The following is a 144179-nucleotide window of genomic DNA, read 5'->3' as shown; positions in this document are numbered from 1 at the left end:
TATGGTTCATTGGACATCATCAATATAACAGTCTACAAAATAATATTTTTTACTAATAGACCCCAGAATGTGCCCAGCTCCCAATGTTGTGATGTACGTGTCTCTTCATGTTTTTATGTGAGAATTCCTGCTAGGAATGGCTAAAGTCTTCTTGGACAGTTGCCAGCTAAATATATTTGAATGTGTGACTCTAGCCAAGGCTATATGGAACAGAAGCACCTTTCTGACCACCTCATTCAAGAAACTGCAGTAACTCTTTCTTAATTTGTGGTAGGGTGAAGGTCTTGGATAAGAATTCAAAAATTCCTATAGTCTATTCATTCTCTTTTGATCCGATAGGACTTCTGATTACTCAATTTAATTCCCCTTTCAATTCTTCTAAGCTAATCTTCTTGCTGTTTTGCAAACATACTATGCAAATACAAATCTGCTGCTGCCAGCATTTGCTTTCAAGCTTCCTTCTCTTTATTTATCCAAGTTCTAACAATCTAGTCTACAGGATTCAACTGTGTTGAGAAACCCAAAAACTTTGGTAATTATTTCTCTTATCTTCTCTAAACTAATTTTTACAATAAACAGTCTGAAAATAAATCATGTATTGCTTTTCTTTTTCTTTTCTTTCTTCTTTATAAAAAATTTTTTTAATGTGAGGGCTTGTTTCCCAAGTAGAATTCAAGAGAAAGAAACAAGGATATAATACCTTTCTGTTGTAAACAGTTACCTTTGAATAAAGTGCATAGCAGGATAAGGGACATAACCTGAAGGTGGCTTTGACTTGTTAATGACAGAGAGAGGAGACAGCCAAGGATGCCCCAGCAAAACCTCTGCCTTTGAGCCTAAAACAGCCTAAAGGCTGAAAAACCCGACTGCTGGCCTGCCCTTTCTCGACTGATTCTTTCTGAGTAATGCCCACCTGAGCACTGGGAAGATAGGGTGGAGCCGCGGGACGTTTGCGCGCCTTTTGCAGACGGGAGGAGCCTGGCTTCTCTTGTTCCTGGGTAGTGACCTGGTTTCAACCTGTGAAATGAGGGTCTGCTAACTGGAACCCCTCTCGCTTTGCTGAGAGTCTTTTTTCCTTTTCGCCCAATGAATTTCATTCTCCCTTCATCCTTCAAAGTGTCTGCGTGTCTAACTTTTCCTGGTCTTGTGACAAGGACTCGGTTTTTTCTACAACATTAATAAAGGCAGAAACTCTGCCAGCGATTTAGAAAAATATATTAATTTATTCAAGACATCTTAGTGGTAACTGACAGAAACATGTATAACCGAATTGTATGCTGTGGTTTGTTAGCCTATGAATTTCCAAATGTCATTTAAAATTGACATTTGAGGGTGCGGTGGCTCACACCTGTAATCCCAGCACTTTGGGAGGCCGAGGTGGGTGGATCATGAGGTCAAGAGATCGGGACCATCATGACCAACACAGTGAAACCCTGTCTCAACTAAAAAATACAAAAATTAGCTGGGCGTGGTGGCGCGTGCCGGTAATCCCAGCTACTCGGGAGGCTGAGGCAGGAGAATTGCTTGAACCCAGGAGGCAGAGATTGCAGTGAGCCGAGATTGCGCCACTGCACTCCAGCCTGGTGCCTGGTGACAGGGCAGGACTCTGTCTCAAATAAAATAAAATAAAATAAAATAAAATGTAAAAATTAATTTAAAAAAATAAAAATAAAAAAATAAAATTGACATTTAAATCATTTGAATTATTTTTTTAAATTTAATTACAGTCTTCTTTCTGCAGGTATTTAATTAGTGCAGATGTATAAGCTCTGATGAAATAATAGATTTGCATAAAAGTTGCTGGACACTATTATAGGAGCAATTACTGAACCAGTTTTGGAAATTATTGTGCAACTTTAGCAATGTTTAATGTTTTCTCTTATTTGTTCTTTACTCCTACTTCCAACTCTGGTGAAGTTTATCTCAGTTGATTCTTTTTTTTTTTTTTTTGAGACAGAGTTTCGCTCTTGTTACCCAGGCTGGAGTGCAATGGTGTGGTCTCGGCTCACCGCAACCTCCGCCTCCTGGGTTCAGGCAATTCTCCTGCCTCAGCCTCCTGAGTAGTTGGGATTACAGGCACGCGCCACCATGCCCAGCTAATTTTTTTTTTTTTTTTTTTTTTTTTTTTTGTATTTTTAGTAGAGACGGGGTTTCACCATGTTGACCAGGATGGTCTCGATCTTTTGACCTCGTGATCCACCCACCTCAGCCTCCCAAAGTGCTGGGATTACAGGTGTGAGCCACCGCGCCCAGCTATCTCAGTTGATTCTAACAAAAATTTGAGATACAAATCTCTTCTCATCTGACTTCTATTCCTCCCATTTCCCATCCTTTACTCTGATTTTGGATATAGGTATTCCATTGAGACCCTTTTAATTCTTGCTAAATCTTGAGACTTTAAAGGAAACTTCCTATCACTTTAAATCTAAAGGTAATGTCTTACATGTCAATATTCACTCTTTTTTTCAGATGAACAGTGAAGCTCTACTAGGCTTTCAGAATGTTACTAATGGGATGACTTAGTAAGATAAGCAACAAAGTAGATTCAATAGTCCTTACATTAGGCATCTTTTCTAAAGTTGGCCATTTATTTCCTGCTGACTACATACATTTATTTGTTTTCTGAATTATTTCAAATATGTGTTCTTTTCTCTGTTCATGATAAAAAAAAGTTCATAAACCTCTGAGGATCACTATTCATAGAAAAATAGTTAAAACACAATTCATTCACCAACACTTATCTGGAATCTATTCTTACTTAGAATACTCTTTCCCCAGTAACTGTGACATTTGCTGTGATTACTCTTCTTACACCACAACAAAACAGACAATGTAAGAAGCTTGTCAATATCTGTGTTAGGTAGATTGGCCAATGTCTACCTGAAAGTCATGCAATGTACCCTTCATCGTGTTACAGGGGATAAAATTTAAGAGTGACTGTCCATTCATCCTGTTGACTCCTTTGGCATCACAATTTCTGTAGCAGGTTTACTATCTTCTGAATAACACAGATGATACCTAGAATTACACAGATGATACCTAGTCATCTTTCAGCTGCAGTTTCTTCCTACTTTTCCATGATTTCCTCTTCTCTAAGACATCTCAAATTCCATCCTGCCCTTCAATGCCTACTGAGCTCTTAAAGCAAAAAGCAAAAATTAGTTTGGAAAAATTTTTTAAAAGTCTCACAAGATAATGAGAAATTTCTGAATTTCAATTTGACAGTATGTAGTCAAAGTAAAGATGCACCTACCAAAAAATTTTGTCAATTTAACGTCCAGGTAAATACCAAAAGGAAATGTATACAGAATTTTATTGCCTTATTTGTGTTATAAGTGGAAATTTGGAACTATGTAAATATACATTCATAGGAGAAACCCAATCAATCAATCATGGTATATGTATGGATGTAATTTAATGCAACAGTTTAATAAACCAGATTTTTATTTGTTAACATGAACGCACTATAAACAGGTAAAAGTGAAAAGTAGGTTTCAGACTAATGTATATACCATGATTTCATACACATAAAATCAGACAGAAATATACCAAAATACAATGTTGGTTAAATGTAAACAGTGATTATATGACTGTTCATTTCATTACTTTCTTAAATTTTCCAAATTAAAAAAAAAAGTTTAGTAACCAAAAAGAAAAAGTATTGATTGCATATTTTCAATTTTCTATGTTAATCTTTTTAAAAAATGCATTCAATTATCTAAGTTTACCTATTGACTTATTAATATTTTAATAATTTTCAGTAAAAATGTTAAGTACTACTTAAATGCTTTATTATGTTTACTCAGAAAGAAATAGGGATGGAAGAAGCTGAGAGATAACTAACAGGGAAGGCATAACCTTCAACAATGGTAAAACTATAGCTATTTCCCTGAAAGGGAATAATATTACTGACCAAGGATAAAAATTAGGTGAAATATTGAGGAACACATCATCATGGTAAGTTTGTGAAACAGAGAAAGAACTGGCCTAAGTAAGTGTGTCAGGAAAGAAGTTTAAAAATGATGCTGGCTGTATAAAATACAGAGCTTATAAAAGAGAAGAAATTAGTAAGTGTAAGGCGACTTGAGTTAAGAGAAATGTCATGATTCAAGACATATTAAAGAAGCATTACTCTAGCACTATACTCCTACAAATTGCTGAGAAGTATATTGTTGAGGGGTGGTGCGATTTCTAAGACACTTGTTAAATTCCTGATATGAAGACATGGATTAAGATGGTCGCAGTGGGAAAAGAGAGAAAATGTCCAAGGAGAAATGACAGGGTTTTGTGGTTAGAGATGGAATGCTCAGTCTCAGCAATGAAGAACCTACACCAAGGGCATAAGTGCTCTCATGACCACCATGAATAGCTTCTGATGTGCTAAGAACACTCTGCCCTCAGGATGTGCAGTCATGAAAGACGGTACTGAATCCCTCAATTCTGAGGTCTCGCCAGCTTTTCTCTGCTGCTGGCCATAGGAAGCCTCAGAGTGTTTGACTTGGTCTTGTCTTTTAGTGGAACTGTAGCTCAAATACTACATTGCTCAATAATTATTCTTAAAATGAAGATGCAGGTGCCTTCTACTATTTAGAGTCCTGAGCCTGATTCTCATTTGTCTTGGATCCGAGCTAAGTCTACTCCTGAAAGTTTCTGCGTTCTAGAGGCAATGTGTGCTCAATGCTGGAGGCAAGGCTGAAGAATCAACTTTTAGTCTTTACTACTATCTCTCAGCTATATATTCTCTTGGCATTTCTTATAATTCTTATTGTGGTAACTTCTGCTATATTTCATGCACAGACATAGACATTCTGAAACATGGAGGACCGCCAGCTCTTGTATCATCTGATGAGGTACAAGAATTTCCTTTCCAAAATATTCTAACCATGACCAAAAATTTCACAGGTCTTTTTGATAATTCTTTACCACTTAAACTACTTATTTCCTTCCTTTATCCATTTTTTGCCTGCCTTTGAGTAGGTTTTGGTAGGGGTATTTAACTGCAGATACAGCTTTTCCAAACTTAAATTTATTTTTTCCTTGGCCAATCACTATCCATGGATATCCAGCAACAAGATTTTCAGGTACTTCCTTTCACAAACACATCTTCGTTCTAGGATTATTGTCTGCTCCTTTCATTTATATTTAGGTCTATAAGTAAAACCAGAACTCTTTTATTATAACACATAGCTTCAGTGGAGAGATTAAATTTTTGCTTTATATACCACACCTCAGTTGATGCTATCATGCTATTTCCCAAACCTTCCGGCACAGATTTTCTATATAAAATGCATTTCCTGCTACTATGATAGTTACCAGAGGCCACTGCTCATGAAACTTCAGGTCCCATCTGTGATAGGGGGAGCATAACCATAATTCAGCCTTCAAGAAAGAAATTTTTTCAACAACACAAGATTCTAGATGTATTAGTCTGTTATCACGCTGCTGATAAAGACATACCTGAGACTGGGAAAAAAAGAGGTTTAATTGGACTTACAGTTCCACATGGCCTCAGAATCATGGTGGGAGGCAAAAGGCACTTCTCTCTCTTTTTTTTTTTTGGAGACAGAGTCTTGCCCTGTTGCCCATGCTGGAGTGCAGTGGCACGACCTCAGCTCACTACCATGCCTGGCTAATTTTCATATTTTTGTTTAGACGTGGTTTCACCATATTGGCCAGGATGGTCTCGAACTCCTGACCTTGTAATCTGCCTGCCTCGGCCTCTCAAAGTGCTGGGATTACAGGTGTAAGCCACCATGCTTGGCCAAAAGACACTTCTTACATGGCCTTAGCAAGAGAAAAAATGAGGAAGATACAAAAGCGGCAATCCCTGATAAAACCATCAGATCTTGTGAGACTTATTCACAACCATGAGAACAGTATGGGGGAAACTGCCCCCATGATTCAAATTATCTCCCACCAGGTCCCTCCCACAACACATGGGAATTATGAGAGTACAATTCAAGATGAGATTTGGGTGGGACACAGAACCAAATTATATTACCAGATATCATTATGAAGCACTGACCATCTGCCTCCCAACCAATTGAATGTACAATGGGAAAAATCCCTTGTTCATTCTCAGCACTCTGACCAGGAAATGCCAATGTTACATGAGTGTTCTTACCAGAGAATCACTGACATTGGTTTAGTCTGTACATAGTATTCCTGCAAATGTACTCCTCTAGCCTGAGTCTCTATCATCTTGAACCACTCCCTCCCCACTTTTTTTCTTTTTATTTTTGAGTTGGAGTCTCACCCTCTTGCCCAAGATGGAGGGCAGTGGTGTGATCCAGGCTCACTGCAACTTCTGCCTCCCAGGTTCAAGCAATTCTCCTGCCTCACCCTCCCGGAATTACAGGCACCCACACAACTTCCGGCTAATTTTTTGTATTTTTAATAGACGTAGGTTTTCGCTATGGTGGCGAGGCTGGTCTAGAACTCCTGACTTCAGGTGATCCACCCGCCTCGGCCTCCCAAAGTGTTGGGATTGTAGGCATGAGCCACAGCGCTCAGCCTAAATACACTTATAAAAGAAGTTTTAGGTTTACAAAAAAAAAAAAAAAAAAAAGAGTGAAAAGTAGAAAGCTCCCAAAACCCCCTCAACACCCCCATCCCACAGTTTCCTCTATTATTAACATCTTGTATTAATGTGGCACTTTTGCTGCAATCAATGAGCCAATATTGATACCTTATTACTAACTAAAATCCGTAGTTTACATTAGGATTCACTCTTTGTGTAGTACATTCTACGGATTTTGGCAAACGCATAATGACATGTATCTAACATCAAACTATCACACAGACTAATTTCACTGCCCTAAAAATCCTTTGTGCTTCATCTATTCATTTTTCTCTCCTTCCCTCAAGCTGCTGTCAATCACTGATATTTCAAAATTCTTTATGGTTCCATAGTTTTGTCCTCCCTAGAATGCTGTATCGTTGGAATCATATGGTATGTAGCCTTTTCAGATTGGCATCTTTCACATAGCAATATGCCTTTAAGGTTCTTTCATGTCTTTTCATGACTTGATAGTTCATTTATTTTTATGTTGCTGCCCTTTATTACAATCAAGATATTATTAAATCCTTCCTGGCTGAGGATACATGCTCTTTCCCAGGATGCTGGGAAGTGAATGCTCCATTAGTGTAGAAATATCTATTGTCCCTTGTATCTCTACATTATCTTTTCAGGTGGCTTCCAGTAATGCCGGGTTCCCTGGGTTCCTTATGAATATTCTGTGGGTGAACCACCAGTGATAAATGGCTATACAGACATATGAATATGATCAACATAACCTGAGGAAAAAAACCCAAATGATGATTCCAATCTGCTTTTCTTTAAGGCAGGTCATCAAGGGATACTGATTGATATATTTTCTTCAAATAACTCAGTCAGAGTCATTTGGTTAACTTCAGAGTTTGCCTTCAGGTCGCTTCTCCACTTCCAGGGAAAGCAAATCCAGGGTTTGTCTCAGCGTGGATCCTGACCTATACCCCACCTTGAGAGAATTAAATGTCTTAATTATCTTGCTCTTAGGCGCTCTCTCAGGAAAAGAAAAATAGCATCCTTTCCCATTTGTCATTTATGTGCTCTCTTACCATCTCTCAGTTTCTCCCTTTCCATTTTCACCTGTCTTATCTCAGACTTGTCCTCTTCAGGTGAGACTTTTCTGGTTCAGTCATTCTATCATCTACAGGCAAGTAGCAGAAACAGCTGTCCTTGAACATCACCTTTTGTCCATTAAGAAGGAGTACAGTTGGAAGGGTAAAGATTATAGGACTATTTACCGGAGGCAGTGGGCCAGCATTTCCAGCCAGTCCTCTGTTAGCCACATGATGTGGAGTCCTCACTCGCTCTATCTGTTCCCTTAGGAATATTTATACTTTCTGAAGAATTGGCATAATGTTTGCATGGTGATTCCTCCCAGGATGCAGGACACACAGTGATCCCAGATCTGGTGGTACAACTCGATGCAGTAAAATGAAAAGAATTTTTTTTTTTTTTTTTTTTTTTTTTTTAGACAGAGTTTTGCTCTTGTGGCTCAGGCTGAAGTGCAATGGTGCGATCTTGGCTCACTGCAACTTCCACCTCCCAGGTTTAAGTGATTCTCCTTACTCAGCCTCCCGAGTAGCTGAGACTATAGGCGCCCGCTACAATGCCCAGCTAATTTTGTATTTTTAGTACAGACAGGGTTTCTCCATATTGGTCAGGCTGGTCTTGAACTCCTGATCTCAGGTGATCCACCCACCTCAGCCTCCCAAAGTGCTGGGGTTACAGGCTTGAGCCACCGCATGCAGCCAAGAAGGATGTTTTCAAGGTGAGAAAGTCAGATATTATCCTCAGACCTTCATCTTCATCCCCATATCCCAGAAACCTTTTTGAAGGTATTCCTCTGAGGGAATGTGTTCTATTTCTGGGTCCATAAGGGGGCGTAGTTTTAAGGGCAAGAATTTCCCAACATGCTCTCCTCCCATCTCTCTCCATTAGGGAGATTCAACAGTTTATGTTTGAATTTCACGGGCACCGGAAGAAACTAAAAATCAATCACTCCAGCAGAAGTTCTAAGGAACTCCTTTCATTGGCCCAGGGTCTTGGAGAAGGTGGGGGTTTCTCCCAGAACAAAAGTCCGTGCTCCTTCACTTGCGCAGGATTTCCAACTTTCTGGAATCCTGGGATTTCCCCTCTGGAATCCCCTTCCACGCTCTTACTAGAAGTCTTTCTCTTCTTCTCCTTTCCTTCTCTTTTCTCTAGATAAATAAAATCACCTTTCTGCAACAGTTTTTTGGGTCCGATATTTTACTTTGCGAGCATACGGTGCAGCTGAAGCAGCCCCACCGCTTATTCTTTGAGAGGTTGGAGGCCAAGAACCCACAACATCCAAGAAGAAACCCAGTTACACCTCCTTCACTGTCCCTTATATTCAGATAAGGTATTTACTCAGGAGTCAGCTCAGCTCTTCATGTCTCTAGCACATCCATATTTTAGTAAAGGTGTTTTGATTCCAGTTTGAGGATGGTAGGGGATATACTAAGATACTTAAAGTTAAGCTTCTTACCTCATATTAGTACATACTAATAGCAGTGGTATGTCACCTTATCAATAAAATGCAGTTGGTGGGAACCAAACTGATCAACAGTCTGTTTTTCTAAACCTTTAAGGAGGCTAAAATTTTAATAATCTCCATTCTCAGCTAGTTAGCTCTTCCATAACATCAACCCCATTTTATCTCTTTCAAACAAAATACAGTTGCCCCTTGAACAACGTAGGTTTAAACTGCACTGCTCCACTTATACATGAATTTTCTTTCACTTCTGCCACCCCTGAGATGGCAAGACCAATCCCTGCCCTGTCTCCCCCTCCTCAGCCTACTCAATGTGAAGAAGACAGGATGGAGAGCTTCATAATGATCTACGTCCACTTAATGAATAGTAAATGTGTTTTCTTCATGATTTTCTTAATAATGTTTTCTTTTCTCCAGCTCACTTTATTGTAAGAATGCAGTGTATAATACATATAACATACGAAGTATGTGTTAATTGACTGTTGGTGTTATTGGTAAGGCTTCCAGTCAAGAGTAGGCTATTAGTAGTTAAGTTTTGGGTGAGCCTATAATGATATGTGGACTTTCCACTGCACAGGGGCTTGGTGCTCCTAATCATTGTATTGTTAAAGGATCAACTGTACATGTATTTGTTATTTTCTTAACACAGGAATATTGGAAGATAAATTAGTGAGCCATGTGTGATACTTAATGTTTCTTATAGACTTCCTCAAGTTCAAAAAAATAGGAGAGTTTTCTCTATTATACTCTGCTACTTGACCCACTTCATGTTAGATGCAATGAAATTTGTGGAGTCCTTTTATGAATCACTGAAAATACAAATTGTTTTAACATTTTTCAATATATTGAATAACAGGGGAAGGAATAGTATCTTCTAGTTTAGCTTATTAAGGGGTGTCCAACCTTTTGGCGTCCCTGGATGACATTGAAAGAAGAATTGTCTCGGGCCACACATAAAATACACTAACACTAATGATAACTGATGATCTGGAAAAAAAGAGATCCATGCATAATTTTCATGATCTCCACCACTATAGATAAGAAAAAAGTTCTTACATTCAAAGGGTTGCACATGGCTATAACTAGAATCAATATTTGGATAAGTAGGCCAGGCACGGAGGCTCATATCTATAATTCCAGCTATGAAATTGGGTGGCTGAGGTGGGTGAATCACTTGAGGTGAGGAGTTAGACCAGTCTGGCCAACACGGTGAAACCCCATTTCTACTAAAAATACAAAAATTAGCCAGGTGTGGTGGTGGTTGTCTGTAATCCCAGCTATTTGAGAGGCTGAGGTAGGAGAATTGCTTGAACCAAGAGGCAGAGGTTGCAGCATAGGTTGCAATGGCTGAGATCACACCACTACACCTTATCCCAGGCAAAAGAGCAAGACTCCAACTCAAAAAAAAAAAAAAAATGGGTAAGTAGAGGAATTGTAATAAAGTCGGAAGCTGCACGCCACATCTGTGGGAGAATTTCTCCAGAGTATTTACCCGAGATTGGGATTTCTGAGTCATGAGATATTCATATTCCTAATGTTACTACCATCAAATTGCACTGGCCTTATTCCCATGGAACTAGCACTTGCTTATCATTAAACTGGAAAACAATATTAGGACTTTTAGAAGTTATTCTCTTGTATCTGGAAGAAATTGCAATAGCACCGAGAATAAATTAGGAGATAGAATTCTTTGATTTGATTATTATCTTTTTTGTTTTTTGTGTTTTTGATTTGATCATTATCCCTTAAATATGTTTGAGAAGTCCTCTAAAAGTCACCATTACTTGAATATTCTGAGAGACCAAAAATAGGTCTATTACCCGAGGGAAAGGGAAAACACTGAAACTCTTAAATTTCCTCTCTGGACTAAATATGTAAATAGAAGTACTTGGGGAAAAAATGAGAAAATGCCATGTACTTTCAACATAATACAGATTTAATTTATTTCCAATTAGATTTATGTTAAGTACCACCTGCATGGGAAACATAAATTTCTGTCTCTCCAAAAGACATTTACAATAGAAAACACCAGATAGAGGCGGAGGTTGCGGTGAGCCGAGATCGCTCCATTGCACTCCAGCCTGGGTAACAAGAGCAAAACTCCGTCTCAAAAAAAAAAAAAAAAAAGAAAACACCAGATAAAAGGGGAAAAAAAAGTATGTTGAATCTTAGTGAAAATAAAAATTCTTTAAAACTTTATAAACCATAAATTATACATATTATTTCTTGAATAAAGAAATATTTTGTTTTGTCACATACAGTTTATTTATTGGGTCTAGTTTACATAGTCAGTCATAAAGAATGTCTTTTTTTCACTACGCTAATATTCATTCATTGAAAAAAGTATATAAAATGTCTGTTACATAATCTTGACTGTTCTAGGTGCAGGGAACACAAAGGTGAAAAAGATAGTGCCTATTTCTTTATTTCTAATATATGTATAAATCTACATACATACATACATACAGAGACAAATAGGCAGAAATATTTATAAAAAGATATGTATCATTAATTGCTTTTATTGAACTCTCAAAAATATAGCAAAGTGACATAACAATGCATTAGTCATGATAAATCTGAAGGTATCATGAAGAGAAAAGCAAATTATTTTAGCCTAAGTGAATATTAGCACTCCTCTATCCTATTTTTATTTCCCGGATGCTGAGGTGGAGGAGTCCACTGGGTCGTGTCAGGTATCTTCAGCAAAAAGAAAATGCATATCCAGTAGAAACTGGTGACTATGTATTCAATAATTTCTATGATTGTGATCAGACTGGCCCCACAAAATAGACCCAGCTGACCACCAAGTTCTGCTGTAATAAAACCAATTTAAAAAAATTAAATGTCATTATTTTTCATAAAAAGTAAATTGAACATTATTAGAAGTTAAATTAGTTGAAGCAAAACATAATCATAACTGATATGAAGATAGGTTAATGGTATTATTTTAACATTTGATATGAATAAGGTAATAGCAATTGATAATATCAAAGTAATACTCATACAAATCATCATAAAAAGCAGAGAAGAAAAGCAAACATAAAATCTGATTCCAAACATATAACTCAAAGACTTTGGAGGATATAAAATTTAGGTAAATTCATTAGAGTCTAGATAATTACAAACTCATTTCTAGGTGTTAAATGAAGAGTAGAAATGTGTCATCCAGATGGCACTACTGGATGATGATGTTTTCCAGAAAATTAATTTCCAGGCAAGTTGTGACACCAAGTGTCAAAACTTTATTTCTTTTTATGCATTCATATTTTTTCTTTATCTAAAATATATTAACACAGCATTGCCTTTTTTGATATTTTTAAATTTATATTTCCTGTTTGTGACTTTTTATTGTGGTGAAATAGATATGACATAAAATTTACCATTTTAACCATTTTTAAGCATACAGTACTGTGGCATTAAGTACATTCACGTTGTTATGCAGCCATTCCATTATATTCCATCATCTATTTACAGGAGGTTTTCATCTTCCCTAACTGAGACTCCGTATGCATTAAACTCTAACTCCTCATTCTTCCTCTCCTTGGTCCCTGACAACCACCATTTTACTTTCTGTCTCTGAATCTGACTACTCCAGCAGTGCTTTCATAAATAGATTAGATTATCAATCACTATCTCAGTGCCCTGGGCCATTCTTAGGACCATTCTCTTTTTGTAAAGTGTGATAATGAAGTATAGGCTTCTCCAAGAGCTTTGGTGAATTTGCATAATTCGTTTATATTCAGGGTCTCAGCTGTAATGTCTGACTGCTGTCACTTTTGCCTGAGTCTAAGGCCTTCTGTCTCCAACACGGACGTGGCTTCCTCTAAGATGTGTTGAGATCTAGGAAATCGGCCATTATATTTATCAAGGTCTGTGTGGAGAAGGCAAGTGAGCAGGCAGTGGTTGTATACAAAATGCCTAATTTTGCTTCCTCAGGTTCTTCTTTTTAAGCCACTCTGGGGTGCAGCCCTGTTTGGAGGTATGAGGTGGCTGAAACATTCTATAAGACTCACTTCATGAGGGATCTGAATGCAAAGTTTGATTTAAATGTGAGTATGAGATGAAACGCCACCAGCATTTTTTAAAATAAAAGTCCATGTGAGTTTGTGTAGTGTTTTCCAGGGAGTGGAAATGTGTCAGATTTAAATAGCAGCTGAATGACAAGTTCAATTGATTCTTGTCTTTCAGTGACAAGCTAAACCTTAAATGTGAAAGAAAAAAAAAACCGATGAATTTTTTTAAAAAATAAAAAGCAATTAAATAACACTTACCAAGTAACTCAGACACACTAACTGCCTTTTGCTGCTGGGTTATCTTATAGTTTAGGTCACTATAATTAATTTCAATTTTTACAAGATTCTCCCTAGGGATAAAAAAGTGTTAATACAGCTTAAGATTGTCAGCATTACTTTTAATTCCCATCACATAAAAGTAATATTCATTTTTGTTTTAAATACTACTTAATGTTAAACTGGACACATAATTGTTTTTAATATTAATCACGATTAGCAGGATTTAGAAGGCATTTTTGTCATGTGGTTTTTAAGAAAAAATAATTTTCCCCAATAATTTTTCTGCACCTCATTCCTGAGAAACTAGAAAAAGACATTAAATGTAAATATCAACTGAATAGACTAAAGTATTTACAAATATTTAAATGTGTGTTTAATTTTCATTCAAATCTTGGTTCTGTCTTTTATTACTTACATGACCTTCAAGAAAACACACTGGATTTTTTGAGCCCTGGTTTCCTCATGAGTAGTCCGGATTTTAGAGTTGAGCTCATAGAGTTGTAGTGAGGTGAAATTGAATTATGTATATGCAGAATTGACACAGAACCTGATGTATTTTGAGTGTTCGATGAATAATAATTATTAACTATATGTTATTAATATACTTAGGCAAAGACTCTATTTTCTTAATGTCTATTAAAAATTTTTATATGTGACCAGAGTGGCTAAACATCTTTTAAAACACTAATGGCTCATTACATGGTCTTGGAAGCCCTCACTTTCTCTATCTTCAGCCCAGTCCCCTACCTTGAACTTCAATAATATTTTCAGTTCATTCTTATGTTTCTACTTGGATGCCTAATAGATGTTTCAACTTTAACATGTTCCAAGTCAAATCCTTCATATTTTCCCTATTTATACTGTAAATTTTCACACTCCATAGCCAATCCATCAGGAAATATCACTTTTTTGTGTTACCTTCAAAATATATCCAGACTCCTACAACCTCTCACCCCATTCAATGCTACCACCTTTGCCCAAGCCTTCATGACCTTCACCTGGATTTTTGCAATAGTTTGTTAACTGGTCTTTCTGTTTCCTACTTTAATGCACCCCCACTTCAACAAATAAACACCCTGTATTCTGCACATAGCAACCAAAATATATACGTGCAACTTGTCAAACCATGTCACTTTTCTTCTCAACTCCACTGTCCACCCCATGCAGAATTCTTAATATACTGTAATAAAACTCCTCCATGGAGTTTTGAGAGCCACTACTCTAGATCTTTGCTCCACTGTCACCTTCTCAGGAAGGACTTTCCAGACCATAATCCACAACACTGAGAACAACCCTCCTTGACCCTGGCTTCCCCAGACTACTTTTCTCTGCTGCTCCCTCACAGGGCTTAGCACCATCTGACATGACTGTATATAGTGCTCACCCAGTTCCATCCCAGTGGACAGAAGCCCAGCAAGGCACAATTTTTGTCTTTTGTACACTGATGCATCCCTAATGTCTAGAATACTCCTGAATCCTAACAAGCAATAAGTTGTTCCTTAGATATATGTAAAATGGCAAATAAGGGAGCAAATTAAAGATGAAACCAATAAATGAATGGATTAATATTGCCCTCACAGTAATATAAGCTGAAGCAGAAACCAAGCACCTCATGATTTTAAAATAGCAATAATGATTGCCATTAAGAATGAATACTATTAACAGAGTTTCCTAGAATTATGTAGTGATCTTTAATACTTCTAAGGAACATGGCTGTAAATCACTCTCCTTGTTGTTTACAGCTTTTGAAATCAATAATTCCAAGTATACTTAATTCAAAACACATCGTTAATATGTTTACTTAATTTCCATTGGTTTAACCCTGGGTAACAGGAGAATGTACATGTTTAAGTAGATAATCAGGGAGTATAGTAATATTTACAAGTGATAAAACAGTTGCCTATGTAACAGAAATAATAAAGTTGTCTTGGAAGTCCAGAAATTTTACTAATATTCCAATCTCTTTGGCTTCCATTGTGCTCCTGATTTGCAGGTACACTGATAATACTGTTTAATTTCCCAAGCACAACATTCATAATCATTTCCAAGCATTATCTGCCTGTGATTTTGAAAAACATAAATTCTTCCCCTGCAAAAATATTGTGCTATTTGCTCAACTTGTCTCAGGCAGTTGTTTTGTCCAGTCATTCGGGTCTCACTGAATCTGTGCCTCTGGCAATAGTGAAATTGTTCAGAATTCAACAGAATTTAAGTCCAAAAATATTTGTTTGTGTCAGGAGAGGCACAATTACAAAATAAAAACTGAATTTTTTATTGTATCACAAAGTATTTTTTAAAAAGCTTCCAGATGCTTGAACATTAGTGCTGCATTAGGAGAATGAGCTAATTTGGCATAGAGAAAACAATTTTAGGCCGGACGTGGTGGCTCACCCCTGTAATCCAAGCACTTTGGAGGCCAAGGCGGGCGGATCACCTGAGGTCAGGAGTTCAAGATCAGCCTGACCAACATGGTGAAACCACGTCTTAAAAAAAAAGAAAAGAAAAGAAAACAATTTTACACAATTTTTATTTCAAAATTTGTTAAGTTAAAACAGAACAATTTAAAAAATTTACTTGTTTTACTAATGAAGTTGCCCTAACTTCAGACACAATTTACTGCTATCTTCAAGGGTTAACTCCACACTGCCTGCTAGAGTTAAGCTAAGCCCCTCAACATTTTGGGGTCCAGCAGCAGCCACATGAGACCCTGGATTGGCCATGGAGTAGCATTTATTTCTGTCCCAGAAAGACACACGTACAGCTTCATGATGAAGTTAAGGGTTGCTTCTTTTTAAATGGCTGCTGCTAACATTTCACATTTGCCGTCCTGACAAACTGCATTTGTGTCTTCTGATTTACCACTCTCTGATTTCTGGTACCTTTGCACACACCAGTTTCTTGATTATATGTGTGACTGCTAACTGTCTCTATGTAGGAGTTGGGCAACTTCTGAGTCCAGCCACCTTTGTTCAGCTGCTCACCTTAGTCTTCCCGGTAATGGCCTCCGCTATTTAAAACATGTAAGGTCCTTACATGTGTATTATGTGATAGGATTAATTGGAGAACTATTCATAATTATATGGACAGGAGACAGAAAAATACTGGGTAGAAGAGGGCGGTTTGCTGGCAAAGGCCCACCCTCAGGCCTGGATACCTCTGGCCCTAAATGACAACAGACATTTCTGTTTTTGCACCCAAAAAGTTTCCTTTTGGCCCACCACACCCTCTATGCTTCCCCCATATGAAACCCAAATCCCAAGCTCCAGAAGAGACCAGCAGACCAACAGATCTCTAAACAAGTGATGGCAAAACAACGAGGCAGGGAAAGAGAAGAGGAGGGAGATCTGAATGCCAAGGGGAGTTTGGCCAGGAGCGTTCAGAGAAGAGTCTAGCCAAAGGCAGCTCAACTCCACAGAAAGATCGCAATCCCACTTCATCCCCACTTCTGGCTCCCCATCCATCTCACCGAGAGCCACTTCCAGCACTACCTAAAACCTTGCACTCATCCTTCAAGCCTGTGTGTAATCCGATTCTTCTGAGACACTGGGCAAGAGCTTGGGATACAGAAGTCTGTCACACTGGCCCTCTGCCCTTGCGATAAGGCAGAAGATCCATTGAGCTTATTAACAAGCCGTCTGTAGACAGCAAAGCTGAAAGAGCTTTGTAACACTGGAGCTGCAGGCACCCACGCACAGACACTACCGTGGGGTCTTCGGAGCCCAAAGCACTCCCCCTGGTCTCTGCACCTGCCAGTCTGCATGCTCCCCATAGGGGTTTGAGGCAGGGTTACTAACAGGCCAGCAACACCCTGTTGCGCATTCTGCAAGGGGAATCAGGGAACTCTCCCGTTTCAAGAATATCTGAGTTTTGGAAACAAACAAACAAACAAAAAAATAAAACAGCATTCCTTAAGATCCTCTTGTTTCCTACGTGGTTTTCTTTCCTGATTCACCAATGTCTCCAAAATCATGCCTACTTTCTCTGCATATTAAACAATTATGAAACTCAGGAAATTTCTATCAACTAAAAGACACAGGGAGTGCTCTTCTGAGTCATATTTAAATATATCAGGAACAATATGAAAAGCAAATAAGTGGAGCCAGAAGTGTAAACAAACACAACTGTACATTTTACAGCAGTTTATCATTTTATCTGCTCTTTGAAATCACTCCATTAGTCCTGTTTTGATGAAAATACATTTTCTTTCTGATCTGTAAAGACCATTTTATTACCTTGGTGTTTACATGGGAATATCTTTTTTTATTTTATTAAAGTAAGTACAAGGCTAACATTGGAATTAAAGCATGCTTTCCAAATTATGTATATGTCTGTGAAAATGTAAATCAACCTTAAGTTAGTTAACATTTTTACTTTAATAGATTTAACTACAGATACCAATATACTATATTGCTGCTTCATGTCCTAGTCCTAAAAATACAAAGAAACAAACAGAAATGCTAAAGTTGCTTCCCTATTAAAAAAAAATAGTTCTTTATGAAGCTTGATTTGTAGTTTTTAAGAGGCAGTACAGTGTAGCAGAAAGAGAACTAATTTAATTCTCAGTTAATCAGGGCACTTGGAATCATGTGTCTGGGTTGCAAATACATGGGGACCAGAGTCAAAGTTCTTGGGCATAACTTCTTTCTGTGCTCCTATCTTCGCAGAACCATTTCCTAAAATACGATGTCCTTCAGTTTCCTCTTCTGTAAAATTAGAATATTAATTTGTTTCATCTACCTTGTACAGTTATTAGAAGACTCAAAGTGTATAATGTACAAGTAAGGAGTTTTCATATTTTAAGGAATCCATTGTTATCAGTCAACATTATTATTTTCCCTAGTTTGGGCAATAAAGGTTTGATCATGAGCAAATTACTCAAACAAGCATCATTTTCCTCTTCATACAATTAAAGTAAGGAGTTGAAAGATATGATTTTACCTACTTTTAAAATTCCATGCTTTCATTGTTAATTCAGTGACAAAAGCCATTGCCTCCCTTGATTGATCAGGATTTTATTTCCTGAGTCTGAGAATTTTTAATAAAGAAAAATGATCTATGTTAATTATCAATAATTTAAAAGACTAGTAAGGTTACCTGATGTATTTCTGGCTTTGATTCAACTTCTTGGAAAGATAGTTTAAAGCCTTCTGACTTGGAAAAGAGGAATAAGAAATAGTGGCAGGGTATTCTGTTTCTTCACAAGAAACAGGGCAGCTAGAGTTATGTGTTCCCACTGTACATAACTCCTTAAATTCAATGTGGTCTGAAATGAAAACCAGGACAGGGGATTCAGAGAAGAGAAATATTTCATCATGGATAGGATAGTTTTATAAAGTTTGTCATTTCACTTTCAATGTTAAAAAAAAGTGGTTACCGAGTCCTATCCAAAGGTTACCACCCTTTGGACCACCTCCCAGTGCCCATTCTCTCTGCTCCTCGCTCATGGTAGATACTCAGGTTCTTGTTTTTCCTTTGCTTTTGATACTGAAACCCTTTGTTCTAATGAACCAGGTGTTTACTAAGACCTCCTGGTTACTGACAAACTTTGGGTGTGTTTTCCAGACTCTTAACTTTGATATCTCTAGGAGGTAACTTTTGCATGCATCTGCTAGTTTTTTAGCACTGCTGGTAATGACCACCACTCTTCCCCTACACTCACATGCACTCACACACTCCCATACACACATAGGCTCACATACACATACACACACACTCACATACATATACTCTCATATACATAATACTCTCTCTAACACACAAACACACACACTCTTCTGACCCCATTATCCCACAACAGTCCCTCCTGAACTGCATTTACGATATTTTTCCCCAACTTCTCTCTCCAGCCTCCAACAGGGATAAAAAAATCAGAAGAAATCTGGCAACATCATTTCAAGTCTATTGGTTAGTAATATGGCTTTTGCATATTCAGCCTGTGATCTATTGAAAAAAAAAAAAAAAGATTCCTTCTACCTATAGCCATACCTTGACATATTTTAGAACCATTGAAAGGAAACTTTTAAATCTATTCCTGCTATCCTGGAGATATTTCCACAATGGGTTATAAAAGCAAGTTTCATAGAAGAGTATATACTGGAATTCCATCTTAATAAAACAACCAAATGACTTAAAGGCGAGGTATATATGTGGAGAAAGTTATGGTAGGATATACTAGAGTGTTATCATTGGTTGCAGGTTAAGGTAAGAGTTATGAAAGCAAAAAAGGGGATGCTCTTTAATAAGAACTTGTCCCCAATAAATATGGCATGCACAATTATAATTCCATTAATGAAAAAATTTTATATGTCATGTACATACAATGAAATGAATGAATGAAAGATTATTCCCAGAGAATTCTCAGTAATAAAACTTCTACTTATTTTTACATGATTTCCTTTCTATTCTGTAGCAGTTGAACTATTCACAATAAACACATTTTATTTGTGTAACAATAAAAAACAACTAGGATATTTTGATTATAAAAAAGGACAAAACTTAAAAATTCAGATGTGTCTTAGTATCAGAGGGTTTTTATTTGTGTGTATTGCCTGTGTTTATTAGCTACTATTTAAATATACTTTTAAAAAAAGATCTTCTCACCGGACGTGGTGGCTCACACCTGTAAACCTAGCACTTTGGGAGGCCTAGGTGGGTGGATCATCTGAGGTCAGGAGTTCAAGACCAGCCTCGCCATCATGGTGAAACCCCATCTTTAAAAATAAATAAATAAATAAATAAAAATAAAAATAAAGATCTTCTCTTATATTCTATATTCTGTTTAATTTCTGGGCTATCCATAGTTTGACTAATGTCTTGTATTACTTTGAGCAACTTTAACATAAATCCTGAAAATAAAAGTAAATTAAGAACTTACCAAGTGCAGGAGAAACACAGCTGTAGTACTTCTGTAGGTCACATTCTATTCCATTTCCTTAAAAACAGTATAAAGACTTGACATTTTGTAAAATGGGTGATCTGATGACAAAAATACCTTTCTTATCTCCATCTATCCGTCCATTCATCCACCCACCCATTCATCTATATGAACAGTTATTCTTTCATAAGCAAAACTATGGAACCAAATTAGTACCCAATGACAATATGTGTTAGGAGGAAGAATAATGCTTTTGTTTCTTTCTATACTTCTTTCTATCTGTCTCTATCATTCTAAAATCTTTAAGTGGGAATAATAATTTTAAAATGTAAGTAGTTTTCAAATTTAAAATTACTTTCATAGTTCTCATCTCATTTGATGCTGTTCACAATCCTGTGATATGAGAATCTTCATTTTACAGGTAAAGAAACTAAGCCGCAGAAAGTGGCTTGCTCAAGACCACACAGTTAGGGGGACCCTGGCATATTCTGTATATCTTCCATCCTGCCCCCCATCCATTTACACACACACACACACACACACACACACACACACTCTCTCTCTCTCTCTGAATGGACAGCCATTCCAGAGGTAGGATGGGGACAGGTAAGTACCAATATTTAAGTACCCATCATAGATTGTGAGATAAGTAATAAAATCAGTATGTATCAGAGCTGGGTTTACTCCTAGAGCTGATTCTATAGCCTTAATCTTTTAACCTTAATACAGTATTTGTCTATTGCTATAATCCATGTGGCTCAGCAGTTAGCCACAATGTTTAGTCAGTAATCTGGAAAATAACCAAAGGAAAATCACCAAAATAACCAAAGAAAATAACCAAACCAAAGGAAAATAACCAAAGTAATGTTTGTCTAACTATAAGGAAGTGCTCTTTATAAATAAACTGAAATAAGTTTAAAAAAAAAAATCTGCTTTCAACACTGAGTTAGGAAAAAGGCTCATTTTTCTGGATTATTTCTTGCTCTGGCAATAATATTTCTTCCTTTATAAAGAATAACTCAGAAAACAAAAACAAAAAGGTAGTAGATGGAACACAGAAAAAAAAAAAAAAAAGAAAACCAAACAAAAGAACAATAAAATTTTGGAAATAACTGATATCTGAAAAGCTGTTTTAGAGACTGCTTCCTCAAATTGTTAATGGAATTACCTTAGTGAATTCATTTAATGCTTAGAAGCTTCTGTTTCTTCATATATCAGTACACTTAAAGGGATACGTGAGAATCTAATCAAATAAGATCATATTCCTGAATGCATTTGGTATATCCTAAAGTTTATGCATATATCAATCTTTGTGTTTTATGTAGCACCTTGCCTAGTTTCTGGTCCACTTTAGTCAATAGGCTTTTGTTTAATAATAATAACATTTAAAATTATAAACATTATTCTGCATGAAACAATTCAGACTTCTTTCCAGTAACTTTGCCAATAAAATTAGGAATGAGACATTAGAGCCAGAGCCATCAGTTTTATATAGAACAACAGTTTTTGGAGGGGCTAGCGACCATTAATCTGGATACTAGAAAGAAGGAAGTGATGATTGTGGAAATCTCTGAAAAATAATAAAACCACTTTTGCAAAAATTTATAACTGAGACAATTATTACAGTGAAAGAGATTTGACCGAACCGACTCCATCTTGTTTCTAACCTTCAAGCTGTCCTTGTTCACTCCTGGGCGTAAGCTGAAGTAACTTTGGGAGGAACTTAGTTTATAGTTTAGCTCTGAAACAAAGACAATAACAGCCGTTTCTCAAAACAAACCCCCTTCCTGCCTGGGTTCTAGACTGTCTTTGTAGGGCTAACAGATTAGCCACAAAATTAAATATGTTTAGGAAGGAGTCATGCAGCTGGAGGTTGCAAGATTCTAAATCTCCCCAAATTGCTCCTGGTGATAACATCACTATTGTAAAAGCTAAGATGAGTGCTTGAGATATTTTGCACACCCTGTACTCCGTGGATCAGCTGACACCACCCAGATCAAAAAACTGACCCATCTGATTTTGTGACCCCCATCCAAGAATTGACTCAGCGGAAAATGTACAGCTTCAATTCCATATGATCTTATCTCTCATCTGACCAATCAGAACCCCTGATTCACTGGTTCCCTGGCCCCCTACCCACCAAATTATCCTTAATAACTCTGATCCTAATACTCAGGGAGACTGATTTGAGTCATAATAAAACTCCAATCTCCGTCACAGCCAGCTCTGCATGAATTACTTTTTCTTTATTGCAATTCCTCTGTCTTGATAAATCAGCTCTGCTAGGCAGACAGCAAGGTGAACTCATTGGGCAGTTACAATAGTTTGGCAGGTAGATTGTGTAACAACCATGTATCTTTCTAGATATGCTGTGGGAGGGGGTTGTAAGAGACCTGAATAAAAATATACGACATTTATATAGACTGTATTCTGTGCCAGCATTATTTGAATCACTTACATACCCCTTTCATTCTTACAACAACCCTATAAGGTGGGATTATTATCCTCTCCTCCATTTGAAAGCAAGGGACAGAGGTTAGGTCACTTGTTCAAGATCACCTAGGGGAGAAATTGTGGAGTTGGCATGAGTAGCCTGGGTGAGATCCAGCTGTTATTCACACTGCTCCATTGTTTCCTTGAATGCTTGCCTCTCACTCATGGTTCTGGAAAAGTCGCAAATTGTATACAAAGGAGGCCTGGAGTTCATTTACAGTCACAAAGAAAACAACTTTCCAATGGTGAAATCTTCAGGCTTGGTAAGACATATCCATGACCTAATTTTTCTTTCAAAATTGAGAAAACCCTGATGTGCTGTTATAGATATTTGAGACTATCAAATTTTAGCCTTTGAGAATAAGTATCGGGGCCCCACCCTGATAACACAATTTTCTTTTCCAGAAATCTCTGCTATGATTTTGTAATGTAAAATTTGTCGGCTGAAGTTGTACTTGGCAAATGAATGATCTTCCTGTGTAGAATTTCAAAAGAATGGAAACCAATTTAGTGATATGTTGATTTTCTATGTTTCAAATTAAGTAAGTAGAAACATAAAATTCAAAAAAAAATTAGGACTAAACTTCTGGTGACTTTGTCATTAGATGTAATTTTAGGCTATAAAGAGAAAGAACAAGTTAAGAATATATTAATTTTTCTGTGAATGGGTCAGTTGCATTTGTAGTTACATTTAATAATACTTAATATTCCATTTGTATTTCAATACTCTATTTCTCCCAGACCTTTTGTAACCCTCTAAGAAACACTTAACTACCTAGTTAAGTTAGGGGCAGTTAGTCTTTATTTACCAGGAAGGAGAAAAGGCAAACATCCACACTGCTTTTTTATGTGCTGAGCTTTGCATTCCTTCAAGCAACCGGAAGTGCTGTAGCTGCTGAAATTCTGCAGCTTGATGTTAGGATTGCATTCTCCCCAAGGGTGTTCTTGATGAATCGTCTTAAGATAAAGATAAATACTCGGTTCAGGAGATTTGTTTACATCAATCCACTCATTTTCCATTAAGAAGTTGATATACATATTTATTTTACTCTCAGAGCTCTTTGATTTTCAGAAAATTGGGTACTTTTGTCTATTTTGCCTACGCTATTTGAGGAAGAAAATAAAATTAAAGACAGACTTGAAATGGAATAAGTAGCAGTTAACGTTAGGGCTGGGTCATTAATAAAGATCTAAGTAAGCAAAAATAAGTAACCCCTCCCAGCTTAGCCCGACTAACTGCAGCTGAAAACTTATCTCACAGCCCGCATTCCAGGCTAGTCATAAAACCTGTATTTAGAGAAAGTAGAGGCAAAGCAGACCTGGTCTCTCTACATAGATAGACCCTCTCTCTACACAGACAAGAGCACCAGAGCGTATCTTTAGGTCTGCAGCCCACACATATTTCTGCAATTCCTGTTCTTCTGATCTCCTCGGGTGCCCTCCTCAACCTTTTGACCCCCTATCTTGGCTGCAAGGTTATAGAGTTAAATGACCCGGAAGCCCAAGATTGTAAAACTTGATTAACTGTGTCCAAAACCTGTTTCCTGTCTTGTTTTCTCGCCTCAAATTGCATGAAAGCAATGCATTCTCTTTGTTTAGGGCTCCCGCCATTACAGGCAGTGAGGCCACCGACAGCCAGAACTCCAATAAAGAAATTTTCTTGTGTCCCTTGGTCTCTCTGGCTTCTCGGCTTGAATTCCCACAACATTTGTGGTGCACGGGCCGGGAAAACAGGCAGAAGAAACAGAGACGACAGGCTGGCTGTCTCCTTTTCCTGTGGGGCTTGGGCCCCGGGCCCAGGGAGACCCTCCTCCTTTGGAGCAGGAGCTTGGCTCTCCCAGTCACTGAGCCCTTCCCCCGACAGCGCAGAGGAACCTGGAAGTTATGGCAAGACAACTTCAGAGGCCGCTTGCTTCAGGAACTGCGGTAAGACATCAAGGGCCCAAAACAGAGTAGAAAATAAAGGGAAAGGAAAGGACGGCGAAAATCCTGCCGCAGAGGGCACGTGGGAGCTTGATCATCTCTCTCAAGGATTTAAGGGGCAACCACTCTAGGGGGTGGCTGGAGTTTCATGGCAACCCTCATAGCCTAAGGGCCAGCAAAGAGCAGGATAGGGCCCGCTAGGCTGGCGGCCTACACAGTGCAGCGGGGCACAGCTCGCCTGCTGCCAGAGCAGCCGCGATAGAGCTCGCTGAGTCGGTGTATCAAGAAAGCGAAACCACCAGACGGCGACGAGATAGAGCTCACTCATCACAGCAGCGAGATAGAGCTTGCCCTGTCTGTTAAGGAGTCTCAGAAGCAAAGGTGTGTGAACCACCCCAGGGCACGACAGGGGCCCCCACTGTCCTTTGCAAAGTCCTGGGATGGGGAGGTGTGTGTGTGTGAGACGGTTCCAGGAGGAACCGACGCGGGGAGTGACGGGGAGAGACACAGATCCCTCAGTCTGGGATGTGGGCTCTGAGGCTTGTGCATGGCTGGCCTGTCCGAGGGTGGTGCATACGGTCTAAAGGAGCGTCCCCACGGAAGGCAGGAGCCCTGTGCGAGATTAAGGAATCCTCCTGACTAAGCATCACCTGAACATCCCATAGAAGGACACTGCCAGGCCAGCCTGGAAGGAAAGTATGTAATTGTGCCTCGTGAGGGTGGAGGAGGGAGGCAATAAATCAAAATGGGAAAAGAGTCAAAACTTCCACCTACTCCTTTGGAGTGTATGCTGAACAATTTCAAAAAACACTTTTCTGGGGAATATGGTGTAAAGTTGTCTCTTCAGAAGTTAAGGACTCTGTGAGCTGGAGTGGCCAGCCTTCAGAGTTGGTTGGCCGCCAGAGGACACTCTTGACTGTAAAATGACTGGCTGAGTTTTGAAATGGTAACAGGGGTGTCAGACCAGTCCAGGCATCCAGATCAATTTCTGTACATTGACTCTTGGTTAAGTGTTATCCAGACACGACCCAAGTGGCCTGGCTCATGCATGGCTGACTATTGTAAGACGCTGGTCGCCCATGGAGGTCCAAGGAAGTCAGAACACCTGTAACACATGAGACCCCAAAAAACCAAAATTCCCAGGGAGCCAAGAGAACCCCGTTTTACAAGCTCCCACGGAGAAGAGACTTCTCCTCTCTATGCCCCCATATCCCCTTCCCTAGCAAGGCTTAGACAAGAAGAGGGGCAAATGTCTTTTGAGGAAACAAGTTCAGAAAGTAGCGGGGCTCAAGCATTGCCCCAGAGATAGGAACCCACGCTCTTGCTGTCCAAGTTCAAGGGAGATAGGCTGGACAAAGAAACAGGGCGTCTTCCATCTGGCCGCACCTGTGCCCTGCAGATGCCACTCAGGGAAACTTGGGCTCAAGTTTATCTTGATGAACAGGGCCAGGTGAGAGGAGGGGAACCAGTCTACTCCTACTTGACCTTCTCCACCACCGATCTCTTAAATTGGAAACATTGCAACCCTTTGTACACAGAAAAGCCTCAGGTAGTAATTGATACAATAAGATCAGTTTGCTTGTAACTCTATTCAGTACAGAAGAAAGACATAGAGTGGTGCAAGCAGCTCTCCAGTGATTGGAAAACAGTGCACCTGAAGGCACAAATGACCCACAGTACTATGGGGAAGCCCGCTTCCCTGATTCTGACCCAAATTGGGACCCTGATAACCTGATCAATTTGAACATTTACAAAGATATAGGGAAGCACTCATAAATGGAATAGTCAGGAATGAGAACGGCAATGAATATAGGGAAAATTTCAGAAGTCCTGCAAAAGATTGAGGGGAATCCTAGCCAGTTTTATGAAAGACTCTGTGAGGCTTACAGGCTTTATATTCCTTTTGACCCTGAGGCTGCTGATAATCAAAGACTGGTAAACACTGCCTTTGTTAGGCAGTCACAGAACAACATCAGATGGAAGCTTCAGAAATTAGAAGGGTTTGATGGCAAGAATGCCACTGAGCTGATATCAATAGCTACTCAAGTGTTCATAAACAGTGATCAGGAAAAGGAAAAAAGGCAAAACAAAAATGAAAAGAAAAGGCTGAGGTAGTGGCCGCAGCACAGGCTAAAATACTAGTTGCTGCCCTAGCTAGCAGAGAATGTAACTTTGGAAGAGGGCGAAGACACGGCTGTGGCTGGGACCAGGGGAGAGACCAGAGTGAAGCAGGAGGCCAGTTCAAACTAGGAAGAAACCAATGTGCAATTTGCAAGAAAGAAGGGCTCTCACATTGAACGGATGCTTCATACTTCCTTGTCTCTTACCTCTTTTATTTAGAAGTTTACGGTCAGCCATAGAGGCAGTAGTGCCTAGGCACACTACCACCCAAATAATGGCTTTAACTAAACATCAGCCTTTGTCTTCAGAAGAAGAGAACCCACATGGTGAAGAGACAGGTGACTATAGTACCAATGTAGGACTCCTCTAAGGGTATTTTCCTTCCTCATACTCTGCCTTCTTTTGTTGTGTTTCTGAATCACATGAAGTCCAGATGCGCAGGTAAAGAGCTTTAGGCCAAATCATTAAGTTTAACCATTAAGTGTTGTAATCTAATGAAGCAGCTTGCTAAAGTGTAACCTGGCTCCAGTCTTGTCTTCTAGACTAAGCAAAAGCCTCCAACAATAATACTATGTGCCCTTAAGGCCCCAGATGGATGGCTGGTTAGTCAATGATAGGTAAGACCCCCCAGAAAGAGGGATGACCTAAGACAGACACAGCCGCAGAGAGGCCAACGGGAGACAAAGGAGTTTGCCTATTCCCGTGGTCAGGATGTCCAAAAACAGATGACAGCAGGAGAACGTACACTGGCAAGCTAGCTTTGCACTGGAGCAAATGAACAATAACACCTCAATGACAGGCTGACCGCTCCATCCTGTCATCATGTGATTTGTAAAGAAAGTCTCAAAAAAAAAAAAAAAAGAGAACAGAAAAAGAGAAAAGCTTTCTAGTAATAAAGCCCTTTTGAAGAAAGGTTTGAAGGGGAAATGAGGAGGAAAATAAAATTACAGACAGACTTGAAATTGAATAAGTAATAATTAACATTAGGACTAGGTTATTAGGAAAAATCATAGTAAGCAAAACTATGTAACCCCTTCCAGCTTAGCCCAACTAAGAGACCCTCTATCTACATAGATAAGAGCATCAGAGGATATCTTTAGGTCTGCAGCCCGCACGTACTTCTGCAATTCCTGTTTTTCGGTTCTCCTTGGGTGTCCTCCTCAACCTTTTGACCCCTTACCTTTGCTGCAAGGCTATAGAGTTAAATGACCCCAAAGCCCAAGGTAGTAAAACCTGATTAACTGTCTGTGTCCAAAACATGTTTCCTGCCTTGTTTTCTCATGCCTCAAATTGCATAAAAGCAATGCATTCTCTTTGTTCAGGGCTGGCGGCCATTACAGGCAGTGAGGCCACCGTCAGCTGGAGCTCCAATAAAGAAATTTTCTTGGCCAGGCATGGTGGCTCATGCCTGTAATCGAAGCACTTTGGAGGCCAAGGTGGGCGGATCACCTGAAGTTGGGAGTTGAAGACCAGCCTGACCAACATGGTAAAACCCTGTCTTTATATTAAAAAAAAAAAAAGGGCTGGGCGCGGTGGCTCAAGCCTGTAATCCCAGCACTTTGGGAGGCCGAGGCGGGTGGATCACAAGGTCAAGAGATCGAGACCATCCTGGTCAACATGGTGAAACCCCGTCTCTACTAATACAAAAAATTAGCTGGGCATGGTGGCGTGTGCCTGTAATCCCAGCTACTCAGGAGGCTGAGGCAGGAGAATTGCCTGAACCCAGGAGGTGGAGGTTGCGGTGAGCCGAGATCACGCCATTGCACTCCAGCCTGGGTAACAAGAGCGAAACTCCGTCTCAAAAAAAAAAAAAAAAGAAAGAAAGAAATTTTTTTGTGTCTCTTGGTCTCTCTGCACTTCTCAGCTTGAATTCCTGCAACATATTGACCTGAAATTCCCTGAAGCTAAGTATAATAGTGGTCCTTAAACATATATTCTAAGTGTGAATTAATAAAGTCAGACACACTGAATATGCTAAAAATCAACTAATATAAGGAAAAGAATGATCATTTACGTAAATGTTATATTGGTGTAATAATCAGCTCACCTACAAAACAGCAACCAAAATCACATTTTTAAAACATCCTTTAATGAGCAACTATTTTGTGCCAGGTGACATATAGTATTGCAGAACCTTCTCCTTAGTTCAGCTAAAACAGGGCTCTTGTCACACGACCAGGAAAGATGAGGCTCGTGGACACACAGAAGGGTGAGTAAAGTGGAATTTATTGGGTGAAACGGAAAAAGGAAAAATAACTCTCAGCAAAGTGAGAGAGAGTCCTGCTGGAGGTTTCCCACCTCACAGATGGAATCTCAGGTCACCACACAGGAACAGGAGAAGGCAGGCTTCTCCCCATTGCAAACAGTGCAAACTTCCCAAGCCTCCACCCCTTCCTCCCAGTGTGCAGGTGGGCATCATTCAGAAAAAATCAGTCAGGAAAGGGCAGGCTTCATCTGGGACAAGCAGTCCAGTCTGTCAGGCTCCAAGCTGTTTTAGGCTTGAAGGCAGGGTTTCACTGGGGACCTTTGGCTGTCTCCTGTGCTATCAATGGTAAGTGCTTTCTTTATGGTACTTCACTTAAACTTCACTACTATGAAAGGAAAATATTACCCCGCCCCATTTGTGCAGAGAGGAGATGCAAATTCAGGAAGCTAATGAAATAAGTTACTGAGCAGGTACGTGCCAGACTCGCCTGACTCCAAGATTCCTGCTTTTCCCACTAATTTTCTCCTTCCCAGATAGTCGCATTGAAGAATCATAGCTCAGCAACTTAGGTGCCTCTTTATACTTAAAGACCCTTTCCACTTCTAATAAAATGTACAGTTACTTTGGATTTGATAGGCTTCCCAGCTTTCACTTATATAGTTTCTGTTTCTACTAAACATGTACCTTCAGATAAAGGAAAATAATCTGAAATACAATTTTGGAATTTCAGTGGTGTTCTACAGGCATGGGAGAGTGGAATTTCTAGTGAAAAGTATTATTTATACGTTTGATGCATTCACCACCCCACCTAATTCCCTCAGACTCAATTTCTCTGGAGTATTTACCTTCACTTGGCGGATAGTTACCCTTGTGTGCATTCCCACAGGTGACAACAAGCCTAATCCATCAAATTGTGGCACCTTCTTTGGTCCGTGGATAACAAAGGTGATCCCAGCATCAACGAAACCAAGAGCTGGGCTATCAGTGAATGCCTCCTGAAACAAAAAGACATTTTTTTCTAAATTGCAAATTGACCATATCAGTTCTATACAAGTTTAGGATTTAGTTTTATCATCTTATGATAGCATAAGACTAATCCTAAACATTTTATGTTACATTTCAATCTCTTTTTGTGTAAAGCATATGAAAATTAAACATCTGAGACATACTTTATTAGTTGAATCTGTTAAAGGAAAATATTTTGTGTCCCTTCAAGCTGGGAACTGCTCAGGTCAGTCCTGAAATAATTGAGACCTGTCTCATCATTTTTCTCAATTGACATCTGGTCACTACGAAGGGATCCTGAGTAAAAGGGACCTGACCTGCAGCAGCTAGCCTATGAGTGCTTGGTACCAGCTTGGGCACCTTATAGCCCAAAACAACAGGACGATTGCTGAAGTCCGGACCTCTTTCCTCCAGGGATCCCTGATCTTCCAGTGTTTTTCAGTTGGGGGTCTTTGGTTCATTCACTGTTTAAAAAAACTCCTTTTTTTTGTGAGAGTTTCCACTCGCTTCCATCAAGGAACACAAGCCTGCCTGCTTCTGCATCGGCAGACAGCGGTTTTCAGCTTTGGCCCCATCACTAGGTAAGAAAACTGTTTTGGGATTCTGTCTTGCAAATTCTTTTTAAACAACTAAAGTTAGCATTAACAACAAGCTGGTGTTAATTTCTGCTTACACTTAGAGCACTCAGAAATCATAAAATTTGTGTGACGTTAATTTTGCTTAACTGTTCCGGTGTTTGTTTCTATCTTGTTGGGTTTGTGTGTGTGTTTTGGCTCTTTCCGTCATTGGATATGACCAACTCAGAACACTCTAATGCATGAGTATGGAATTTTCCACTCCAAAGAAATAGAGCACCTTGCTCCCTTAAGCCTTCTGGGGCATTTTCAGGCAACTGAGAATCATATGAGGGTGTCTGGAAGGAATGCTCCCTAAGACGGGCAGTGGCTGTAAATAAGTATCCACCTCAGAAGAACATACTTAGGGACTAATACCAGCTGGTAGGTGCATATTAGGAGCTGACTCCTCCTGCCCTTGAACCCCTGACACACTGTGCCAGGTAGCTGCAACACAGGTGAAATAGACTCGTTCAGGGCATAACAGCTTTGAAATGGTAGGTCTGCTAGCAGCACATTTCGGGTCTGACAGATGTCCCGACTTGGTCAAATCCAAAGGGGAATTGGAAATGTTGGAGAACAAGGCCTCTGAAGTGAGAAGAAAACGGCCATTAGAAGGAAAAAAAAAAAAAGAAAGGAAAGATTTTTGATTTTGACTACTAAAGGGACTTTATTTACATAACAAAGCCAACTTTTTGCCAGCTAGATCAAAACTGAAAGAGCAACGACTGTACTTGTGAAATAGCAGCATTTTGTCCTAGCTGAAATATGGTAAGGAGCTCTAAAAATAATTTTTTTTAAAGGAGCTCAATGGTTCAAAGTCAACTTAATTAAAAGGCTAACATCCAAGATGTGTCTGTGTATGCATACATGTGTGCATGTTTGTGTGTAAAAGGCCTTCAGGTTTTGGGGATTTTGTTTGTTTGTTTTCTCTCCTAAGATTTTGTTGTGTTTTTTTTGAGCAAAAAAATTTTTTTTCTTCAGTTGACTGAATTCTGTTTTCACCTGATTTTTTGATTAAAATAGTTATTGCAACAGAGGCTGCTCTTGGGATTTTAAGGAAGGGTGTAGTTTAGACACTCAGAAATGTCTTTGTTAAAAAAATTTGTTTTAAGTGCACTGTAAAAGCATCACGTAATCTAACATCAAAATAATTCTACTTTTTTTTGGAGACCCACGATTCAATGTGAGCTCTGCCCAGAGCTTAGAGATCCAGTTAAAATGTAAGTAGTTTCTATCTAAATAAAATTAGTCTCTTTATACAATGCTATGATATATTTCTATAACTTTAGGTTAGATTTGGCTTAAAGGAAAATAAAAGCATCTCTCTCTAGCACCACCATACTTTTTCTCTCTGTACCTTATGATGTCAATTTTCCTATTTTATTTTCACCTGAGTTGTTTCCTCTAATATGCAAATTTAAGACTATTTAGCTAACAACTACCTAGGGTTGTAAAACAGGTTATTGAGAATCTAAAAGTCTAAGATAGGAAAAAAAAATAACAAAAGGATCTTTCTTCGTGAATCTATAAAATGTACTTCCATCTGCATACCTAATATGTTTATGTATTTATATGTTGTGTACACAATGTTTCACTACTGAAAATATATAAAAAGGCTCTAATTAATTGGCTTAAAGAAAAATAAAAGTGTTTAAATCAAATCTTTTATCAGGAAAAAAGAAAGACTAGTCAAATGCTTTTTCAAGTTTATGTAACTTAAGTAAAATCTTTAATAAAAGAAAAGCTAGCTTGAAAATTACTGGTAAAGTAATATCAGAAATGTCTTAAGAATTGTCAACATACATTTTTTTTTTATATTTATTAATCAGGCAATTTCAAACTTATCCCTGCCAAATGCTATAATGTTTCAAAATTTGGCATAGGGGTTACAAACTATAAACCCAGCCTCAAACAGAATGATCACTGCTTGTATAATTTTTAATAAATAAGACATTGATATTGGTTTAATAAAAATAGCTGCATCTTAAATTTTGTAAGATTACCATAACTTCTAATCCTGTGGCTTTAGGCAGTCTAGTCTACAGGGAGTAAGGAGGTTCGTTTGGGAACAGACTGTTACTGTCTTTGTTTCAAAGCTAAGCTATAAATTAAGCTCCTCCCGAAGTCCAGGAATGAACAAGGACAGCTTGGAGGTTAGAAACAAGATGGAGTCAGTTAGGTGATGTCTTTTTCACTGCCTCACTTACACTTTTGCAATGGCAGTTTCACAACTTTAAATCATGACTATCACAGTTTTCATAAATAATCTAGATGAACAATTAAAATTAAATAATTAGGTAAGGGATAAATACTTGTAGACAAACTTGTCATAATTTAGAATATAACATTATATTAAATAATAGATATTTCATTGGATATTTTTCCAATAAACATATATTATAGAAAAAGATTCTTTCTAAAAAAGTGTGTCCTTTTTTTAAAAAGGTAAACAAATTTTGTCGAATTCAAAGCTTATTTAGAGGTTATGTATAAAACAAGGTAAAGAGAACAAGACAACAAAAAGAGGTGTAAAGAAAGTTACAAGAATAAAGAGGGTTTTTTTGTGGTAAAACAGCTTAAAGAGAAATAATTTTATATGAGAAAGAATCTTGTATGGTAGATTTATTCCTAAAATAAAATGACTGGTTATTTGTGAAACAGAATATGTGGCCAGGAGCTGTGGCTCACACCTATAATCCCAGCACTTTGGGAGGCCAAGGCAGGCAGATCACCTGAGGTCAGGAGTTTGAGACCAGCCTGACCAACATGACAACATTCCATCGCTACTAAAAATACAAAAATTAGTTGGGTGTGGTGATGGGCACCTGTAATCCCAACTACTTGAGAGGCTGAGCTAGAAGAATGGTTCAAACCCAGGAGGCAGAGGTTGCAGTGAACTGAGATCACACCATTGTGCTCCAGCCTGGGTGATAGAGTGAGACTGTCTCAAAAAAAAAAAAAAAAAAAAAAAAACAACAAAAGAAAGAGAATATGTTCAGGAGAAACCAGAGAGTCCAAAGCATGTCATCAATAATCAGTGTAAGTCACAATAAGAATTTATTTAAAAAAACTTTAATACGATAAAGTTGTCATACTATTATTAAGTTTTGATTTGCTTAGGAAAAAAACAGATAAAAAATGATTGTTTTAAAATTAAGGTTATTACCCTCATGTATCTTTCTGTATGTGCTTTTAAAGTCTTTGTGACATTAAGTTACAGGGCTTTGACTTCTGGATCTAAAGAGGACACCAAGTCATACTAAATCTTAAATACTGACAGCAATTAAAGACTTATCTTCAGGCCCCATAGAAGATGTCAATCAAAATAAAATGCATTCCTGGCCAGGCACAGGAACTCATGCCTATAATCCCAGGACTTTGGGAGGCTGAGGTGGGCAGTTCACCTAAGGTGAGGAGTTTGAGACCAGCCTGGCCAACATGAGGAAACCCATCTCTACTAAAAATACAAAAAAATTAGCTGGTGGCATGGCATATGCCTGTAGTTCCAGCAACTTGGGAGGCTGAGGCATGAGAATCACTTGAACCTGGGCAGCAGAGGTTGCAGTGAGCTGAGATCATGCCACTGCACTCCAGCCTGAGTGACAGACTGAGACTCCATCTCAATAAAGAAAAAAATGAATGAAATGAAAGAAAGAAAGAAAGAAAGAAAAAGAAAGAAAGAAAGAAAGAAAGAAAGACAATCCTGTTATTTTCCACTGCAGTCCCCAACCTTTTTGGTACCAGGGACAGGTTTGGCAGGGGAGGGGTAATGGAGAGGGGATGGTTTGAGAATGATTCAAGTACATTACATTTATCGTGCATTTTATTTCTGTAACTATTACATTGTAATATATAATAAAGTAATTATACAACTCAAAAGAAAATAAAGAAATAAAGTAAAATAAAAATAAAATGCATTCCTGTGCCATAGGGCTAGAAATTAAAGCCATTCAACTCCTCAAGGCCTAGGGACTATTGAGGAAGAGAAGAGTATGTGAGATTGTAATGGCTGATTTTAAGAGACAAAATAAACTCAGTTTCTCTATAAATTAATCATGAATGTCAAAGGCACACTAATGCAAAACCAGCATATGGACTCCTGTGTCAGATTAACAAGATTTTCTTGAAGCATTAACCAACTCCTTAATTAAAGGTCAGAAAGGTTATAAAAAGACTTATGGAACTTTATTTTATGATAAAGATTAAACTTTATAGATTGTTTACAAAATTTTGAATAATATAATTGGCTTTATGCTGTTTTTAGTAGGGCTTCTTATTTGGAAAATTAAGTCTCCTCTCTCAAAGAATGAAAGTGTTCCTTTTTTTTTTTTTTAAATCCTTGAGTTATCACTTTGGTTAAATGAATGACTTTATAATGATCCTTAATCCTATTTCATAATATCAAGTGTTTTAAACCTTTGATATTTGACAGTCTTTCTGAAATCAAATTATAAATTATATCTTCTTCTAACTTAATTAATCCTTTAAGATATTACCTTTTCTAAAGTCCAAAAATGACATAATTTGGCTTATTTGGTATAAAAATTATACAGGAAGCATTATCAAATATGAAATGGTGTTTGGTTTTCTTTAGGCAGTATTTTTATAAATATGCTATTGGTATGTGTTTCAGAATTATGGGAAATGCCTTAATTCTGATATGACTTAGTGTACATTATTAATAATAATAATTTTTATATTAAAATTATTGTGTGCCATCAAGGTAACAAATTTCCTTGTCAATTGTGTCTTTGACTATGGCTGCCCTAAAATTTATTATCATCCATGGACAATTGTTGTCATGTTTTGGTCCTCTTTAGAAGGTGGTTTTATAATCAGCTATAAAATTATAACAGGTGCTCTTAAATTCAGGCTTTGATAACTTTAGAGATGGTAACATCAGAAAAGAGGAAAAACTTTCATGACTCATGGAGAGCTAAAATGTTCATGAGTATTAAGCAGAATAGGAATTAACTGCATGTACTGAACTCATCTTTTACTTAAAATGTTTGCTGATCCTTTGTTTTGTTTTTCAGAGTCTTATTTTGTCTCTTGAGCTACTGATAGCTTTTAACAATTTAGTATACTTCTATGAACAAAACAGAGCATATTTTATTTCTCTGCCTGATTTCTCCAGAATTTGGAAACTATTTGTGAGTATTCTTAATTTGTGGAAAATACAGTTATTAGCATAAGTGCAGTAAAAATCTGTTTTCAAATGGCCAGATGCAGTGGCTCACCCTGGTAATCCCAGTACTTTGGGAGGCCTAGGTGAGCGGATCAGGAGGTCAGGAGTTCAAGACTAACCTGATCAACATGGTGAAACCTCATCTCTACTAAAAATACAAAAATTAGCCACCTGTGGTGGTGCATGCCTGTAATCCCAGCTACTCAGGAGGCGGAGGCAGGAGAATTGCTTGAACCCGGGAGGCAGAGGTTGCAGTGAGCCAAGATTTTGTCACTGAACTCCAGCCTGTACAATACAGTGAGACTCTGTCTTAAAAAAAAAAAAAAATCTGTTTTCATTTTTAACAGGACACAGTTGGAGAAACTGGTTATTTTACCAATGCTTTGACTGAAGTGGTATGCTTTCCTTTAAGGAATCAAACTTGACTTATGAAACCATAATTTCCTTGGAAAAACTGACCTCATATTTTGTGTACAGATTCCCTGTCCAGGGTTTCTGCCCTGAGGTAAGTAAAGGATATCACTTTCTGAAAGGCCCAGAAGCTCCAGGTTTATCTTGGAACCTCAAGTGGAGAGGAAATTTATCCATCATAGATATTTGATGGCACAAATCCATGGCTGGGCTCAGCTTTAAAAAAATCTTATCTGAGATTTCTTCTATGCAACAAGATTCCACCAAAGGCAATTTAAAAGTCTATGTTAAAAATTACTTCTTGCTGCACTGTATACAAATAATTTGACAAAGTAAAATAAAGCAAAATAGTCCTACCATGATTTGTATTTGGCAAAAGTGGGAAAGTGAAGAGAGAAAAATTATGTTTCAAAAAGTATAGTACATGTATTGTTAGATTATAGTCTTGACCAGTGTTTTTCAATTTTTATTATTTTCTATAGTTTGGACCAAATTATAATTTTTCTTGGCTACAAGTCTTCAAAATAATGTGTTTAATTTTTTCTTTCTTTATTCCCCCATTGTTCCTAATTTGGATTGCTAAAATCTAAGCTATGCTTTCTTAAAGCCCTGCAAACTGAAGCTAGACAAAACTTCAGAAGAAAGTAATAGCAACCTATTTTCACACATCAGCCACTTTCATACCTGCCTACTGATGTATGAACTTCAAAGTAATGTAGCCTTTATTAATTTTTCCAGGATTGTTCTTTTGTTTCTTGTTGTTTTTCTCCCTTCCTCCTCCTATTTTCTCTTCATAGAACATGGAAGACTTTGCAATCTGCCAAAAATCAGCTTTTGGGACCTACCTGTCTAGTAATAAACCATCCTAACCATGAGAAATCAGAAGAAACCTAAGACCAGAGACTCATGTTCTCCTAAAATGCTTTCTCCTGAAGATTTTTTAAAAAGCAAAGAGGGAATGTGAAAAGGAATTATCTTGGGCCCCTTCGAACTGGGAACTGCTCAGGGCAAACCTGCCTCCCATTTTATTCAGTCATTTCTCTGCTCACTGAGATAGATGCACATTCTGATTGCCTTCTTTGGAAAGGCCTATCAGGAACTCAAAACAAAAAAAAAAATGCAACCATTTGTCTTTCACTTGTATGTGACCTTGAAGCCCCCTCCCTGCCTCAAGTTGTCCCCACCTTTCTGGATAGAATCAATGCACTTCTTAGATATATTAATTGATATCTCATGTCTTCCTAAAATGCATAAAACCAACTGTGCCCTGACTACCTTGGACTACCTCAAGACTTCCTGAGGTTGTATCATGGGCACCCGTCCTTAACTTTGGCAAATAAACCTCCTAAAATGATTGAGACTTGTCTCATTGTTTTTCTCAATTGACAAATCATAGCTCAAAACCTCTATAGTTTTCCATAGATCACATTTCATCTTAGATAGGTGCAGGTAAGTATTTACAATTACTGTTAATTGTCTTGTTTCCTCTGGCCTTCTCTTCACCTAGTTGTCTTATAGTTGCTACCTTCTTGGCTGTTTTCTTTGACTCATTTGCTTAGAAAATCATTTTACCCTCTTCATTTGGCAATTAAAACCCCTGACCTTATGTAAAATTCAAATTCATTTTCCCATTAGAGTGAAGATTTACACTGTCTCTTTAACACTTATGTTCTTTTTAATAAATCTTAGATTAGATGAAGAAATTTAAGACTAAACTTCTGGTAACTTTGTCATTAGTTATAATTTTAGGCTATAAGGAGGAAGGTACAGGCTTAAGAATATAAAGAATATAATCTGTGAATGGGTCAACTGCATATGTAATTAAATTTAATAAACAATAAATATTATATTTGTAATTCAGAACTCTGTTTCTCCTGGCCCTTTTATAACCCTCTAAGAAACACTTAACTGTCTAGTCTGGAGAAATATGTCAGTGTATTTACTTAGGGAACATTGCATTGAATTTGTAGATTTTCATTGCATTCTAAAATATTTGGGAAATTCTAGTTTGTAAAAATTTGATAATAATGTTTGAACTGACCATATGGCTAATACTTGAATGAGTCAAAAGTATTAATCCAATACATTACAACTATTGGTAAGTATATTCATTAATGTTGGCAGTGTTATGTGTGGACAGAAAGAAAAATATCTTGAATGGGATACAAAAGGAAGCTATGAAGAGTACCTTACTGAAAATTCTTTAAAAGTAGCCAATGGCATCATTCACTTGGATTGGGAGGTGAGTGCAGGTACACCAAGTTTATTTTTTCATTTTTGTCATTAATTGTATGATTTTTGGATACTTAATTCATCAGCATTTCAGAATCCTCTTTTATAAAACCATGATAGTAAAGTAGAATGCCTCTAAATGTGTAATACTAGAAGTGGTTATGCAAGACAGAAGGTCAGAATTAACCTAGGGTGGGAGCTAGACCAGGCACCCTTGAAGATAATACCACTACATTGCTTAGATGTTTGAACATCTGCCTCCCAGGGCTAAATGAACACTTAGAACTTATTAGGTCAATTACAGCTTTCCAAAAGCTAGGGTAGGACAGTCTATTTATATAATATTCTTTGTATAACAATTAGATTTTCTGTCACTTTTCCACATATACATTCTATGGTTTGTCATATATATATGTAGAGTTTTTTCTAAAACATATTGTCATATTTACATAAACATAGTTCTAAAATTATTGTTAAATGCATAGAGTTTTCTTAAAATATCTATATACATTGCAACTTAGGATCTCTGGGTTTCCTTATTTTGTGGCATAAACATTTCCTGGAGTCACAGTAATTTAAGTCAGTAGGATAGCTAAAAATCTGCAGTTTATGCCTAAAAATTTTGCCTGTTTAATTTCTAAGTCAATAATTATAAAAATCCATAGAGTGTAGACTAAATTAACAAGAATTGAAAAATATCCAAGGTGTGGGAACTATCTGACATGCAAAATAGTCTGATCAAATTTTTTGAAATCCCCATCCATTCTTGTTTGTCTTGAACTTGGCTAGGTTGAAGAAAATTCAGTACCTGATTCACATTGAAGAGCAAGCGGAAGCCTCTTCCAGAGACACTCACTTTTCTCTTTGTTTGGATAGTTTCACCATGATTAAAAGTAAAACAATTTCCATATTCAGTGAAGACATGTGCAAAATCCTCCAATATATAAATAAACCAAAAAAAAACTCATCAATTTGACATTTTTGTCACTTCTAAAGTTTAATTGCTATAACTTTTTCTTCAAAAGTACAAATATCTAACAAGACTGCAGAAATATCAGAGAGATAGTCTGATTTATATGTATATTCAATGATAGTTTTCTTTTTTCTAGTAATACGCATTTGTCAACTTGCATGTGATTATTTAAAAGAGACATTTTCATATAAAATTAAGCATGTATTTCACAACATTTAAAAAAATTACTTGTTTTATATTTTCTTGAAGATGTATGGAAACATGTTTTCCCTGTGGAGCACTACTTCAGCATCCTTTCTTGGAGGGGCTATGCCTTCTGCAACCTGCATGCTCAGTGTGGCAGTCAATCACATAACTCCATTCCCTTGACCCTCCTTTTCCAGCCACTACAGAGGCGTGCATGGGACACAAGCTGGGCCAAGTTTAAACTTCACTTTCTTGCCTCAGTGGTTGGTTCAAGAACCGATATATGTCCCAAGTAGAGCTAATCAGAGTCTTTGGTGAGATTATTAAGTGGATACCGGAGTGCTAAACTTTGATAATGAAAGTCCAGGGGGAATCAGCAGCCATTCTGGCGAAGTGTGGAGAGAACTCATACAGAAAGAAGCCAACCAGAATTATGAGGCAGAAACAAAGTCAAGAATCTTAAAGATAGTCTTGGAATCCGTTGGTTTAGCATTTTCTGAAGCCAGACCTACTCTTGGAGCTCCCGCTTAATTAAGCCGACTCATTACTTTTACACTTCAGTTTACTGTAACAGAAATGGGATTCTGTAATATGCAACTGAAAAAGTCATCCCTAACACGAAATTTCTTGGTGGTAAGTTAAACATGTTGGTAAATAAAAACAGCATAGGAAAGCTTATTTTCCAAATTAAGAGTTTAGAGCAAAACCTCACCTCTGTGAAGTGTCTCTCAGGCATTACTTTACTGCTTACTGTGTGCTAAGATGGCCTACCAAAAAGATAAGAAATTGTAACCCAGAACCAAGAATTTGTGAAGTTTACTTAGACTCCCCTAACAACCCAGGCTACAGAATTGCTGATACAAGAAATATGGCATCAAATTGCCTACATACTTCCTTATTAATAGATTACATATATATCTAGTACTTTATCTTAAATGTAGATTAATTTTATAAACAATAATAACATGATTTTGTATTTGTTTTGTGTTTGTATTTGTTATGAGTGAATGTATATAGTATATAATATAATTATGTTATATATAATATATAATTATAGTGTATATAATGTTCATAGTTAAATGCTGGAGTCCGTTTTCTATAGCCTCTAATGCAATAGCGAAAGAATAAAAGCAGAGTGATGGATACTTGGTGATTATAAAAATGCTATGTTGGAATAGGTTGTTTGTTGATTAATGAAAAAAATTAAAATACTCTTTTGTGTTAAATTGTTTTTCTTTTGGAAGGACTATCCTACAAGAAAGGCAATAAAGTTTTCTCTCTTCTTTCTTTCCTTATCTAACTGCTTGAAAGGAAATTTGTCTCATGTGTATTCCATACTCCCGATATCATAAGGCTGAGCTAGTGAAATAGAATCTTTAAGCAAATTTGGATTGATTCACCATGGGAGTAAATGCTGTGGAAGCTCAATGTGAAACAGTACAGTAAAAGAATTTATTACTTTGATTGTAGTTGAAGAAATTGCAAATCGTTACCTTTGGGCTACATGGCTTTCCAAAAAAATCGCAGTCCAACAAAGTGCTATTGTTGAGATAAAAACCTTTGTTCCTGATAAATTCTGCAATGCTGAAGTTTTGGTGACTTGCAACAAAATCAGTAGCTTCTCTAGAGTCAGTGGAATTGGCAGTAATTTCTTGAAGATGGAGGACTTTGGATACAATGTGCCATAAGAAAATAATAACACCAAATTTGGCTACAGCTTCTGTTTGGAACCTATTAGCAGGAATGAAGGCAATAGTTAGAATAATGAAAACTTGTAATTATCTAGAAGACAAAGACCAACATCTAGATTCTATTAGCTTCTTCTTATCTTCTACACTCTCCCTTATTTGCAAGACATTTAAGCAAAATTTGATTCCTAAGAGGTCTTTGACCCATTTGCAATTAATCCTGGATTTGAACATGTGGTTTCACTTACCTAGACTATTCCCCAGACATTGATCTGGATGTCCCCTAATGGAGCTTCAAGATTCAATCTAAAGGAAGAGGTGGAATTGTTAAGAGTGCATTTAGGAGTCAAATTTTCTGTATGTGGCCTTGTCCTGAGTCGACTTAGCTAAATTAGAACTACATTTCCCAGCATTCCCATCTTGTATGTATGTGAATTTCATGTTGTGCAGGAGCTGTGGTAGCTCACACACATCCATCTACTGACTCAACTTGCTGGTATCAGGCAGCAGCTGGGACCACAGCTCCTCCAGCTCTTTTGTGACCTATGTCTTCAGCTTCTTCAAATACTGGGTTAGGTAAGAGTGCAACCTGGCAAAGATGACAGCTATCCTACAGGTCACCCACACTATCAAGATTGGAGGTAGTGAAAAAGAGACCTATATTTCCAGCTTGCATGTTTCCCCCACTTCATATCTATTTTCCCTTATAACTTCTGGCCCTTCTGACTTCAGTCCCAGCACTAGAAACAGGTGAAAAACTTAGAAAGACTGCTTAACCAGCTAGTGCAACAAAGTGGGGCTTAATCCCTAGAAAAAAGCCCTTTATTCTGTCATTCATGGTGATTCTGTTTCTCCAGTTAGGTTCTAATTGTTATAACCACTTACTGGTATAACTTAACAAATTTTTTAAATTTCCCTATGACTTACGTTTCTTCTCTTGTAAAATCTGTATATATTAATATAACCCACCTCAAAGTGTTGTTTTAATGATTACATTAATTGCTTTTCTTAACATTTTTAGACAGCTGCCTGAAATATAGTGAGTGTTAGGTAGGTATTTATTAAATAAATGAGTCATTCTGGCAACCAAAGCAGAAGTAATCTATTTAACCTGACGACTGTATCACTTTCTAATTCTCTTATCTTGTGGAGCAATTTTGCCTTGCGTTCCATATGGTTCTTTATTTGCATGCCTTCCATTCCTTTACAAACATGATCAGGACTTTCATATTTTGGATATTATACATTTTGAAACTGAATGAATGTTCTTTACTTGAATTGACTGCTAAAAGCATAGAACAGAAAGTATATTCCACTCTTGGTAAGTATATGGGATATGTGGTTTGTGTGTCATGCCTGAACCTCTTTTGTGTCGCAGATTTTGTTTTCATTTTCCTTTATATTATCTTATCTGGTTTAATATATAAATATATATGTATATATGTGTGTGTGTATATATATGTATACATATAGAGGGAGAGGGAGATAGAGAGAAGGAAATAAAAATATTTACTCTAAAATATATTTTTTTGACATATTTGGAAATGGCTGCCACAGGGTCCATAACAGAAGTGGCCTTGCAGAGGTGTCTTTTATGTCTGTATGTCTTTTATGAGGAAAATTTGCATCTGTAGAATACGTCCATTAGTGCAGCCAGGCCTCCTCTTGCTAGACATTTGCTAGGTGTAGGAGAGATGGAGATTCCAACACCTTTAAAAGTCTAAAAAGAAACATTTGCTATCTCTCCTCTCTGAAGAAGTCTTTTCTATAGCAAGGTCACCTTTGCCAGTCAAGCCTCTTCCTTTCTCCCTTCTATAACCTGTATAACCTCTCTTGCCATTAAAACCTACTTTTGGCAATTCTGTGAGCCTGCATTCTTTCTATAATCTCAAGATAGTAAATAAGCCTCTGTATCCTTTTGGCATGTTGGGCTTCATTCTGAAGGCTCGTGTGTATACACATTAAATATCATTATAAGACTTTTCTTCTATTAATCAATCTGCCTCACGTCACTGATTTTTCAGCAAATCTTTAAGGGGCCAATATCCATTGCCCTCACAATATATACATATAATTTTTCTTTCACATTCAAGTCATATTAAATTCTTTCTCAGTCAAGGTAGGACATACACAAAACACAAAAATAGAGAAACAACCTCAAGCCAACATTACATACCCTAAAGAAATGAAAAACTGTTTTCATAGTCAACATCTAATATGATAGCTTATTTAACTAGCTCTGATCCTTGCAAAGCCAGTCCAGGTCCTAAAACTCTGTATATGTATATATCCACCTCTGACTTCCTGATTCCAAGGCACTCTTAGTCATCTGTCATGGTGGTATTCTGTCTAACCACAGTACATCTAATAACCTTGCTTTTCTTGGTCAAAAATATTTCTTGGATCTTTAAGGAATTAAGAGTTTACATCAGCAAAAGATTTTGGCAGAAGCACAGTGTAAACCCTATATACCTTCAAGCTACTTCAGGTTTCCAACTCCCCTTGACTGACAAGTTCCCAAAAATCTGCTCCTACAACTGTGAAACCTTGCACAGGTGGAGCCAGTACTCCCTGGCACATGTTCATTGGATTATATTCAAAATGATTATGCAGAGAAATAAAGGAATTACTATACATGTGGGGGGAATGAATACAATCTACAAAAAGGTTAAATAGGAGGGCATCTTAAAATATTGTTAAGCTTTTAAAAATTATACTAATAATATTTGAGATCATGAGAGTAATTTACATACATGAATTAAATTTAATAAAGCCTAACAGTACTGGGACCAAGGGAGAAAATTTTTCTTTTGAGAGATATTGTTTTGCATAAAACAAAAGTGTTTTGCACTGAGTTTATTTTCAATTTTATTTTATTTTTTGAGACAGGATCTCAATTTGTTGCCCAGGTTGGAGTGCATTGGCATGAACATGGCTTATTGCAGTCTTGAACATCTGGGCTCAAGTCATCCTCCCACCTCAGGCCCCCACGTAGCTGGGACTACAGGTGTGTACCGTCATGCCGAGCTAATTTTTATATTTTTTGTAGAGACAGAGTTTTACCATGTTGCCTAGCCTGGTTTCAAATTCCTGAGCTCAACAGATCTGTCTGCCTTGGCCTCCCAAAGTGCTGGGACTACAGGCATTAGCCATTGCATCTGGCTTATTTTCAATTTTAATTTGAACTTCAAAATTCTTCTAAGTTCTCTTTTCAAAAACCTTGCTTAGCTAGAATTTGCGTTACTCTAGTAAAAGAAAATAACAATAAAAATATATTAATTTGTTTAAACAATTTAACATCTGGTAACCAATTATCAAATCTGTCCTTCTTATGTGTATTAATGGTTCTAAATGTGCTTCCCCAAATTATATGACCCAAATGAGTAAGTTTCCTCTAAAATCCAAGTTGATGCCTGACTCAGGCCTTATTTGAGTCCTGCTGAAACAGATCCATTTCTCATATTCATAACAAATGTACATTTTACAGATAATTTTGTGGAGAAGGAAAATGAGGAACAATGTCTGCCTTTTGTATTCTTCTTTGAATAAATTTTAACATCTTACCATTCTCTAACTAATAAAATCTTTAATATGTCTTTATATTTATATGAGAAGCAATGGATTTTTACCTTCAGTTGAAAACCCTTGAATAATTTTTTTCTTGCATCAAACAAATTTGAAATAAACAAAAAAACACTGTGACTATAAACATGAAGACCCAGTACCTGAGTTACTCATAAACAATGGATCAAATAGCATCAGTAGTCACTATATTCAGTCATTATTTCTGATTTTAGTGGAAGAAATAAAATTCTGAAGTTTTTTCATCAAATGAATAGAAATTTTTGATGAATTTTTTGATAAAGATATTTTACTGAAAATTTTAGGCACAAAGACATTTGAAAAGCACTAGAATCGATACCAAACAATCAAGTCACAAAACATTATTACAATTTCTGGAATTTTTTTGTGAAATGTGACTTTTTATGAATTTTTGCCAGTTGTATTCTTAGGAGTTTGTCTTTCTGTTTGTATAACCATTGCTTCATGTGAAAAAAACCTTTTAAAAACTGAAATTAATAAGTATTCTTTAATCAACTACAAGTAAGACTAATCTGGCTGTGCTATGGAACATGAATACATGGATAAAGTTAATTTTGATGAAGTCGTTGACAAATATTCATAAAGAAAGGCTAAAAATGGAAACACAATGCTATTATTTATTTCTGTGTAAAACCAAAGAAAATGACTGAGGCGAGCCTCAATCATTTTAGAGGTTTATTTTGCCAAGGTTGAGGATGAGCCTAGGGAAAAGAAACAAAATCACAGAAATATCTGTGATTCATGCTTTTTCCAAAAAGGGTTTGGGGACACAATATTTAAAGAGAAAAGAGTGGGCAGTAGGGGGAAAAGGAAAGAACAAAAAGGGGAAGGTAAATAACAGAAGCAAGCAGTTGCATTCTTTCGAAGCTTTGATCAATTTCACTGAATTTACATTTTACCTGTGAAAAGAGTGGGTGGAGGAATAGTTAACTATTGTTTGTCTAGTGCTTAGTGAATCTTTATTTTTATATAAGATTAAGTAAACATAGAGTAGAGGAAGAAGTCAAACATGCATTTGCCTCAGGTGAGTGGAGGGATGACTTCTTGTTCTGCCTTTGTCCTGTACCTGTGAAGATAAGCTGTTGATTTGTTTTCTCAGGGTGAAATTCAATAGAACTCTATTTCATGGTAAGGATGTTGGGGCCCACAAGAGATTTCCTATGAGAAAATTGTAAGAGGGGCCCTCTGAGATGATATGTACCTTCTATCTTTGTGGTTATCTATTCCAGAACAAAATGGGAAGCAATTGTGTGAGACTCAGTCCCCATGCTTAATTTTTCCCTTTGGCATACTGAGTGGGAGTCCTGAGATTTTATTTTACTTTCATGACTGGAACAGATTTAAAAAGCTTTTTCTGGTTTTTTAAAAAATATGTTAGTGTCCAAAAAGTATTAATGCATTACTTTTTCTTATTTTTTGTATTATTTATTTTATTTTTTAACATTTTTATTGACATGAATATACACAGGCCATTTTTATTATTTGTGTGATTTCATGACTATTTCCAAAACTAATTTTGTCATATAGAGGAGAGGGGTATAGGCTCCTGGTACTGATTGTGAAAAGTAAACCCTTTCTGATAATCCAAAGTCACTCGGCAAAGTTTCCTCATCTTAGGTGTCCGTTTTCTACTCACAAAGTGGTTTAACAAAAAGGGTATAGAAACTGGGATCTATCAGCAGACCTCTTTCCAGTTTCTAACTTATTAAACTCTAGGTAAATTATAGTGCTAAGCTTTATTTTTTTTCAAGCGAATTGGAGGCAATGCAACTTAAAACAATGGTCTTCAAACTAGAATGTTCATATGTCTGAGTGTTCTCCTGCACAGAGAATTTTACAGAAATACATTTTCCCATCTCTTTTCACAGTGGTTCTTCTCCCACATATAAAAAAGTGTCAACCTGTTACCCATCACAAATCTTAGCGTAGAATGTATACTGGTGTGTAACAACCTCAGGGCTCCTAACATAGTCATACAAATTATATATTGCTTAAGACTCCTTTAAGAATTAATCAAAGCTCCTAAAATCTCATCTTGCCCTGCCATACACATATTCATAGCTAGGGTAAAGTCTAGTGTCAGATAGAGGGTATTTGGCCCTTGCTTAAGAGTGAATTGACAAAGTCTTAAGTAGAATAATAAAATTTGTTACTTTAAATGTAACTGGACTATTTGTTAGGACTTCCAGATTTTTGGTTATTTGAATACAGTCCACAGATAAAAATTTTAAATGATTTCTACAGGTGTATTTTAGTCAATAAAGTAGTTAAAATTTTATGTAAATATATGAAATATATATTCCTATTACAGTAAATCCTTATCCTGTTTTATCTCATAAATATAATAATATGTAATATGTTTGTGATAATATAATTTGATATAAAATAGAACATTTTTCATCTCCTAAAAATAATAAATAAATATACTCAGGATTATGGCTAACAATGTAGACATATGCAAGTTGCATATATAAGTTAAAATACACAGATTTTCAAATTTTGTTTAGGTAGCACATTAACTAAAATGTTTGAAGATCATTGGCTCTAAGAACTAGAAAATATCTTGAGTTATTTTCCTGATCTGTCATTAAATTGCTGAGCAATGCTGAGTATGATGTTTACATTGGGAATCCAAATTATCTGTCTATTAAATTAGGCTTTGGGAGTTGGAGATATCTCTAATGCCTATAAAGTGATATTGCCTTAGTTCTTTGTTCCCCAAGGAAGAATAATTTTCTTATAATTAAGAATTTTCCTGTTCCACCATTATAGCCTCTAAAATATTAAATCTTTTTTTTTTGTTGGTCCAGGTACTTATTATATCTGAGTTAGGATATACTATCATTTTTTTTTAAATGTCATCTAACACAAAAGTTGTAATCATTGATTTGAGATTTGAGTTATGCAAAATGAATTAAGTTTTCATACCAAAAGTTATAAAAGTACTTAGATCATAGGCCATTAAAGATTTTTGAACATCTTTTTCTTTTTAATTTAGCTGTTTACAGTTACTACTTTCCCTGTAAGCACTGGTTTAGCTGCATCACGTAAGTTTGGTGTGTTGTGTCTTCATTTTCATTCACCTCAAAGTATTTTCTAATTTTCTTTGTGATTTCTTCTTTGACTTGTTTGTTATTTAGGTGTGCATTGATTAATATATACACATTTGTGAATATCCCAATTTTATTTTGATTATTGACCTCTAATTTCATTCTATTGTGATTGATAAATGAATAATTTAAAATATTTTTAGCCTATTTTATTTTGTATATGGCCTTGTAAATGGTCTATTCTAAGAGAATGTGCCATGTGCATGTGAGAAGAATGCATATTTTGCTGTTGTTGAGTAGAGTGTTCTAAAGATGTTTGCAAAGTCTAGTAGGTTTACAAGGATATTTAAGTCTTCTATGTCTTCTATTTCCTTGTTTATTCTCTGTCAATTTATTCTATTGATTACTGAAAGTAGGGTATTGAAAAATCTAACTATGTAGGTTAACTTATATCTTCCTAATAGACTGATCATTTATGCAACATAAAATGACCATTTTTTTAATGTCAAGTAACATATATTGCTTTAAAGTCTACTTTGTTTGAGATTAGGACATCTACTCCAGCTTTCTTTTTTTTTTTTTTTTTTTTTTTTAACATAAGACTTAACACCATAAAAACCCTAGAAGAAAACCTACTCCAGCTTTCTGATGGCTGACACACCTTTTTCCATTCTTTTGCTTTTTACCCATTTGCATCTTCAAATCTAAATTGTGTCTTCTATACACAGCATATAGTTGGATCTTTCTAAAATAATCTATTCTGATAACCTCTGCCTTTTGATTGGATTGTCTAATTCATTCCAATTTAATTATTAATATAGTTAGATTTTCATCTACCATTTTACTTTTTGTTTTCTCTATGTCTTATACCTTTTGTCCTAAATATACCTTGGCTTATGGCAGGATTATATCAATCTCTACTTCTATTTCACATGGTCTTTTTCTGCTGTATCTCTATGTGTTCTCTCCTCTCCTTATAAGAACTTCAGTCTTTGGATTTAGGGCTCATCCTAAAGCAGTATAACTTCAACTTATCTAATTATATTTGTAATGACCCAATTTTTAAATATGATCACTCTGAAATTCCAGTGGACTTGAATTTGAGGAGATACTATATAAATGTTTGCTTTTTAAAAGAAAAGTTTGCTTTTTAAAATAAATATTTTTCCACCAGTTATGGTTGGTTTTGGATCACTCTGAGGTTCCAGAAGACTTGAATTTGAAGATATACTATTTAAATGTTTGCTTTTTTAAAGAAAAGTTTGCTTTTTAAAATAAATATTTTTTCACCAGTTATGGTTAGTTTTGGAGGAGAAGAGTGTATGGACTTCCTCACTTTGCCATTCTGGAAGTAATGTCTACATTTTCTTTCAGTCAAGGATAACTGCAACTATGCTACTTAAAATAGTATGAGGCAATAGTATTGAAAATGATTTTTTTGGGGGAAAAGATCGATTTGTTTTGACTTTTTAGGACCCTGATACATATCTTGAGTTCTTGAAATACTGACAATCATACGAATGGGCTGTAACATCTACTATATATTGAGCACGAATTCTAGAAGTCCCCATAGGAATGAAACACAATGGAGTACTTATCACCTTATCTGATGTAACAGCAAATGTATGAAGTAGATGATATTATCTCATTTTCTAAATATAAAAATCAACACTAAGAAGGCTGAGTGACTTGCCTAATAACTAAGTGATGTGTCTTAAGAAGACTTCCCTTCCCAGCAAAAATCCTATGTGTGATCTTTTAGGCTTCACCACAGGCAATTACAAAGCTTTGCCTGAAGCCTAGTGGTGAACAGTTGCTCGCCTCTAAGAAGATTCGTTGTACAGTCCATGGACTACAGTTTCCTGGAATTAGTTGCAGTCAAGGACTCAAGACAGTGGCAGTAGATCATTGAATCAAATGTAACTCTCTTCTGAGCTCAGGGCTCTGTGCAACTGCACTGATCACAGACCCATGGAGTTAGCCTTGCCTCTACTATGTTAAATAGCTCATTATGTACACTAGAAAATTTTGTATCTTTATGTGTTTGCACAGGAGTTCTCTCTTCTAGTTCTTCTTCAAACCACTTAGAAAGCTCTAGTCATCTTTTAATACCCAGAAGATTTCCATAACATCCAAGTTGTAGACTATTAGTCTGATCTGTGGGATTTCAGAGCCCTTGCACATTGTTTTATTTTATTGTGTAATTACCATATTGCATTGTAATTGTTGATGTTTCTCTTTTCTGCTAATTAATGAACTTCTAATGTGCAGGGATCAAGACGTTTACATTGGGCCAGGTGCAGTGGCTCACATCTATAATTTCAGCACTTTGGGAGGCCAAGGCGAGTGGGTTGATTGAGCCCAGGAGTTTGAGAACAGTCTGGGCAATGTAGTGAAACCCCATCTCTTTTACATCTATTTAATGACAGGATTTGGAATGTTACCTAGAATACAATTGTGGAAGGAAGAAAGAAAATATGGAAAATAAGTGAAAGAAGAAATTAATAAATTTCTTTGCTCCCTTAAATTTGTACTTTTAAGTGCAATTTAAGAACTCCAGTGGTTTTACTATGTTAATTTCCACATGAGAAAAATTTTTGTCAGTCATCCAAGAAAGATTATGCTAGTAAATTTATACAAATGAATTATTTTTAAAAAGTAATTTTTACCTGTTCAAATTACAAAATGTTACAGCTGGGAACTCCATCTTTTCCACATACTGAACCTCAATAGATGTTGTGGTTGGCCATGTGAAGTAGTTGACCAAGCGACTGTAGATCTGCCATATCACAAGTGAGACTGAGCCCAGGACCACCACCAACCAGAGCACCTTGCGAATTTTGCTCCGGTTCTGAACAATATTGTGTACCCCATGAAAGGAAGTGGAGATGGCAAAGTCATGGTCAAACTTCTTTCGGTCAGTGGGAGATGGCAGCGGTTTCTTTGAAAGGCAAAGCTTTATCTTTTCTAAGAATCCTTAAGGTTTTGCCCATAAAATAATTAAACAAAAAAAGTAATTAGTTACGAAACCTTAATGCTATCTGTAAAAAAAACACAACTTACATACATTTAAACAAGTGACTCTTTTTATGTCTAATTTATAGAAACTAAATATTCATCTTTTGTTGCATGATTTACTCAGGAATGAAGAAGTGTAAGTGTTGGCTACATGAGTTCATAGAGAAAATGCTAATGCTATTCATAGAATGCCTATTATTAATTTAAATGTGTTAGTAGCATGATATTAATATTTGACTTCCAGCTTTAAAATCAATCTACCTTCAATGGGTTGGTTACAACAACTCATAAACTTTAAATATTAACTCTTATTTTTAAAATGCTCTTGCTCTCTGAAAGTCCTCTAGAAGTCATGAACAAAATCAGGTTTATTCCTCTTATAGTCATAAATGTGGCTAAAAGTAATCTGTTCTTAACTAATGTTCATCCTATGATGGTATAATTTATGGTAAATGTAACTTTCATTCTTGTATTCTTTAATGTACAATTATTTTAGTTCTTGTTCCTTGTTTAGTCAGAATGTTTAGTATTCAGTTGTAGTATTAGTTAAGTAATCTATTTTCAGCCTCTTCAGGGAATGAATTCATCCTTTCAAGTCTATCAGGAATCAATCAATAATATTTATTGATATTCATTGGTAAGAACCAGGGAAGGTAACACTATATTTTTTGGCAATATATACTATGTTCAGAATTTTCTTTTGATTAAATTTCTTTCCATTCATTTATAGAAGAGGCAAAGAATCCCTCTGTTGAGGGAAAGGTGCAATACAGTTAAGAGCATTAGATGGGCTTCACAATGGAAGATCACGCTTCTGGCCCATTCCTTTCCTCTTATAAGCTGCACAATTTTAGCTAGGTTTCTTAGTCTTATATCTTTTCTGTCAAATGGCAGCAATGGTATCTGGCTTATGAGTTTCTAGTATTAAATATGATAATATCTGGAGAGAGCATAGCACATTATCTAGATCATGATAAGTACTTAAGGATATTAGATATTTTTATTATTCTGCTAATTTAGTGTGATGTGGTAAATAGTAAAATATTCAGGAATTTTAAAATACTTTAAAAGAATCTTAAAAATTAGTTATTCAATGAGAACTCATGGACACAGGGAGGGGAACATCACACACCAGCGACAGTTGAGGGTGGGGTTTAGGGGGAGGGATAGCATTAGGAGAAATATCTAATGTAGATGATGGGTTGATGGGTGCAGCAAACCACCATGGCACATGTATACCTGTGTAACAAACTTGCACATTCTGCACGTGTACCCCTGAGCTTAAAATATAATAAAAAAATTAGTACTTAATGGCTTTATATATATTCATAATTAGGTGAATTAACTTTTATATCCTTTGCCAAAAATAATACTTTTTGAATACCTGTATTCAATACTACTATTGAATACATGACCTATATTCAAAATAATACTATCTGAATACCTATATTCAAAAAGTGTTATTAATCATAAGAAGTTTCAATCTTCACTTATTTTTAAATCATTATTTAATACAACATAAATAACCAATTAGCTAAGCTTTTTATTTAGTTATAGGACATATGCTATAAAAAGGTGTCTATTAACATTTTCTAAGGAAGTCCATTTCATTCACTCACAAATTATATTATGATTATTTTTACAAATTATATTATGATTATTATTCACTCAGCAAGAGAGCTTGTATCAATATGACTAGCTGGACATTGGACTAAAATCTTAGAATAGCACCTTCATTAATTTTTTTAGTATAAAATTAATGAACATGTATCAAGTAACTGGCATAATCTCAGAGAAAAATCAAAAACAAGAAAAAAGTTATTGTTACTCATTAGCAAAATATAATTAAATATGCTCTTTTGTGTATTTAGTCATGACTTGCAAACATGTGAAAAATTTACTCTGATAAAAGAACAACTCAGTCTCTGGATAACTTGTTCCCTTCCTACAATAGAGATCAAAGCTATTAGAAGGGAAAAACTAATCTAGTGACTAGTTACTAACAAGCAAAGTATGACTGGTTGCAAGCATTACCCAAAAATAAATAACTCTCAAGTTTGTCAAAAATCAGCCCATATAATATAGATCTAATCCTTGACAATTGGTGTGGAGTTGCTGGAGTATTAACTGCTATTTTCTAGTGTTTTAATAGAGCTTTTTTTTGTATTAATGTTTTAGGTGAATGTGTGACTGTCAAGAAGATTAGAATTGGTTTAATAAATGGTCCACCAGTTTGCAAAGCAGAAACTTCTTACTTTCCTGACTGAAGTATATACAGTGTAATTATGACAAGTAGAGAGCTTGCTGATCAACATAGAAGCATTTGAAGAACATGGAACAAGTTTCATTTTATTTTAAAAATAGAACCTGCAGGCCCATGATAAATAGAAACCAAAAGAAACAAAACAAACAAACCCAGATTCTAGCATATAGTAATATTTAAAAACCAGTTTGAGTCCCTCATACAAACTACTTTTTTCCTAAGTAACTAACACTATTTATTTTTTAAACTTATATTACTTGTATTGTGTTAAGCTAATACTGGAAATCAAAGTTTCCAAATGAAGAAAAAAATCCCTTTCTCTTTTCTTATTTCTGGCCTCTAGAAATGAAAATTATTACTGCTCTTAGGAATTCACTCTTTACTCACCTTTCTCAGAATATACTTTTGATTTTTCCATCTGCTCCATTTGCGATTTCAGTTAAGCGAGAGTCCTCAGGGTAACCCAATTTTCATCAATAACAATATTCATTTTGTGGCCTTTATATAAAATACAGCAGTTGAGGTTGTAAAACATGGAGGCAATTAAAATGTTTGTGTTGCTATGTTTTGCCTCATAAAGCACATAATCTGAAAACCAAAAATGTTGACAGAACCAGGTATGGGCATTTATGGACTGATGAGAAGCTAACCCGGAGTGAAAAGCAAAAAGTATCATTAGGAATCCATTTTCTCACAGTTAAAGTAACAATTCCTATCAAATATCTGTAGTTTAACAGGGGCTCCTGACCAGGCTAGTTGACACTGCGATGACTCACCTAGGACAGTCTTTGTAGCTTTTCTTTTTACCTTTGTCTTTATTCAACTTCGAATTAAAACACAGCTGGAATAAATTTTTTGTGTGCGAAAGGTGTCTTCCTTTGTTGATATTTCTTTCTGAGTCACAAGCTGTTTCTTTCAGAAATAGTAGCCAATAAATATAACAAAATAAAACACCAAAAAATATCTGCTCAGAAAGAAATGATTACTGAAAGCAAACAACTTACTAAAACATGCAGGCTAATTATTTTTTACATAAACACTTTTGGAAAATTGTTAAAATTTATTATATCAAATAATAAACTGAGGAATGTGCATTATTGTGCATAAATGGCACCATCTCTTGACGGAACGCAGTGATTGCATGTATCTCTCCTTAATGGAGCTTGTTAGAGTCACCATTTTATAAGCATCTAACCATTAATCATTAATATAGTTACATATATTTTTCATATATTTGAAAACTTGTAAACTCAACATTATAAGTTCAAACTAGTCTTATACGGAGGCAAAATAACTCCAAGTGATGTAAGTAAAGAACCTGGCTAGAAGTCCCCAGTCATCACAGTAAAGATTTCAGGAATAGGATTAATTTCATGATATATAAATTTCTCCATTAAAGATATCTTCTCTGGGGTTAAATTTATGTATCAGTCTGTTCTCACACTGCTGTTAAAGACATACTGTAGACTGGATAATTTCTAAAGACGTTTAATTGACTCACAGTTCCACATAGCTGGGAAGGCTGCACAATCACGGTGGAAGATGAAAGAGGAGCAAAGTTACATCTAACATGGTGGCAGGCAAGAGGGCTTGTGTAAGGGAACTTCCTTTCATTAAACTATCAGATCTCATGAGACTTTTTCATTATCATGAGAATAGCATGGGAAAGACCTGCCCCCATGATTCGATTAACTCCCACTAGGTCCCTCCCACAGCACATGGGAATTATGGGAGCTATAATTAAAGATGAGATTTGGGTGGGGACACAGCCAAACCATTTCATTCTGCCCCTACCCCCTGCCAAAGCTCATGTCCTTACATTGTTCGAAACCAATCATGCCTTCCCAAAAGTGCCCCAAGTCTTAATTCATTTCAGCATTAACTCAAAATTTCACAGTCCAAAGGCTTATCTGAGACAAGATAAATCCTTTCTGCCTAGGAGTGTGTAAAATCAAAAGCAAGCTTGTTATTCCCTAAATACAAGTAGTTACAGGTATTAGGTAAAAACACCCATTTCCAAATGAGAGAAATTGGCAAAAACAAAGGGGCTACCGGGCCCACGCAAGTCTAAAATCCAAATACAGCAGGCATTAAACCTTAAAGTTCCAAAATGATCCCCATTAGACTCCATGTTTCACATCTAGGTCATGCTGATGCCAGAGGTGGGCTCCCATGGCCTTGCGAAGCTCCGCCCCTGTGGCTTTGCAGGGTATAGCCCCCCTCCTGGCTGCTTTCATGGGCTGGCATTGAGTGCCTTTGGCTTTTCCAGGTGCATGGTGCAAGCTGTTGGTAGATGCAACATTTTGGGGTCTGGAGGACAGTGGCCCTCTTCTCACAACTCCACTAGGGAATGTCCCAGTGGGGACTCTGTGTGGGGGCTCCAACCCCACATTTTCCTTCTGCAATGCCCTAGCAGAAGTTCTCCATGATGGCCCTGCCCCTGCAGCAAACTTCTGCCTGGACATCCAGGTGTTTCCATACATCCTCTGAAATCTGGGCAGAGATTTCCAAATCTCAATTCTTGATTTCTGTGCACCTCAGGCTCAACATGTAGAAGCTGCCAAGGCTTTTTGAATTGCACCCTCTGAAGCCATGACCTGAGCTGTGCCTTGGCCCTTTTTAGCCATGGTTGAAACAACTGGGACACAGGACACCAAGACCCTAGGTTGCACATAGCAGGGGGATCCTGGTCCCGGCCCACAAAATGTTTTTTTTCCCTCCTAGGCCTCTGGGCCTGTGATGGGAGGGACTGCCATAAAGTTCTCTGACATGTCCTGAATATATTTTCCCCATTGTCTTGGTAATTAACAAATAATAAAATGAAAGAAAGCTGCTTCTTAATTTTATTTGCTCAAATTTGTTCCTCTCTTCTATAATATTTAAAAACAATAAAAGTATTTGCTCTTTCTCTACAAATCCAGTAACTCCTCATCTCTGTATTACTTTAAAATGAACTTTTAAACACTTTTATCCTTTTCTCTTTAGCTTTGAAAGTACTTCATTCTCACTTCTACCTTATTACTGATTTTGGTAAATTTAAATTTCATTTTCTCTGTTGATTTAGGGAATCTTCCATTTTCCCTCATCTCTCTTATTTGAAATCAAACCCAGTATCCTCTTCATAGTTATACCTTGCTTCTCTTTTGCAACCTCAAGTTTCTTAACTTTCTAAGATATCTCATTAAAAACAAATATAGAAGTGTCCACTTTTCTTCTTTCTAGCTTCTTCTGACCATTAAAGTTGTTTTGACTAACAAATGTGTTTGACAGAGGCAGATTTTCATTGAGAGGGACTTGTATAAAAATAATAAAAAAATATTTTAAACAGGTAGATTTCAAATTTTCTTTCCTCTCCATACCACCCGAATACCTACACACATAAAGGTAGGTAATTAAATGACAAAACCAAACCCAGTGAAAATCTAGACAGTTCAGAATAATTATCCACTACTTCTGAGCAGGTAGCATCAACGACAACAAAAAACACTACCTATTAGTGTTAATAAATGCAAATGATTAAATTAAAAAACATGCATAGAAAAACAAAGCAACCAACCTTTTATCTGATTCTGAATTTGAAATTAGAGCCTAAGCAACATTAAAAATCAATATGCAGTGTCTAGAGAAGTATAGTCTTTCTGACCCCTTACCAGTTATAGACACGTATAAATGTGTGCTATTCAATTATTTCCTGTTAATTCTATTTTTTTTTAAATTCTCATGTACTTTAATTTTGAGTCTGTTAAATTGGCATATATCTAAAGGTATACAAAAAACTCTACTATTTTTAAATTAAGATTTTATATTTTATTTTCTGTTGGGGGCGATACATGGCCATTAATAATGGTACTCTTTTCAGATTTGGACAGACAAGATACAACCTACAGGTCCTGCAAACAAAGACAATTTAAGGAGTACCTTTAAAAAAATCTGAAATAGATATTTTATTCTTAATCTCAGAAAGAAAAACCAAAGCAACCTCACAACTTAGAATGTTTTGGAAGTAATAAATAGTTCATTAGTGTCTTGCTTTAGGTCTGTAATAATACAAGAGACAGAACAAATAGAGCCATTTTCTGTTAGGAACTATGCATAAGTGTTGTTGGCTAGTGTTTTTATTATAATATTTTTATAAAGCTCTAGGTGGAAGAAATTAGTCAACGTACATCTATTCAAAGCAAACAAATTCACACATCCGAAATAATTGCATGTAGTGGAGAAAGAGACTACAAGATATCAAATCCAATACTTATTACCATTCCTAACCCTCACCCAAAGAACAAAGGAAGCTCAGAAATAAGGAGAAAGAATGGAAGTTCTACAAAGGAATGGCTTTTTGCCTGTTTCGTTTGTTTAGCTATCCAACTGCAAAGAAAAATGATGCTCATTAAGTAAGTAAGTTTGTCCCGGAGATGATAATTCCAGAACTTTGGGAGGCCAAGATGGGCAGATCACTTGAGGTCAGGAGTTCAAGACCAGCCTGGCCAACATGGGGAAACCCTGTTTCTACTAAAAATGCAAAAATTAACTGAGCCTTGTGGTGCACACCCGTAATCCCAGCTACTCAGGAGGCTGAGGCATGAGAATCACTTGAACCCAGGAGGCGGAGGTTACAGTGAGGTGGAATCAGGCCACTGTACTCCAGCCTGGGTGACAGAGCAAGATTCTGTCTCAAAAAAAAAAATTTTTTTTAACGTTTGTCCTTTTTTATTACACATTATGATGAAAATGATTGTAGTTTTTCTAGCATTTTATTTGAAAAAGTGCAAATTTATGGTAAAGTTACACAAATTGTACAAGGAATACCCACATACATTTTGCTTTAATTCAATGACTTGTAACATTTTCCCATATTTGCTGTATCTTCATTATTAAATGTATGAACCTCCTATCTCTTAAGCAGGATATCCTCCTGTATAAATACAATATAGTGATCTCGTTCAGAAAATTTAACTCTTACATAGCACTTTATTTAATATGCAATCCATATTCATATTTTCCAAATTCCTCAAATTAACTTTATGATGTTTAATTTACCTCATCCAGAACCCAATCAAGAATCATAGCTGACATTCAATTTGACTGCTTATTTAGTCTCCTTTAATTCACGAACGTTTCTTAGACATTAATTAATATTTTTAATTTTTTAATCTCATTACATTGCTATTTTCAAAGAATTTGTCTCAGAGGCTTTGCAGAACGTTTTTCAATTAAGAGTTGTTTTCTTCTTCATGATTAGGTTCAGGTCAAATACTTACAGTAGGAATAATATATAGGTGATATTGTATCCTTCACAGTGCACATACATATCAGGAAGCATGTGATCTCACGTTCTCCTGTATTTAGTGACAGTAAGTTTGATCTCTTGATTTAAAAAGTGTCTGCAAATTTTCTACTTTGTAAATATATAAATATACCTTTTCCTTTTTGTAACTAACAAGTAATCTGTAGAGGCAATTATTTCAGATTATTTTGTTCCCAATCTTTTACAGTTAGCATAAATCAATGAATCCTGTCTGAAATAATTACTTTTATGGTGTTTCAAAATGATGATTTTTTTCAATTTCTATTATTCCTTGTATATGTATTCATTGGTACCAATTTGTATTAAAAACTTCATCTTCTGATGTTCCTAATTTATAAACATTTTTAAATGTATTTGTGGATGCATGGATTATTTCAATATTTTATGCATTATAACCTATTCTGTGGTTACTCATTTAAGAAATTCTTCAAATCGGCACCTCTTTTAGAAGGGCTGATTAAAATAAGTTTACTCATTGTATTAGTAGTCTGTTCTCACACTGCTAGTAAAGACATACCTATGACTGGGTAATTTATAAAGGAAAGGTTTAATTGATGCAGTTTCACATGGCTGGGGAGGCCTCACAATCACGGCAGAAGGTGAATTAGGAACAAAGTACCATCTTACCTGATGGCAAGAAAGAAGATGTGTGCAGGGGAACTTTCCTTTATAAAATCATCAGATCTCATGAGGCTTATTCACTATCACAAGAACAGCATGGGAAAGATCCACTCCCATGATTCAATTACCTCCCATCAGGTTCCTCCCACTGTTTTAGGAAAAAAAATGAGTCCTTGTCACAGGACCAGAAAAAGTTAAAAACACAGACACTTTGAAGGGTGAGGGGGAATGGAATTTATGGGATGAAAAAAAAAATAACTCTCAGCAAAGCAGGATAGAGTCCTGTTAGCAGGTTTCCCACCTCACAGATTGAATCTCAAGTCCCCACTCAGGAACAGGAGAGGCCAACCTTCTCCCCACTGCAAACAGCACACACTTCCAAGGCTCCACCCAATCCTCCCATTGCACAAGTGGATGTTATTCAGAAATAATCAGTCAGGAAAGGGCAGACTTCATCCAGGACCAGCAGTCTGGTTCTTCAAGCCTTCAGGCTGTTTTAGACTTGAAAGCAGGGTTTCACTATGGGACCCTTGGCCGCCTCCCATCTCTATCATTTCCCCTGCTAAAGAAGTATACCTAACTGCTGTTAGAATAACGATAAAGACAAAGGTGCATCTTAGCTGCTTTCTGCTGACAGGGGGCGCTGTTTGAGGAAAACGTCAGTCAGAGTTCCTTTAGAGGCCTATCGAAGGGTCCCTAGCAAAACGGACCCTCATTCGAGGCTCTGGTTGCATGACCCTTTGGAGTTTGATGGCCTGAAGGCGAGAAGCAAGCCTGAAGGCGAGAAACAAACCAGGTTATTAGAAAATATGTATGGGCCGGGTGCGGTGGCTCACACCTGTAATCCCAGCACTTTGGGAGGCCGAGGCAAGTGGATCACAAGGTCAAGAGATCAAGACCATCCTGGTCAACATGGTGAAACCCCGTCTCTACTAAAAATACAAAAAATTAGCTGGGCATGGTGGTGCGTGCCTGTAATCCCAGCTACTCAGGAGGCTGAGGCAGGAGAATTGCCTGAACCCAGGAGGCGGAGGTTGCGGTGAGCCAAGATGGCGCCATTGCACTCCAGCCTGGGTAACAAGAGCGAAACTCCGTCTCAAAAAAAAAAAAAGAAAATATGTATCAAAACAAAATGGGGATGGGTGTGAGGACAGCTGAAAAATTCTGAGGCCTTTTACAGGTTTGCACAGGCAGAGAGAGGCCAAAAGCCCAACTGATAAAAAAAACTTTTACCTTTTAGCCAGAATGTCAGTCTTATGGGTTCCCTTATCCTGAGCCCAATCCTAAGCCAACCAGTTTAAAGTTTGGGAAATTAACTCTCCCCAGTTTGGAAAATGCATCTGGGGGAGGTGTCCTGTCCCATAGTAAAGAAACACAATTACCTAACTGTGAAGAGAGAACGGAGGAGGAAAATGAAAAAAGGAGAGTCTTTTCTTTTCAAAAGGGTCCTAGGGGCTAGGGATACATTTGAAAGGGGTACAGATGGCCAGGCTCAGTGGCTCCTGCCTGTAATCCCAGTGCTTTGGGAGGCTGAGTCTAGAGGATCACCTGAGGTCAGGAGTTTAAGACCAGCCTGGCTAACATAGTGAAACCCATCTCAACTAAAAATACTAACATTAGCCAGGCATGGTGGCATGTGCCTGTAATCCCAGCTACTTAGGAGGCTGAGGCAGGAGACTTACTGGAACCTGGAAGGTAAAGTTGTAGTGAGCCAAGATCACACCACCGTACTCCAGCCTGGGCAATAAGAGCAAAACTCTGTCTCAAAAAAAAAAAAAAAAGGAGCTATAGACTGATGATGAATGGCTACTTATCTACAAAAAGGAGAGAAGGCATCCCTGGTTTCTTTCTCTTCCCAGTAAATACTTGGGGTATGTGAAGGAGGGAAAGTGAGGCACTCCTCTTCTTTTTTCCCTCTTTGTATCCCTAAGTCCCAGAGACCACACAGGGTGGGTGTCAAACTTCATCTATGATAACAGGGGGGCCTGGGAGTGGGAGTATTCACTTTTACCCTTGTACATTCTATCTCCCCTGCTGTCAGTAGCTTTTGGATTCTCCAGACATCATTTATACCATGGATACCAGGATGACCTTTATTCATGAAATAGGAAGCTTGGAAAAGGGTGTCTTATGACATGCCCAGATAACTGGTGGCTATAGTTATCCTTGCTAGGATATGGGTGCATGGGGCTTGGCTTTGGTTAGCTTCCTTGGTTTTACTTTCCCAAAATGGAAACCTCTAGGTGATGGGAAGTCTATCCATTCCCATCACCTGGCAGGATTTGCAGGCTGATTGCTCAGAACTAGAATGTTGATCCAGATTTTTACATTACTCATCCCTTTTATTCTTTCTGAGCTGTAGTTAGAGTTTGCTGGTTGATTCACAGAAACAAGCAGCGTTACTTTAAAATGTAGGCAGAAACTTAAAAACAACTGATGAGTCTAGAATTTAATAACAAATGTATAAGTTTTGAAACATAATTTCTCTCTACCCAGTCCTCAATTTGTTAAAAAAAAAATCATGATAGGACTGAGTTGTTGGTAAAATAGACTTTAATCTTACACTTGGACTGATTACTTACATAAAGTGCAGAAAGAATAACTATTTCTATGTAGGCCTTTTACATTGGCTTTGATGGAAATCTATTCCACAAGGAATCTCAGGTAAGATTTTTTAAAGCTAAGCCCAGCCCTCAGTTTGAAGGCTCAAATACCTGTAAGTTGGGTAATCCTCACTTCTTAAGTTCCCAAGATAAATTTTGAGCTTCTGGGCCTGTTAGAAAGTAACATTATTTACTAACCACAGGTCAGAAATCCCACAGAAGGACTGTGTAGACCAGGGTATGAGGCCAGTTTTCCCAAGAATCTTTTATCGACTCTGCAAGTTGAGCTTGACTCCTTAAAAGGAAGCATAATCTTCCAGTCAAAGCCTTGGTAAAACTACCATTTTGTCTAATTGCATCTTCTTGCAAAAGAAAATGGATTCTTATTGCACTGATGCAAACATCTATGTTGCCATAGGTTAAGAATACTCACAACTTGTTTCCAAATTCTGGAGGAGCAAGGCAGAGAGAGAGACAAACATGCTCTGTATTCTGTTAACAGGAGTATACCTCACTCAATTATTAAAGGTCATAAATAGTTCAAAATAAGTTTCCTTGACTCTGAAAAAAAAAAAAAAACCCTCAAGGAACAGCAATACTCCAAGTAAAAATCAAAAAGATTGCCTCAGTGTTTTATGAATTAGTTCATTTAGTTAACTCCTATTTTACTTGATATTCATGAATATTTTAGTTCTTTATGAGTCTTGTACACTTTCCTTTATTCCAAAGTTATCAGAAACCTGTATTTGAGAGCACCTGTCAGAGTTCTACAGCTTATTATAAACCATCTTTTAAAAAGGATTAAAACAAGACGATTGTCTATGAATAACAAAATGTCCAGGGTAGTTACAGTTAGAAACACAATTGACAAAGAATATTGGTTATTTCTGTTATTTACAATTATTTAACATAAAAACCTTAATTATGAAAGCATATACTCAGACATTAGAATTTTTTTAATCCCATACAATTTTGGAACATATATTAGTATTATTTATCAAAATATAACTTAAAGAATATTGAACACTATTTTGGCAATCTCATATACCTAAATATGTCAGATAATACTGTTTACCCCTCTTTTGGATACACCAGGGGCCCTCTGAAGCATCCAAAAGCCAGGTATCAGGAAAGACAATTATGAAACTGAAGTTTGATTTTCAGAAGACTGTTAAATATGTTAGAGGGTTAAAACACTTGATGTTATGAAACAGAATTCCAGATTACTGTAATTTATTTATTTTGCCAAAATGATGAATCAGAAATTTAAAAAGCAAAAAGCCTTTTATAACCTTTACAAATTTTGCCAAAGAGAACATTACTACCTTAAGAGAACCTTGTTGTACTTTTATTCTAATGATCAATTTACAGGAAAACTACATAATATCCTTTTGAATTTAGTCAGTATGTTCACACAAGGAATTTTTGTAAGATTAATTTGTACAATTCTTTTACAACTTGTTTGGACTTTTCCCTTTATCTTATCAAATTCAAACAATCTTTTAAACCTAGGCAAGAACTTACATTTCCACGTCTTCTGATAATCTTTTACTAAAAGCATATTCTACTGTTCTTACACAGCTTGCATGTAAATCTATTTCAGTAGTTTCAATTGCATGTTATAATGGTTACTCCTAGCAATTTTTAACTTTAATGTAAAACTTGGTAAGTTGTTTTGATTGTGTGCTAGGTGCAGCCAAGGTTGGACTTCTTCTAGCACAATTAAAGGTATGTTTAGTTCTATATGTCCCCAACCCTTACCAGTTATGGTGCAGGCAAGACAAATAGTTCTCAAAACCCAAAAAGCAGTTTATGATCTTAAAACATTTAGCAAAGCTAGCACTTCACCTGCATAGTTTAGTTCACCTATTTATATTTTGATGACATCTGCATTTTACCAATAATCTTATAGGCTGTTTTTATTTTTTGAAGATTCAAGTCATATGATCTGAAAGGTACCACAGCTTTTATTTTCCTTTTTAAAAAATATTTGATGCAAGCACTTATCTTTCTATAGGCCAATTAATAAAAGCTTTATTCTAATAGACATTACACACACAACACATGTATAACTACACAGACAGGAAGAGGGAAACCCAGGAGCCATACAATTTTTCATTTGCCAACCTCCAATTTGGATTATTGATCCCTTTAAGAGACAGCACTAGAAAAACATGCAACTTTTAAGGCCTAATAGACACGTATTACTGGGAGGAAAAAACCTGTTTTGAGAGGGATCTAACAACTTTTAATTCCTGGAGTTCCACGAGGAAGAAAATAATTTTAAATCCCCTATTACCTGACTTCAGCCATGCCAAGAAGACAACTTTTTTTTTTTTTTTTTTTTTTTTTTTTTTTTTTTTTTTACAGTGGAGACAGGAAGGAATAAGGGAAGGAAATAACAAACAAGCAGCAAACCAATATTTCATTTAAACCTATGAAATGCTATGCAATTACTGAGGAGTGATTTACTTCCAATTATGTAGTCACTTTTGGAATAGGTGTGATGTGGTACTGATAAGAATGTATGTTTTGTGTATTTGAAGTGGAGAGTTCTATAAATGTTTATTAAATTTACTTGTTCAGGGTCTGAGTTCAAGTCCTGGATATCCTTGTTAATTTTCTGTCTCGTTGGTCTGTCTAATATTGACAACGTGATGTTACAGTCTCCCACTATTATTGTGTGGGAGTCTAAGTCTCTTTATAAGTTACTTGTCTTATGTATCTAGGTGCTCCTATATTGGGTATGTATATATTTAGGATCATTAGCTCTTCTTGTTGCATTGATCCTTTTACCATTATGTAATGTCCTTCTTTGCCTCTTTTGATCTTTGTTGCTTTAAAGTCTATTTTATCAGAGGCGAGAATTGCAACTCCTGCTTTTTATTTATTTATTTTTGCTCTCTGTTAGGTTGGTAAATCTTCCTCCATCCCTTTGTATTGAGTCTTTGTGTATTGTTGCATGTGAGATGGGTCTGGATGCAGCATACCAATAGGTTTTGGCTTTTTATCCAATTTGAATAATAATAATATATATGAGTTTAATACTGCCATTTGGTGCTAGCTGGCTGTTTTGCCAATTAATTGGTGTAAATTCTTCTTTATGTTGATGCTCTTTACTTTTTGATATATTTTTGGAAAGACTGATACTGGTTGTTCCTTTACATGTGTAGTGCTTCTTTCAGAAGCTCTTGTAAAGCAGGCCTCGTGGTGGTGAAATCTCTAAGTACTTGCTTGTTCGTAAAAGATTTTATTTTTCCTTCTCTTGTAAAGCTTAGTTTGGCTGGATATGAAATTCTGGATTGAAAGTTCTTTTCTTTAAGGATGTTGAATATCGGCCCCCACTCTTTTCTGGCTTGTAGGGTTTCTGCTGAGAGATCTGCTGTAAGTCTGATAGCCTTCCCTTTGTGGGTAACCTGACCTTTCTCTCTGGCTGCCCTTAGTATTTTCTCCTTCATTTCAACCCTAATGAATCTGACAATTATGTGCCTTGGGGTTGGTCTTCTTGAGGAATATCTTTGTGGTGTTCTCTGTATTACCTGGAGTTGAATATTATCCTGCCTTACTAGGTTGGGAAAGTTTTCCTGAATGATATCCTGAAGAGTATTTTCCAACTTGGATTCATGCTCTTTGTCACATTCAGGTACACCTATCAAACGTAGATTAGGTCTTTTCACATAGTCCCATATTTCTTGAAGACTTTGCTCATTCCTTTTTATCCTTTTTTCTCTAATCTTGTCTTCTCATTTCATTTCATTAAGTTGGTCTTTGACCTCTGATATCCTTTCTTCTGCTTGATCAATTTGACTGTTAAAACTTGTGCATACTTCGCGAAGTTCTTGTATTGTGTTTTTCAGCTCCATTAATTTTGGGGCTTTCAAACTTCACTACAGCCTCAGTGAAAGGAAAATCCAAGGTGGTTCATGGAGGGGAAGAGAATCAACAAATAGCAAAGATACACAGATACCAAACCAGAAAGGACTCATTTGCTAAGCCAGGATCAAACCCGGGTTGTGCAGAGGCTAAACAAAGCATTGCCATGGGGTTACAGGTCACATGCTCACGACCAAAGATGGAGGCCTGCAGCAAAGTTCACTGCTGACCACACAGAAAGTTATGTAAAGGCAAGGAGTGTTGGCTCACACCTATAATCCCAGCACTTTGAGAGGCTGAGGCAGGTGGATCACTTCAAGTCAGGAGTTTGAGACCAGCCTGGCCAACATGGTGAAATCTCGTTCAACTAAAAATACTATATATATATATACACACACACACACACACACACACAGAGAGAGAGAGAGAGAGAGAGAGAGAGAGAGAGAGAAAGAGTGAGAGAGAGGCTCATGCCTGTAATCCCAGCTATTCCAGAGACTGAGGCAGGATGATCATTTGAGCCAGGGAGGCAGAAGTTGCAGTGAGCCTAGATTGTGCCACTGCATTCCAGCCTGGGCGACAGAGTGAGAATCAATCTTAAAAAAAAAAAAAAAAGAAAGTCATGCAAAGCACACCAGATTGGCTACAGCTTAAAACAAACCTAATAAAGAATTTGTAACAATTAAAACTGTACATAGAATAAAAACTGTGACCCCTGTCACTCCTGGCCCAGGAATACATCTTCCAAAGGAAAAAAAAAAACAAAAAAAAAACGCCTGCTGAAAAGTCAACTCCTGACCCAGTGGAGAAAAGGAAAAGACAGATTAAATGCTGGGCGGTGCTAATTGTTGACAGGTTGGAGAATAGAAAAGATGCCTAGGGAAGAAACTCTTATTCCTAAGCAAATAAGTTCCTCCCCGAGGGAGAGAAACTTAATTGCAGTCAATCAGAGGGGGATCCGTTGGCCAGGGGAGGAGACATTTCTGGGGTTGCATGGTAGGGAGCACTGGCCAGCCTGCTGTTGGGCACCCTTGGGCCATGCCTCCCAGCCGTGGCTGGGAGGGAGTGGGTAAGCCACCATTTGTTTGCCCATCCTAAGTATGCCTACAGCTATCAGGGCGGGGTGGTCTGCAGTTTCCTCTCCCCTCGAAGAGATCCAAGGAAAAAAAGAGTTAGAAACAAAAGGAAAAAAGATTTTTTGGTTTGCATGGTTACCCTTCCTCAAGCCCAATGTTGGTCACCAAAAATGTTGTAGAAAAAAACTGGGTTCTTGTCACACAACCAAAAAAAGTTGGGCACACAGACACTTTAAAGGATGAATGAGAACAAAATATATTGGGCAAAAAGGAAAACTAACTCTCTGCAAAGCTGGAGAGAGTCCTGTGAGATGGTTTCTCACCTCACAGATTGAATCCCATGTCCCTATCTAGCAACAGAAGAAGCCAGTTTCCTTCCCCCACAAATGGCTTGCATTTTCTGAGGCTACACCTCATCCTCCCAGTGCACAGCTGGGTATTATTCAGAGTCAGTTGGGAAAGGGCGGGCTTTATCTGGATAGGCAGTCTAGTTTTTCAGCCTTCAGGCTGTTTTAGGCTTGATGGTGGGGTTTCACCAGGGAAGCCTTGACTGCCTCCAGTCTCTATCACCACAACATGGGAGCTACAATTCAAGATGAGATTTAGGTGGGGACACAGCTGAACCATATCATTCTACCCCTGGCCTCTCCTAAATCTCATGTCTTCACATTTCAAAATCAATCATGCCTTCCCAACAGTCCTCTAAGGCTTAACTCATTTCAGTATTAACTCAAAAGTCCATATTCCAAAGTTTGAGTCTGAGACAAGGCAAGTCTCTTCTACCTATGAGCTTGTAAGATCAAAAGCTAACTAATTACTTCCTAGATACAATAGGGGTACAGACATTGGGTAAATACTGCTATTCCAAATGGGAGAAATTGGTCAAAATTAATGGGCTACAGGCCCTATGCAAGTCCAAAAGCCAGTAGGGCAGTCAAATCTTAAAGGTCCAAAGTGATCTCCTTTGACTCATGTCTTACATTCAGGTTGTACTGATGCAAGAGGTCAGTTTCCATGGTCTTTGTGTTGTAACCGAGTGAGCGCAAAATCACCACTGAGACAAAGACTAGGCCAAATTACAGGGTCTTTATTGCCAGTAGCTGAGGAGGACTCACATCTCTCTAACCCACGGCCCCAAAAGGAGGGTGTTAAGACCTTTTATGCTGGTAAACCACCTCCTGGTTGGGGGTGTGGGCAAGGGGCTTTGGATATTCCAAGTGCCAGTGGACTTTGGACATTCTGTAAACTACCTCCTGGGCAAGGGTAGGGATGAGGGGCTTCGGACATTCTGAGGGCCAGGGGACTTTGGACATTCCGATTGTTACTTAAGTGGTTCACAGAAGTCAGGATAAGTGTTCGTTTACACATTGTTTGGGTGGGGTGGAAATTACAGACCTTAGTTACTTATTACAAGTCACAGGGGCCAGGATGGCATGGGTTTGAACTGCTTGTCTGTCACATCAGGGTTACAGAGAGTAGTTTCAACAGAAAGCCGAGGTATGGTTGAGGTGTGCAGTTTTATGGGGCATTTACCATGTCATATTCCCCTCTTGTTTTATTTACAGGAATTAAATTATTAATTTCTTTAGTAGGGTAGTATTGATTGTTTTAAGGGGGGTTTGCTATAGGGATTTACAGCCCAGATTAGGGTGGTGAGGGTGGTGACCAGGAAGAGCGCACAAGTTTTAGCTCTAGTGAATTAGGGGATGAATGGTTGACGCTCTATTGTTCTTCCGGTGGGGCAGTTTTGATGTGGGGGTGATGAATTTAGTTAGTTTGTTCACCTTGAGTGCGGTGGGTGTGGTTAGGATAACCATGTAGGGTTCTTTCTAACAGGGGTGAGGCCGGAGGTGGCAATTTTTTTAACAAGGACAGAGTCTCCATGCTGGAAGGGGTGTGTCGGCTGGTCTGCGAGGTTTAGTGGGGCGGGACAGGTGTCCTTAATGAGCTGGTGTACCTGGGATTGAACAGACTGGAGCGCCTGTAAGGACTTAAGGAGTGTATAGTTATGGACTTCAGCATGCACGGTATCCGCGGGTCTGGGGAGTAAGGGAGGGGGCTTATTGAACATGATTTCAAAAGGGGAGAAGCCTTTCTGATAGGGGTGCATTGGATGCGGAGGAGGACAAAAGGAAGCAGGCCGACCCAGTTTTCACCAGTTTCTAAGATAAACTATTTCAGGTTTCTTTTATGGTTCAGTTCATTCGTTCGACTTGCTCTGAACTCTGGGGACAATGGGTATATCCAGGATATACCCAGGGCTTTGGCTAGGCCCTGAGAAATTTGTGCAGTAAAGGTGGGCCTATTTTTTGACCTTAGTGTTAGAGGGAGGCTGAACCGACGAACGAGGTCCTGTAATAGTTTTCTTAGTGACTACTAAAGCAGTCTCGGACTTAGTGGGGAAGGCCTTGACCCATTTAGAGAATATATCCATAAACACAAGGAGGTATTTATAGCCATTTGCTGGGGGTTTTATTTCAGTGAAATTTACTTCTTAGTGCTCCCCAGGGCTAGTCCCTCTGAGTTTTACCTGGCTAGACCTGTTCCCTCCCAGATTTACTCGGGCACATACATTACACCGAGTAGTGATTTTCTTGATAAGTTTATGTAAGTGGGGAATGTAGTACTTGGTTTTTAGCAGTTTAGTTAGTTTGGTCTGTCCTAAGTGAGTGGCCTGGTGTGTTTTTAACTAGGTCCTGTCCTAGAGCCTTGGGGACCACAATCCTTTGGTCTGGCAGTATTTACCATCCTGTGGAGCTCTGTGTGGCACCCTGTTCCTTTGCAAAGTCCTTCTCACCTGAGGAGTAAGTGGGAGTAGGGGGCAGAACCGGGGCGGGCAGGGTTACAAGGAGGGTTAGTGGTTTCACCGGCCCCATGTCTATCTGCCTGGCGTGTAAGTCAGCAGCCCTGTTTCCCCTTGCCTCTGGTGAATCCCCCTTTTGGTGTCCCTTGGAACGGACTAGTGCCACAGTTTTAGGCTCTATATAGCCTCTAGCAGGGCTAGAATTTCCTCTTTATTTTTAATAGCTTTTCCTTCTGAGGGAAGTAATCCTTTTTCTTTATATATTGCTTCATATACATGAACTGTAGCAAAGGCATAACGGCTGTTGGTATAAATAGTGACAGTCTTTCCCTCTGTCCAGTTTAAGGCTTTTATCAGGGCTATAAGTTCAGACTTTTGGGCTGAAGTCCCATGAGGAAAGGCCTGGGCCCAGATGACCTGCTGTAGGGTGACTATGGCTGCCCCCGCATACCTGACTCCGTTGACTATCAAACTGCTGCCATCTGTATACAGTACCTCTTCTGAGTTCCATAAGGGGACATTGGTGAGATTCGGTTGAGTGGTTTGGATGAGATTTATTATTTGTTGACAGTCATGTATGGATTCTTCTGACTTACTATTAGGCAGCAGTGTGGCCGGATTTAGGACTGTAGTTTTCAGGAACTTGATGCGGGGCTAGTTCAAGAGTAGAGCCTGATACTGTACTATGCGGGCATTAGACACCTTGCTGGAGCCCCGTGGAGCAGTGATTTTACCACATGGGGTGCTACTAAGTTTAATTCCTGCCCCAGAGTCAGTTGGTCCACCTCCTTTACTAACAGGGCTGTTGCTGCCATGGACCGAAGGCAGGCTGGCCACCCAGAGACTACAGGATTAAGTCTTTTTGATAGGTAGGCGACTGGCCTGGACCATGGTCCTAATGTCTGAAGCAACAGCCCGAGCTCTAAGTTAGCCCTCGTTAGCCACAGCTGGGATGCAGGGCACCAAGTCCCGAGACTGCACAAACCAGCAAGGCCCTGGGCCTGTCCCATAAAGCCATTTATTCTGCCTAGATCTTCCTACTTGTGATGGGAGAGGCTGCCGTGAAGACCTCTGACATGCCATGAGCCATTTTTCCCATTATCTTGGCAATTAACATTTGACTCCTCGTTACTTAAGTAAATGTCTGCAGCCCACTTGAATTTCTCCTCAGAAAATGGGTTTTTCTTTTCTATGGCATCATCAGGCTGCAAATTTTCTCAACTTTTATGCTCTGCTTCCCTTTTAAACATAAGTTCCAAGTCCAAACCAATTGTTATGAATACATAAAACTGAGTACTTTTAATAGTACCCAAATCACCTCTTGAATGCTTTGCTCCTTAGAAATATTTCTTCCACCAGATGCCATAAATCATCTCTCTCAGGTTACAATTTCCACAGATCTCTAGGGCAGGTAGCATCTCTCAATGCCACCAATCTCTTTGCTAAAACACAGCAAGAGTCACCTTTGCTGCAGCTTCCAACAAGGTCCTCATGCCCATCTGAGACCACTTCATCTTGGACTTTATTGTCCATATCACTATCAGCATTTTGGTCAAAGCAATTTAACAATTCTCTAGAATGTTCAAAACTTTCCCACATCTTCCTGTCTTCTTCTGACCTCTGCCTGTTAACCAGTTCCAAAGTCGCTTCCACATTTTGGGTATCTTTACCACAGCACCCAACTCTACCAGTACCAATTTACTGTATTAGTCTGTTCTCACATTGTTAATAATGACATACACAAGACTAGGTAATTTACAAAGGAAAGAGGTTTAATGGACTCACAGTTCCACATGGCTGGGGAGGCCTTACAATCATGGAAGAAGGTGAATGAGGAACAAAGTCCCATCTTATAGGGAGCAGGCAAGAGGAGGTGTGCAAGGGAACTCCCCTTTATAAAACCATCAGATCTCGTGATACTTATTCACTATCATGAGACCAGCATGGGAAAGGCCTATCCCCATGATTTTTACCTCTTAAAAGCTCCCTCCCACAACATATGGGAATCACAGGAGCTACAATTCAAGATGGGATTTGGGTGGGGATCAAGCAAAACCATATCACTAATTTTCCACAATTATCTATTAAAAGTAAGTGATGGAAAATATGTTTTAGAAGAAAAAACATTGATAATTTGATAATTCAAACTTGTAATGCCTTAGAATTGGATTTCCTAATTTAAAGCACCAACGTATTTAGCTACAGAAAAGGAGATAGGTTTCCTGATCATTCTAGCTCTCAATAATTTGAGTGGTTATGAACAGGGAGTTAAGACAACATATAGAAATACTAGCTTCTGGATATTCCTTTTAAATAACAATTTACTTATGTTATATTTATTTTATCCTTTTTTTTAAAATCAGATATATGAAACTCCTAAACTTCTTAGGTCAAAACAGAAGTGAATCACATACTTCCTATTTTTTTATTCCATCTTTTGTACATGTCCATTTTGAACTTGTCCATTTCTTCTGGTTTTTACTTTCATTTACTGATTGAATGAAATGCTCATCCTTAGATCTTTAAATATAGGAAGGAACTGTTTTTTTTTTTTTAAATCATATGCACAGGAGTAATACACATAGGAAAATATTACATGCCTGTGACATCATTATCAACAAATATTTATTAAATATGCCATGGATATATCCTAATCATTTGTACCTTTTAAAAAGCCCATAGCTAGCTGGTGTGCTCAGGCATTTGAAAATGAAAGGCTTTCAGGAACCTTTTGATGAGTTTCTTATTCCAGTTCTCCAATTGCTTGGTCAGTTACTGGCTCAGTTTGCAGGAGGTTTCTGCTTGTCACTCAGCCGCAGCCACAACATTAGAGGCAAAGCTTCAGTTTAAAACAACTCCATGGTTTGCCATAAAGTATTGAAAGTATTCCCATTATTGGTCAAGACAAGGGGAAGGACTCCACTAATGTTTAACTTGTAGGGCCATTAGCTTGCCAAATTGTTTGTCCACACAGTACATGATTTCATGGGTCAAGGTGACTTGGACAAGGTTTCTCCAAATATTCTCCCTGCACTTTTATGTTTCTATCTGATTTCTCAACTCTGATCTCTTATCTCCGTGTACTAGAACATTAGTACTGTTACAAAAATATTGATTTTTCATTATTTCCATAACTTTTGGCACTATTAGTTGTGTGGTTAATGCGTTTTCTAAAAAACAGAGCAAAATAAAACAAAAATAACTCAAAGATAGCAAAATAAAAAATAGAACATTGAAAAGGTACAAATCCTGGGTAATAATATAATATAAATGATTAACAATGTTTTCTCATGTAGATTTTACACACTATAGTAAAATAGTATTTCCCAAAATTCATGTCCATCCAGAACTTTAAATTACGACCTTATTTGGACCTAGGATCTTCATAGTTGCAATTATTTAAGGATATCAAGATCCTGCAAATAGTTAGTGTTTCCCAAGATCCACGTCCATCTAGAATTTCAGAATGTGACCTTATTTGAAAATAAAATTGTTATAAATATAATTATTTAAGGCTCTCAAGACCCTGGACTTAATGTTGTTCCTAAATCCAATAACTGGTGTCTTCATAAGAGATCAAAGCAGAGAAGGAGATTGGACACAGAAAAGTACAGAAAGGAAAGCTGTGTGAAGACGGAGGTGAAGCAGAGGTGAAAATAATGCTGTTGCATGCACAGAAAGGCTAAGAGCTACCAGAAGCTGGAAAGGTCAATGAACATAGTGATCCACTGTATCAAATGCTGCTGATGGGTCAAGCACAGTAAGGCCTGTATGTTGAGCACTGGTTTTAGCAATGTGGCAGTGTTTGTGGTAGAGGCAAATAACAGACCACTGTCTTGAGGAGATTTACTACTAAGCAAAACAATAAGATGGTGCTGACATAGAAAATGTAACCAATAAAAGTTTTTTCATAAATTAGAGAAATAATACATATTTATAAGTTTCTAAGTATAAATGCCCTAAAAAGTGAATATGTGGGAGGAAGAGGGCTATTTGTTGGAGCAAAATTCTTCAGGAGTTAGATGAATCATAATGTAATGCCCAAATAGAGAGTTTGGCATAGATAGTTCATTTGTGATATGAGCAGAGGAATTTAGATTATATGGGAATACATACTAGGAGGCTATAGAAATCTAAATGGTAATATTCCTCTGATTATTTGAAATTTCTTAGGGTAAAAGACATCAAAGTTATCAACTGAACGTAGAAATAGAGGTTGGAGAGAGAGGCTAAGGTATGAAAATTCAATGGTCTAGTAGGCCTGGCACAGTGGCTCACACCTGTAATCCCAGCAGTTTGGGAGGCCAAGACAGATGGGTTGCTTGAGGCCAGGAGTTTGAGACTAGTCTGGCCAACATGGTCAAACCCCACCTCTACTAAAAATACTAAAATTAGCTGCACATGGTGGAGGTGGAGGCACAAGAATCGCTTGAACCTGGGAGGCAGAGATTGCAGTGACCCATGATTATGTCACTGTACTCCAGACTGTGTGACTGAGCGAGACAAGACGCTGTCTCAAAATGTATCACGTGATCTAGCAATGTGGAGAGTCCACTTGACATTCATGGTTATGATTTTCAAGTGAACCTAGAAAGTTGGGTTTTGAGTTCTTGTTTATTTGTTTTTTCTCCAGCCACATTCAGTTGCCAGACAGCAGGCACAGAGTCAATGGAGACTGCAAGTTAGCCAGGATAGAATTTTGGATCTAGAAGTGTGACAAAGTGAGAGAGAACAAGGGAACTGAGAGTAAATGCCAAAGAGTGACTGCAATCACTAATCATTAATCACCAAGTGCAACAAGGTGAGAATGGGGCAAGCACATGCAAGGGGTGAGGGACAGAGAAAAGTTAGTTAGTTCAGTGCAACATCAGAGATCCCAGAAAGATTGCTGAGGTCAAGATGGTAAAACAAGCAAGCTGTAAACAGAAAGGCGGGCAGAAAATGGTATGCAGGAAATTAAATTATGAAGAGTGAGAGTTACTTGTTGTAGAAAGGTCCAGGCTAGACCCATCCAGTAGAAATATAGTATGAGGCACATACACAATTTTGGATTTTCTTGTAGATTTAAAAATGTAGAAAGAAATAAACGCAATTTTATTTTTTATTTTTATTTTTGAGATGGAGTCTCACTCTGTTTCCCAGGCTGGAGTGCAGTGGTCTGATATGGGCTTACTGCAAACTCCCTCTGCCAGCAGAGCAATTCTCCTCCCTCAGCATCCCAAGTAGCTGGGGCTACAGATGCACACCACCATGGCTGGCTAATTTTTTGCAATTTAGTAGAGACAGGTTTCACCATGTTGCCCAGGCTGGTCGTGCACTCCTGAGCTCAGGCAATGCACCCGCCTCAGCCTCCCAAAGTGCTGAGATTACAGGACGTGAGCCACCGTGCCTGGCTTATTTTTTATTTTTATTTTTTTGAGACAGGGTGTCGCTCTGTAGCCCTGGCTGGGTTGTAGTGGTGCCATCTTGGCTCACTGACACCTCCACCTCCGGGTTCAAGTGATTCTCTTGTCTCAGTCTCCTGAGTAGCTGAGACTACAGATGCGTACCACCAGGCCCAGCTATTGTGTGCAGTCTTTAGACTTTTATTTGTCATTTACCATCATTAAGAAAATCTTTTACACAATCAAGTCAATCATGGTATATCATTCAGTTAGTCACAAAACCGTATTGTTTATTGTGAAAGGAAAGGAAAACCTTGGAACCCCAGATTCACTATGCCAAAGGGAAAACTTAAGCTTGGAAACCGAGTCATTCAAGAAACTGCCTTTCCTTTTGTTTCAGATAGCTACAGATAGTAACTGTTCTATGTTTACTTTATCTTGTGTGAAGTGCAGATGTACTAAACACAGATAAATACATATTTAACTGTTTCCCTCTACCATCTCCTTTTAACATGCAAAAAATACATGGATTCAGTAATGTTGTACATGCCCTCTTTCCCCTCCTCACACTTCCCTGTTAAATATTGAAGCCCTCAAAATCCTCTTCGGAAAAGGCATGTTGACAACACTGGAAAAATAAATCTCTACATTGATTGAGACCTGTCTCAGATACTTTTCAGCTTACACTATCATGACAAGACAAGCTATTGTACTCTCTGGCAGAAATAAAACATACACTCTAAATGCAGAGACAAAGTAAACATTCATCAGAGAGTTTAATACATAAATTCTCCTCTGAAAACATAGAAGTTTGATTTCACAGTGGGCTGATGGTGCTATGAGAAGACACCATGAAAAAGAAAGGACTTTAGCCACATCTTGAAGACTTAAGGAAATCGATGGGAGGATATCCATGTTATTTTGTACCATATGAAGGCATCTTATGAAGCTGGGTTTCTCACTTGCTGTAGCAAAGAAGACCACACACAATGAATTCAAATTCCCTTTTCTACTAACTTGAAAGACTCCTACTTCTGTTACCAGAAACAGAAGACTCCTACTTTTGATCCAGAACCCAGGAGAGAGTTCTTGGACCTTGTGCAAGAAAGAATTCAAGGTGGCTCTGTCAAATGAAAACAAGCTTATTAAGAAAGTAAAGCAATAAAGAATGGCTACTCCATAGGCAGAGCAGTGGCATGGGCTGCTCAACTGAGTATTCTTATAGTTATTTCTTGATTATGTGCTAAACAAGTAGATTATACATGTATTTTTTGAAAAAAAGGGTGAACGATTCCCAGAGCTGAGAATTCCTCTCCTTTTTAGACCATTTAGGGTAACTTCCCGATGTTGCCGTGGCATTTGTAAACTGTCATGGTGCTGGTGGGAGTGTCTTTTAGCATGCTAATACATTATAATTAGCATATATGAGGAGTGAGGAAGACCAGAAGACACTTCTGACACCATCTTAGATTTGGTGTGTTTGGGCCAGCTCCTTTACTACAACCTGTTCTATCAACAAGGTCTGTATGACCTGTATCTTGTGCCTTCTACCTCATTCTGTGACTAAGAATGCCTAACCTATTGAGAATGCAGCCCAGCAGGTCTCAGCCTTATTTTATCTAGCCCCTATTCAAGATGAGGTCACTCTGGCTCTAACACCTCTGACATTTCTCCAGTGAAAACTCTAGCCCTGTTTGTCCTTGTGCCTTCTGCATGAAAATTACAATACCTGATCACCAATCACTAACTGTTGCATAATCATCATGCTTCTCCCTATATTTTATTTTATTTTACCAAGTTTGCATAGGAAAAGGTAAATTTCCAGATAAGGCATCAAGATTCTAATGTGAGTTAGGCAATGTTTCTGATATCTAGCCGAGGGCTTCTTGAATGGTTCTATATAATACCAATTCATTGATAAATTTCTTTGAATTTTTAAACGTCACCTAAATTTGAGATTCACCATGCACTTTGCCAACTTTGAAGGTTTTAAGAAGCTCTGAAGGACCTAAATTGGCTTGTGTACAGCCAGCCTTTGATTACAGAACCTTTTTGTCTATTACCCCTAATAAATCAATGGCAGAAATTCTGTTTCAGACAACTTCCTAAAGTGCTGAGTTAAAACTGCAGCATATTAATAAAACTTCATAGGCAATTTAGGCACATCATAATTCTCAATCTATTGATGAGAATAGATACTTAGGCACAATCTATTGATTGAGAATCATAATGTGCCTATATAGCAATTAATTGAGAATTATGATGTACGTACATATCAATTGAGATTAGTGTCTAACTCACTCACATTCTAGAAAGTCTCACGTTAGAATGAAGGGATTTTCTCTTTCCCCGGGCTACTTGTGATATTCCTGAGAACTAGTTTATTTTTATTTTAGTGGGACTGTAGATTATATACTTACGTAATTTTCTTCTTTGTGTTGGCTGCTGGAAAACTTGGGGCCAAATTTTGACCTATGTCTAACAACTGTCTTGATTCTTACAGATCATGTTGTAATAATCTAATTCCTGGCTTACTAATATTTTACTACATGCATTTTTATTTTTTCCTGTGCTCCCTATCTTTCTGTTTTTAGCTGCATTTTTTTCACATCCATTGAATGTATATTACACATTTTTTTAAGTGTTTTTTTTTTCCTTTTGGAACAGGAAGGTTATAAACAAATAATAATATTTTAACAAACTACCTTTTATGCATTTTGTTTAATGAGCCCACTCTTAAAGAAGTTTTGAAACACAACGGAGTGATCATTGCATTGTTGGGGCCATGACACTTTTAAATGGCTTAGTCCCACTTTCACTTCTAATTAGCTGTTGCATTTCGGTAATATTTTGAAATTCTCTGGGCTTCCATTTCCCATCTGTGAAGTAAGTCAGTTAGAAACAGGCAGCCTCGGTTAAAGATTACACACCAAGTAGTTTTGGCAGGAGACGTAATCCAACTTTTGCCAGCTGAAGAAAAAGAGTAGAATGAGATGGGGCTAGCTTCAGTCAGACATAAGGAAGAAATGGGGTGGGGCTAAGATATGTGGGCAACTAGAGTTAGCTAACAATTTGGTTTCCATTTAAATGGATATTATCTTATAGATTTATTTCTTTTCTTTGTTTGGTGGAAGAAGGAAAAATTTTATTTGATAAGAATTGTTTTTAAAAACAGACTCATTCCCAATACCTAAAGTGAAATGAGTAGATAGAAAAAATTCAAAAATGGTGTCTATATTATTCTGTTTTAAATATTTTTTTCTAAAACTAGTGTAAAAAAGGTAGAAAAATTACATGTTGAAACAATTTGTTCCTATTAAATGGAAATATTTTTGCACAATTTTGTTTCAGAATTTTAACGGACTGCAGTGCACATGCTTATGACAAGAATGCGCTACTGCAGAAGGTCAGAGCTAATGAGGAGTTTTCCCTCCATCCTCCCAGCCTTGAGAGTGCTTCTGTGTTGGCAAAAGAAAGCTCCATTACATTTCACCAGTGAAACAGGAAGGTATGCATTTGTTTATATGCATGTCATCACCCAATACTTCTCTACAATACTTCTGTTCTAGGCAAATGAGAACACAGGTGAGATTTATAGGTGTATGACTGTTCACACCAAACAAATGCTGGATGTTATCACTGTGTTCTGTTGGAACAGATGTTCAGGATTGTATGAATAGACAAAAGAGCTCAAGAAATTGAGACATCACAGAGCTCTGTCATTGTAAACCAGCAAGACTCAGAAAACCTGTGTTAAAACAGTTGTAAACAGTCACACTGTGGCCGACACCTCAGTTTCAACAGAATACTAAATTAGATTTGTACATTTAAATATGTTGCACATATAATTTTATTTGCATGTTTTTATATATTTGCTTTGGAATTAAAATTCTATAAAAGGTACAGAGATGCAGGAACCAGAAATACCCTTGGGAAAGTTAATGTCATTATGCATAAGCAAGAAAGTCACTAGGCCTGGCTACCAGGAAGTGAGATACAGAATGGGCAAATTTAGAATGAGAAAGGAGACACATGTGAGAAGCCTGAGTGGAAATGGGGTGTGGATATGGATGCAGAGATGGGGAACAGTGGGTGGGGCAAATGACGGAGTGCTCCTGCGGGAGAGAGGGACAGTCCAGAAGATGCCTGCAGATGGGAGGCCCTGAACTCCACCAACCCGATTTCTCAGGCTTTGCCAAAAGTCACAGCAGGGGCAAGTCAGCATGCTCATTGGAGGTCAGCCCAGGCGCCTGTGCAGGGCACGGCGAGGCAAGCGTCCATCTCTGCCTCATTCACACCTGAGTGATTGTAGTGCCTCTGCAGGCGATTCAGTTCTACCCTGAACGTCTGCTCACAGCCCCTCAGCAGCTGAGCGCACCTCTCCCAGTGATCAGGCGCAAGGTTCTCCGCCAGCCCCATCTGTGCCTGGCTGATTCCTTACCATCTGGGTTCCACTGTGTCTCCCTCTCAGAGGAGCTTTCGCTGCACTTTCTTTCTCTGCTATTCCCTGTCTCATAACCCTGCTTAATTTTTTTCAGAGCCTAAATTGTGATTTAAAATCATCTTACTTCCTCATTTGTTCAAATATTTTTTTGTAATTTCCCTCTTATCCTGCATGTTAACTTCATGAAAACGTGGATCTTTTCTGTCCTGCGCATTATTTTAACACTAAGAATCTACAGTCGTTACAAACAATTAACTGTCTGTACCATAGTCATTACATTCAGTATGCTAAGTGAATGAATGTTTTCGGTACAAATCTAAATAGCCTTTTATTACAGGTAATTTAAATAAACACTTAATATTATATTTTAGAACACAATTTTAAAGGATTTTCTGTTACTGGATAGATGATGAACTTTTAACTTCTTAAACTGATGCTGTATTAAAAATACCTAGGAAAAAATAAAACAAATAATATGTAGAAAACACTCATCACTTCCTTGTTGTTCTGTGAGTCTTTAGTTTTCATACTGATTTTATCCTATGAACTTCAGAGGCATTTCTTCCAATTTGACTGTTTAAACAAGCCCCAGCCATAAAGCAAATTTGGAACTAGTGAGACTCATTCTTTACAAATGCCTTACTTCCTGGAGACACTAGTGAATTTGGCATATGGGTCAGATTCTGAATATTGCAGTTTTGTCTGTGTAACAAGATACAATTTGAAACCAAAGTCAAATTAACAAATAATTACCATAAAAATGTAATTTTCTTATTATCCAAGGGATAATTAAAGGTATTTCTAGATTTACAGCAGTGTGAAACATATGACCTTATCTCTGATAAAGAAGAGAATCAGTAAAGGTATGTTATTAAAGTCTAACTGTTGGGAATTTATAAGGCAGCCTGTGTATGAGAAAGAGTAAAGACTTCACAGTGAAAGAGCTCTTGGTTTGTACCCTGGCTCTGTCAATTTCCAGCATAGACAGTCTTGGAAAAACTATTTCTCAGAAAGCTAAATGCACGAGCATGTGGAATACCCTAGCACAGTGTCTGACATGTAGTAGGCATTTTGAAAACATAGTTTTTTTTCTTCTTTTTAAATTTTTTTTCTTTCATTTGGGCAAGTAATTTCATAAATGCTGGTCAACTATTTGGGAGTGGTCAGTTTCATCTTGGATTCATGAGAATTCTAAGTGTGTCAGAGAGAAGTAACCGCACGTGAACAACCTTTATTGAGGGTGCTCAGCAAAAGTTCTTGATTTACTGACAAGCCTGTGTGCAAAGATTTGGGTATAAATATAGTACAAGTCATGGCATTTGATGGTTCATGACTTTGAAACAAAATTCGTTGACCTTCATTGACTACCCACATTTATTCCTTCCCATAGTTCTAAATACTATTAGTATACTACTTCTCTGCTAGATACCTAAGCATTTGGATTCATCTTTGACTCTGGTTGAACAAAGGGTCATGAAAAAATGAGATTTAATTTTGTTGAGGAATGTTTATTGTGTTTTTATTTACCTTACCTATGTTGGGTGCAGAAGATTTAAAGAGAAGAAACTCTCAGTATTTACCTGTAAGAAATTATAGCCTAGTAAGCGAATCAGGCACAAAAACCAAATGAGGACAGTTAAATGTGATAAGTGCTAAGAATTTAAATACGAACAAAGGCTTGTTGAACTACTGAGGGGAAGAAATTGCTCTTCCTGAGGATATCATGGACAGCATCCCAGAGAAAGTGCTATTTGAAATGTATCTTAAAGAATGAATGAGAGTTGAGGAGGTGGAGGGGTGGAGAGGTCACTCTAAGCATGTAAAGTTTAAAGAAGATTCCAGGACTTAGTTCCTATGCTCTAAATTTATCACTAGGTGTTTGTGGGGAAGTCATGGGAGATGAGATCTGAAAATTTTACAATCTGCTGTAAGGGTGTGAACTCTTGAGTTTTCTGCTAATAAGTTTGGGTAGTATGCAGATTTTGTTGAACACTGAAAGAAATAAATGTATCATGCTAGCATCAGAATTGGCTTCCCCCTTCCCTTTAAAAGAACAGATGGTTGTATTTGAGTATTTTTCATTTTTTTCTGACTTGTGAACTACCTTTAATTATGTTTGTAGTATTTAGTATTTACTTTAGTAGTAGTGATATGACTTATATAAAATTATTGCTATTTAACCATTCTGACCTACAAAAGCATCAGTTTCATATGGTTCAGACTGTATATTATGGCAATAATACCTAAACTTTTAAAATCATTTTAATGTTTTTATGTAGTTGATAATAAAATATACTACTTAGTACTTTTTTAAAAATTATAGAATACATTATGATTGTATCATAAAATTTATTTAATGTAATTTATACTCTTAATTGTTAACCCCTTCTTATTTACAAAAAGAACACCTTGTTTTTTAAAATACTATTAAATTACTATTAAATTATATAATGAAAAACATGATTTCTTTTCAAATTTTCAATGATACTATATCATGTTGATCCAGGGAAAAATGAATGTTAACATGTTCATATACCATTGATAGTGGACAAAAAGCAGTTTTCATAACCTCATGTCTGAAATTGCTGGAACTTATTTAGAATCTCAATGAAATTTTTTTTGTAACAATGTTCATGATTTTTAATAAATAAAGAAATAAAATTTATCTGTAGACATTTCTCCAAAGCCCGAGATGAGGAAGGGTCTCCTGGTTTCTGGTTCCTTTGTGATGTATTCCATGTGAGGCAGGCCAGTTTTCTTAACTACAAGCCTGTTTAGTGTAACCTTATCTGCACACATCTTCCAAGAGTTTCATTTACTTTTCTCTTGAAAACTAGTCATCCTAAATCCACATAGATAAATGAAATAGCCCCTTCATAGTCCATAATTTCTTCCCTTGAAAATGGTGCCCTAAGTTTATTTGCTGCTTTTTCTCAAGTCTGCCATAATTACAACTGAGCAGAAGTTACTTGTTGATGGCTGTTCCTGAGTTTTATCAAAGAGACTTTGAAAACCTCCTACTTGTGTGACTAAATTTAAATCCTAGCTAAGGAATTTTAATTCTGTTCAGACTCCCATCTATGGGAATCAAAGAAAACGTCAAGAGAACAAAACAAAGACAAGAAAAAGCTACTTCACAGAACAAATGGTAATTTATCCTGTCAACTAAATTTTATCAAATGGCTGCTATGTTTACAGATGCTTCTTGGCTTTGAAAGGAAAAAAAATCTGTTTTAAAAAAAGTAAATATTCAATTCCTAAATATATTTTATGTCCTGATGAACAAGAGCTCTATGTATTAGATTGACTTCCCCATGAGAAAACTTGAGGCTGAGATAAGGATTTGGGGAAGGGGATTTATTTGGGAGGTGTTCCCAGAAAGAAGTAATGAGGGACTAAGGAAGTTGAGACATGAAAAGAGCCACCAATAAGGATAAATTATTGAGGTGAATGCCAGGAGCAACTGAGAATTGCTCTGGGCTATTTGAAGAAAGGTGCAGAATCCTTTCAGAATTTCCCTACTGAGTCAACATTTCTTTGTCTGCCACAATCTACCACCGTTGAGTAGGAAAAATAGTTGAAATTTATGTTGGCAGACAGGAAGATGTTGCAGCAATTTTAAGCTGTGAAAGGTAGATGGAAAAAAAGGAAAAAAATCTTACGGAAGAGCACATGTGGTGCTTTGTAGAAAGTAATATTGTGATGGCTGAGGGAATAATCTTTATAAATTCCTATTCACATTTAGAATTTAGCTCACTGCAAATTCCTGCTAATTCTCATTGCTCTACCCTCACAGGCTAGCTCTTTTCTGCACCCTAACCATAGAAATCATGAGGAAAGACCCAGAGACACAGGTTTTTGTGATAACGATTTATATCGGATTTTCATATTCTTTTACTATATGTCTGAGGAAAAAAAGTTGTTATATCTCTTAGCTTTCCAGTACCTTTACTTCTGAAATAGATTAGTTGGTTTCTAGGGTCTCTTTTAGGCCCAGAATTAGTTATGATTTGCATCTTCTAAACATGCTCATCAATCGGTCTTGCCTCCAGCATCTTCCTTCTCTAAGCCATGTGTGCACAGTTATGTGCATAGGGAAATAGAATGGGTTTAGAAGGTTACTGCAGATCATTGCCTGTACCCATAGAATCTCCTCTCTTAATCTGTTAAATGTCTGAGGTTCTGTCTATTACATTGTATTCTTTGAGTTAAAGTATATTTTCAGAAATATACTTTAACACATAGTAAGTGTAAAATATTCAATATATAAATAAACTGGGAGCAGTAGATACTATAGTAATAGAAATTTCAAATCTAAACCTGGGAGCAGTGGCTCATGCCTATAATCTCAGCGCTTTGGGAGGCTGAGATGGGAGGGTTGCTTGGGGCCAGAAGTTTAAGACCAGCCTAGTCAACATTGCAAGACTCCATCTCTAAAAATAAAAATTAAAATAAGAAATAAATTCCAAATATGATTATAAAGAACAGTTACCTAATTAGATTATCATCAGATGGACAAATTGGGTTCCAAGTGGCAAAAATTTAAATATTGGCAAGATCATGACCAAAATATAACCAGTAATACATTTGATAATGCTTTCTACTGCAAAAAGTAATAAGAATGTGTGTGTATGGGGGCCTTCCACTGTAGTTATCTTCATGGATGAAGAAAAGAAGTTATTTTTGGATTAGCTTGCAATTTCTCTGATGCCTCAAACTCAACTCTTTCAATGATCAGTTCTTGTGACGTAAAAGCAAATATTGAATTGATACTACTTAGAAGTGAAATGTTATTTCCTTAAAAATTTATTTTATTTCTAAAATATCTATTTTTTCCAATTCATAGAAAAATTTTTCCTCATTTCTTTCACTAGTATGTTGAACAATAAGTGCAGAAACTTCTAAGCTCAAAAGGCTTAAAGAAAGTGGGATATATTATTTAGCATTATTCTTTGTAAACACATACCCAGTTGAACAATTATGTAGAGAAAGAGGGGCTGCTAACCATTCTCTTCTTCCAAACACTCTAAGCCAGGTCACAAGGAAAAGCAACAATGACTCCACCTCTCTATCAGACAAGGACCATATCCAGTGTGTAGGTGATTTCCAGGATCATTCATAAAAGCTCAAGGGAAATGTGACAGGTATAGCACATAGTTTTGATGATTTTCTAGTTCAATTATAACATGGCATTTTCATGTTGTTAATCCTTCTGTAATAGATATATAATTTATTATTCAGTAATAAAATCAAGATTTTAATGTGATTCAGGATGTTAAAGATTACCGTCAACTAAAACACTTTTTCTTTTGGTGAGGAAGTTGATATGTATGGAAGGTAAGTCAGTTTTTCTCATATTACAAAGGTAGTAGTAGGGCCAAGACTAGAAATGAGGTTTCTGACTTCTAATGACTTTGATTCATTAGAAAAAATTTCATCATGGTAGATGGTGAAATAAAGGCTAAGTGCTTTTCCTGCATGTAGTTCTTAGTGAGTAGCAGTGGTGTGCTAAGGATAAGGCCATGAAGCTTCTATCCTGGCTTAATAGTTCTTGGGGCAATTGTGTAGAGCCTAGATTAATAAATGATGTTTCTAGGAGGAATATTTTTATCACTGATAATATTTAGAATTATGGGCACATGGCTATTACTGTTTTAAAATTCTATATTGGCAATGTATCCTAATGTGGATGACCCCTACTACCATGTCATTGTACATACAGATGAACAGTAAACTGATAATGTCTATTTAAATTCCAATACAACGTGTTGGGAGCTTAACTGCTGCTGTTTATTAGATGATATTTAGGTCAGAAGAACTCTGATGATTGAATGGAAGTGGCTTTGAGCATGTACCCAGAGTTTATTATATAGTTAATTTCCCTAGAGGTGTTAAAGTTCAGTTTTTGGTCTATAAATTATTTGCTTTTTACAAGCTCATTGTCTTATGTATCCTAATACTAAGCCAAATGCTTTCTTGGGATTGAATAAATGTAATTTTTTGAAGTCTCTATTGATTCATTGGATGTTTGTTACTTTGAATATAAAAGCAGAACTTGGCAAGTCATGACTGAATTTGGCAGATCACTCACTCTTAGCAAACAAACCGTGCCCAACATGAAGCCACTCTAAAGTTGACAGAGGTTCAGTTCTGTACCAATGGAAATGAGAAGTTAGCTAACAGTGCAAGAAGCATGCTGATTGGCTGGTGCAGGGTAAGCAGGATACATAAAAGGCACCTGTAGAACATCTGGGAAGGTCAATGATAGTATCTGCCTAGAGTCAAACCTCGGTGCTTCAGACAGTGCCTATTCACCATGAGTGGGTGCCCATTTTTAGGAAATAACTTTGGGTGAGTATTTATCTTTATTCTGAGTGGGTTTAGGCTCTTAGAAGCATCAAGTGTGAGCATTTTAATTTCTGAATTTAAGGAGCATTGAAAACTGTCACCTTTATTCCTTTGTCTAGCAATCTACTCTAAAGAAAATTTGCAATGAAAATTTTAACATCCATATCATTAGCTAGCTGTGTTTTATAATGCACTATTTTTCTGTCTTGATTTATTGAATTTGCAGATATGCTTCAAAAAATCTCCCTTTAGAAGGCAGTGAAGAGGACAAATCACAAACTGGTGTGAATAGAGCCAGCAAAGGAGGTCTTATCTATGGGAACTACCTGCATGTAAGTGGCAGGGTCCTTACAGGGTTTGGTGTCCATTGCTAGGCACTCAGTTCTGCCAAGTGACTTTTTAATGATTTTGTTTCTTGGATTTTTTTTTTTCCTCAGTCACCAATCATTTTCTGGACCTAAGGATATCCCTCTTCATAAACATTTTTACATTTTCAACTTTCTTTAGGATAATTCAAGAGACTTATAGAAGAAAATTCATCTCCAGTGGAAGTAAAAGCAGAGAATTCAGAATCTGGGCAGAGGCATATACATGATAAGATACACTGTGGATAATTTGCAGGCATCGGGCAACTTGTATAAATGAGGCATGGTTAATAAATGCCAGCCTAGATAACTGCCAATGCATCCTGAAAAAATTCTCTTTTAAATCTCATATAGTAGAGTAGAAATGTTAAAGGCACAAGGATAATTTTCTTGAAATCTTTAACATATAAAGAGGGATGTTAACAAACAAGGTAATTGGAGATTATTCTGGGCCAAGTTTTAGCCTGGTTCATCTTCTATTTTTTTTAAGAAGCAAAAAGATTAGAGTCCTTGATGGATGAACTGATAAAGAATGTTAAGATGTTCCTTGAATAGGCTCTTCAGGGGAATCAAAGAATGGGAAATGCATAGTCAGCTCAGCAAGTTTTGAAACTTGCATCATATTCATTTCATGAGAAGGGATATGACTTCTCAAAGAGCATAATAGGATGTATTATGATCAAATCCTACCAGATAGAAATTTTCTGAGAAGAATAAAAATCACAAATTCAATTCACTCTTTATGATGAGATTCATTGTTTAAAAGAAAATAGATTGGTTTCTGAGCATTTTGGGTTTGGAGGTACACTTTTCATTTTCATATTCTACTTCTTTACTAAAGTTGATAAAAACAAAGTTCTGCAATTTCAGACAGGCTTTTTATTTTTCATTTCAAGTTGGAAAAAGTTTTGAATGCACAAGAACTGCAAAGTGAAATAAGAGGAAATAAAATCCATGATGAACATCTTTTTATTATAACTCATCAAGGTAAGTTGCACAAAGGGTTTGGACAGTAACTATTCCACAGGCATTTCTCATTGATAATGAGGAAAGTTACAACTTTTTAACTCTAAAATGATGAAAGATCATGGAATTAACTGTTAGAAATGTTTGAGAATATATTGCTGCCAAATAAATTCTTGTAGGACCTATATAAGGATTTAAATAGCCATCTTTATGCTATCCCACTGCTAACTGGGTGAAGTAGGACTTTAGCTTTGTTCTAAACTCCAAGGGGACTTTCTGCCTCTTGGAATTTCACAAAGAATTCCCAAGTGAAGATGCTACTGTTTTCACCTTGGAACACTGAAAAACTATTTTCAAGATTACTGAAATTTATGGTGGATTGACATAATCCTGTAACAATCTGGTAATAAACAAAAATGTGAATTTTGTCCAAAAATGTCTGTTTATCCTTTCCAGATTTCTATAATAATTTCTAGGTAGTGGTTTTTTTAGCTTACGTGTCCATGACTTTACAAGTTTAGATGGTCTCTGAATTCTGAAATTATGCACAAATTTTCATGAATACTATATTACAGAGGTCTGTGACCCCAAAATATTAGTAACATTGACTTAAGCTTGTCAGTGCCACTATACTGTCCTCTGAATGACTGGAGCCCAATCACTCCTGCCTGCCAGTGCCCCACATCTAGATGTATTTCCCTGCCTTACCAGTTCTCTGTGTTCTTTCCTAAATGGGTGCTTTCCAAACTGATTGACTAAATTAATAAACTCTTTTGAGTAAAGAAATTAAAAGTAAAAAAATTGGCTTAATGTGTCAGTTCTCCTGTTTTTATGTTTATACTTTTATTGGTGGCTTATGCCAAAGAAAATCAATAAGAGAAGAATCATTGTATGGTAGCATAAATTAGGAATTTCCAGATTGTTTAGAATCTCAATTCTATTTTAAATTGTGTGACTTTGGTCAAGTTACTTATATCACAGGACTTCCATTTACTCATATGTAAAATGGAGAGAATTGCTGATGCTCTCACTTATACAGTTTCTATGAAGATAAATGAGATAATGTGCATTAAGCACTTAGCCCGAGGTATAGCACGTAATAAACATGCACAAATGGTAGCTATCATTATTTTATAAAAACACTTTTCTTCTATTCTTTAGTTATAATACGTATCCAGTGGTTAAAAAGCTATACTTTTTTAACATAGGGTTAAAAAGATACACATAAACTGAACAATAAATACTTAGTTGTTCTTTGCTCAAATATAAAAATTAGGTCCCCTAAAGTCTCCTTAAACATAACTTAAAGTTATAATTGCATTCTCTTAGCATTGAAACAAGACCTTTATTCATATGATAGAGCCAAGTAGTATGCACTGAAGATCTCTAAGATTATTGATTTCCTATGCTGATCTAATTATTACATTGTCTATTTAATTTATTCATAAAATAATCACCCAATGTTTACTTTCTGCCTAACAGCGTGCTAGGTACTGAAGAAAAATGGATGAATATGAGCAATTCCTTAGTTTTTAGTGGCATGGAATACTATGGGAAGGACAAGCCAATGGGAGAACGATTTATATTTGCTATGAATCATCTGGTAACACAAAGGAGTCAAAATGTCTCTCCATGTCTATCATATCATGTCTATCAACATTTAAGTCTTAAGATTTTGAAGCACAGGTTTCCAATTGTAGATGGGTAACTGATCATTTTACAAATGAGTCAACTGAAGTTAAATAAAATGTTTTTGCCCCAATTGACATAACCACTAACTTCAAATAGACTGATTCCAACTACGCTTCTTCCAATATGTCATTATCATATCACTTTTCTTTAACGCCAATGTCATTGTTTGACAGCCCCTAGTAAAAGGAGAGAACAAACTTAATCTTTCAACAGAAAAACTCTGGCAGGATTCAGGTTTCAACAAATAAACCTTGGACTCATGGAAATTCCGAAAGACGATTTACTGGATAATGTGGACTCAATTGCAACAAAGTTGCCCTGGAAATTAGCTGTGACAGTCATATGGAGTTTTGCCATTTTCATTTCGCCACAAACGTCTGGCCACTTTCCCACATGTCCTAAGTCTATGAGTTGCTAGGATTTTCACATATGAGACAAACAGACAAAATGCTGCATTTTCAGTAACTTAGCTTTGTATTTTCAAGTTCTTAAAATCCTACAGTCTTTCATTTAGGTTAGGAAATACTAATTTCTCAGTTTGTGGTTGAAGTTGATTATCACTCTGCTTCCTCACATACTTCCAGCTTTCATAGAGGAAGCTAAATTAGACTATGTGCTATATCCTCAAAGACCTAAAAAATGCATTTGCTGAGAGTAATTACTGATAATGAATATGAAGCATTAGGTAACATGCCTAGCATATTAAAACATTTAATAAAAGAAGACTATTTCGACTTTAACATTAACATTTATTTCTGGCATACAATGGGATATTTATATTTACTGATTTTAAGGTAATATTTTAATTTCTCTTTCAATATGATAGCCATATTTTTCATATAATAGTGGTCAAAAAGGCTCCCATAACTTTCCAATTGACAAATGATTTCCTTATTACAGCTTATGAACTCTGGTTTAAGCAAATCCTCTGGGAATTGGATTCTGTTCGAGAGATCTTTCAGAATGGCCATGTAAGTTCTTACGTCACAATGTTGGTTTCATATATATTTTTGAAAGATTTGGAAAGTATTATAAATGAGAAAAAACATTAACACCAAATTGTGGCCTTACTGCTTAATGTTAAGAACAAACAAACATTTTCTGAATGAATAAGGAGTTCAGTCATATTTTCCCATTGCTACTCCAGAATTACATGTGACTTTAAGGTTCCTTTCAAATTCCAGTTTCAAACCCCTTGTTTAGAACTCATTTCCATCCACAAAGATGTTATAAATGATGGTGGATTCCCAAGCTAATAGGGATCCTTTAATGAAGAGGTACTAGAGTTGTATTTCTAGTGAATATTAGCTGCAGGCAGATGGGACCAACAATAAAGAAATTGAAAAAGAAAGAGAAGGAGGCAGTAGAGAAGGAGTAGTGGGAGGAAGAAAAAGAGGAAGGAAAGGGGGAAAGGGAGAATGGGAAAGAAAAGGACAGGAGGGCAAAGAGGGAGAGGAGAGGAGGGAAAGCTTCCAGAGTTTGAGCTGGACTTCATCTCCCACCCCACTTCCTCTTGCCATGGCCTCTGAGGAGCCTGCCTTGGGTCCTCTACCTCTGATCCCCTGCTCCAAGAAGGGCTAGGAGCAAGAGCACACACATACAGATGGGACTTTTCCTGCATGTGTGAATCCACTTTCCATCCATGTCAGGGGCAACTTTGGCCCTCAGTAAAGAGTAGATGGTCCACGTGTTGTTTAATCCTCACCGAGAATTTCCTGTGTTATCTTGACCTTCCTTCTTTGAAACAAAACTAAAAGAGAAACTTGTTTTGAAATCAGTGGGGGGTCGTATTCTAGAATTTACTTTTATCTTGCTTCTATAGAATTTTCTATAGTCAAAGAAAGAAAAAAATCCATATTTTGCAGAAATTCCTTGCACACAATTCAGAATTGTTATTAGTTCAACATATATTCTTGGCAAATTTTTGTTTCGAAGTTCCCTTTTAAAACAAAATTAGAGACGAAATTAATGGGAATGCAGTGTCATTGTCTATTTCGTATTTGCTAGAGGTGAGCGTGGCTAACTCAGTGTTTCGTTTCTTAACCATCAGGTCAGAGATGAGAGGAACATGCTTAAGGTTGTTTCTCGGATGCACCGAGTGGCCGTGATCCTTAAACTGTTGGTGCAGCAGTTTTCCATTCTCGAGACGATGACAGCCTTGGACTTCAATGACTTCAGGTGTGTACCTCCGGCATTTTAAAAAATGTGATGAAGTTTACTTTCTCATTTCAGCGGGGTAAAAGGAGCAGGTGTGTGTTGTGTGCCATGAGGAGCCTGTCTTACTAACACTTTGTCACTATATGGACTTAGGAGTCTTCAATCACAAAGCATTAGAGAAGTTATTAAAAATATTTTATTATTCATTTTTACATGTAAGCATAATATGATTAATTAATTTAAATTTATCACTGTGTGTCCTGAGTTTCTCCAAAAAAAATTTTAGGCAACTTCTCACATTGACTAAAATACATGTAATTACATTTGGAAAATACAAAAACTAAAAACAGGAGTGATATATACAGAAGCATGTCAATCAAAGTAGAAGTTATGGATTAAACCGTAATGTTTAGCTATACATTTCAAGGTAATACCATATAGATAGCTTTTTTCTTACCAAAATATGAGAAGAAAAAATTTTCAGAACCTTTCATTGGATGTGGGATGTAACAAGCAATGTCCTGAATATGGCTGACAAAGGAAAATAGGGTTCGTGGTAAATTTAAAACGTTAAAGTCTTAGCAGCAACAAAATGAAAGACATTCACAAGGATGTAATATGGGGAGTGGGAGTAATAACATTTTTTGATATTCGATGATATTTAAGTAGCTCATTTTTCTGATTTCAATAACATTTTGTGATTCAATAAATCACTGGTCTAACACTAGACAGTTGTGTGCATTTGCTCTTGATATCCAGGAGAGTAAAACTGACTATCTCTTACAGTAGAATAAACCATTTGGGTGATTGATAATCTGAAGTCTTTTCTCTTCTCTTCCCCTCCCCCAACTCCTCTCCTCTCCTCTCTCCTCTCTCTTCTCTTCTCTTTGCCTTGCCTTGCCTTCCCCCATTTAATCTCAAAGAGAGTACTTATCTCCAGCATCAGGCTTCCAGAGTTTGCAATTCCGACTATTAGAAAACAAGATAGGTGTTCTTCAGAACGTGAGAGTCCCTTATAACAGAAGACATTATCGTGATAACTTCAAAGGAGAAGATAATGAACTGCTACTTAAGTCTGAGCAAGAAAAGACACTTCTGCAATTAGTGGAGGTATGGGCTCACAAACACTTTCTAAAGTTTAAATCAATACATCTTCTTAATTTAGCTTTTGCTAAGTGAGAATTTTAAAAACGTATCAAAATTGTGTTACATTCATTGGATATAAGGATAGAAAGAATTCATAAAAATACTTGAATCTGTTCATTCATGTTACTAAAATATTGAAAATGTCAAGGACCCTGCTGAGAACTTCAGAAATACTTATGTAATCAATTGTATGTTAAATATTTAATAACCTCATCATCTCAATAAAACAATTCCTTAAACATCCCTACTAAGTAACACTTAATTAGCTGATTTTTAGACTGAGTATGATTATTTAGTGAGCTTTATTATTTTAAAATATTCTGTAATTGAAAATTTCCAGTTATTTAGTATTTTTCTGAGCTGAACTAAATTACTAAGAATATGCACCACAGAAAAATTTCCCTTCATATCCAAATTCCCTAAAGATGTATAAGTAGCCTTCAGGAATTATTATTTTTTTCTTCAAAAATAGATTACTATTACTATTATTTTTGTATTTTTAGTAGAGACAGGGTTTTACCGTATTAGTCAGGATGAATAATCTCAATCTCCTGACCTTGTAATCCGCCCACCTCAGCTTCCCAAAGTGCTGGGATTACAGGCGTGAGCCACCGCGCCCAGCCCAAAAATAGATTATTAAACAAAGATTGTATTGACTTGGTTTCGATTACAAAATTTACTTTTACTGTGTTGAATTACATTCTGCTCATTAATCCCCTGGGTATTGTAAATGTGGATTTAGGTTAATGTATCATATATAATGCCAAATAATGGCATGTAAGAATAGGGAGAAAAATAATTACAAAACTAATTTCAGATTTATAATAAGTATGGGTTAAATGAGGACCCACAGAGGTTCATGAATTTAGTTTTATTTCTAGATTTTAAAATATTTTAAAATCTCAAAGTAATTGCATGGATGGTTAATTTCAAAGTTGCTAAGTATACAGAGCCCATGAATTTAGAAGTGATCATATCTTATACATATCATAATTTCTTCAGCTCCTAAGCCACAAAGTAAATTGAGAATAAACCAGAAGATATCAGCAAAATAATTATTAGGAATATACTCTTTATATGTTTAGATAGAACATATGTTTAGATATGTTTATAGATTTCTAGAAGACAATTGGAATTTCTGTAATCACATATTTCTTAAGAAGTAAAGAGTAAACATTATTAATAGGTGCTATAAAAATTAAGAAAATTGATTATATTATTTCATAAATGAAGAAATTAAAGAGAAACAAAAAAATTTACAAATAAAACTTGTAACATATGTTTCTGGAAACCGTGAAGATTTCTTGTTTCAAGTTTATATATGTCAGTTACAATGCATTTTACATAGTTTAAATTTTATCATGTACTCACTAAAAAATGTTTATTTAAGGCATGGCTGGAAAGAACCCCAGGTTTAGAGCCAGATGGATTTGACTTCTGGGGAAAGTTAGAAAAAAATATCACCAAAGGCCTAGAAGAGGAATTCATAAGGATTCAGGTATTTAATACAGAAATATTCAGAATTTCATTTTAATTATTTTTTTGCTTTTCTCTTAGACTTTCATTTTCTTCATATTCTTTTTCTTTCACAAATGTATTTTCTTGGACCGTATTACATGATTGATTTAACTTTCTCTATGTGGGATAAATATTATACTAAAATAAGACCTTCATTGCAAGGGAGAATTTTTTCTATGATAAGTAGCTGAAATTATATTACTTTTTCATTTCCAGTGAAAATTCTATATTAGGACCAATTCTAAACAGAACTAGGCCCACAATGGACTAACCAACCAAATCTCTTTAGCCCTGTAACTTTCCTTTCGCTTTTGTATATTTACTGGGTGCTTTCTGGCAGCTCTCAGACAATGTCGGTTTTCTCCTACTTAAAAGATGCTATTGATTGCTCATTGCCCTAATCTTACAGATCTCTCATCCTCTTTGCATGACTAAATTTCCGGGAAGAGTTGTGTATATTCTACGTCTTGGGAGGCTGCATCAGGTAGTGCTTAACGCAGAGACTTTAAAGTCACAGTACTTGGGTTCCAGTTCTACTTCCACTTCTTAACAACTATGTGACAGGTAACAAGTGACTGCACTGCTCTTTGCCTATCTTTCAGCACTGGCAAAATAGAAAAATAAGAATACCTAACTTTTAAGACTATTATGAACAGGAAATTAAATATTTGTAAAGTGTTGAGAATGGAAGTCAGAATAATTACTTATCTCCCATCTAGTCCTCAGCTTACTTCAAGCTGTCTTCCTGTACCATCATTCTCAAGTGCCTTCATGTACATAAATCCAATGGCCATTTTATTTATTTATTTATTCATTTTGAAATGGAGTCTCCCTCTGTTGCCCAGGCTGGAGTGCAGTGGTGAAATCTCAGCTCACTGCAACTTCCGCCTACCAGGTTCAAGTAATTTTCCTGCCTCAGCCTCCCAAGTAGCTGGAATAACAGGACCCTGCCACCATGTCCAGCTAATTTTTGTATTTTTAGTAGAGACGGGGTTTTGCCATGTTGGTCAGGCTGGTCTTGAATTCCTGACCTCAGGTGATCCACCTGCCTGGGACTCTCATTGTGCTGGGATTACAGGTGTGATCCACCACGCCTGGCCCCATGGCCATTTTTAACCTTAACTTAGTTGATCTCACAGAATCATTCAGTGCTAATGACTACACTTATTCTTTCTTGAACATTCTTTTCTCTTAGATTTAGCACACACCATTATGTTTGCTTCTAATTCTGTGGCCCTTATCTCTCTATCTCTTTTATTTGCTCTTATTTCTCTCTCAGACCAATAAATGGTAGAGTTTTGTAGTGCATTGGCTTAGATCCTTTTTCTTCTATATCTACACTCTTTTTTTTTTTTTTTTTTTTTTTTTTTTGAGACAGAGTCTCGCTCTGTCATCCCCAGGCTGGAGTGCAATAGCATGATCTCAGCTCCCTACAACCTCCGGCTCCTGGGCTCAAGCAATTCTCCTGACTCAGCCTCCCGAGTAGCTGGGACTACAGGCATGTGCCACCATGCCTGGCTAATTTTTTGTATTTTTAGTAAAAATGGGGTTTTACCATGTTAGCTAGGATGGTCTCGATCTCCTGAACTTGTGATCCGCCCACCTCAGTGTCCCAAAGTGCTGGGATTACAGGCATGAGCCACTGAGTCCGGCCTCTACATTCTTTCATTAGATGAGGTTATTTACACCCACTGCTTCAATATCTACTTAGCCACCATCATTCTCAAACATTTATCTCTGGTTTATATAGCCCCTTAGATTTCAGAACATGTATATAATACCTTACTTGATATTTCCTCCTGGTCCTCTCAAAAACACACCAGTAGAACCAAACTTGAACATTTCCCCTGCCATCCACTCTTGTACCAACATTGTCTTTGTTGCAAAAAGAATTTTTTTCTTCTGTAATCCATCTAGGCTGTCCTCAGACTCCTATCAATCAGTGATCCTTGGCTCCGCCCTCTTCTTTCACCACTTGTTCAAGCTGTCATCAAGTCCTACCAATGTTACCTACTTAGTTCTCAAACATCATCCTTTATTCTACCACTACCACTTAAGTACGACCTGCTGTCGCTTTTCACCTGGTCTATAATAATCTCTGAACTGTCCTCCCAATATGCCTCTATTTCAATTTAGTCTTCACATTGCAGTCTGAATAATATTTTCAGAATGCAAATCTGATCACATCTCCCGTTTGTGTAAAGCCTTTGATGTCACCCTATTGTTTTTAGAATTCAGATTATAGCCTTAATGTGGTCTATAAGGCCTTTTATGATCTCATATTCATGTAGTCAAAGCCATACTAAGTTTCTTTATTAGCTAAGTTTAGTTCTTTGGATTTATCATCAAGGAGTCCTTTTATGTGTTCTTCTCTGGGCTTGGAATGTTCTTCCCCAACTAACTCCTTCCCATTCTTAAGATCTTGGCCCAAGGAAAATTTCTTTAGGAAGGTCTTTCCTAAACTTCTTATTACTTAAAGTTATGACACCAATACTTCTTCCGCATAGTATAGTCTATGGTTGCAATTTAATGCCTGGGTGATTAATTGTTCAATGTCTTATTCCTTCCAGATAATACCTGTATAAAATCAGGATACTCAATTTTTGCTCACAGTTTCATCTTTATCATTTAAACTTAAATAAAAGGATAGAAATCATTTAAACTTAAATAAAAGGATAGAATCATTGAGTGTGTGAAAGATTCTTTCTCATAAGACGTAATTTCCAAATAGTAATATTAGATGACACAGTAAATATTGAAGCACATCATTTCTACAACCACAAGTCTCTTTCTTATAAGCAAAATTTTCTAAAATATCAATCTATTCTCTCTCAGGATTATTAATGCCATATTTTTCCTAAAGGCTAAGGAAGAGTCTGAAGAAAAAGAGGAACAGGTGGCTGAATTTCAGAAGCACAAAGAGGTGCTACTGTCCTTATTTGATGAGAAACGTCATGAACATCTTCTTAGTAGATGTAGGTATTTTAAATTTATGAATCTTTTCCCTGGAACGTGTGAATATGAGATCAAGATTTAATTTTATAAGACTATCAAGCCTTAATTGGGGGAAATAGAATGAAAATTGTATACCTATGTAACAATCCTGCACTATCTGCACATGTACCCCAGAACTTTCAATTAAAGTATAATTCAAAAAAAAAAAAGAAAGAAAATTGATATTCTACTGATAGGAACAAAAATTGAGTAAGCTTTTTGGTGATAAACCTGTTCTAACAGGTTTCTATGCTCAGAGTATTTCAAAAACATTAGGAAAAAAATGTATAGTCTATGCCAGATATAAGGGATATCAAGATCAATTGCATGTAGTGTCTCAAGTAGTTCACAGCCTAATAGGGACAGAAATGAAGACAATTGTATTCATAAACACTGTGGTAGAGGTAAGAAAAGGAAGGAATAGCTACTGTGAGAGCAAGTATTGATGTTGCCCTATTGTTTCAGAATTAAGATAAAATCTTTGATGTGGTCTATAAGGCCTTTTATGATCTCATATTCATGTGGTCCAGTCATACTAATTTTCTTTTATTAGCTAAATTTAGTTGTTTGGATTTATTACCAAGGAGTCTTTTTAATGTGTTCTTCTCTGGACTTGGAATGTTCTTACATTCCATTTACGTGGAATGTTCCTGCCCTCTTTCTCTCTTCCTCCCTCTTTTGTGTGTGGGTGAGTTCTTTCATACAAATCTGCTTGGTTGACTAGGAGACCAGGAAAAGCATACATTTAGACTTTGGGCACAATTGGTACTGAGCCATTAGTTCCTGAAACTTATTGAGCAGTAAAATCAGTACTTTCATTTCTAAACTTTTGTGTTCATTTTGACTTAGAACTTTTATTGTAAAACATCTCAAACTTTTTTGGAAATGGGCAGAATAAAAGTAAAAGTTCACTTTTATAACACAAATACAAAACATAGCAACATATGAAATTGTATTAAATTTTATAAGCTTAAAGGTTGTTAGCTTCAGTTTTCTTAAAAATAAAAAAAAAACCCTCAGTAAAGAATAACAAAATCTTGTTTTCCTGAGGCAAGGAGACAGCCTTTCATTAGAGCACACATATATGATTTTGCATAATTGTGCTCATTAAAACCAAGCAAACTAATTTCAAGTAAATTAGTGAAAGTTACTTTCAAATGATGCTTATAATGCATCACTACTTTTTTGAAATGAAAGACACATACTATTTTACTTAGAAAATGCATTTTATTATGAAAGTTAAATATTTTCTAGAAAAATCAGGTTTTCTTAAGATGCTAATTGAAGGTTTTGAGAATTTAAAATATGTACATTTTTAGTTTGTTTTTAAAAATCCAATGTTAAAATTGTATTTCAAGTGATAGGTTTACAAATTCAAGCTGAAGGATAAAAAATGTAAACTAAAACTTATATTGTTTTCTAAATACATGTAATCCATTACATTTTTTTAAGATGACGATGCCAAATTAATATAAATTTTCCTTAAGGAACCTAACAAATTATTATTTGCTATGTATTGTGCAGGTGAAAGACGGCTGTCATACAGAGCACTTCAGGGAGCATTGATGATATATTTTTACAGGTAAAGCAAATCGAAAGAGAGACTGAAGTTAAAATTGAGGAGTGGATATGAATTACATATCCAGTATAAAGCCTAAAACTTAAAATCATAGTTTAATTCAGTAATTTAGTTTTTGAAGAAAACTTGGAAAATAGTAACGAAGTGTTATGAGCCCTTTTTTTCCCCCCTTTTAAATAGTAAAGGCATAACTTTCTCCCTAAACAGGGTTAAATGGGGTTAAACACCCCACAAATTAATCAAATAACCCTTTTAACTGAATTCTGCAAAGCATTATGTAACCCTAAGTGACTTAAATGGCCAAAGTTTACTGTCTCTCAGAGATTCACTCATGAAATGTGTTCTATCATTAAACAATGTTGTAAGGTTATTCCTGTTTAATAAAATAAAAAACTCATGCAGTGAAAATAACTTGTAAACTGTACTACTTGCAGTTTCAATTAAATTGCTTTCACTGTCTAAAATGTTTCAAGTATTCCTTAAATATTGACTCAATCCTACTCTATTGTATAAAGCTCCCATCCTCAGGGTTCATGAATTAAATGTGTCAGAACAACAAATATCACACTAGTAAAAAATACTTATATTTACAAGCTGTCTTACTGCTGTGTATTTATTTAATTTTTAAAATCTTAAGTCTTTCTTCCAAATGGCAACATAAATAAAATCTTTTGATTCTTGTCCTAAATTAGAGTAAATGCCAGTCAGGCTTATGTGTCCTAACTAGAAAATATAGTGAAAAAGTTGAAGAAATAGACGTAAAAAGAAAAACAAAGAGATGAAAAGAAAGAAAATGTGGTCTTTCCTTTTGTGTTTTACTATCTTTTCCTAGAGGGTTTGACTACTGTTGGCTGGGAAAGCTGTGATAGTGCACCTGCCTCTCTTTTAACAAGAGGTGTTAGGTGTGACTCTGGGGGATTACTTCATGTATATTACATGGAATTTTCTAGACTTCGAATAAACACTGCAAGTTGAGTAATATTATTTCATCTTTGAGATGAAGAAACTGAGACTGAGAGAATAAGCCAAAGCTGCCACAGCTCCTCAGTAGCAAAGTTGACATTTGTTTCCAGGGCCAACTGATTGCAAAACTCATGCTCCTCCTAACACATTCGATTTACTTGAATATTTTCTTCTTTTTCTTCTTTTCTTCCTTTAGGGAAGAGCCTAGATTCCAGGTGCCTTTTCAGTTGCTGACTTATCTTATGGACATAGACTCACTCATGACCAAATGGAGATGTAAGCCCTTCCCGCTCACCCCATGCTGCTGCCACACATGCTGCTCTGTGCTCTATATCTTGGTCTTCTGCGTGTCCTCTTGCCTGCCTTCTCTCTTCCTCCCTCCTTTGTGTGTGGCTGTGTTCTTTCTTGCAAATCAGCTTGGCCATCACTCTCTCCCAGTGGCAACTTATCCATATGCACACTAGACACAGTACCTAAGGCCCACAGAACTTTTGGGTACTCATGAAAATGTTTTATTTTAAAATCTGAAGGAAAAAAATTAACTTTAGGTCAAAACAAATGTTTTATAAGAGTAATATATTTGACATTATGCCAATGCAGTTTTAAATTTTAATAGTTTTTTTTTTTTTAATGAAGGACCCCATAAAGGCAAAGGTGGCACAAGGTCATGAGTCAAATTATGGTCCTGGTCTCTAATATTAGGTGCATGGGCTAAATGCAATGAAGGATGGAGTGAAATGCATGTAGCCTGAGGCAAGTGGAGCGCTAGGCAACCTCACAGTCTCATCTGGCTCTCACGGATGAGCCTTCCATATGGCCAAGTGTTAGTTGTCAGCATTTTCTCAGAAGCAATGATCATTACTAGCCCCTTGTTGTTAGAACACTGTGAAACTAATGGAGGAAAAATATCCATGGAGTGAATTTGTGTGTTTGCCTAGATAACCATGTGTGCATGGTACACAGAATGCTGGGCAGCAAAGCTGGCACCGGTGGTTCCTCAGGCTATCACTACCTGCGCTCAACCGTGAGGTAGGTGGGGAAATCCTCCTCTCTCCCTGGTGACAGTCACCAACAGTTTGTTTCTCCATCTACACATTTAATATCGAAAAAAAAACATTTTATTTGCTCCTGTCTGAAACTAACAACACGTTTGTAGTTAGATTATATTCCAATTGAGTCTTTGGGAGGTAATTGTATAAAATTCTTAATTATGAACCTTCACTGTTTTGATCCTGTATGAAAAGGGGTATACCAATGTCTGCATGATATGTGAGGGCCAAAGGGTTTAACAGTGCTTACATCCAGGCAGAAAGTCTTCAACTCATTCTGGTTCAAGTTTTGACTAGAGTAAAACATTTATTATTAATTTTGCTAATGTCTTCTTGGCTAGATAAATGACACAGTTAAAATAGCTTGTTTTCTGACATGACTGTATTTTGAATTATAAAACCATTTCCATCTACTCCAAGGAGTGCCCTTTTTAGAGTGTTTAGAAGGAAAGAGATAACATTTATTGAGGAGTTAAAATATGCTAGAGAGGTTTCTAAGGCATGTACATTCTTATTTTGACACTCACAATATCATAGATAAATGGACAAATGGATATATCTGGAAACTGGGAAACTTCTATGGTCCCTTGAAAAAGAAGAATCAATTCAAGAATAAATTAGACATTTAACTTTAGTCCCTCCCCCAAATCTTTACAGTACATTGCTTTCATCCCTACTGTTATTACCAGATTGGCTGATTTCTAAAATATACAGGTTCAAATTTTCATTATTTTTATACATTTTCACTTTCCCTGGAAATAAATTCTGTAAGCACAAAACAGTCAATAGCTGCCTGTACCATGTGAGCACAAGCATCAGTGGGTTGTGGGAATAATTAACACAAACAGCATTTCCAGCATGTTGTCTCATTTTTAAAAAGACCTGACTGAAAGGAAGGACTGAAGTTTTTATTTTACAGAGTTACAAACTGGGGCATTGAAGTTTAAACAACTTGTCAAAGGTCCTTGAATTGTAGGTGACAGATCCAGAATTTGAACCCAGATTTATTTGACTTCAAAGGCAAATGTTCTTCCTCCATAAAACTACAACAGTTAAAATTGGTGACTAACAACACAAAAGCAATTTTAATGTTAAAATCACTCTATAGACATTTATTACTAGTCTAAGATGGCATTGCAATGTATTAATCCCTTCAGAGCAGTTATTTGGCAGCTACTTTTCAGTTGGAAATATTTCCAAATGAGTATCTAAGAACTCCGTATGCTTTAAATTTATTACCTTGTACACCATCCTTTGGAAGTAGGAAATGAGAACACAGCCTTGTCTTTATGAAGGTATCAGCAATACGACTCTCGGATTTCATATGAACCACCCTGGCCTAAAACACATAGTACTGTTTTATGGGCATAAACTTTGAAAATGGAATAAAACTAGTACTACATAATACCTAATATAATGTAAGATATATACAACATGCAATGTATATTATAATATTGAATACTAATTAATTATGGAAAATAGCTGAGAAATAAATTTCCTAATGGAAAATTTTAAATAGTTCATGTCAACCAATGTAACACATCTTCATGTTTGTGTTTTTCCAGTGATAGGTACAAGGTATTTGTGGATTTATTTAATCTCTCAACATACCTGGTTCCCCGACACTGGATACCGAAGATGAACCCAATAATTCACAAATTTCTATATACAGCTAAATACTGTGATAGCTCCTACTTCAGCAGTGATGAATCAGATTAAAATCATCTGCAAAATCGATGAAGAATACCGGTTTCTCAGTCTATTTTTTATTTTCTGTGAACTTTCATAAATACGTAGTTTTAATAAATGTATATAAATATTGTTCAGCACCACAGTGCTCTCATTTAATTCTGGAAATAATTTAATTACCTCTTGTTTGTGATGAGACTAAGAATTAAGAAGAGAAATAATTCATTTAAACAGTAACATTGTACATAGAGTGTTTTCTTATTAAAAATTCAATTTCCCGAGACCTAATATAACTCCTTAATGTAATCATTATCTCATTCTTTCATACTTTATAAACTTATAAACTTCAGCTATTTCAAATATTTTATGCAGTAAACTGTGACATTCTGTATAAAGACTTTCAAACAAAATTTAAAAAATAATAAAGCATTCGTCTTTCTTCCTGTATTGTTTTTGAAACATTAATCGTTTTGTTTGGAATCTTAATGACCAGAGGCAGAAATCTGTCTGAAGTTTGTCTAGAGGAGATATAGTGGAGAATTACTAGCTTGGAGAATTCAAATGAACTCTGGCCAAAAAGCCTTAAAAGAGGAGCCTGGAAGCTCTGATGCCACAAGGACTGTGTTCAGTTCCTGGAGTGCTACATTCCTGGAACGCTCGGAGGATCTTTTCTGTCTCATCTCCTCTTCTCTGTAGGTGTTGGCTTTATTCTTCCCTGTAGTAGAACAGCTCCCATCTCAGGCTGAGTCCCAGTTTCCAGCACCACTGAACTCACACAGGGAGAAGCTTCTGTTTCTCCCAGCTCCCATGCCTGTGTTCTGGGAGGTGGAGTGAACTCCAATGCATATAGAACTGAGGTTGGCCCAAGTAGCAGTTCCCTCAAAGATGTGCTTTCCAGAAGAAATGACACAGACTAAACAGTGACCCACTTCATTTCTAATAAAACATATTCATTAGACTAAGAGTGTAGATTAGACATGAGTTTTAGTCTTCTTTTTCTAGCTTGGCCAGGTTATTGGCAAACTTAAATTTTTGTTATGGGAAGAAGTACATAATATTATTTTAAAAATCTAAACTGTATGTCAACCTTGACCTAGAGTGATTATCACTAGCAAGCAGCAAGTTTTTTTTTTTTTTAATAAGGATCATATGATCTAGTTTGTCTCCAAATTACATATCATTGCCTTTACCTTCATGACTGTTGTGTGTTCACGTATGTGTATATGCACAGTATCTGATGGTGGCTAAGCTGACATTATACAGAGGCAAATCGCATGGTGGCTAAAAGGTACTAGCTTTGAAATCAACAAGTTCGAGGGCAAATTCTGGCCCTGCAAACTTATTAACTGTCTGGTACAATCACCAGTTGAAAGTTAGTTTCCTATCTTTCTGGGGATAAAAGTACTTATTTTATAAACTTTGCTATTTCTCAGGAAAAGAATAGGTTAATAGATATTTTATTACCAAAGTGCCTTAGAATATTGGTGTAAATGGCATTTGTCAATGTTTATCATTCTTTTAATAGACTGTATTAGGATTCTCCAAAGGGACAGAACTAATAGGATAAATGTATATATGAAGGGGAGTTTATTAAGGCATATTGACTCGCACAATCACAAGGTGAGGTCCCATGACAAGTCTGCAAGCTGAGAAGCCATGGAGCCAGTCTGAGTCCCAAAACCTCAAAAGTAGGGAAGCCAATAGTGTATTCTTCAGTCTGTGGCTGAATGCCCCAGAGGCCCTGGTGAATCACTGGTTTAATTCCAAGCGTCCAAAAGCTGAAGAACTTGGAGTCTGATGTTGCAGGGCAGGAAGCATCCAGCATGGAAGAAAGATGGGGGATACACAACTCAGCAGGTCTGTTCTTTCCATGCTTGCTTTCACGCTGGCAGGTGATTAGACTGTGCCCACCCAGGCTAAGGGTGGGTCTGCCTCTCCCAGTCCACTGACTCAAATGTTAATCTCCTTTGGCAACACCCTCACAAATACATCCAGGAACAATACTTTGCATCCTTCAATCCAATCAAGTTAACAATTCAAGTTCTTTGTCAACTTGAACCCAAACACATCTCCTGAAATCATACATAATCTTCAAATAAAGACAATAAGATCATAATTATACCTAACACAATATAGCTATCTTTGTACAACTGACAGTGCACCAATCCCCAACCCAAATGCTATTGCATAAAGTTAACGATGCTTAAATAATGATAGGAAGTCAATAAATCTTACATCACATCATAAAGGAAAACAAAAGAAAATAAATTGAATATATTTTCTTAGTACAAGTTTTTATATGCGCAAACATGTTCTCAACAAAATGAGGAGGACATACTCGTGACAATTACAGTCCTTGTTTCTGCAACTGGTCACATAGCTGAAGCTGGTATCAATGACTACTTTATTCTACTACCCCATCCTTATTCTCTTTGCCTTCAGCAAGCACCTCAGGAAGTAGCAATTTTTTACCTGGTGAAGTGGCCCAAACCTTTATTCCTGAAGGGTCTGGGCCATTTGCAGTCCTGCCAGGATAGGGCTGTTATAGTTTCCCATTGACATTTACCACAGGCATGGCAATACTAAGAGACACCCTAAAGGATCGCCTGTGTTCCACGCATGCTCTTCCTTACCTCTACTGTGGAGTAGTAGACTGATTTCATCTTGACAGTCCGGGTCAGTCACCCCAGCCAGTACCATAACTCCCTTCTTAGCCTGTTATATTAGTCTGTTTTTATGCTGCTAATAAAGACATACCCCAGACTGGATAATTCACAAAGGAAAGAAGCTTAATGGATTCACAGTTCTACATGGTTGGGGAGGCCTCACAATCATGGTGGAAGGCAAAGGAGAAGCAAAAGCACATCTTACATGGCAGCAGGCAAGAGAGCTTGTGCAGGGGAACTCTCATTTATAAAACCATCAGATCTCATGAGACTTATTCACTACCATGAGAATAGTATTGGGGAAACTACCCTCATGATTCAAATCTCCACCTGGCCCTGCCCTTGACATGTGGGGATTATTACAATTCAAGGTGAGATGTGGCGGGGAGACACAGCTAAACCATCGCATAGACTATATGGTTATATTTAGTTCTTTACACCTGTATTTCTTGGTGTGACTACGCTAGAAGTTGCAAGAGTTTTATCAAAGGATGTATCAGTCATTCTTAATGTAAATATCAAAATAATTTAGACTGCAAGTTCCCACCCTTGCCCAGCCACACTTGCCTCTAATGCTGCTGAGCCACTTTATAATTTTTAAATGGGTTAGAAAATCACTGTAAGGTTGGCTAATTTAGTATGAACTTTGATGTCTTTGTGAAACCACATCCAGAAACATATTGATGACTTTTATTATGACTTCTAATTATTATGTGAGGATTTCATTGCTTGGACTTCAAGTAGTTTGTTATGGCCGGGCAACAACATAACAGCAATCAACCTATGCAACACAGTAGTGACCACAGTTAAAAAGGCAGAGAGGGGCTTCTTCATGACAGCTCACTTAAAAGAGCTTGCATGGTATCATACAGGCATTGGGAGCCTAGTTTTAAACAGAACAACTGATGATGTCTTTGAGAAATGTAAATGCAGGGGAAATACAGTAGATGGACTGACTATAAGAACATCGATCTGAGTCACCAGACTTCCGGTCTGGATTTAAGGACGTAGAGTATAATGAGCAGGCTACTGAATAATGGAGATAAATGACACTAAAGAACATGCAACTGAGAAACAACAGTAGCCACAGGAGGTAGGTGATTTGGTGATGGGTTACCAAGGTCTAGATGACCTGCTTAAATATTTAGGATTTGTCTTAATTTTACTGATTGGGTGATTCCATAATGTTGATTCTGTTAACCAAAACAGAGGCTCTAAGAGGTAAAGGAGCTTTTTGTTGGAGGCGGTGAGAGAAATTAGGGAGGATGATGAATGGAGTTTTGCAAACATTGAGGTTAAAGTGCCTAGGGAGAAAACCAAAAGCTGGCTATATTTAGAGCTGAGAAAACAGTGTAAATATAAAGCACTTTAATACTGTGTTGACGAAATGTAAGCCATACACTTAAGAAGGGGTTCTTTTTAAACCAAAGTCAAATGTAAGTTGTTTTATTGTAAATGTCATCAAAATTCAGAACAGCAGAAACATATTAATCATTCTGAAATTTTAAAAATCCTTTAGCACTTGAAAAAGAGTATTAGAAATGCATTTATAACACATAGAAAGTCAGTAGCGAACACAAACTAGAACAAACAGGACATAGTTCTTTTCTGGCATGCCTGGATAATAAGAATATTTATCAATTAAAATGTCAATATCTGTCTTCCTGGAATAACTCTAACCTGAGTCAACACACATTCTTTTGGGATTGGTTCTGATTGGTGTAATAAGAGAAATACAGCATTTTGTTTTTTTATTTTGTTTAATCATGGAGAAGGATAAACAAAGAGCAAAAGTGAGAGAAAAAAGATGTCCTTGATTTTTTTTTGTGGTTGCTGCTGCATTTAATATTTTCTGTTAGTCATATACATTAGAAAAGTATGATAAATTTTAGAAAAGAAATATGTACATACACAGTATTAGAAATAATTTTCTTGCATTGACTCATTTAATATGGTTGTACTTATATTCAATCAGAAGATCAACTCTTCTGCTCTAAGGTTCGTACACTGCTAACGAGACATGGCTTGTTTTCCGAGAGTTGCACGTCATGAGCAGCACACAGTGTTCCTTCTATGCACACAGGATTACTGATCACTGCGCAGATGCAGGCTACTCAGAATTGCACCTGAAATCACTTATGCAATTAGTGATGCAAGAGTGATCACAGGGATCAAGACTGGGAGCCAAGGGAAAGAAAAAGAGGTGCACAAAGAAGCAGTTTGGATAGGAGATCGGGAAAACTAAGGGGAAAACTGGAGAACAGAGAGTCTGCAAAACTCATGTTCTGGCAGATACCCAGGGTTAAAGAGATGGGACTTTGATAGGAGTGGTGCTTATGAATTAGGGGGGTAAGAAAGAGGTGAGATCCTAATGTTGGTAAAGGTATAGAGACAAAGGGAGCCAAGTAAGTGGTTAGAAAATAGAAATGGAGGCCAGGCGCCGTGGCTCACGCCTGTAATCCCAGCACTTTGGGAGGCTGAGGTAGGTCAGGAGCTTGAGACCAGCCTGGCCAATATGGCAAAATTCTGTCTCTATTAAAAATACTAAAATTAGCTGGGTGTGGTGGTGCGCACCTGGAGTCCCAGCTACTTGGGAGGCTGAACCCAAGAGACGGAGGTTGCAGTGAGCCAATTTCGCACCACGGCACTCCAGCCTGGGTGAGAGAGTGAGACTCCATCTAAAAAAAAAAGAAAGAAAATAGAAATGGAAAGTAAAAATGAGACTTATTTCTTTAGTCATGGAAGAGGGAGGCCAAACTGCCAGGAAAACTTGGTAAAGAGTAAGAGAAAGAGATGGAGAAAATGTGAGATAATATTTTGTTCTCTAGTATAAAAAGAACAAAGAAATCCAATCTACTAGATTCCTATTCACAATAACAATTTTCAAATAATAATTTGTCTCTCAGGCAATGCTACTAGAAGTAACTTATGGAGTTGCCTTACAGTTCATTTGATTTTAGTTTAACTGAAGAGATTTTGCCTTTTTACTTCCTTCTGCATGGTCACTCTGCTATTCAAAGGGTAAGCACCATTTGTTGAGGTAAAGCAACTGGTGTTTCAAATCCTTCAAATACACCGTCTCAGAGGGCTGCTAATATAACTAACTGTACAAGGCACACATAATTTTAGGTTGGCCCTTCTTGTGTGTAGGGGTAATCTAAAGCTAGTGATTACACCCCACAAAAGAAAATAAATTCTTATGACCTCTTTGGTCCCACCCGAAATATCTCATAACAAACAAACAAATAAATAATAAGCAAACAAAAACAAACAACAGCCTCCCTCAATTGCAGGGGCCTAAAATAACTCCTAATCTGAATTTCTTCTCAGGGCCAGAAACTGTTCCACAGACTTCCTTGCAGGCTTCTGTGCTGGCGTCTGTCCAGCTGCCTTTGGGTGTCAATCTCTCTACAAGAATGGAACATTCTGCAACTTAGTTTAAATCCTACTAGGCCTTAGAATCTTTCGTAGGTAGCTGCTAAAACTTGAAGTTGAGGAATGCTTGGAAGTGCTATGTTACGCTGCATCATGAAAACCTTCATTTCTGTCGTTGTCTCTTGATCTGCCCAAAATGTCACACAAATATAGAAGAAACTGAATCTGCAATACCTGAGGGGAAAAAAAAGGGAATTATTAGTGTATTTCCTCATTAGATGCTTTTTAAATTGTTAATTAAAGCATTTTTTCATTTGGGTTCAGAAAGAGTTAGTATCTACTAAGAAAATAACATAATACTTATCATGGCCTGTCAATGTAAACATGGAGTCATCAAAAGCAGACATTAGAAGAGTATTAGGCATATTAGAAGTATGCCTAATATTTTTGTTTTAAGAAACTAAAATAATTTTAAAGATTTAAAAAATCCACAACAAAAACTCCTTGTTAACTGAATAAATGAATGCATTTGGAATCTGTATTGAACTAATACAGTATTTCTTAGAGGCAAAATAACTTAAGGAATTATTATTATTATTGTTTTGAGACAGAGTCTTGCTGTTGCCCAGGCCGGAGTGCAGTGGCACAATCTCAGCTCACTGCAACCTCTGCCTCCCGGGTTCAAGCGATTCTCCTCCCTCAGCCTCGTGAGTAGCTGAGATTACAGGCGCGCACCACCACGCCTGGCTAATGTTTTGTATTTTTAGTAGAGATGGGGTTTCATCATGTTGGTCAGGCTGGTCTTAAACTCCTGACCTTTTGATTCACCCGCCTCGGCCCCCTAGAGTGCTGATATTACAGATGTGAGCCACTGCACTTGGCCAGGAATTACTTTAAATACAAATTTCATAACTCAAATTCTAAAATTTGAATGTGGACAAGACTTCAATAAATCACAAGTGGGCTATGCTTTCTTAACACACAAGAACACAGATTGCAACATCATGGCAAAAGCAATAAACAGCCTATCTGAAGACTGGCTTTATTGTAACTAACCATACCTTTGAAATTCCTTGTGGCTATGAAATACTATCTGCCTTATACCACTTTTCATGAGAGTAACATGACATCATTTTAACTTTCAGGCAATACTCAGTTTCAGGAAGAATTTCAATCCCTGTATGATTAATAACCAGGCATGCCCTTTAAGATTGACATCATGAATGCAGGTAGAGAGCAGAAATTATCTCCTCTCACCCTTAGTAGCTGAGGGATGGAGGAAGGTTGTGAGAGGGATGCAGTTATAATTGAGGCAATTATGAACCAATATTTAAATTATGTTATTTTAACTCTCCTGTCAGATGTTTGAAAACAGTCACCCCTCAGCTCAAATCCAGGATCCACCACTGCTGCAGTCTGAGGTAATATATGTCCAGCAGCAAGGGTTCAATGATGAGCATCAGTAATTTAGCTGCAAGTTCCAAAGATGTACAAGCCCCCAGTGATGCTGAAAAGTGGAGGCCTGATGAGGTTGCTAGAGCTCTGGCTAATACATTTCTGTGATGTTGACTTTTTCAATGAATAACTTATTAAAACCGTCTCATCAGGGTGATAGAATAGATCATTCATTAACTTTCATGGATTCTGCCTTTGGAATGATTGGATAATAGTCATTCAACATTAACTTTCAAATTTTTCTATAACTACATACACTACATACATAGTCTCATTATCTCCAGAAGATTCTGCATTTTTAAAAAATTATATATATGTTAGAAGGAATTGTAATGAGAAATGACATGATAGCTCTAATATGTAATTTAGTTTGGGTCTAGTTTGATTCAGAATATATGTTGCTTTCCAGACCAAAAGTTTTAGAATATAGGTTTGAATATAGGTTTTATAATATGGCTAAAATTCTTAACTAGCTATTATAGTTTGGTTGGTGGTTAATTTAAAAAGTTGTCATTCAATAAAAAAGCATGTTTGGAATTTGCCTAAGCCTCTCAATTCTAGTGGGTGTTTTGCCAGAATTTTGTAGGTGGCAAGGGGCGTATGAAGTCACAGACAATACTAATGCTCAGTTTTTGTATATTTTAAAACAAAGAAAAACTCTCAATAATCATTGAACAGATATTATAATATACAAATTAAGAAAAATGCATAGTTATGAAATGTAAATTTGGAACAAGAAGACATTACTGCAGGAGTTCAGTTTCCTAGGCTGTATGTTTATTTATTTTCTAAAGTAACCTTGGTAAATTATTACCTTATGTTTTGAGATATATATGTAATATACATTTTTTACTGAGGGCCGTCTTCCTTTTTCAAATATGAATATGTGCAACAGTTCTGTTTGTAAAACACTAATTTTTATCATTTGGTTAAAGGACAAAATTATTACTGCTAAAGTGGTTTGAGTATATGTAACTCTAATGTATTCAAATAGGCTCCTTAATATTTATCTTGAGATTTTAAACACAAATTCATGACTTACCACAAACATTACTTCCCATTTTGACATGGGCATAACCATCTACTCCCCATGAACTTCCCCAGGAATTCCGCACAATCCAATACGGAGTACCTCCTACAAGGAAACATAAATGGTAATGAACCCTGAAAACTCGAATTTGTTATGAAAGTTTAAGTTTCTTTAAGTTGGATTCTTGACAAGGGTAGTAGCTCTAAGAAAAAGATTAGAAAAGTAATGTAATGATAACTTAAACTACTTTATTATTTATTTATTTTGAGAAGAAGTCTCACTCTTCATGCTCACTCACCCAGGCTAGAGCATGATCTCAGCTCACTGCAACCTCTGCCTCCTGGTTCAAGCAATTCTCCCGCCTCAGCCTCCTGAGTAGCTGAGGTTACAGGCACCCACCACCACACCTGGCTAATTTTTTGTATTTTTAGTAGAGACGGGGTTTCATCATGTTCACCAGGCTAGTCTTGAACTCCTGACCTCAAGTGATGGGCTGGCCTTGGCCTTCCAGTGCTGGGATTACGTGCCCAGCCTAACTTACTTTATTTTAGCTAAATAAACCAAAGCAGTACTTAGGGACACACACCAATCAGTAGAAATAGGTGTTTGAATTCATTTCCCGCAATGCAGGGACTGCATAAAATGAAAAGAAACATTAATTTCCAAGGAATTAGACAAAGAAACAAAGAATTGTTAGGTATCTATGATAAAATAATATGCACTTACCTTTTTCCAACAATTATTCTAAATATTCCACATAAAGTTTTATAATGACAAAATTATCATTATTTTAACAAGATATCTACCCAAAAACTGATAGGTAAAATCTGACAAGACATTTATACCCATAAGATCGTTGAGAAGTTGTGAAGGTCTTATAAGGACTTAGCCATAGCAGAACCAATTTTCAACATTCTACAGGAAGGTGATCACTTTGCAATCAGTGTCTAAGCTGGAAAGCAATCAACTGAGTGTTATCAGCACTTACCTGTTTTATCAAATCCAGTTATGAGAACTGCATGATTTGCTTCTCCACTAGAGCAGTGATGCTGTATAATGCCTCCCAGGTAATCTTGCCAGCTCACCGCATCTACTATGACTACCAAAGGGCCAAAGGTAAGAAGGGCTTTAGCCATTTCATCTTCTTGGTTACTACGAAAAAAAGAAATATTTGGTTAGAAAATTTAGTTTTTAAGGTAAAAATAAAAATGATCTATATAATCTGTGTATGACTCTGAGTAGGTTTGGTTGCAGTTACAAAGGACTTAAACAATGGAAGCTAAGTCTGAGAGACTGGCAGTCTAGGACTGCGATAGGGTTTCAGGATGTCAGGAACCCAAGCTCTTTCTCTATCATTGTGCTGCTATACAAAGGTGTCCATTTTCAAGGTCCATTCCTGGTCCAAGATGGCTGCTGGGAGTCCAGCCATTTAACACATATTTAAGACAGCAGGAAATAGACAGGAGAAGTGCTACATCTCTGTTGAGAAGACTCCCAGAAATAACACACAACACTTCCACATATATCTTCATGGATCTCATTAGCCAGAACTCAGTCATATGGCTAAGTCTAGCTTAAAGGAAGATGGGGAATGAGTTCTGTAGCTGGCTGGAAAGTAGTTAAGATATAGGGCTTCTTTTAATAAGGAAAGTGGAAAGACTGGATATTTGGAGACATCTTGCCATCTCTGCCACACCGTGAGAATCAAGAGACTAACTTACGTTAGTGACTGTCAAATACAGAAATTACAGGGAAGGGCTATTCAAAAGTGGCTAATATAACTCTGCAATAGAAAACATGTTAAGCAAAATATTTTAAAAAGAGAAGAAATGTTAAGATGCCAGGAGAACTAGGTGTCAGTGGTAAAGCTTGCAAAATACACAGTTATTGCTTTCACACATGGACAGAAAGTCTCATATTACACAACATTTGTCCTTCATCGATCTTACAAGTGAGTGATCAAATCATTATTTACATTTTTCAAAGGTCAGCTTCGTGGGTGAAGGATACTGAAACCAAGTTCCTAATAGTTCAAGCCATTAAGATAGCATTTGGTAGTTTACTGCTATAGTAAGCCAGCGGTGAATCAGTGGCTTGAAAGAGTAAATAATCTTTCATGATGACCAGCTGGAGACCAGTTTCTAGAGAGGGAATATTTTGTCCACGGAGGAGGAAAAAGTTGAATGCATAATAATGTAATTTATTGAAATAGAAACTACATATTGATTTTATACATTTATTCATGTTATATATTAACATGAATATCTGCTCTTTGAGATTTATAAGTAGATATTTCTAATTTTTGCTCTGTAAAACTGTTCATATTAACTAAGATTAGACAGGTCAAATTATAAAATTTTTAAAAGGCATCATGATAGGTTATAGATTTTTAATTATCCCACACCTGGGTTCAAATTCTAACTGCAGACATTCAACCTATCATGCAGAATCATATGGATATAATTTTTTCATACTAGGATAAAATTATGGGATATAATTTTGCAAAACATAAATTATGTAGCACACCCAGCACATAAATAAGTTATACTCCAAGTTTGCAATAGGTTATTTATTTCCCTAATTTCTAACTCATCTAATAACTAATTTTGTTCCCCATAAGATTTAGTGTATAAAGTGTATCTTATTGTATCAAAATTCTTTGACTCTTTCATGATTTAAGTATGATATATATAAGAATCTCTGTAGCAACCAGAACACAGCTGTCTCTATCAACTTAAGATAATAAAAGTATTACTGGAAGTTTATCCCATCAAAGATCCAGTTACAGTGAAACCAGGAGAGAAGCAGAAAGATCAAGAAGTAGAATTTTTTTTTTGTTGTTGTTGTTGCATTTTAGGTTCTGGGGTACATGTGAAGGACATGCAAGATTGCTGCATAGGTACACACATGGCAGTGTGATTTGCTGCCTTCCTCCCCTTCACCTATATCTGGCATTTCCCCCCATGCTATCTCTCCCAACTCCCCATGCTCCGCTGTCCCTCCCTTATTTTTAGAATGCAAAGGGTAACTGACGCTGCAGAATAAAAAAAAAAATTTAGTAATAATCCCTGATTTGAGTCAGAGCTGAAGAAAAGATATCAGAATTAGAAGTAAGAAACAGAATGACAAGCCTCATTCATAAGCAGGATTGAGTGGCATTGCTATCATTTGTCTTTCAGAAAGATGTCAGCTTTTAGGGAGTTCAAATATAGTCCAGACAGCATTTTAATTTCAATTATTAGCCCAAATATAGAACTATTATCAACATGTATATTGTTACTGGTTATATTATCAAACATTGATTCCATGAGCTTACTATTCATTTCATAGATTAATAATTTCCAAAACCTACAGTCTTTGAAGAATTTTCCTAAATTTTATTGTCATCAAGATGCAGTGATTAAGGCAAGTCTGATCTGTTACTGACACTTGAAGATGTACATTTAAATCCATCTCATCTTCCCTAGAATTCAATGTGTTATACTGTTATAATTTTTCTGACTCTTGTTATATGTAATAGGTTCCTACCCTTTTTGTTTTTTTATACAGTCATTCTCATACTACAGTTTGAGTTCTGAGATTTCTGGGGCCTGATAAACAAAAATTCATGAAGAACCCTGGGTGGGAATGGTCATTTTGCTTTAAAATCAGGTTATGTTTTTATGCTTCAGAGGATTTTCCCTTTCTTAGATATTTTCAGGTTCTGTACAATGTATTAAGGAGTACTTGGCTGGAAACCTAAGACCTCATGACCTTACCAATAGCATCAGGAATAAAAGTGTAAAAGCACAAGCTTTGGGGTTCAACAGATATGAGTTCTGATCTGACTTCACCGTTTACTAGCTGTATGGCTCTCCCTGAGTCTCAGGCATCCATCTTACATGGAAATAGTATTATTGAAGTACAAAGGACCAGGTCTTGTGCCTAGTTATAGCAAATGCTTTGGAAGACCCTCCCACATCCTCTGTCACCACTGCAATGTGCACTCACCCAACTTGCAACAATGAGATCCTGCAGCTCTTTCCCTGAGGACTTTCCCTCATAGAACCAGGAAAGCAAGCCCTGTCCCCATCTCTATCCCCAGCTGCACTCTCAACTAATGAATCGGGGAAGACAACAATGATCAACTTGGGTGGGATGGCACTGAAGTGCACATTTGCCCCTCACCACCAGAGTTTCCTAGTAGGACTAAGCACAAGGTTAGCCACAGCAATAATTGGCTTAATCAAGAAACCCTGCTGCCCCAGTTCTCTCATTTCCCCACCCCACTACCAGTCTTTCCTGGGATCACTTCCTATATGTTCCAACTGAACTCTTGCCATTTCCTTCTAAATCTGTTCCTGTCTTAGACTTTCATGTTTAATTAACGGTGATTCTATTTTTCAGTTATTCAGATCAAAAGGCCTGGAATCCTCCTAGACTCCCTTCTCTCTTATCTCCTCTCCAATAAAAAACTGTGTAGGGTTCTTCACTCTGTGAGCAGTATTAATCTGTATTTACCCCTCATCTCTCATCTCCAGGGCCATTCTTCTAATATCCTGCTCTGAGGCTATGACTTGGGGACTGATATGGTTTGGCTGTGTCCCTATCCAAGTCTCAAATTGAATCTCCCAGAATTCCCATGTGTTGTGGGAGGAACCTGCAGCGGGGGGGGCGGGTAGTTGAATTATGGGGGCTAGTCTCTGCCATGCTAGTCTTATGATAGTGAATAAGTCTCATGAGATCTATAGTTTTATCAAGGGTTTCCCCTTTTGCTTCTTCCTCAGTTTCTCTTGCCGCTGCCATATAAGAAATGCCTTTTGCCTCCCATCATGATTCTGAGGCCTTCCCAGCCATGTGGAACTGTAAGTCCAATGAAACCTCTTTTTCTTCCCAGTCTTGGGTATGTCTTTATCAGCAGCATGAAAATTGACTAATACAGTAAATTAGTAGTAGTAGAGTCGGGTGTTGCTGACAAGATATCTGAAAATGTGGAAGTGACTTCTGAACCGGGTAACAGGCAGAGGCTGGAACAGTTTCCAGGGCTCAGAAGAAGACAAGAAAATGTGGGAAAGTTTGAAACCTCCTAGAGACTTGCTGAATGGCTTTGCCCAAAATACTGATAGTCATATGAACAATAAAGTCCAGGCTGAGGTGGTTTCGGATGGAGATGAGGAATTTGTGGGAACTGGAGCAAAGGTGACTCTTGCTATGTTTTAGCAGAGACTGGTGGCATTTTGCACTGCCCTAGAGATCGATGGAACTTTGAACTTGAGAAAGATGATTTAGGGTATCTGGCAGAGGACATTTCTAAGCAGCAAAGCATTCAAAAGGTGACTTGGGTGCTGTTAAAAGCATTCCATTTTAAAAGAGAAACAGTATAAAAGTTCGGAAAATTTGCATCCTGATGATGCAGTAGAAAAGAAAAACAAATTTTTTGTGGAGAAATTTGAGCTGGCTGCAGAAATTTGCCTAAGTAGCAAGGAGCCGAATGTTAACCCCCAAGACCATGGGAAAAATGTCCCTAGGTTATGTCAGACACCTTCACAGCAGCCCCTCCCATCACAGGCCCAGAGGCCCAGGAGGAAAAAGTGGTTTCATAGGCCAGGCTCAGGGTCCCTGTGCTGTGTGCAGCCTAGGGACTTAGTGCCCTTTGTCCCATATGCTCCAGCCATGGCTGAAAGGGGCCAACACAGAGCTCAGGCTGTGGCATTGGCAACTTCCACATGGGGTTGAGCTTGCGAGTGCACAGAAGTTAAGGACTAAAGTTTGGGGACCTCCACCTAGGTTTCTTAAGATAAATGGAAATGCCTGGATATCCAGGCAAAAGTTTGCTGCAGGGGTGGGGCCCTCATGGAGAACCTCTGCTAGTGCAGTACAGAAGAAAAATGTGGGGTCAGAACCTCCACACAGAGTGCCTACTGGGTCACTGCCTAGAGGAGCTGTGAGAAGAGGGCCACTGTCCTCCAGACCCCAGAATGGTAGATCCACTGACAGCTTGCACCATGTGCCTGGAAAAGCCACAGGCACTTAATGCCAGATCATGAAAGCAGCCAGGAGGGAGGCTGTACTCTGCAAAGGACAGAGGTAGAGCTGCCCAAGACCATGGGAACTCACCTCTTGCAGCAGCATGACCTGGATGTGAGATCTGGAGTCAAAGGAGATCCTTTTGGAGTTTTAAAATTTTACTGCCTTGCTGGATTTTGGACTTGCATGGGCCCTGTAACTCCTTTGCTTTGGCCAATTTCTCCCATTTGGAATGGCTGTATTTACCCAATACCTGTACTCCCTTTGTATCTAGGAAGTAACTAGCTTGCTTTTGATTTTACAGGCTCATAAGCAGAAGGGACTTGGCTTGTCTCAGATGAGACTTTGGATTGTGGATTTTTGGGTTAATGCTGAAATGAGTTAAAACTTTGGGGGACTATTGGGAAGGCATGATTGGTTCTGAAATGTGAGGACATGAGATTTGGAGGGACCAGGGATGGAATGGTATGGTTTAGCTGTGCCCCCTCCCAAGTCTCAACTTCAAATATATCTCCCAGAATTCCCACATGTTGTGGGAGGGACCCAGGTAGAGGTAATGAATCATGGGAGCCAGTCTTTCCTGTGCTATTGACATGATAGTGAGTAAGTCTCACAAGATCTGATGAGTTTATCAGGGGATTCAGCTTTAGCTTCTCCCGAATTTTCTCTTGATGCCACCAAGTAAGAAGTGCCTTTTGCCTCCCACCATGATTCTCAGGCCTCCCCAGCCATGTGGACCTATAAGCCAATTAAACCTCTTCTTCTTCCCAGTCTTGGGTATGTCTTTATCAGCAGCATGAAAACAGACTAACACAGGGACAGTATGAGCTCATCTCCTACTAGTCTTTTCTTTCTTCTCCACACTACAGTCACAGTGGCTCCATCATTGTTCTAACATGCCAGACATGTTTCTGCCTCACTATCTTTGCATTTGAAGTCTCTCTGCTGGGAACATTGTTCCCCCAGATGCATGGTTAAGTCCACACACTTCCTCGAGTCTTCACTTGAACACGACATTTTCAGTGAGGGAGGCCTTGCCTGGCCACTATTTCTCAAATTGTATACTCCCCCTATTACCAGGTCTTTCCTCTTCTTCACACTGTTTTCTTTTGTCCTCTTTGGAAACTATCACAGTTAAAATGCCATACATGTTTTTATTTTTTTGTTGTTGACTGTCTGTCTCAATCACTAATGAGGGCAAGGTCTTTGTCTGTTTTGTTTTATGCCAAATCCCCAGAACTTAAAAAAAAAGACAGTAAATATTTTGATTGAATAAATGAATCAAAGAAAGATCTTCTTGCAGTCAAATGTTGTCAGCTTAGCAATGTACTGTTAGAGGTAATCTTCACTATAAACAAGAGAGTTTGACTAGGACCTCTGCCCATAACTCCTGCATTCTCTCTTTCCCTTAATTCAGACTAATGCCTATTATTCTTTTGCTTCTTCTTAATTTGTTTTTCAATTTCCTATGATGAAATGGGATTCCCTTAATCCCTTTTAATGATATTTTGAAAATCTAGGTATTTCTTGTACACATCCTTCCTTTATACTCTCAAGGAGCTCACAGTTTATAGAGCATACTTTCTCATTTTAGAAAGCACATTACCTTTACCCCCAAAGGAGATGTTGACCAAGGTGCTCAGTGACCCTGTACATTTTATTATAAATCCTATGTAGCCTCCCAGCTGTGGAATTAAGGCTGTCTGGTATATGGTTCCTAGGGTCACCCTGAGGACCCTTGTTGCAGACCAGAGCTGTGTTGACAACCTGCCAGTTCTCTGACACCCTTACGCTCATTTAAACAGATACATTTTGTTCAAGGAGGCAATTTCACTCTTGACTTCATTCATATCCCATGGGTAGATACCATCTGGATCAAGGGATTCTTTTATATTCAGGACCAGTAATTCATAGGGAATTCTGTTACCTTATCCAAATTTAATTTAGTTCCTCTGTTTTATCTGTTTCAAAAGACTGCAAAGTTCCCATTACATATTTTCTTAATGAAGCCAGGAGTCGGTTGGGTCTCCGTTTGTCCTTTTCACCCATGAACGTCTATTTTGCACTCTATCAAACGGTCGTGATGATTCTCCAGCTAGCTTTGTGTTTTTCATGTATTTTGAAAGCATGTTTCATGATTGTTTCCCCTGAAACTATCCAGTTACCCTGCTCTTCAATTCCAACACAAGTCCTTTTCCTCATCCTGTCTCTATCTACTCCTGCATTCCCATCATGCTTCTGGTGTGTGCCACATAATTTATCCTCAGTAGTATACGCTTCCCTCTTGTTTCCAATCTGAAGTTTTGTGTTATAGTTTTCAAATGGCTGATGTCTTGAAAAACGCAAAGAACATAGAGGTTGTTCAAAATACGCTTCCTGATATGTAGCCTGCTCGATATTGGCTGCAGAGTCTATACAAAGCAATTCTGGATAAACTCACTGTTAAGATTGAAATATGCTAATAGTATTATAACACCTAAATTTGATAAGATGAAGGTGGTATATATAAATATAAATTATGCACTAATTATAATTTATAAGTAATAAATAAAATATAACAAATAAATACACATATATATTATACCTTAAACAGAATTTAAATTTGTTATTTCTATTATAATGACACATGGAAAAATAAGTAGATTATAATTAAGAAACAACATTTACAACACTCCATTGTAATTGCTAGTCTCTCTAGAAAAAAGTAGGTTTTACAATGACTAAGAGTATGCAGTGATGCCTTCAATCAAATTATTAACTAAATAGTCAATAGGTCATAATTAAAAAATATATAAAGAAAAGCATAATACAATAAGATCTTTACCTGAAGTCATATGCAGAATAACCTTTGATTGAAAATCCAGAATGTGAACTAGAAAAGTAATGGCACAGACCATTTTGTGCTTTAAAAGGATATTCTGAATCTTTCACCAGTTTTACTTGCATCTAAAAGAAAACAATCACCAAAAATGTTTACTGTCAGTTGTTTTATAAATCAAATAGAACTTACTTCACTGTGTCAAAACAGGTTCAATTTCACACACCTTCGTCGTGTGGATATACTTTGCGTTCTTTTCTTTTTCTATTTGTTTTTTCTTTCGAGACAGTCTTGTTCTGTTACTGAGGCTGGAGTGCAATGGCTGTATCTCAGTTCACTGCAATCTCCACCTCCTGGGCTCCAGTGATCCTCCCACCTCCATTTCCCCAGTATCTGTGACTACAGGTATGTGCCTCCATGCCAGACTGATTTTTGGTATTTTTTGTACAAATATATATGTGTGTGTGTGTATATATATATATATATATGCCGGGCGTGAAGCAGAATCACTTGAACCCAGGAGGTGGAGGTTACAGTGAGCTGAAATAGCACCACAGGACTCCAGCCTGGGAGACAGAGTGAGACTCCATCACAAAAAAAAAAAAAAAAAAAGCTGCAAAATTAGTGTCTAATGCCCCTTTTAACCTTAACATTCAGAAAGTCTATGAAAATAAAAAAAATCATATATTTCCATATTTCTGGGGCGTTATGAGATATTCAGATCTGCAAAAAAAGTTTATATATTTTAAAAATTAAGAAATAAATATAAATATTTCTCTGGAGACAGACTTCAGATTTCTCCCCTTTTGATTTCTTGACAACTGATTCGCCTGGAAGTGATTCATTTTTAAATATTCTGATTACTTCAAGCTTTGATCATCTACATTTCTGAATGTGAAAACATTATTTAATATATGCGAGCAAATTGTTTGAATTTTGAACACACAGTAAACAAGCAAAAAAGAAAATACAGAGTTTAAAAGGCTGAGAGACTAGTCACCTTGTTTAACCAGTTCAAAGCATTGAGAGTAGAGCCTCCATTGCAGCCATAGTTATTATACGAACAGTCAATGACCTGCTGTACACTTAGGTCTTCCAGCGGCTTCCCTTTTATCGCACATGCAGATTCCACTGCCCCCACCACGCTGAAGGCCCAGCATCCTCCACACTGTTTAAAAATAGAGCAAGGGGTAGTATATACAGGGTTTAAATCAATTTACCAACGTATCTCAATATAACAAGTTATCAAATCAAGTAAGGTTTCCAGAATCTGGAAACCTACAAAATATATATGCCTATCTTCTAGATTTTTAAAGTAAAAAAAAAAGAAAACCAAAAGTCTCTTCTGAGCATCATTTAATTATTAGTCCATGTTGTAAGCATTATTACTGTTCTAAATTTGTCAATACAAGATAAAAGTGAGGATTTAGAGACTGAGGAAATAGTTGGACTAACTGAAGCTCTTTTAAAAGACTATTCAGTTCAGTGAATATGTGACTTCTCCTTGTAAGGGGCTTTTCTGCTGGAGAGCATGTGCTGACTCCCACCCCATCCTTCAATCCCCCTTGCTTTTCTTAGGACACTCTGCTTCAATGGTCATATATCACTTCCAGCCTCAGGGTGAGGACGGGAAAGATGTAATTTGTGCTCATTATTTGACGGAGATAAGAAATTAATGAATTACTTTTTAGGCTGTAAAGATGCCACATGTACCTATTAAGTGTGCTTATAGTGGCTGCACATGAAATGTCCTAAGGACATAAACCCGTATTAGTCATGACTCCAGTATTGGCTGCCAATCATGCTGACTGTGGATCTATGAACTTGCTTTTACTTGACAAACTAGAACAAAAGAATAAAAGGACTAGTCCTGAAACAAAGAGAGTAGACAGAGGAAATGAAACTAGGGATCATAAGATCACATGAAAAAAAAGAAGGATCCACAGAAAAGGCAGAGGAGAGGAGGATTTGAGATTGGATGAAACTGACTTAACCAGAGGGCCATGTGTGGCAGAGTTAGATCAAAAAAGGAATAAGGACAACTGGATATCTTTGCAGAGCTAAGTTTTTGGGCAACTTAATGGCTTTACTCTTTTAAAGGTCTATCTATATCTCTAGTGCCTATGGCACAGTAAAAACACTCACTAAGGGTTTTACTAAGACCCTACTATAGCAGGGTCTCCAAACCTGGACCAAGGTGAACACAGGTGGCTGACACCACCCCTATAGCCAGCTTTAGTCAAGCCACAAGGGCAGTTTCTGCATAAAAAGAAAAAAATCTCTCATATATTCCTTTAGTTAAAGATGCCTAATTAAAAGTTCCTTCTTTAGGGGTGTGAGGGGGCTAGGAGAGGGATAGCAGGGGGATTGGGGAGGGATAACGTTAGGAGAATACCTAATGTAGATGACGGGGGGATGGATGCAGCAAACCACCGTGGGACGTGTATAACTATGTAACAAACCTGCACATTCTGTGCGTGTACCCCGGAACTTAAAGTATGATAATAAAAAAAATATATATAATATATATTTTAAAAAGTCCCCTCTTTAATACACGGTGGATAATTTTTGGCAGGATTGGATTTATGGCTAATTCACGTTATTACAAATCCAATAAATCAATGATTTGGTGGTATAACTTAATGCACAAAAATAAATACAGAATCTGAGAAGCAAAACTCATTCTAACTAGACATTGGCTAAGAAACTGCCGGGACCAAAACACTTTCCACCCAAGGGAAGGCTGAATGACCTGCTGAGGTTTCCACTGCAGACAAATTGAGACTAGCCACCTCTGGTTAGGAGTTTGACTTTCTCTAGTCGGCAGGCATTCCCTATGCCGACAGTGGAGGGTGTAGACCGGTAGGGGATGTCAGCAAAGCATGCGTGCACCCCTCAAACATCTGCCAGCTAGGTGGATTCACTACATGCATTATAGGTCATATGCCTCCACATCTGTTCTTAGCACTTTCCTTCCTATTCTGAAGATCCCTCCTTTGATCACTCCAAAATAACTCACAAGCTGCAGCCCTTCCAACTCCCATGTCCTCAGCACATTTTGAGCCCTTTTTCAAGGTAAATTGCTATATTTATTGCAGTACTTACATATTTCTTAATCAGTATACATGTGTAAAACTGTTCTACTGTCTTTTAAAAAATATGTCATTGACTAAGTTCCCAGATAGTGTGACCTAACCTTATTTCTCCCATAATCCCTGTCATGTTACTGCTCAATTCTGCATAGGCGGTGATTTTCTGGAATGAATGTGTCATGTTATAGATGAACTGACTACTGACTATACTTTTAAGACCTACAGATTAAAAGACATATGATCCTGTGAAGGTGGGGCAGGTTTTCTGACAGAGCTTGCAAGATCAGACTTGAGAACCCAGGAGATTTGGCCACACTGTTGGTAAATTTATCTGTTTTCATTTTACATTTTCACCTTTTTTTCCTTGAACCATTTAAGCCTTTAGTGCTCATGTTTACCTTCTCCAGCCTTCTATCTGCTATTGTACAGAGAGCTTGGTATCTGTGATACAGCTACCGGGAAGTATCCCGGGGTTAGTGTGTTGGTGGCAATGGCAGTTAGTAAGAGAATACAGCAAGGAAGGTTTATCTTCAGGAATAAAAGTCAGGGCTTTGACATTTGCCTCCCAATCCTCCAGAAATTCTCCTTTCATTGTCATTTTTGGATGACTGAGGTGTGATTTTCCTAGAGAAATTATGGGTTCCATTACAAGTTTGATTAAACTTGATCTCAGAGGTGCCTTTCAATGCTTAGATGATTAAAAAAGGGATTTAAACTTACCATCTGCTGGTTTCTCACTTGTGTCACAACATGCTTGTCCCTCCAGTCAAATCTTAATGGCAAAGACACATTGGGGATGGACATATGTACTTCTGTTGAGTATCTGGGATACTTGGAAGATTTGCTTCTTAAATAAATGGCTGAGTAGAAACATAAAATGAAAAGACAACCATTATTATATTATGGGGCGGGGGGACTCTTGGGATTCTTTGGGAGAAACTTTTCAAGAGGAAATGGTAGCCTTCTACTAGACCTGCCATTTTAGATTTGCCTTTGTGCTTTTGTATAACATAAAATGCATTCATTGATGAGTACAAAAGAGAATCCCTACAATAAGGCTGGAGCCGATACATAAAATGACTTGTTTGATAGAACCAGGTCAGTAATAAAAATGAGTACAAATGATATGATTGGTTCTATTATAACCCATGGAACCATGTGTGTCCTGAACAGAAACAGCACTAGAAAACTGCAGAAGTGATTAGACAGTTGTCCTTTATAGCTACATGGAAATGTTCATGATTATAATATTTGTTTCTTAAGCAATAATTAGAAGAGAGTGTCCATGAATTTATTTTCTTATGTGAGCACATAGTACACGCCTGACACTTAGTAGGCAAATATTTCATAAATGTTAACTATTATTCAATTTATTAGATTTATAATTAAATATTTATCACAAGTTAAGCAAGTCAAAATCAGGAAATCACCCAATAGCACCATCGGACCATACCTTTAAACTCTTCAGGAAACAAATAAGAAAACTGATTTAATCCATAGAAGGCGGTCGAGTTTTCACTGGGAAATAAAGAATTCAAGTTTCGATGTCTATTGAGACTTTCCTAAAAGAAAAACAAAAACTATTTCATATCTACTATGTCGGTTTTCCAAAGTAACTGTATATAACTAACTTGGAGATATTTTTCAATTGTAAACTGAAAGCTTGATTTCCTTCAGACTACAATGTAAAGTTGTATAAGATATCCACAGGAGATTCATAAATATTTTCTGTTAGAACTGTTACCTAATTTCAGACAGTTTTTGAGGCTGAGAAAAGTGTAGTTTATTCATCTATAATTCCCCATCACCAGGCTTGTTGCCAGCATTGTATATAGAGCTGCTAAAGTACTGACGTAGTGGGAAAAAGGTAACACACTGCAAATCAACACGAGATACTAGATTCACTCGTGGTTAAACCATTATGAATACGGAATATGTCTTCTTCACCTCTGTGTTTCCAGGAACTAAGTAATGAAACATGAAAAACAGACTGAGTAAATAAATTAATAAATCAATCTGATTCTATTAACGCTTTATAGATATCTCTCTCATGCAGGGTGCAAAGGCTCTGTGGCAGATGCAATTCTGGAAACGTTCTAAGAAGACAGCCTGGTTTCTCTATCTGGAAGGAAAATGTGACCATTATTTATTGATTTCTCAACTTAGAATTTTGTGATAATTTATCTTAAGCTTATCTTTTATATGAGCATGCTTCAGTTTCCTAATACTAACCAATTACGCAGAATAAATAAAATTTCAGGGGGCTATCATTTGGTACATTTCCAACCCTAGTGCTTCTACATATTTGTTTATGTACTTATGTGTTTATTGTGTGTCTGTCTTAAAAACCTATAAGCAAAATGACAACTGGCTTACAGGTCTTATTTATTACCATGATACCCTCACTGAGCATATGCCTGGCACACAACAGATCCTCAATAACTATTTGTTGTTGAATAAATAGATAAGTGACATTTTTCATGTCATGCCCTTAATAACTTTAAGCTGTTTATTTTTAAGTAAATTATTGCTGGAAGTTACGATAATCTTATTTTCATTTTCCTTTTGTGCATACCTAGGAAGACTGCTAACCAACAAATTAATAAAGTTTCTGAGGTAGTCAAAAATAATCTTGATGAAGCAGGGCTTTCAATATGACCTGGATATATAAACATAAAAACAGAACTAGAATATAAGGTAATTCTGTCTATGGCAAATGACAAATGGAAGTCAGAGACTATTAACTGCTAAGGAATGCAGTGGATTCATTCAATCAGTAAGTACTGCCTGGCCATCTTTGTGAGCTGGAGTAGTCAGGAAGGCACTGAGAATGTAGGATGTTAAGAATGCACAGGGGAGAATGTGGCAGCCCTAAGAATGTGCCTCCAGCCTTCTTTCCACAGGGAGCTTAGTTGCTGCTAGTTGAATTTCCATGATCACACCAAGGGAAGCCACAGTTCCTGTGAGCTGTACCTAGCTCATGACTGATTGCTAAGACTCGCTACTTGGGGGACAAATGGGTCTCTTCTGCCAGTTGGTTTTTGATTAATGACTCCCTGATGGCTTTGCTAAACCTTCAAACTTTTCAAACTTTCCTTGGACTGTGAGACTGCCCCAACCTTCTTTCCCTTTTCCCTTCCTTCAGGGTGAGAATTACACTGCAATCAGATAGCTCTACCTGGCCCTCTTCCTGTTCGCTCATAGGAACTGCTCCTATGATTGGCTAAAAAAAAAAAAAAAAGAACAAGAAGTTATGAATGACCAATTTATCAATATTAGGAATGAAAGAAGAGCCATGATTACAGATGCTTCAGGGATTAGAAGAATAATATTTTGACAACTTGATGACAATAACTTGGCAAACTGTACAAAACAGACAAGCTTTTGGAAAGGCACAGATTGCCAAAGCTGGAAGGAGAAATAGAAAAGCTGAGCAGCCTTTTATCAACTAAAAGCATTAAATTTGTAAGTGAAAACTGATTCACAAAGAAAACTTCAGGCCCAGATTGCTTTTTGGCAAACTGTATACAATGAAGAATGAAGTAATACCAATATCATCCTTTGAGAAAATCAAGAAGAAGAGAACACACTGCAGCTTCAATAAGACCAGTGTTATCCTGATTCTAAACCAGAAAAATATATCTACATAAAATAGAGCTACATACCAATATCCCTCATAAATACGCTGTAGATGCAAAATCCTTAACAAAATAGCAAATCAAATCTAACAATATATGTAAAGCACAATACATTGTGACCAAGTAAAGTTTATTCAGAAATGCTAGGTTGGTTTAAATTTTCAAAATCAATCATCATTTTTATACATCATATGAACAGAACAAAACAGGAATATACCACACACACACACACACACACACACACGCATAAGAGGTATAAACTGGTATACCCTTTCAGGATTTTTAAAATGACAAAATTGTTTAAGAAAATCTAATTCTAGGAATGTATTTTAGACTCATGTGTGTAGGCAATTCTATAGCCCTAAGCATTGTGTGTGTATGTGTGGGTTCTACACATGTGTCTGGGAGGGGAGGCAGTAGTTGAGCCACACACTCTATTTAGTTGGAGAGCTAATGCAAGTTTATTTTACTAGATCGTTTGTGACATCTATGAGAAAAGCAATATGTCTCAGGCATCTTGACCCTCTTAACCTTTCCAGCTGTGGGTAATGATAATCTTAGACAATGTTCTGGTTAGGGTAAGTTAAGAGGAAAGACGTCATGTTCAAAACAGTCTAAGAGTAGAAACCCATGGAGAACAGCTTGAGGAGTTCTCAGATATTTACTTAATCTACCTCCTTGAGAAGAACTCAAGTTGGCAAATGCCAGATGAAACAAACTTGTACGTCATTGTCAGGGAGTTCCCACGTCCTTCTCTTAATTTTTGTGTTGCCTTATGAGTGTCATTTCACCATCCAGAGTTTAGGTGTTCTGGTTGTGAAGTAGTTATAATAACACCAGTTTAATAATGAAAAAAATGAATGTGTTATTTATTTATTTTAAATATTTATGTCCCTATTTTCAATGATGATTCCCATAACAGTTACTTGGTTTTGGTCTTGTGCAATGTATTTGAAAAGACAAATATCTCCACATATATTTTCTATTAGTTACCACTTGATATACCGTTCTTTGATTTATGTCAGCAGCACCAGTATCTGCTGGGCTTTTGAAAATGTTGCTCTCTTCTATTTGTTCAACCAGGAGCCCACTTCTTTGTTTTTTTTGAGACGGAGTCTTGCTCTGTTGCCAGGCTGGAGTGCAGTGGCACAATCTCGGCTCACTGCAACCTCCACCTCCTGGGTTCAAGCGATTCTTCCGCCTCAGCCTCCCGAGTAGCTGGGACCACAGGCGTGTGCCACCAGGCCCGCCTAAATTTTTATATTTTCAGTAGAGATGGGGTTTCACCGTGTTGGCCAGGATGGTCTTGATCTTTTGACCTCGTGATCCGCCCGCCTCGGCCTCCCAAAGTGCTGGGATTACAGGCGTGAGCCACCGCACCCAGCCAACCAGGAGCCAACTTCTAAGAGAATTCCATCTGCTATTCTGGTGTAATGATTCCTGTCATTTCACAGCTCTCCATATCTCAAGATACGGAGCAAATACTGTAAACCACTAAGTGCTCTGCTTTGTCCTCTCCATACCACTAATCCCTACCCACTTGTTTTGATTTTGCAAAACCACTAATAACCTTAAAAGTACTTCCCGGGAGGCTTCTGAACACGGGATAATTATTTCACCCATCCACACACACACACACAAACATCCACACACACTAAATGGATGAATTTCTCTAATCTCTTTTTAACTTTGCAACGATCTAAAATGTCTTACCATTGCTGAGCAATTTTTGGCTATTTCTCAACCTCTCTGAGCTTTATTTCCATCAACAAATGGAGTAATACTTATCTGGCAGAATGTAAGGATTAAATAAAATAATAATTGGAAAACACATATCACAGGGACTGGCAAAATAAATGCTCAGTTAAAACACTCTCATCCTGTATCTTCCTTTTCCTTTAAACATAGAATATTTGGATTATAGAAATGGCATTCAAAGATCATACTTTCAGATTCAGTTGGAGCAAGTATTTTTCACATTATTAGAAATGAGGTTCAATTATCCATTGAAAGCAATCAGTTGCTTTCATGGTAAACTAATACTATCAGTATATCCAAGAATATTTATTCTCTTATTTGCTATATACTTACCAAGTTCACCTAACATGGGTTTCTCATCATTTAAAGTTTATAAAGCCCTGTATTTCATTTCTAGAATTATCAATTCTTTTAAGTGACTTTTCTGGTGTCCCTTGATTCTGGCTATTAAAGACTTCTAGGAGAATCACAAACTGGGAGTCTGTATGGGGCCCTTGCTGCTCATTACATCAACAACCTCTGGAGGTAAAGGATCAGTGAGCACATGTTCTTACCAGAGGGCAACAGGGGATACGACAGTGAGCAAATTTAGAGTAGCCGTCTCTAAAGCCATATAAAATATGAAAGAAAAACTCTGAACCTTAACTTCATTTATGAGAGGAAAGATGTAAAGTTTTGATGAACATATAGGAAACTTCTAATTAATACTTTTGAAAAGTGCAGAAGTTTAAAAATTGGATCTTATATGGGAAAAATTAGAGCTGATAAATCAGAACATCCTTTGAACAGATTCGGTGAAAAATAACTACCTTCACCTACTTTTTTTTTTTTTCTAAACAGAGTCACCTTCTGTCGACGAACTGGAGTGCAGTGGCGTGATCTCGGCTCACTGCAACCTCCGCCTTCTGGGTTTAAACGATTCTCCTGCCTCAGCCTCCCAAGTAGCTGAAACTACAGGTGTGCACCACCACATCCAGCTAGTTTTTGTATTTTTAGTAGAGATGGGGTTTCACCATGTTGGCCAGGATGGTCTTGATCTTTTCACCTCATGATCCACCTGCCTCAGCCTCCCAAAGTGCTGGGATTACAGGCGTGAGCCACCATGCCCCAGTCCACCTACTTTTTTTTTTTTTTTGAGTTAAATGTGTTTAATTGAATGAGTTCCAAAGGGAGATACCAGATTCCTGCACAGAAGGGTAACTCAGAACCTAAGAGCTTGAGGAAATTATCCTAATTTTAAAACTAGAAAATCACGTCCCCTCGGCATTAGTAGATCTTGTGCACCCTAAATCTCTCTTTATTACAGGTATAATCTCTCAACATTATACCTAGGACCCTGTCCCTGTAAGACTCTGTCCCTACTTATCATGACTTCTAGCAGCCATCCTTCTAAGAGGTAGAATCTCTTAAAGCTGCCTTTGTGTGTGTGTGTGCACACATGTGCTGGAGGTGATCACATATTTGAACTATGACTTAAATGTAACATGTTTCTAAGCAGTGTCTTCCATATCCTAATTTCCTACCTGTTGGCCTAGCTAGGATGCTTCATAACTACTCTAAAGGAAGTTGATAAGAACTGCAGAATAGTCATGAAACATCCTAGCAAGGCCAAACAAGAAACAGGATGGTTTCAGTCTGATCATAAAACAAGATAACTCTATTTGACAAGGGACTTGACCCAGTTTCATGAGGAGATTAGGCTGCAGTCTTAAAATTCCTCGGAAATCAGCATTTTTCTTACAGGATCAGAAAGCCCTTCCAGCTGTCTCAGGCATCTTGACCCTCTTAACTTTCCAGCTGTAGGTAACGATAGTCTTAGACAATGCTCTGGTTAGGGTAAGTTAAGAGGAAAATGGTCCTGTTCAAAATGATCTAAGAGTAGAAACCCATGGAGGGCAGCTTGAGGGGTTCTCAGATATTTCCTTAATCTAATTCCTTGAGGAGAAAAATCTGTGAGCTTTCTCACCGACTGTCACTAATTAAGAATAAATGAAATAATGTATTTTATTCTTGCATGTACTCAACTGTTTCTAAAGGAGTAAGCAAATCCTTTAAGAGCAAACTGTTGAGTTTTCACTTCTCTACAAAGAAGGTTCTCAGCCATCGAGTACCCTAAATACAAAGGGTTGAAGGGATTGTTAAATTGAATGCAATAATTCATTCTAAGTGCTTTATATGAATTAACTTAGGCCTGTATAAAGGTAATTGCGAACATTACACCCTCTTCACAGATGAATAAAATTGAGAAACAGATAAATGATTTGCTGAAGGTCATACAACTAGTATTTGGTGGAGGGGTATAGTTATTTAGGCTGTAAGGAATCCACAGAAGGGATATAAACTTTACGGGATTTCACATCTGTTTTATTAACTGAAAAGCCAGTGAACATTTATTTTTTTCCCCGTTGATATCTAGGTTTCCTTCCACTAATGATGATTTATTTGTACTTATCAATATATGCAATGATGTGTGTATTCCCTTACAATGAGTCCCATGCATCCATGGGATAAGTTTTATATCGAAATTATGAGAGAAGCCTAAGGTACTTCGTAAGATCACTTTCTCTTCAGCACTTTAAACTCATTGATTGTCTTGCAGTTCCACTACTCAGACTTCTAACAACTTCCATTTGCAGATTTTGAAGTTTCATAGGATAAATCATAAATCATACACATAGATTTAAAATGTTCTCCTTGGGAGTGCTTTCAATTCTGGAAATTGCAGTGAACCTGAGGATGAGCAAAAAGGTACAATATTTGTATACGACATTAGCGCAATGCTGAGAATTTCTTGGAAGACTTGGGAGCTGTAAACATTAGATCAGTGATTTTCAACTGAGGATAATTTTGTCCGTCATTTGTCACACTGGGGATTGTCATACTGGTGGGATGCCACTGGCATCTAGTGCATAGAGCCCATGCGTGCCCTACAACGAAGAGGAAGGCCTCCCCCCGCCAAACAAATCACTATCCATTCTCAAACCTCAACAGTGCCACTGTTTAGAAGCCCTGGATTAGAACTATAACAACTTCTTATAGGATACACTTTTATAAATTCCTACTTTTGAAAAGTTTCTTAGACAAAGCATTTTATATACAGTGTACTGAAATCTGTGTAAATATAATGCAGATATATGTTTACTATGTATGATAAGAAATGTGGAGTATGTGTGTGAGCATGTACACAAAAAGATTAAATTAAAAATACATTCCTTTGTAAATGCCTACTTGGGAGAATCTGTTCTCTAGTGGATAAGTCTTTACATTCTTCTTTTTGTTTACAGGAAAATGGATTATAATACAATCTTTAAACATAACAATATTCATTTTTTGAATAAATGTCTTAGAGCACAGCACATATCTTATTCTCCACTGTATCCCTCAGAAAACCCAGACCGGTTCCTTAGACACAGTAGAAATTAAATAAAGTATTGGACGAATGTATGGGAAGATGAATGAATGAATAACTAAATAAATTATGACCTACGATTTTAAGTTTATGATATATTTCCATTTAGTCAATGTATGCTTTAAGTGAGAATCAACAGAAAAAGTCTGCTGAACAACGTTATCTAACATCAAATTCATGTCTTTATTTTTATACAAGGTAGAACAGGCGTACCAAACCGCTGGGCCGTGGACCAGTACCGGTCTGTGGCCTGTTAAGGACCAGGCCGCAGAGCAGGTAGTGAGGGGCCATGAGCGAGCATTATCACCTGAGCACCACCTGCTGTCAGATCAGTAGCAGCATTAGATTATCATAGGAGCACACACCCTACTGTGAACTGTGCATGAGAGGGTTCTAGGTTGCACAGTCCTTATGTGAATCTAATACTTGATGATCTGGGGTGGAACAGCTTCATCCTGAAATCATCCGCATCCTCTCTAGCCCACCCCACACCTCAGTCTGTGGGAAAATTGTCTTCCACGAAAACAATCCCTGGTGCCAAAAAGTCTGGGGACCACTGAGGTTTAAAATAGGTTTTAAGCTGGATGCGGTGGCTCACGCCTGTAATCCCAGCACTTTGGGAGGCCGAAGCAGGCAGATCACGAGACTGAGACCATCCTGGCCAACATGGTGAAACCTGTCTTTACTAAAAATACAAAACTTAGCAGGGCGAGGTGGCACATGCCTGTAGTCCCAGCTACTCAGGAGGCTGAGGCAGGAGAATTGCTTGAACCCGGGAGGCAGAGGTTGCAGTGAGCTGATACTGCACCACTGCACTCCAGCCTGGGTGACAGAGGGAGACTCTGTCAAGAAGCAAGCAAGAAAGAAAGAAAGAAAGAAGGAAGGAAGGAAGGGAAAGGAAAGGAAAGGAAAAAGGAAAGGAAAGGGGTTTTAAAGCTTTCTTGGAGAAAGTCTATTTGGAGGACCTAATTCCAGATTTCAAGGGACTGATTATGGCAAGTATATATATAAATGGCTCGTTAGGATCACTTGTTATAAAAATACTGTAGTCATCTATTCGTATACAAATAAATATTTCTAAATATATAAATAATCTTATAATAATATAACCTGTATTATTATGGCAACCGCTCTTAAGGTGAAGCTTCTGAAATTTTATGTAAAATCACATGTGCGGCCGGACGCGGTGGCTCATGCCTGCAATCCCAGCACTTTGGAAGTCCCAGGTGGGCGGATCACGAGGTCAAGAGATCGAGACCTTCCTGGCCAACATGGTGAAATCCCATCTCTACTAAAAGTACAAAAATTAGCTGGGCGTGGTGGTATGCACATGTAGCCCCAGATACTTGGGAGGGTGAGGCAGGAACATCGCTTGAACGCGGGAGGCGGAGGTTGCAGTGAGCTGAGATTGCACCACTGCACTCCAGTCTGGTGACAGAATGAGCCTCCGAAAAAAAAAAAATAAATAAATCACATTTGCTTTGGCACAGGTATTATTCTAAAGTGAGAGTATCAAACAACTTTTGTTGGATCCAATATTGGTCCATGCCTCCCAAAAGGATAAGAATACCAAATGTTCTGTGGTAAAATAATGAGCATCAGTAAATAAGAAGGCATACCTAGGTTTTGGCACAAAGGAGAGTAGGCTGAATTCAATAGTTAAGAGCTTCCTGAGCACTGGAAGTTTCCAAAGGAGTGAAGGAGCAGACATAAGCCATCCTATCAGATATCTTGTGAGACATCCCATAAAAAACCATAGAGGAGTCTAGTTTTCACTGAACAATAATATAACAGTTTGTGGGAAAGTCATAGGGCTACCCTAACTTTCATTTAAGGTACATTCCAGGGGAACTTACAAAACTATCGAAGGCTAATATTAAAACAAGTTTGAAAAACCTTCACCATTCTCTAAACCCATGGCTGTGAAAGACATTACTAATTAATCAGGAACTTAACTGGATATTTAGCTGCAACCCCCTGAATCATCAATTCACCAATGAATTCACTTGATTTCAACAAGAAGTTTCATGGTTACCAAGGAGCCAAGGCCCTTTCCACCTTTCCCTGTGTCCAGCTCTCTATCCCTAGTACAAACTGCAATCTCCAGCTAACTAATCTAACTATTGTCCAATGATCTGAGGTGGAAGAGTTCCATTCCAGAACCATCCATCCCCCCGCTCCCCCCCCACCTCCATTGTCTATGGAAAAATCGTCGTCCATGAAATGGGTCCCTGGTGCCAAAAATATTGGGGACCACTAAGGTAGAAAATCGGTTTTAAAGCATTCTTGGATAATGTCCAGCTAAGCACCAAGAGGTGTTCAGTTTCCAGCAACTGTGCTTTGAAGCCTCAAACCTTTGTGGGTATCCACCTCATGAAGAAAACTCCTACTGGCAGCAATTGCTTCGACAACTTTTTAGGTTTTTCTTAACCCAAGGTTTTTGAAATGTACTGAGAGTCTTCATAATTCTACCCTCCTCCACTTCCAATCTTCCATCGTTCAACCTGGACCTTTGTATTTCTCCTGAGAAAAGTTATATTTTCTAGATATTCATCTTCTGGGTATGGCCTCTTCACAGGACCAATATGAGTCACTACATAAATTGTATATATATACATATATATATTTATAAATTATCTAAATAAATGTTAAGAATATATTTATAAGTCTGGCCCTTTGAGCTTTGTCCTGAAATAGGATTTTTTGTTTTTTTTAGGAGCCTGACTGTGTTTATTTATTTAGCCAATGAATATGTTTCCAGTAAAGGTGAGACTGACTTTTCCCCTAGGGGGTTTGGTTTACCAGGAAAATGAAACTAAGTTCAGGCTAGGGGTAGAATACAGGCCAGAATTTTGTTCTTCAAAGAGTTTAAGAGGACTTCCGGTTTTGAAAGCTAGAATTGAACTCAAGAATAATAAAGTGGAGATAACAGTACACATCTCGGTTTGGACCAAACGTTAAGAACGGACAGAATCAGGGAAAGCTGGCCTTCCTAACCATTGGAGATTTCCAGGAGAGAAAGGGGAAGAGAAGAGCATAGCTATAAAATCCTGTGAGAAATTCCAACAAACACCAGGGGAAAAGATACACTTCCTCGGGTAATATTACTGAACTCAGACTCACGTTTGATTCAGAATGAATGAATTTTCTTTTCTAATAAATTAAATCATGATCATGACATCTTTCATGAATTTAAAAAAATGTGCTAAATAGCATCAGATATCTAGAACACAGCGAGGCAAACACTAAATCCGAATCCCTTGACGTTTCCTTGGTTTCAGGAAAATCATTTGTGCTCAGCGAACTCTTAGAGAGTTTTCATGCTAGACTCAAATCTAAGTATTTATTATAAAGACTTTTTCATAACGATATGAAAAGGAAATTAAATGTTTCTCTTTTCTCCAACTCAGTCTCCAAGGCAGGAAGAACTTTTAAGGCGATTAGTTTAAGGAGAATCATTAACCACCAGGATTCTGTAAGCGGGCTAAAGGCAGGCTCTTTGTCTCTAACTTCCGATCACTAGCGCCCTCCTCGGGAAGAAAAACGACAGGTTTCTTCCACCAACAGGCGGCTCCCTGTTTCTGGTTTTCAGAAATGTGAAATAGAGCTTTGGAAGTCAGTGGCGACGATCGAGGGGATTGCTAAAAAAAGGGCTCTTGTTCCCACCAAGAACAGTGGGAAGAAGACGTATCTACTGATGTCTTCTTTGGACGTGTCTACTGATGTCTTTGGTGCGTCCCCCAAATCCATAGCGACACATCTTTTCTGAAAATCTAATCTTTTGGTTAGCAAAGGCATGGAGGAGCGACACCGTGGCACGAGGAGAGGGGAGATAGAAGCTGGCTTTTGCACCCTCAGCTCAGGGCCCCAGACGCATCTGGGGTGCCCAGCATCAGGGTCAGCTCTCCGGAACCCTCTTCCGCAGCCCAGACCCGGGAGAGGAAGTAGGGGAGCGGGGACAGACCCGGAAGGCGCGCGCTCGGTACCCGCAAGGCGGCGGGACAGGAAGTGGGGGAGCGGGGACAGACCCGGAAGGCGCGCGCTCGGTACCCGCAAGGCGGCGGGACAGGAAGTGGGGGAGCGGGGACAGACCCGGAAGGCGCGCGCTCGGTACCCGCAAGGCGGCGGCCTCTCGCTGGCGGCTCCGCGGCCAGGTCGGGGTGAAGGGGGCGTGGGAGTCCGCGTCGCCGCCGCCCCAGCACAGCAGCCCCAGCAGCCCCAGCAGCCACGGCAGCGCCCGCAGCTCCATCGTGGCGCGCGGCTCCTCCGCCACACGCGCGGCCTGTTTTCTCTTTCGGTTCTTCGGCTCCTCCCCTCCCGGACTCGAGGGGCGGAAGAAGCTGCCGCGTGGAGTGCGGGGTGCCGAGATTGACCCTGTGTTAGGTCCCCGGAGCTCTGTGCCTGAAAATCCGGTCAGCTGGAGGCTATGAAACTTCTCGCTGAGGCTAGTATTTTGGATATTTTTTTCTTGTTTTTGGAAGAGTCAGGCACGGGCTTTCGAGGTTTCACCTCTGTCTATTAGAAAAAAGAACCCTGAGAGTCATTCCTTTTTTTGTGTGTGGTGAGATCAGGGCTCACTGCAGCCTCGACCTCCCAGGTTCAAGTGATCCTCCTGCCTCAGCCTCTAGAATAGCTGGAACTATAGGCACATGCCACCACACCAGGCTATTTTTGTATTTTTAGTAGAGATGGGATATTACCATATTGCCCAGGCCAGTCTTGAACTCCTGGCCTCAAGTGATCCGCCCGCCTTGGCCTCCCAAAGTGTTGGGATTACAGGTGTAAGCCACCTGGCTTGCCTTGTGAGCCACCGAAACCTGCCTTGTTCCTTCTTGCCACGCTCCCTAAGTTCAAGACCTGCTTCTGAAATGACGTGGGCCAATACATAGAGGCATCCATTTAGCAGATGTTTATAAATATGTAACAAAATTGTACAGTTGTGCAAAGCATACACAATTTTTGGATCTATTATGGCAGTTTCAAAATTCTTGAAGCCTGTTTCTCCATTTGCAAAGGAAGATAGAGTCAGCTACATGATTTGCAGGGCCCCGTGTAAACTGAAAATGAAGTTCCTGTGTTCATAAATCGTTAACAATTTCAAGACGGCAACAGCAGAGCATTAACCTGAGCTATGGGCCTTCTAAGCACTCACTTCTGCACAGGTCACACACTCATGAAGCTGGCTCTACTGAGCCTTTCTATTACAATCTATTGTGAACAAGGCTTCCATGTCTCTGAAATTCCTATCATTACCCTTGTAGATTTTTAGATTTATCAGATTTATGTCTTTAGTTTTTACCTAGATGCAGTGAATTACAACATTCTCTGATGCAAAATTGGTAATAAAAATAAAATAAAAATAATGTTCTGGTTATTAAGAGGAAAGACATCAGAGGTTTTTTTGTTTCGTTTTGGTTGTTTTTTTGACAGAGTCTTGCACTATCGCCAGTCTGGAGTGCAGTGGCCCTATCATGGCTCACTGCAACTTCCGTTTTCCAGATTCAAGCAATTCTCTGGCCTCAGCCTCCCAAGTAGCTGGGACTACAGGCACCCACCACCACGCCAGGCTAGTTTTTTTTTTTTTTGTATTTTTAGTAAAGACAGGATTTCACCATGTTGGCCAGGATGGTCTCGATCTCTTGACCTCATGATCTGCCGCCCTCGGCCTCCCAAAGTGCTGGAATTACAGGCGTGAGCCACCGCGCCCTGCGGACATCAGAGTTTTTTTAGGTACATCCATGATGAGATATATTGCTCTTGGAAAGTATGGTGATACAGATTTTATTTAAATCATAGGCTCACAGAACAATGTTCATGTTAACCTCAGCAGTTCTTTTGCGCTTAGCCCTTTCTTGTAACTCATACAACCACATACTTTTCTTTTTAAACTGAGGTTTGATTTCAGATCATAGTTCCTGTTTATTGACAACCTACTGAGTCGGGAAACTTAAATATAGGCAGTCATCCTTACTCTAGGAAAATTGGTATTGTAAAAATGCCACTTGGATTAAACTCACTTCATGAGCTCGCATCAAGTATTTATTGAGTACCTGCTAAGTGTCAGGCATTGTTCTAGGTAATGAGGGTATATCAAGCAAGTGCATAAGTGACTAAAGAGGTGAAAATCCCCATCCTCATGAAGTTGCTATTTCAATTGACTTACATCAACAAATATTTATTGAGTGCATCAAGTGCATAAGTGACTCAAGATATGAAAATCCCCACCCTAATAGAGGTGGTATTTCAGTGAGGGGAGAGAGACACAATAACATGACTACAGGTTGGCCTGGCGGGGTGGCTCCCTGCAATGCCAGGACTTTGGGAGGCCGAGGCAGGCACATCATGAGGTCAAAAGGGCGGATCACAAAGTCAAGAGGTCGGATCATGAGGTCAAGAGATTGTGACCACACTGCTCAACATGGTGAAACCCTGTCTCTACTAAGAATAAATAAAAAATGAGCCGGATGCGGTGGTGTGCGCCTGTAGTCCCAGCTACCCCGTAGGCTGAGGCAGGAGAATCGCTTGAACCTGGGAGGTAGAGGTTGCAGTGAGCCGAGATCGTGCCACTGCACTCCAGCCTGGCAACAGAGCGAGACTTCGTCTAAAAAAAATAAATTACTACAGGTTGAGGATCCCTTATCCACAATGCCTGGGACCAGAAGTGTTTCAGATTTCAGATTTCTTTCCCCCAGATTTTGGAATATTTGCATATACATAATGAGATCTCTTGGGGATGAGAGCCAAGTCTAAACACGAAATTCATTTGTGTTTCATATACACCTTATGCACACATCGTGAAGGTAATTTTACTGACTATTTTAGATGATTGTACGCATGAAACAAAGTTTTGAATGCGTTTTGACTGTGACCCACCATGTGAAGTGAGGTGTGAAATTTTCTAGGTGTGGCATTATGTCAGCACTCAAATGGTTTTAGATTTTGGAGCATTTTGGGTGTTTGGATGAGAGGTGCTCGACCTGTATATGTGTTAAAGGACAATAAATCTGGATAAGGAGAGTCATGAGTGTGAGGGGTAGTATTGCTCTTTTAAGTAAGGTGTTCAATACTGTCCTCATTGATGAGGAGGCTTTTGAGCAAACATTTGAAGGAGAGGAAAGTGAGCCACGTGGATATTCAGATATCCAGGGAAGGAGAAGCTAAGATAGAAAGAATTGTCAACACTAAGGCCTTGAGATGGAAGTTTGCTTGGCATGTCCCAGAAACATAAAAGAGGTCACCATGGACGGAGGAAAGGAAAAAAAGAAGATGGTGGGGGAGAGTAGAATATGAGATAGGTAAGAAGCACACAGATTGTGAAGAATCTTGGGTCAGTTAAAAGGGAGATCAGTTAAGTAGTAAAACAAAGTTTTTGAAAAGTGTCTTGAAAAGTGAAGGTGGAAGTATCTGCTAATCCTTAGAATAAACACTATAAATTAATTACATGCACATGTGGAGATGTATTTTTTCATAAAATCTGCAAAATAGTACATGGAATTTCCCTTAACTCTTTATTAAGTATCTATTGCCACATACAATAAAACCCTCAAACTTAGCATCTTAAGAAAACGATTTCTTCTGGCTGGGCGCGGTGGCTGACACCTGTAATCCCAGCACTTTGGGAGGCTGAGGCGATTGAGACCAGCCTGACTAACACGGTGAAAACCCGTCTTTACTAAAAATACAAAAATTAGCCAGGCATGGTGGTGTGTGCCTGCAATCACAGCTACTCAGGAGGCTGAGGCAGGAATATCACTTGAACCTGGGAGGCGGAGGTTGCAGTAAGCCAAGATTGCACCATTGCACTCCAGCCTGGGCAACAGAGCAAGATTCCGTTTCAAAAAAACTTTTTTTTTCTTATTTAATACATTTTCTGTGGGCCAGGCACCTGGGAGCAGCTTATCTGAGTGGTTCCGGCTCAGAGTGTCTCATGAGGTTGCAGACAAGCTGATGCATATGGCTGCAGTCCTCTGAAGGTTTCCTAAGGTTAAAGGATTTGATTCCAAGCTCATGTGGCTGTTAGAAAGAGTCCTCAGTTCCTCTAGGCCTTTGGACAAAATCCTCAGAACCCTTATGAGAGGGCTGGGCTTTTCCAGACTGCTTTGTTTCTGCAGAATGAATGTCTAGAGAGACTGAGAGAGCGGACCAGGGAATGACTGAGGTGGGAGCAGCAGTGTCTTCTTATAACCTTACCTTAAAACGTATCATCCCTCTGCCATTGGTTACACAGAGCCAATCTGGTACGACGGAGCTGACATGAGGTGGGGGGCCATCAGGTGCCATCTTAGAGGCCAGCTACCACAACATCATGTTGGACGCTATCAGCCCAGTAACAAACACGGTCATTTCTTTGTGTGCAAAAATACTCCGGGACTATCCATTTTCACAAATGCCTCTCAACCTTTATGATATGAAAATCATTATGTACTGTTGTTTTTATCCAGTTATGAACCTTCTGGGATTTCTTCCCTTTTTAATAATACTATTTCATGTTGCAATGACTTTGCTATGAAGTTATTTTGTTTTTGTTTTCACTTTTTCTTTTTTTGAGAAAGATTCTTTCTCTTGCCCAGGCTGGAGTGCAGTGGGGCGATCTCAGCTCACTGCAGCCTCAGCCTCCCAGGTAGCTGGGATTACAGGCATGCACCACCACGCTTGGCTAATTTTGTGTATTTTAGTAGAGACAGGGTTTCACCATGTTGGCCAGGCTGGTCTCCAACCCCTAACCTCAGGTGATCCCCCTGCCTTGGCCTCCCAAAGTGCTAGGATTACAGGCGTGAGTTACTGCATCCAGCCTTGTTTTTATTTTTACTTGCTACGCATTCGTATGTTTATTATGACTTACCACTATGTTAAGCATTTTGCAAATATCAACCTTAATTCCCCCTTGCAGAAGGTAGCATTATCATCATTTCTGTTTTTGTAGACGAGAAGACTGAGGCAGTGAAAAGTTAAGGACTAATTGCATGAGATACTAAAAACCTCATATAATCAACTAGAGATTATTAAATAATTGGAAACATAAACTGAGAAAAATGCTAGGGTTAATCTGGGGAAAATACTGGAATGAATACTAATTGTATAAGAGATTAGGTCTTTAGTGAGGTTTTCATGATATGAAGAATTTTGCCTCCCTGCACAACCTCGTGACTGCAGGGTTTCAGATATTTAATGCACTGATAAGAAGGAACCATGTCTATTGCCGTTAATCCTTAAAACAACCCAGCAAGGTAGAAATTATTGTTCTCACTTTACACATGAAGGAACTGACATGTGTAGCTATTAGGGACTTATTTAAGATCCTAAGTATTAAGTGGCCATGGTGAGATATAAATTGAGCTGTCAGACTTCAGAGCTCAGGGTTGCATTTTCTTTTTTTTTCTTTTTTTTTTAAGACAGTTTCACTCTTGTGCCCAGGCTAGAATACAATGGCGCGATCTCGGCTCACTGCAACCTCCGCCTCCTGGGTTCAAGCAATTCTCCTGCCTCAGCCTCCAGAGTAGCTAGGATTACAGGCATGCGCCACCACGCCCAGCTAATTTTGTATTTTTAATAGAGACGAGTTTTCTCCATGTTGGTCAGGCTGGTCTCAGACTCCCAACCTCAGGCCATCCACCCACCTCGGCTTCCCAGTGTTGGGATTACAGGCCTGAGCCACACCTCCCGGGCTGGCTTGCGTTTTCTTATACACCAGACTGCTCTCAGGAACTCCAGTGCCTACCTTGCTATCTTGTCATTACTATTTCTATTTCATACTGGCTTTTCTTTATTCACATACCTTTGGTAGTAAGTACACTGTGAGCTTTTTACGTTCTAGTTTAACTTCCAGGCAAGCGTGGCATTCGGTAACAGACGTGAGTCACTGTATTCCCTCTGAGTCAGATTGTTCGGGTTTCTTTTTTTCCTTTTTATTTTTTTTTCCTATATTATGGGAAGCGACATTATTTCTCCATGAAACAAATTGACTTGTGTGTGAGTTGAAAAAATTGATTATCTCTAATCTTAGATTTTACACTTGAAAATGTTACTAATGCCAGAAAATCCTTTTCATATTGTGGGTGTTAATTAAGTTCATAGTCATTGCTTTGTTTTTAACTTCTTAAAATGGTGACATTCCATAGGGATAATGTAAATCTTTATTGAGAAAATGAGTTACACAAATTTCTAGGTAGGAGATGTTCAAACTTCCTTTCTGGCTGAAATTTAAGACATGTTGTCTGAACAGCCACTGCCAACGGGCAGAATTTGTCAGGTCGTAGAAATTGCTCATTCTCGTTTCTCACCTGGAGGGGAAAGGCTGTAAGAGGGTTGGGCAAAAATGCCATGAAACAAAGGAGGACGTGGTGACTCCACCAAACAACTTCTAACGACAAAGTAAATAGCATCAATGAAAAGCCATATGCATACCTCTTTCTCCAAACAGTTAATGGAACAAAAAGCCACAAGAAACACCTGAACTCAAGAGCAGTTTCTATGGAAACCTCAATCCATTTCTATTCTACTGACATTTGAATAAATGTGAGCCGACGCATGCTTTAGCTCGGTCACGTTACACACACGGTGGAGACAGCACTAATGGGTTTATCTTAGAACCATTATTAACTACTGGCAGCAAAATCGCATCAGTTCTCTCCTCATAGACTTACACTATTCCACAGTCTTAAGTGCTTCTGAAAAGTCTGGGATCAGTAGGCAAAAACACTTTTGACATGACTCTACTGTTTTGTAGGCTCCAGAAACTTCCTTTCCTACTCAAAATTGTAAAGAGCAAAATTGTGTCATTTTCATGATCTAAGAAAATAACTCCAGTATCTTTAATGTGTCATTAACAGGAATGCATGTCATTAATGCTAATGCTCCATTCTGCTTTAACAGCTCTCCACTTCCCTTAAGTTAGATGGAGCCTGCCTGAATTACACACCTTTTGATTCCTATTGTCTGAGCAAAAATCACCTTATCCCAAAGGAGGGATGCAAGAGAAAGCAAGACTCACAGGAAGACATAGACACAGAAAAAACTTTCTTTAGATGGAATTCATATAAAAGAAGGTGACCCATCCTAATTGTAAATCCTGCCTTCCAACTAATGATTACAGAAAACCCCATAGCTCAGTCAGTATATGAGAAAGAGAGCTACAGAGGCAGTGCGCTATAGGGCATGGTGGTGCACACCTCTAGTCCCAGCTACTCAGGAGCCTGAGGTGGAAGGATCTCTTAAACCCAAGTGATCAAGGCTGCAGTGACCCAAGATTGCGCCCCTGCATTCCAGTCCTGGCAACAGAGTGAGACCCTGTCAAAAAAAAAAAAAAAAGACAAATTTTGTTTTATTGCTTTGAAGAACTATTTGGTTTAAATGATTCTTATTTGATCATCATTTTAAAACATCATATAGGTCCACCTGATAGTCTTTAAGGTAATCTTCAGGCTAAGACTCTAGGTAATGTCCAGTGACATAATATGGTAGATACAACACATTTTTGGAGTCCAGTTAACATGGGTTCTTCTGCTAGGTTGTTTACTGGCCAAAGCCAGTAATGTTAGTTATCCTTCTTGAGCTTCTATTTCATTACTTGTAAATTTCTAGTAATCCTAAAAGCCTTAGATTTTAGGATAATAATAATATCTAGTTCTGGCAGTGTTATGAAGATCAGAGACGATGAATACTGAATGCTTGGATCATAGTTCATTCATTCATAATGACAGCTACAATTGTTTGGTGATAAAGTTTCCTTTTGTGGGAAAGATTTAGGACCAACATTATTAGACTTTACTCTCTTCATTGATAAGTCCTTGGACAAAATAATTTTATGTTTGAGGATCGTAGCCCTTGTCTTTTCTGCTTCTTAATGATTTTCTTTACTAACCTCAACATTGCATTAATAATTATATCTTATTAGACGTAGCTATCATTAATACTGGAGGAATATGGTAATTTTCTAATGACTTTACTTGTTTAGGTTTTATATATACAGTAATTCCTCAGTAGCCATAATTTCTTTTTAGATATTCTCGCTGATCCAGAAAACTCAGAGAATTCTGGTTTAAGGTTATGTTTCTAAGGTTAAAGACGTTTAGGGAAACAAGGTTTGGGGATTTGGAACAGAAAAGACAGGTTTTGTGGATGGCAGAGAGGAAAGTATGATTTCTGCCATGGAATTTGAGGAGAGAGAATGCTAATGAGTGGAATTGCTAGCTCCCTGTATCTGTGCAGTGCATGAAGAAGAGGGTCTAATGGCACACGCTCTGGCATTAAGTTATAATGGGCAGAGGTAAGACCATTAACCTCAAGTCTTACAGAGGTGGTTAAGAAATAGCAAAGTAAGTTAAATAAAGCCTAGCCAAGCACGAGTCCTCTTCCCCTGGGGGCTTTCTGAAACTTAATCCACACGGCCAGGGAGTGACTGTGGTATAATTCAACAAAGTGGACCAAGGAAAGAAAGAGGCTCAGAATCTGACTTTTATGATTACTAGAAAAATGGAATGAGGAAGCTAGCAGAGCATGCACAAATCCTATAGTCCGTCTCTTTAATTTGCAGATGAGAAGTTTCCTAATAAGATGGACACACTCCTAAAGTCACAGAGCTGGCACTTGGAAAGTCAGAGGTTGACACGGTATCCCGCCTCCTACCATTCACCTCCTTCTGATATCCTAGGGTACCTTTTTGAGTGGATAAGCTCGTCTCACTTTTAAAACTAGAGTTGACTCCATGTATTTTCCTTTCTGGAATTTAAAACACAGCCATTGCTCGTCTGTCCCAGGAAGTCATCCATAAAGTTATAAACCTGAAAACATTTTCCTGAATTACAAAACTTCCGATAGATCTATTCACACTCACCAGTGATAAGATTAGGACTGCTTAGAAAACTGGTACTCACTTCTTTTGCAACATATTTTATCTTTTTATTCATGCCATGATTAAGAGTGAATACAGGGCCAGGTGCGGTGGCTCATACCTGTCATCCTAGCACTTTGGGAGGCCTAGGTGGGTGGATCACCTGAGGTCAGGAGTTTGAGACCAGCCTGACTAACATGGTGAATATTAATTGTTAAATGAAAGAGTATTGTACATAATTAAAAAATAAGTGAACATTCTGTGAGCTCCTAATTCTATCAGACGTTATGTTAATGTAGTTTTCACATAAATTACCTCATCAG

At 37.6% G+C, this 144179-nt stretch overlaps 3 protein-coding genes across 3 annotated transcripts; 1 reads left to right on the top strand and 2 right to left on the bottom strand.

Moving 5' to 3' along the window:
* Positions 1-11555: 11555 nt before the first annotated feature.
* Positions 11556-53683, bottom strand: ASIC5 (acid sensing ion channel subunit family member 5). Its single transcript, XM_064383720.1, has 10 exons — positions 53593-53683; positions 50594-50900; positions 41077-41314; positions 39233-39358; positions 29817-29966; positions 23531-23678; positions 20229-20285; positions 18449-18617; positions 13334-13425; positions 11556-11875 (listed from the first exon to the last, which is right to left on the bottom strand). Exons 1-10 carry the CDS (start codon positions 53630-53632, stop codon positions 11688-11690), a joined length of 1515 nt encoding a protein of 504 aa, XP_064239790.1. The 5' UTR covers positions 53633-53683; the 3' UTR covers positions 11556-11687.
* A 31886-nt stretch (positions 53684-85569) lies between these two features.
* TDO2 (tryptophan 2,3-dioxygenase) lies at positions 85570-102227 on the top strand. The gene is made up of 12 exons (XM_012448493.2): positions 85570-85665; positions 85889-85994; positions 86924-87014; positions 89586-89656; positions 90736-90863; positions 91766-91952; positions 93379-93486; positions 96370-96481; positions 98025-98082; positions 99239-99318; positions 99981-100071; positions 101657-102227. The coding sequence occupies exons 1-12, from the start codon at positions 85631-85633 to the stop codon at positions 101808-101810; spliced, it is 1221 nt and encodes a 406-aa protein (XP_012303916.1). The 5' UTR covers positions 85570-85630; the 3' UTR covers positions 101811-102227.
* Positions 102228-106936: 4709 nt separating this feature from the next.
* On the bottom strand, positions 106937-135276 carry CTSO (cathepsin O). The gene is made up of 8 exons (XM_012448491.2): positions 135142-135276; positions 123676-123784; positions 122943-123082; positions 120131-120298; positions 119137-119258; positions 111295-111458; positions 110319-110411; positions 106937-108055 (listed from the first exon to the last, which is right to left on the bottom strand). Exons 1-8 carry the CDS (start codon positions 135274-135276, stop codon positions 108021-108023), a joined length of 966 nt encoding a protein of 321 aa, XP_012303914.2. The 3' UTR covers positions 106937-108020.
* Between the last annotated feature and the right edge of the window lie 8903 nt (positions 135277-144179).

Source organism: Aotus nancymaae, unplaced genomic scaffold (genome assembly GCF_030222135.1).
Source record: "Aotus nancymaae isolate 86718 unplaced genomic scaffold, 86718_ANA_hifiasm-v0.15.2.pri h1tg000033l, whole genome shotgun sequence".
Classification (NCBI taxonomy): Eukaryota; Metazoa; Chordata; class Mammalia; order Primates; family Aotidae; genus Aotus; species Aotus nancymaae.
Note: the sequence above shows the minus strand (reverse complement) of the source record. Positions and strands in the feature narration are given on the sequence as shown.

Coding starts and splice junctions, on each gene's coding strand:
- ASIC5 (XM_064383720.1), bottom strand. CDS start 53,632: ATGGAGCAGATGGAAAAATCAAAAGTATATTCTGAGAAAG. Junction 23,679..29,816: donor TAACTATCCGCCAAGTGAAG/GTAAATACTCCA, acceptor CTTTATCTTAAG/ACGATTCATCAAGAACACCC. Junction 11,876..13,333: donor TAGTGTGTCTGAGTTACTTG/GTAAGTGTTATT, acceptor GTTTTATTACAG/CAGAACTTGGTGGTCAGCTG.
- TDO2 (XM_012448493.2), top strand. CDS start 85,631: ATGAGTGGGTGCCCATTTTTAGGAAATAACTTTGG. Junction 87,015..89,585: donor TTTTATTATAACTCATCAAG/GTAAGTTGCACA, acceptor TCCTTATTACAG/CTTATGAACTCTGGTTTAAG. Junction 89,657..90,735: donor AGATCTTTCAGAATGGCCAT/GTAAGTTCTTAC, acceptor CTTAACCATCAG/GTCAGAGATGAGAGGAACAT.
- CTSO (XM_012448491.2), bottom strand. CDS start 135,276: ATGGAGCTGCGGGCGCTGCCGTGGCTGCTGGGGCTGCTGGGGCTGCTG. Junction 123,083..123,675: donor GTTTCCTGAAGAGTTTAAAG/GTATGGTCCGAT, acceptor GTTTCTACTCAG/CCATTTATTTAAGAAGCAAA. Junction 120,299..122,942: donor AAGTGAGAAACCAGCAGATG/GTAAGTTTAAAT, acceptor ATTTTTAAACAG/TGTGGAGGATGCTGGGCCTT.